At 37.3% G+C, this 144,179-nt stretch overlaps 5 protein-coding genes across 6 annotated transcripts; 3 read left to right on the top strand and 2 right to left on the bottom strand.

Annotated features, from left to right (window-relative positions):
• Positions 1-2,733: 2,733 nt before the first annotated feature.
• Positions 2,734-28,607, bottom strand: LOC137035473 (prostaglandin F2 receptor negative regulator-like). The gene is made up of 4 exons (XM_067408777.1): positions 28,484-28,607; positions 18,025-18,396; positions 8,527-8,952; positions 2,734-2,789 (listed from the first exon to the last, which is right to left on the bottom strand). The coding sequence occupies exons 1-4, from the start codon at positions 28,548-28,550 to the stop codon at positions 2,734-2,736; spliced, it is 921 nt and encodes a 306-aa protein (XP_067264878.1). The 5' UTR covers positions 28,551-28,607.
• Positions 28,608-91,437: 62,830 nt separating this feature from the next.
• Positions 91,438-100,262, top strand: LOC137036336 (probable serine/threonine-protein kinase kinX). 2 transcript variants are annotated; one of them, XM_067410448.1, is made up of 10 exons: positions 91,438-91,714; positions 92,289-92,579; positions 93,795-94,043; positions 94,135-94,251; positions 94,392-94,433; positions 95,626-95,673; positions 95,819-96,313; positions 96,778-97,008; positions 97,105-97,146; positions 100,132-100,262. In XM_067410448.1, exons 1-10 carry the CDS (start codon positions 91,663-91,665, stop codon positions 100,134-100,136), a joined length of 1,572 nt encoding a protein of 523 aa, XP_067266549.1. In that variant the 5' UTR covers positions 91,438-91,662; the 3' UTR covers positions 100,137-100,262. The 2 variants fall into 2 exon arrangements, with proteins under 2 accessions (XP_067266549.1, XP_067266547.1); XM_067410446.1 differs by lacking the exon at positions 100,132-100,262 and adding an exon at positions 97,305-99,048.
• An 88-nt stretch (positions 100,263-100,350) lies between these two features.
• LOC137036335 (immunoglobulin superfamily member 2-like) lies at positions 100,351-117,308 on the top strand. Its single transcript, XM_067410445.1, has 9 exons — positions 100,351-100,600; positions 107,025-107,393; positions 110,531-110,947; positions 111,309-111,713; positions 111,980-112,363; positions 112,511-112,885; positions 114,829-115,212; positions 115,618-116,001; positions 116,666-117,308. Exons 1-9 carry the CDS (start codon positions 100,495-100,497, stop codon positions 116,875-116,877), a joined length of 3,036 nt encoding a protein of 1,011 aa, XP_067266546.1. The 5' UTR covers positions 100,351-100,494; the 3' UTR covers positions 116,878-117,308.
• Positions 117,309-124,096: 6,788 nt separating this feature from the next.
• On the top strand, positions 124,097-129,605 carry LOC137035561 (lymphocyte function-associated antigen 3-like). The gene is made up of 6 exons (XM_067408979.1): positions 124,097-124,234; positions 124,630-124,920; positions 125,511-125,750; positions 125,839-125,955; positions 126,053-126,127; positions 129,393-129,605. The coding sequence occupies exons 1-6, from the start codon at positions 124,177-124,179 to the stop codon at positions 129,509-129,511; spliced, it is 900 nt and encodes a 299-aa protein (XP_067265080.1). The 5' UTR covers positions 124,097-124,176; the 3' UTR covers positions 129,512-129,605.
• Positions 129,606-132,207: 2,602 nt separating this feature from the next.
• Positions 132,208-137,783, bottom strand: LOC137035904 (eIF5-mimic protein 2-B). Its single transcript, XM_067409698.1, has 12 exons — positions 137,671-137,783; positions 136,045-136,117; positions 135,433-135,609; positions 135,244-135,338; positions 135,060-135,125; positions 134,828-134,963; positions 134,647-134,756; positions 134,381-134,551; positions 134,127-134,273; positions 132,826-132,964; positions 132,612-132,734; positions 132,208-132,493 (listed from the first exon to the last, which is right to left on the bottom strand). The coding sequence occupies exons 2-12, from the start codon at positions 136,106-136,108 to the stop codon at positions 132,465-132,467; spliced, it is 1,257 nt and encodes a 418-aa protein (XP_067265799.1). The 5' UTR covers positions 136,109-136,117; positions 137,671-137,783; the 3' UTR covers positions 132,208-132,464.
• Between the last annotated feature and the right edge of the window lie 6,396 nt (positions 137,784-144,179).

Raw genomic sequence — 144,179 nt, 5'->3', positions numbered from 1 at the left:
TTTTGACGTATTGCGTAACGTGTCAGCGCCCATTCAACGGCCCATTTTGGCTTCAGTTCAATACAATGGAAGGAACAGTGCCCAAGGAAGTCGACCGGAAGTTGAAGTCGGCCGCGTGCCGCCATCTTGTAGCAGAACTTCACTTGCGTTAGCATCCCATTGACTCCCATTCATTTTGGCGTCACTTTGACAGCGAATAACTTTACATCTGAGGCGTTTAAAGACTCCATTTGTCCATTATTTATTTCTAAAGATACACGACAATGTATAAAGGGCTCCATTACCTTCTATGTTACATTATGGCCCCGTAGAAACAGTTTTTGTAAAAATAGGCTAACGATTGCGTCATAACCACTCGACTCTCTGTCGCACAGTAGAGAAATTACCGTACAGACAGGAGGAGAAGCTCGCAGGCAATAGTATGCATTAACTTAATATGGCGTACTGGCGTTACATTTTAAAATACTATACAAACTAATTAATCAGAATACTTACTCCTGCTCACTCACGCCAAAGAACTCCCCGCTCAAGCTCGCCGTCTCTGCAAGATTAACGATGGCAGTTTGCACGCACAGCTACTAGAAGATTTACATCTGTCAGACAGGTTGCTGACGTCATCAAGCTTAGTTTGAGTCTGCGCGTCAGAAACGGAAGTGCTAAAAATCGCTAAAAATGGGCTTCACTTGTCTCAATTGAGTTCCAATGGGGTCGCTGTGTCCATTTCTTTTACTGTCTATGGGAAGGAAGCGGCGTCGCGTCGTCCATCTTTTTTTACAGTCTATGGTAAAAATACACACATAGATTTTAGCACAACTATTTACACACACACAGAAAAAATCTAACTGTATATTGTCACTTTCATTGAACATTCCATTACCTGTTTATTTGAGGGTCAAAGAAAATGGAAATAGCTGAAACATACTAGGCTACTTTCTTTATTTTGTGCTGGATTTTGAAGTTAAAAAAGTGTTAGTAAAAAACAAACAAACAAACTAAATTTTAAAAGCAACATGAAACCATAATATCCCTATTGAAAATGTTGTATAATTGAGTTATATAATTACATGTTGATGCATACTCTCAGTTTGAAAATGACTTCCATAGTATTTTCTTTTAGTATAAAGCTTTGTCTGGATCACCCAACACAAAGTTTTGTGTTCCGACCTCAAAAAGATCACACCTAGATTAGTTTTTGCTCGTGTGAGGAAACCACTCAGCTACATTAGTTATAAAAATGCTGGTCATCAGACTGTTTTAAAAGAAATTAAAGGATAAAATAAAAGTAAAAAGTTTAAAGAAAATAGACAACATGTCTTACTTTTGTGGCAAACAAATGTATAAATATTTAAACATTTAAAATTGTGTGTCTTATTTTACTGTATTTGTATGTATTTGTTCTTTTGCAACACACATACACACAGATGCGCACACACACACTAACTATTAAAACTAAAACATTTCAAATGTATCAAAAGTAAAGACACATTCAGATCTGAAGAAGACTTCAGATGCCTCAACCCCTGTGGAGATATGACCCCAACCCCCTGCAAGGACCCCCAAACTCTGGATCAGCATGCACCAGTGCTAAATTTTTCTATATATCCTAATTATTTGTTAACATATTCTCATAACTTCAGTGAGCACATTGTTTCTGCCATAATTTAATACATTGTTTAAATTAATAGATTGTTAGCTAACTGGGTGATTTGTATATACACAAATCTGATACCAGATTATTGAAACGTTGACATGCACTCCCTGTAAAGCTGCTTTGAAACAATGCATATTGTGAAAAGCACTATACAAATAAATGAGAACTGAATTGAATAATGTTATGTAGACTAAATCAGCATAAGATGTTGTTGTGTGAGAGCCCAGCGAATCACCAGAAAGGTTTTGATGAAGACATCTAAGCAATGTCGTAAAACCATTAACACAAACACAGAGGATCCCCCCACCGGGTTGACTCAGAATCACCTTCACTGTGAGTTAAATAAATGTTTTTCATTCTTTTGTCTTTTTAACATAGATCATATCGGTGAGTTTGGAAACACAGATACAGATGCTCCAGAAAGATCATCTCCCAAACAACACCTATTCTGGGGTGTGTGGGTAATGAGGACTCTTTGGCTTGATGAATATTTCTGATTCTTTGTCTTAGGAACTAACATTAATCTATAGTTTTGGTATTACTGATCATCCTATGGTGCCAACACGCGCACACACACACACACACACACACACACACACACACACACACACACACACACACACACACACACACACACACACACAGTTGTTCTAAAAAAGAACATGCCCAGACATGTAATTTTAATGGATATAGCCAGTGTGGTGTAGGGGTAATACATCCTTAATGTCTTGACTCAGATATTCTGACTCAATTAACATATGGGGTATATTGACCAAACAGCACTGATTTTAACAGTGAGGTGTGAAATTTGCTAGGGTGACTTCCACCCCACAATCAAAGGAAAAACATGGTCACCATCAGCTCCCAACAGACTGAAAGGAGCCAGATACCCAGGATTCACCAAAATGTCATAAAAATGCCAAATCTGGGCTGAGATACAACCTCCATAAATTTGCCCATATATCTAACTATAAATCAAACTCACTCTATATCTCATTGACACTCTTGACCTGCCAATCAGGGGACCACAGCCATAAATTCAGCCATAAAAAAACACCCATTGACAACCACTGACCTGCCAATCAAGGCTCACAGCCCTCATAAAACATATTTGACATCCACTGTCCAGTCAGCTTGACTGACAACACACAGAAATTTGGGTCATAAATCAGGGTAATAAATCATTATTCTGACACAAGGTGTATGATACTCTACTGCCGTGTAATAAGAACGGAAGATAATATACACAGCCAGCCAGTTGTTATCTCAGATTAAACTCCTTCAGGCTGATGCAAGACCTGATCACCCTGTTGGGGTTTATTCTGAGATAACAACTGGGTGGATGTACATTATCCCTTACTTAACAAATGAGACCTTATTGTAAATTGTTACTAGTTAACTCATTAATGACCTTAAATGAACTTGGCCAAAATATCCAAAGTCCTTTTCAGGATCTGTGCAAACGTCCAGTCTCTAAGGAATAAAATCGATGAACTGCAAGCCACTGTACATTCAGTGATTACAGGTAAAAGTCAAGGAGGCGGTGTTTGTCTATACATTAATGAAAGGTGGTACAATTCAGTTATCGTAAGAGAAACACTGTGCACCCAAGACATTGAACTGCTTTCTGTGTCATTACGGCCATTTTACTTACCTCGAGAATTCCCTCAAATATTTGTTACGGTGGTGTATATTCACCCTAAAGCAAATGAGGCTAAAGTGAAGGAGACTGTTGAACATATTGTTTCTAAGTTGCAAAATGTTTCCCCTGATGCCCCTATAATTTTATCATGGGGGATTTTAACCATTGCTCTTTGAAACATACTCTGCGAAATTTTCAACAGTATGTTACCTGTGCAACACAATTTAACAAGACTTTGGACTTGTGTTATGGTTCCATCAGACGTGTGTACAAGTCCATTAGTAATTCACCCTTGGGACTGTCTGACCATAACACTGTGTTTTTAATTCCTGTGTATAAAACAGTTTTAAAAAAGTATACAAGGCTGAAAAAGTATAAAAGGCTGAAATCAAATCTATTAGGAAATGGTCTGTAGACTCATCGTTAGCATTGCAAGGATGTTTTGATTGTACAAACTGGGAGGTTTTTGAAAACTCATGTTACGATATTGATGAATTGACAGATGTTGTAAGTAGTTACATAACTTTTTGTGAGGATATGCTTATCCCTCAAAAAACTGCACAAACTTTTGCTAATACAAAGCCATGGATAACTAAACCTATAAAGTACCTTATAATTGAAAAAAATAAGGCATTTCATGCAGGTGACTTGGAAAGGAAGTATGATTCGCAAAAACAAATAAAGTGTGAAATTAGGAGTACCAAAAATAAGTATAAGGAGAAAGTAGAGGAGGATCTTAGAAGAAACAGACTTGGCTCTGCCTGGGAGAGTATGCATACTATAACTGGATCCAAGAGTAAAAGTAATGTCCCCATAAAATTGGTTGCTTATCAATACGATATACAGTTGGCACAAGAATTAAATACTTTTTATACTAGATTTAATGTGGAGTATTTTACTAGTGAAATGATTGTGCTTAGGAATGAGACTATGTGTAATATGGAGTGTAATTTAATCAGCAGGATGTTATAAACACTTTTAAAAAGTGTAAGGTGGGAAAATCTTCTGGACCAGATAAGATTGGGGGACATTTATTAAAGACGTGTACAGATCAGTTGGGTCCTGTTTTTTATAATATATATTTCAAAAGTCGCTCTATCTTCAAAAAATGTATAAGTTGTGGAAAGAAGCTATAGTTGTGCCTGTAGGGAAGACAAGTTATCCTAAGACTTTAAATGATTTTAGACCTGTTGCTCTGACATCATTGGTGATGAAATGTTTTGAAAAATTTGTCAGGGGTGAACATTTACTGAAAACCCAAAGTCTTTTAGATCCGTTGCAGTTTGCTTACCAAGCCAGAAGGGGAGTTGAGGATGCCTCATCTACCCTGTTAAATATGATTATGAAACATCTGGAGGGAAGTAAAACCCATGTTAGACTGCTTTTTGTTGATTTTTCTTTTAATACTATTCAGCCCCATGTTTTAATAAAGAAATTAATTTCAGAGTTTAAATTAGAATTTAAGACAGTGGGGTGGTTATTAGATTTTTTAAGTGATAGAATGCAGAGAGTGAGAGTAAACAGAACCTTATCAGACACCCTTATTACGTCCATAGGTTCTCCTCAAGGATGTGTCCTTTCACCCTTACTCTATATTCTGTATACGAATGATTGTGTGAGTAGACACAAAGACAGGTTCATTTCAAAATTCGCTGATGATACTGTTATTGTTAGTTTGCTGACTAAGGATGAGAATTGTCATGGTCCAGTGGTGAATGATTTTATGACTGTGGGCCCTATCTTGCACCCAGCGCAATTGACTTTGTACACCGACGCATCTGTCATTCCTATTTTGCACCCGCGCAAAGCGCGCTTTTCCCTCCACAGACGCACGTCGGTAAATTAGGGAATGAACTTGCGCTCCCGGGGGCGGTTCAGCGAAAAGAGGAGGCGTGTTCCGGCGCAAACGTTCCCTGGTGCTATTTTGCAGTTTCAGAAAACAATTCCGCCACTGACCAGGAAAAACCTAGTCTAAAGTCAGTGGCGCGTTATTCAGATGCTATTTTAAGGGCGCATGCTTGGCCATAATGTAGCGTGTGCACAACGCGCATACACTTTGCTCATGTAATCTACACAGATGCAACAGTTATTTTTGCAAATCATAAATTGTTACACTAAAAAAATATTAACACACGAGGGAAATCATTGTTGTGTCCATGAAGATGTGAAAAAATAGGCATAAATCTAGCTTACAAATTATTCAGGCTAATTGTAGTAATTAAGGATCAGACCTGTTTGCCCAATAGTGGCAAGACATATATGTATATAAGGACATCTGATAAATTGGTTTGTCCGTCAAGAACCAGGCGTGCGCCTGGTAAATACGCCATAATAATAGCAATCCATAATGGAACAAGCGCACCTGCTCTTAAAGGGAATGTGAGATGACGCTCTGATTGGTTTATTTCACGTTACGCCCAAACCACACCTATGAATAATGAAGCTACTTCAGACCAACCCATTTTAGATTTGCGTCGGGCGCAAGAGTCATTTATCCCGCCGGGAAAATAGCAACAGCGCCGAGACCCGCCCACAAAGTTACTTGCGCTTCGCGCTTTGACACTTGCGTTTCAGATCGTTAAAATAGGGCCCATAGTGTGACAGTGCCTTTTTGCAAGTAAATATAAAAAAGACCAGAGATATGGTAATTGATTTTAGATCCAGTCCTTTGTCTCCTCAACCAACTACAGTAAAAGGTCAAATGGTGGAATGGACCAGCAGTTACGAGTACCTTGGGCTTATCATTGATAATAAGATGCGTTTTGATACCCATGTTGAAGCTGTATGCAAAAAAGGCCAGGAACGGTTACACTGTCTTCGAAAGCTTTCTACTTTTAATATTAATAGGACTCTTATGACCATGTATTATAAACCTTATATTGAATCTGTACTTTGCTTTTCTATATGCTGTTGATATGGCAATGTAAATGTAAAACTTAGAAACTCACTGAATTGTATTGTCAACCATGGTAGTAAGATTGTTGGCATAAAGCAGACTGGGTTATCAAATAGTTTTGAATGGTTTGTCTTACAGAAAGCTAGAGCTATTCTTGCAGATTGTACTCATCCACTGTTCCATGAGTTTAAAATGCTTCCTTCTGGTATACGTTATAGTATGCCCAAACTTAAAAGCAAATGGTATAGAAATTATTTTATTCCCACTTCTATAAGATTTTTAAATTTGTAGGATGTCAGAATGTTGTGTTGCTGGTTGTGTTTGTTTGTGTGTTTTGGTGTAATGTGTTTACAAATTTTATGCTGCACAAAAAATCGCCCCCTGGGCTTATAATAAACTTGAACCTTTTTTTTCCTGTGTCTTTTACATTTTCGCATATCCTAGAACACACACACATACTTACATCCATGTACCATCAGTCTGGGCCTCCTTTTCATGTATATACACACCCATATACAGGTGCTGGTCATATAATTAGAATATCGTGAAAAAAAAGTTCATTTTTTTATTGTAAATTATTTTTAAAAAAATGAAACTTTCATTTATACTAGATTCCCTACATGTAAAGTAAAACATTTCAGAAGTTTTTTTGTTTTTTTTTTACATTTGTTGATTAGAGTGTACAGCTAATGAAAGTCCAAAATCCAGTATCTCAAAATATTAGAATATTTACATTTGAGTTTCATTAAATGACCATCCCTACAGTATAAATTCCAGGTATCTGTTTTTCTTTGAAACCACACTAATGGGGAAGACTGCTGACATGGCAATGGTCCAGGAGACAATCATTGACAGCCTCCACAAAGAGAGTAAGTCACAGATGGTCATTACTGAATGTGGTGGCTGTTTACAGAGTGATGTATCAAAGTATATTAAATGCAAAGTTGACTAGAAGGAAGAAATTGGGTAGGCAAAGGTGCACAAGCAACAGGGATGACCACAAGCTTGAGAATACTGTCAAGTAAAGCCGATTCAAACACTTGGGAGAGCTTCACAATGAGTCAAATGAAGCCGGAGTCAGCGCTTCAAGAGTCACCACACTCAGACATCTTCAGGAAAAGGACTACCAAGACACTTCTGAAACAGAAACAACATCAGAAGCATCTTACCTGGGCTAAGGAGAAAAGGAACTGGACAGTGAACAGTGGTCGAAAGTCCTCTTTTCAGATAAAAGTAAATTTTGCATTTCATGTTGAAATAATGGTCCCAGAGTCTGAAGGAAGACTGGAGAGGCACAGAATCCAAGCTGCTTGAAGTCTAGTGGGAAGTTTCTGAAGTTAGTAATGATTTGAGGGGCCGTGACATCTGCTGGTGTTGGTCCATTGTGTTTTATCAAGTGCAAAGTCAATGCAGCCATCTTCCAGGAGATTTTGGAGCACTTTATGCTTCCATCTGCTGACAAGCTTTATGGAGATGCTGATTTCCTTTTCCAGCAGGACTTTAGCACCTGCCCACAGTGCAAAAACCACTTCCAAGTGGTTTGCTGACCATGATATTACTGTGCTTTATTGGCCAGCCAACATGCCTGACCCCTGAATCTATGGGATATTTTCAAGAGAAAGATGAGAAACAGTCGATCCAACAATATACAGATGATCTGAAGGCTCAATAGTGCCTCAGCAGTGCCACAGGCTGATCACTTCCATGCCACACTTCACTGATGCTGTAATTTATGCTAGGAGCAAGTCATTTGCTGTAATATGTGCTGCCAACCAAGTATTGAGTGCACACATGAACATACTTTAAAGAACTTGAACTTTTCTGTTTTGAAAATCCATTTTTTGATTGATCTTAGGAAATATTCTAATATTTTGAGATACTGGATTTTGGACTTTCATGAGCTGTACGCTCTAATCATCAAAATTAAAAAAAAAAAAAAAAAAAAAAAAAAAACTTTTGAAATGTTTTACTTTACATGTAGGGAATCTAGAATATATGAAAGTTTCATTTTTAAAAATAATTTACAATAAAAAAAATTAACTTTTTCACGATATTCTAATTATATGACCAGCACCTGTATAGCAGTTATTCTTGTGGGTACAAACATGCAACAGTTCGCTATTTCCATTCCATTCTTGTACTACATATAAGGTATTTTCAGTTTCAGTTCAATACTTTAGCTAAGTAAGTTTAGTAAAAAGCAAAAATAATCAAACAAAAAGGCAGGGTAATTGCAAATTTATTATATTTATCAACAATGGGACAGATTAAAATATTTATATGTAACAAAGAATTATACCAATTAAAAGAATTACATCAATCATACACAAAACTTACTTTCCATCATTATTTTTGTAACCACAACCTTCCCCATTTCCTCAGACTTCTCCAGAATCTTCCTCCAAATTCTTCCTCCTCCTCCCTGCCTCACCCACTCTCGGGCCGTACACACATACACCCCCTGGTCTGACAGCTTTGCTCTCTTCAGGACTAGTCCATAAAAGCCACCTCCATGAAGGTCCAAGCGAAGCCCGCCGTCTGTGTAAAGTTGAGTGTAGCTGCTTCCAACTGTGATCTTATGATCCGGCCCAAACGTCAAGATTTCCTCCAACGGGCCGTTCCCTTTCCTGATGGACCAGGTGACGGAGAGGAAGGTGTACTCCGTGAAGCCCCGTGTCGCGTTGCACTGAAGCTCCACTGATTCTCCCTCGGACACCGCTGACTTGGGAATGGCTGAAGAAACCTTCAGACTGTCCCCGATCACTGGACAGAACAAAGGACACTTTAAAGCAGGCAGGAGAGGGATGTGTGTCAAAAGGTTTAAAGGTGGTAAAGAGGATGTTTTGTTTTATACATTTTTGCAATATTACTTGAAACTGTCTTTACTAACTGATAAAAGACTATTTATTAGGTGCACTGAAAGTAATAATATTAATATACATCATTTGTGCACGAGGTAGGGCCTTAAAAACATCAGCCAATCGTTTACGCGATCATCGGCCCTCTGGCTTGTCAATCACTGCCGTGACGTTCCTTGTGAGAGACGAGCGCGGCTGCGCGCTCCAGTAACTTTCCACACTCCACAGGCGCCGCATGCAATGTTTTTGTCAGGAGACAGGAGTAACAACTGCAGATTATGAGTTACCTGCAGTGAGTCCGACATAATGAATCCAAAAAACACGACACAGCGAATGCCGGTGGTAAACACTCGTATTCCAATACTCGTGCACGAGTTTTGGGAGGCGTTCCTTTAAAATGAGCTGTGAAGGAGGGGGGTTGTTCTTACGCATGCGCTCATTTCAAAAACTCAGTAACAGTCTTTGGATTCTCAGTCGACGAAAAAATCCTCTCTATCACCTTTAATGTGTTGAAAACAAACCAATTTAACTTCTGTTTGGTGCCACTGGTGGTGCAGAAATTACACATCTCAACTTTAAGAAGACAGCAGGAATCAGCATAAATACAACATGAATGGGATATGAAGAATATATTCTTTGGAGATTTTATCTGACCAATTTTCAGATAAAAGTTTAAAGAAAATTATAACAAATATAGTTTATTATTCATTTTAAGTGTTAATGGTATATTTTAAGCAGAGTGTTTTGCATTTTACATTGACCCTGCATCTTTTATAAATGAACATTAAAATCACAGTCAGTTCCCAGGTCTTTCTTATTAGTCCCTATATTGAACTTTATCCTATAATCAACATGCGAGTGTTACAGAAAGAAGACTTTATTGACAAAAATATATCCCATAATGCCTAAAAACAAAGAGAGAATGGATGTTAATAAACTTCAAGATCTTCTTGCCTCATTAGAGGTGTGGCAAGCTGGATGGGACTCAGAGCTGTGGAAACAGACTGGAGCCAGGAAAGAGTGCCAACGATTTTAATATCCATGTAGATAATAAAAAAGACTCATTGGGGTTGGCATTTACAGACATTCTAGACTCTATTGGAGTTAGAAAAAGTCAGGACCCACTCATTGTCATAAACATACTTTAGATCTAATATTGTCACATGGAATCGATATTGATGCCATTGAGATTCTGCAGCAGAGTGACATCTCAGATCATTATCTAGCTTTGTGTATACTACATTTAGTCAAGGCTGCAAAACCGCCACCCTGTTATGAATATGGTAGTGCAAGTATATAACAATTAGTTCAAACTTTGACCTGTGGAGGGCAGTAATACACTTAGCAGCATCTACACTGCCGGAATTCTAATAGAGAAGAAGAAGAAGAGAGCTAGTTCAAGATGAACATTTATGGTTAAAACGTATATAATTTCTAATTTTTTTTAGAAAATGAGCGATGGTTTATAAGACCCTTATTCCTCGTCTGAGATCATGCAGAATGCTTTGAAGCTGCACTGAAACTGTAATTTTGACCTTTAACCGTTTGGGCTCCATTGAAGTCCACTATATGGAGAAAAATCCTGGAATGTTTTCATCAAAAACCTTAATTTCTTTTTGACTGAAGAAAGAAGGACATGGACATCTTGGATGACATGGGGGTGAGTAAATTATCAGGAAATTTTAATTTGAAAGTGAACTAATCCTTTAACAATACAAATGTGTGTGAACTGTTCATTTTGAATTGAAATATTCACAGCTTAAATATACAATGCAAAATAAAAATGCAAGCCCTAAAAATACAATGCATTAAAATACAAGCACAGTTAATGCAATGCATAGTTTTTTCAAGTAGTGCAATTCAAAGATGCTTTTGTTTCAAAAACATGGCATTATTTTACTTCTTTACTTCCATAGTCTTATCTTTGATGGTTCTATATTATCAATCTCTATATACATACAGTCAGGGGTTAAATTGGGATTTGTTATGTGGGGGGGCTCTATGATTTCAGGCTTTCGAGGGGTGCGTGTGTATGCAAAGACTAATTGTATCAATTGGCAAACTAAAATATAACAAGTTGAGAGAGCCCTCTGCTATGAACAATAAAATGCTGATCAAAATCATTCTATAGATGCTAGTAGCATGAAAGCTACATGTCAGGAAATGAACACAAAGAGAGGATCCAAGTGCAAGTAAAACAATATTTATTGACAGAATACGCTGTACAATAACTTCACTCCAAATGGGCAGTTGTTGCAGTGACAGAGGCGTGCTGAAGCAATGGCGTGCAGAGGCAGATGAACAGGGTGGCGCAGGGCTGCAGCGGGTATCAGAAACCAAGGAATAATCCAACCCAGACGCGGGCACAAGACGACAGTCCAGAACTCCAGGAAATCAGGAAGTGAAACACAGAAGCACAACACTGGGACAGCCTGCAACGAACTGACAAAGACACCATGTAGACACGCACGAGATATAGCAAACACAGAACAAGACACGGCTGGCAGCACATCACAAACAGGTGGGTGACGCCCACAAACTCACTCACCACAGGCAACACACACCACAACCACACGAGGGCGAGTAAGTGAACCCATGAACCGTGACACTACATCTGAAGACAATAAAATCTTTCTGTAGGCCTGTGCCTTCTCCTTTGTGTCAGTATCAAATATAAGAGTGATGCTACCATTAAAGGAGGAATATAAATACAAAATACAGAGTTCGTCATTAAGCTTTGTTTTTTGCTGGTCCCTTGGAGTAAAAAACTAGCTTGCCTGGAAAAAAATAGGATTTTTTTGTGTGTGTGTGTTGTAAATATAATTTATTTTGAAGCAAGCAACATTCTCATCAGTGTTTTATCAGCAGTGATATATTTAAATCTGCATATTTATTTACCCTGGGGGTATTTTATTAATATTCCTTACATTATAATAATAATAATAATTCCTTAATTAATAATAATAATAATAATAATTAATCTTTATAAAGGGCATTTCCCCCTCCCCCAATCTAATTAAATTTATGTTTAATCTATTATTTTAAATTCTTACATTTGAAAAATTAAAATAGTAAGACAATATAGGGCTGTTACCAAATTAAATAATTTACACTGAAAAGTACAACTGCATTTAATAATGTTATGAGATTCTTTAAATATTTTTGAATATACAAATAAGAAATGTTGGTGGGAAATTTATACTTTTAAACATGAAATTAAACCACCAGTAGATGGAGGCAAGTGACCGTCTTAATGAGTGAGCCACTCATTCATTTATTCAAACGATTCATTCAAAAGGCTGAATCAAGAATGAAGCAGTTGTTTATGATTGGGCCATTGAATCTTCACTCAACCGATTCGTTCAAAACGCTGAATCATTCGAAACGGCTGAGCGTAGCTGTGAGATGCGCTGGTTCTGCTTTGTTTGGAACTATTTTCGCTGCTACAATAGAACAAAAACAGGCAATATTGCACCTAAAACATAAGTGATTAATATTAACTACTTGTTTATTGAACTGTTGTATTAAATTAGTGTCAATTTCAATCAAGGTGATATTCAGGAATTCAGCACTTTCGGTCGGGTGATGCTTAACTTTATCATATATCGTAAATAGCTAGAGCAAAAAACCCACATATTTAATTTTTATAGCAACATGATAACTGAGCTTCTTTGTGTGAGCAGAGCTCATTTGTTTTGAATTCTCAAGAGGTTATGTGCGCCTCAACGGCGCAATAGGCTATCACCGCCAATATACATTAGGCTACATATATTACTATTAGGGTTGTAACGGTATACCGGTATGGCGGTTTATCGCGATATTGACATGTGCGATTATCATATCGTCAACAATTGCTTATCCACGGTTTTGGAAAAAAATAAAATAAAACCAGATCTCACCTGCGCTGCTGCGCATATGCACCTTCATTCCACGTGACGGCTTAGACTCTACTCTTACATGTACAGCTGAGAAGATGTCAGAGCCAGAGGCTGCAAATTCTAATCTTTTTCCCCCGCCGAAAAAAAAGTTAAAATCTGCAGTATGGGAATACTTTGGGTATCGGAAAAACGAACGCGGGGTTGTCCTTGAAGATGTATATCCAGTTTGCAAGATGTGTGGATGAAGAGTGGCTGCAAAAGGAGGAAATACGTCTAACATGTTCTCCCATATTCGCGAACACCATCCCTCCGTGAAGATAAAGGTATGTTCTGTTTATAATTTAAGGCCGTATTATTTCCGTGATGCAGAGGGAATCCAGTCATGAAAACGGAATTTAGGCCTACAGTAACGCATATGTCACCAGTGTTGCCAGATCTCGTGAGACAAATAAGCAACCAGGCCTGTGAAAACAAGCCCAAAACAAGCGACTTTTTCTACGTCTTTCCGCGTTTGAAACAACATTCAATTCTCATGTTCACTCATGTTTATTTGACGCTATAAATGGACTAGTAGGAAGAGATGATCGGTTTACGAGCCTCTTGAGCTGAGGCGCTAGCAATCCGTCACGACCATGGTCATGACATATTAAAGAGTCACAAAATGGATTTTATTGTTTGAATTTCTTTAATAACTACACAGTTTGAAAGCTGGGACTTTGTTTAATATCGTAAGTAACCTGCTCTGTCTTGTCTGTCGACGTGTTGCCAGTATCCTCTTTGCTCCAAGATGTATTTTTCACTGCGTGTGACGTGACAGCGCCACGGCTTCTCGGACAAAGCAACAGTAACTAAGGGGGGCGGGTCTTTGCGAAGGGCCAATTAGAAGCAGGATGTGGGTGGGGAAAAACTCTCCTGTGTGTATGGGGAAAGGGGAGGACAGAGAGAACAGGCTAGACAAACTCCTACATTTAAATAACATATAGAAAATATCTGCTTGACAACTTATTATGGAGCTGGGATCAAGCCCAAAATAAGCAACTACACTTTAGAAACAAGCCCAAAAAAACGCGACCCGCGACTACCAATATTTGTAAGCGACTTTACAGAAAAACAAGCCCAAAGTCGCTTATAATAAGCGGACTTGGCAACACTGTATGTCACGTACAACGCGAGATTTGATGAATGAATACATCAAAATGATAGCTGTGCAATAAATCAAATCTTGATATGCGCATGTATGAATATACAGCACAGTACTGTACATCTATATTTTGTTTGTTTTGCGCGTCTATGTGTGTGAATGAGCTGCGTCATTTCGTCAAGTACATACTTAAGTACATGTGACGCTCATTGCGTTTAAAGCGTCAGCCGTTTTAATTTAGTAAACAAAAAAGTTGTTACATTTCATCTGATTTCTTTTTCAAGAATATATTTGTATTAAATCATAGAATCCAGACAAATTATATCAGACAACCCAGAAGTTCGGAGGAAATAAAATACATTTCATAGGACTATATTATTCTTAAAAAATAAAAATAATATTAATTATGAATTAATTAAAAAAAAAACAAATTAAGTATAAAAATAAGTTAAGGTTTTATGAATTCAACTGATTAGACAGATTAAATGTTGTCAGATATTATCTGGTTATATATACATGTTTTTTGTCATGTTTATAATTCTTTTAATTCTTTAGGGTCAAACTACCTCTTCAAAAACACTTCCTGATCCAGCTCAACCAACTGTCACACAGTCACTTGCTAAAGGAATCAAGTTAGATCCTACATCCAAACAAGCCAAAGAACTGAATCATGCTGTAGCTTATTTCATTGCTAAAGACATGATGCCCTTTAGAGTAGTGGAAAAGCCTGGCTTTCTCCACCTGATGAAGAAGGCAGTCCCAATGTACAAGGTACCATCAAAAACATACTTTTCCACCAATGAAATCCCTCGAATGTACAAAGAGGTAAGGGCCAGTGTTGAAGAACAGCTGAAGGAAGCTGTGTGGATTTCAGCAACCACAGACCTGTGGACCAGCAGTAGTGGAGGAGGGGAGCCATTTATAAGTTTTACAGTCCACTACCTCTCCTCAGATTGGCAGCTTAAGTGCCACTGTTTGGAGTCTCATTTCTTTCCTGAAGACCACACATCAGATAACATCTCAGAGATGTTTGAAAATATGCTCCAGGAATGGAAGATTTCAAAAGAATGTCTGTGTGGAATTACCACAGACAATGCAACAAATATGAAGAAGGCCTTTGCAGAGTTCCCATGTTTTTTTTGTTTTTTTTTTTCTGCCTGTCCTGGTTATGATATTGTGTTATATTTTGTTTGTTGTTGTATTTAATTTTTGTCTTTGTTAGGTGTTGTTGTATGGCCTATGGGGTGCTGATACATTTTTAAGTGCTGCCTTTCTTGGCCAGGGATCATTTGAAAAAGAGACTATAGTCTCAATATGACTTCCCCTGGTTAAATAAAGGAATAATAATGTGTTTGGCTCACTTGTTTTGGCCACAATTTAAATCTGGCCATTAGCAAAGCCTTGAAGATCCAAAGGGTTGAATCTTCTGTCAGGGCATGCAGACACCTGATTCAAGGATTTTCTCGGAGTTGGAAAAGGAAAAGAGAATTGAAAAAAAAAACAAGCAGACCTGGAACTCCCTGAGCATGCCCTCATCCATGACGTGGTAACAAGGTGGGGATCAACTTATGAGATGATCTCCAGGTTCCTGGAGCAACAACAGGCTATCTGTGCAGTCCTGGCTAGTGACAGGAGTACTTGGCATCTCATGCCAAAAGATAATGACATTGCCACACTTGAGAATGTCAACCAGCTCCTTCAACCACTCTATGACCTCACTGATGCCTTGGCATCGGAGAAAAAAAGTCACACTGTCCTCACTCACACCGGTACTGGAGCACATTAGTAGTGAAATCCTCTCTGAGCAAGCTGAAGACAATTCACTCATCAGACAGATGAAACAAGTAATGAGCGAAGACTTGCAAGGAAGATACAAAGAGCAGGTGGAACGAGTGCTACAGATCTCCAGCTTTGTGGATGCCCGATTTAAGGGAAGCTTCTGTAAAAACCTGGAAGACACTGTTGAGGCATGTGTGGAAGAAGCTGTGAATCTTGCAACAGCAGTTCCTTTTGATAGAGAACATCCTCAAGCAGAAAGAGAAGAAAATTGGGCAGGAGAGGGAAGCAGCAGTACCACCACAACTAAAAAGAAAGAAAAAAGTCTGTCTGGTTTGCTACAGCGAATCACTTCATCTAGGCAGAACAAGGCAACCTCAGGAGGAAATGAGAATGTCAGTGATAAGGTGCTGTCTGAAATGAAGATGTACAAGTCTCTTCCAACCATCAGCACGGACACTGACCCACTGGCATGGTGGAAAATGCATGCTGATGAAATGCCTCTTCTAGCAAATGTGGCCAAAAAGTATCTTTGTGTCCCTGCCACGAGTGTGCCTTCAGAGAGGATGTTTAGTACAAGTGGACACATTCTCTCACCACAGCGGTCAAGAATGAGCCCTGAAAATCTCAACATGCTTACATTTCTTCATCATAACCTGGCCTGAAAAAAGCAAAGAAATGCATGCTGCTATGATAATCTCAGGAAAATATTAACAAACATGGCCCTGCACTTTTTGCTCTCCCATTTATGCTGTTCAAGAGCAAGGACAGTTTGGTTTATTCCTGTCTCATTTAAAGAGAAATAACTTATTCTTTATTTTGTTCAAATGGGAGATTATTTTTCTTTATTTTTTTTTTCAAAAGGTAGACTCATACTTCCATAAAGTTTTTTTTTTTTTCATAAAAATGTTTGATATAATAAACCATATGTTCAACCAAAAATCCCTATCTGTTTTCATTCATTTAAGGGTAATTTTAGCTGATGATTATAATAATAATGATTGTTTAATACCGTATACCGTGAAACCGTGATATTTTCTGAGACGATTATCATACCGTGAAAATCTCATACCGTTACAACCCTAATTACTATCCACTACCACTATCGCCACTTAAGCTAAATGAATCATTCTCGCGTTTTGGTTGTTATTGACATTTTAATCAAGCTACTTATCTGGTCAGGCAAGTAAAATTCTCTTTCACATCAAAAAGTCCACTTGTCCCGCAGTCCCGGACAAGCATAGCCTACGTCGAGCCCTGGTAAGCCTATGTGCCGGGGCTCAGCCCTGGACGGCCCCGGCCCAATTTAACCCCTGCATACAGTATTACTGAAATGTTTAACTATATATGCCAGATGCCCTTCTTGACACAACCCAACATTGAGAGTGCTAGGACAAACTCACACACTCCTACGGCCAATATGAGATGTCCAATCCACCTAACCTGTATGTCTTTGGATTGTGTGGGGGGAAACCCACGCTTACAACATGCAAACTTCACACAGAAAGGCTCGAACCAGAAACCTTCTTGCTAAATATATCCACTAATTGGTTTAATTGATTAGGGAAAAAAATGAATAGAATTAGCCATAGATGTAATAACTTGATTATATTATACATAATACATTATCATATTCATATATATATATATACTTAATACATAATGTATGTTATATAGGCTACACAATACTTTATAATGTTCTACACACACAAAATAGTGTTTGTATTGTTTCATATGATTATATATTTCTCTCTTTATATACTTCTCCTTTCCGCTGCCTGCCTCCTACACTTCTCTAACAACCACCAGTGTCGGCGCCATGACAGTGACGTGACAATTTGTGAAAAGTTTTAAAAGAAAAAAATAACTTATATTAAAGTTTAAAAAGAGAGACTTAGAAGTTTATTTAAAAGTTAATAGATATTTTTTATATGTTTATTTAATTTTTAAATTTACATTGAATGCCAGCTTCCTCCTTCTTCATAATTTCTCCTTTTGTGTTCCACAGAATAAAATAACAGCATACAGGTTTGGAACAACATGACAAGAATAAGTAAAATTATTTTTTTAATCCCGATTTCATGCAATTTTAGCCAAGTTGGGCCACTGGAAATAAAATAATAAAAAAAGGCCAATAAAACCTGATGCCCCTGGTTGTAACTGTAATCAAGTCTTGACTCACCTTTGAGCTCCACATCGGCATCGTAGTTCCCGCTGATGACTGAGTCGGTGCTGGGCGTGCTGCAGCGATACAAGCCACTGTCCGTCGCTCTGACCTTCTTGAATATGAGCTCCACAGCGTTATCTCCCAGCCTCTTATAACCGATGTCACCACTGTTGACCCGGTCCTTCACTGTAGGGTCCGTGAAAGTATTGTCAAAGGTGGAGACGAGCGGGAGAAGTTTATCACCGGCGAGGACCATAAACCACTCAAAGTCCTGATCTCTGGGTAGCTCGTGGTTAGATACATCGCAGCGGATGGAGACGGCCTGACCCTCGACGCGCACCAGAGGGCCGATGGGAACCTTCACCACACGGCTCTCACCGACCACCACTGAGAGAAGAAGACAAGAGGTCTCACATATGGTGTATGGCCACCACTTAGGGTGACAGCAGAACTGTTTTCATGTCAAAAAACTAAGTCCCAAATAAAAATAACTTATTATTTATAATAAAACTTTACTTTAACTTTCACTATAATAATTAGTGCAATGTTATCATATCAGATTATACTTTTTAATTACTAAAGGGAGAACGTGCATTATTAATGCACAGTCGCTATTCCAGAATATTAAGAATATTAGGCCTATTAGACCTGCATTGATTCAGTCTTCCATGTATTTTGTAGCTTATAGAAACAAACGAATTTAAAGCATTAGGGTTAGTTCACCCAAAAATTAAAATTCTGTCATTTATTACTCACCCTCAAGCCGTTCCACTTTCAAACCGAACGCGTATGGGGCGTCAAATTCACGTCAGACGCGTCTAGTTGGACGCTTGAACATTTTGAAGTCAGACGCGCGTCAAATTCGCTCCATACTATTCGCGCGTCTAAACAAAGTGTGATCAGACGCGAATTCGCGTCATGGGAGGAGCTTCCATCTCTTTCTGCACAGATCCTCTGAATAAACACATCATCTCGTCAGTTGGAAACCAGTAGCGGCAATTTAACTCGGTTATGCCGGTCGGCTTTTGCTAGCTAGCAGGTGGGCTAATAGGGTGACCAAACGTCCTGTTCTCCCAGGACATGTCCTGTTTTCACGTCCTGTCCTGGCCGTCCTGGTTGTTTTTTATAAAGTGATGAAAAGGTCCTGGTTTTCATTGTTTTTCATTGGGCCATTAAATTGACCGGCGGTGTTACGAGATTTTCGGTTTCCGAAGGCAGAGCATTAATATAAATGAGTTTCGCAGACATGCGCGATTGCACGTGCAACTGATAATATTAGTTCACATTGTATCTCTAGACATTAGTGGATTATTCCATAAAGGTAACTATATTCTCAGCGTCGCGGCTGACTTACGCCTAAACTACAGTTGTTTACTTCTAGGTAACAGTTTAATGTTTTCATATGCATGATTTGTGAATAGTGATAGTACTTCGTGTAACAGCAGGGCAACCTTCAGCTATCGTCTACAAAGTATTCACTTTCCTGACATGCAAAGTATTCACATATACTGTTTAAAATTAAAAAATAAATAAGATTTCAATATCCATCATGGCACCAAGTCAAGACACTATATGAAAAACATCAACAGATTCTAAACGAGTCTGAGCTTGTATCACTAAAGGAGATGAGCAGTTTTATTAATATTACACAGGCTACTTCAATGGTATAAATCACATGTTTTAGTGCAAGTTAAAGAGCAACAAAACTATTTCTGAGTTTCTGTTATTAAAAGAGGTGCGCTTGCTTCAAAAGAGGGCTTACAATGAGTTACAAAGATACATAACAGTTGTTTACTTCTAGTTACACTACACTACTGTTACACTACTTGCTTTATGCAAGCACTATACAGGATTTACCCTATTGTACATTATCAACACGAACTGATAGATGAAACAACAAACAGCCACCCACAAATAGTCTATTAGCATCAGGCTGTCTTTGAGTTCAGCGGTTAAAGTTACTCGTCAGGCTACAGAAGAATACCAGAATTCCTCCGTTAAATTAGGTCTAATACATCGTGAGTCACGCAGAGCTATAACAACTGCAGCCACAACACATAATTACGAATAACATGCTTCACCTTAATACAGGTCTGGGGTCAGCTTCCTTTGCTGTTCGAGTTAACATGTGCTGAAGATGAGTGGAATTTGCACCGCAGCGCCCCCACACCTTGATGCTCATGATAAGAATAGCATGTCTAGTTATCTTTATTGAAGTGAATTTAGGTTTAAATCGTTTTAATCATTTTATTAAAGTTTTAATCGTCGTCACGCATGCATGATTTTTTTTTTTTTTTTTTTTTGCAATTTTACACTTAATTCACATGATCACATTACACAAAACTGAAACTGCACGTCAAAATAACACATTGTCAATATTTTTTGAGACCCCCTAAAATTTTACAAATCACGTTTTCAGGGGAGCCCATGTCTTATTTAGGGGAGCCGAGCTCCCCCTAGCTCCCCCGTAGTTCGCACCCTGGCTCTATTCCAGATCCAGATTACGTTCCTCAGGAAGTAGCGGCGCGCGCGCGACCAAGTGTAGCTGCACAGCCCCCTCTGTTGGAGAACATGATCACTACACAATTTCTCCAGCAGGCTGCTGTATGCTCGTCGGTCTTTTTGCAATCATGCGGGATGGTTTGAACGAGCTGTAAAACGGGGACATTTCAGATGACAGAACATCAAAAACCAGTCCGATAATAGGTCACCCTATTTTTGAAACTGTTCTGACCAAGTCCAACTCCGCTCCACATTTGGATTGACAGCGTCACAACCTACTAGTGACCGTGTTTACTCCTTTCTTTTCAACCATTGGATAGGATTTAAAAACGGCTGTTGGGTACTTCTGTCGAAGCGCTGGTAGGTAAAAAACTACGCAGCAGAAATAATAAATTTAATGCTTTCTTAAAAAGTCAAAATAACGCAAGCACGTGTTTTCTAAATATTATAATTAAAAACCAACAAACTGATGAAAATGCGGGACATTTTCTCAATATGCGACGTGCGGGATGACTCGACCCTTCACAAAGACCCGCCCCCCTTAGTTACTGTTGCTTTGTCCGACAAGTCGTGGCGCTGTCACGCCACACGCAGTGAAAAATACATCGCGGAACAAAGAGGAAACTGACAACATATAGACAGACAAGACAAAGCAGGTAACTTATGATATTAATTATTAAACAAAGTCCCAGCTTTCAAACTGTGTAGTTATTAAAGAAATTCAAACAATAAAAACCGTTTTGTGGCTCTTTAATATGTCGTGACCATGGTCGTGACAGATTGCTTTAACGCCTCAGCTCAAGAGGCTCGTTAACCGATCATCTCTTCCTAGTCCATTTATAGCATCAAATAAACATGAATGAACGTGAGAATGAATGTTGTTTCAAACGCGTAGACGTCAGTATACACAATTTTTCAAGTTTAACTCCACCGAGGTTAATCTTCTAACTACTGGCTGCTTTGTCGGACAAAATGGCGGATGCAGCGTTCTGATTGGTTAGATCACTTGTCAATCAAACTCCCGGCGAAGGGTCAATTCTGTGCATTTTAAAGGTGCTCTAAGTGATCCTGGGTGGAGTAACTTCCTGTTGACATTCGAAGTGTTGTCAAACAAAACAGAGGATAGCTAGACCCTCCCTCCTCCTCCCCTCCTCTCCGTGCTTCCTGAAACAGTCATGAACACGCATTTAAAATCATTCTTGTTGGTTATTGGCTGGAGCATGTTTATTATGTTTCGTGGTCCAGGCTGCACCAGGTAGTTTTTGTTGCTGTTTTTGGAGCTTGTGGCGACTACAGAGACCGCGTTTTTTTTACAGTGTGCTCAGGGGACAGGCAGCTAGCGGATAGTGAGGAGATGTTTGCTGTATGTGACAAAAAATGTTTTGGCCTAAAAACGCGTGACATCGCTTAGAGCATCTTTAAGTTTAGAGTGTTCTTAATGACGAGTTAGCTTCGTAATAGGCTATGTTAGCCATATATTTTTAAACTTTACGTTTTACATATACGGCTATCTTGAATTGGGTACTTAAATCGTGATCTTTTTGTTTAATATTTGTTATTTTGCAGCCACGAATTGACAATAACATGAGCAGGTTTTCGTTTCCTCATATTAAATCGTGCACGATATAATTCATTCTCTCATTCATTTGCTAAATCGTGCATAGTCAAACCGGCTGAACAAAATAGTACAATATGGAAAAGATTTACTAAATCTAGGGAACGAATTCAGTCGTGGTCATGATATATTTATCCGCATGTTGTTTGCCACATGCTAGCATTAAGGCCTGTACACACCAGGACGAATATCGCACGCGTTTATCGCCAGCGTTTTTCGAGACGTTTTTTGAGACGTTTTTTGTGTTCACACCCAAGCGATTTTCACTGGTGATGCACAGAGTGAACGTGCAAATTCACTCCCTGATAGTATGTGGCGCTTGTGCTTAATGGTAGTGCAAATAAACATATTTATGATATTAATAAAGTTAAAGAAGATAAAAATGCAGATATTAAATGGCATATATATGAGAGATGGTAGTCAGAAACAGTAGTGCAAATAAACATTTATGAAATAGACATTCTCAACTATATTTCTTGAATGTAAAAGAAAAAAAACAGCAAAAATACAGAAATAATACACATCTATCGGTATGGCCAAGAAGTGGCAGAGCACCCATTAGCGTGCGTCTCAGTCAGCTCCCTAGTTCACTAGTCAGGGCACTGATCAGGGAGTCAGCCACATTCATTTAAATGGTATACTGATACATGACCTAGGAAGCTAGGGAGCTGTTTGAGACGCAGGGATAGTTTGTAGGGGTCTTCCTCGTCTACTTACTTTCTCTTCGTCGTCTTGTATGCTCGGCAAGACTGTTTTGTGCTTGAGCGCCACCAAGTCGTGTTTTACTGTAACTTCAGCAGCTCCAGGCACGTGAACAAAAGCACCAATCTCATTGGTCGGCCAGTTTTTAACGCGGCGCGTCAAACCAAAAAAACAAACCCGAGGCGTTTTTTAAAAAAATGACGCTTTTACGCCTCGCGTTTTTCGCGTCGGTGTGCACACTCACATTGGCGCCCATTGTTTAGTCACGAGGCGTTAAACGTCGGCGAAAATCGCGCGTGATATTCGTCCCGGTGTGAACAGGCCTTTAATGTGAGGAAATGGAGACCAGGGCCCATATGTATAAAGCTGCTCAGAGTAAAATTTTAGTCTTAAGTGTGTCAAAATTCTAAGAATGACGTAATTTTACTCTTATTCTTAAGAATAAGTGTGTGATTCATAAAGGTTCTTAAGTGTCAAAACTAGGTCTTGGCTCCTAAATTATTTAGGAGTGCTGGAGAGGTGTCTTAACCTTGTTAAGAGTAACAAGATGGCAGCAGAGAAGAGGAGACACACGCTTTCCAATGAAGATATGATGTATTGGAGTTATATGATGACATGGAGTTGATAAAATGATACTTGATTGTCAGTTCTTTTTGTAACTGACCTAATAAGAAATGTAATAACTTTAAATAAATGTAATAAATATTACTTAAACAATAATTGATGTTTAATGCATTTTAATACATTTAAAGGTGCTGTATGCGATTTCTCAAATTCGTTGTTGAACACTGTTGATATCTGAAGTCATCAGTGTGCAGTAGTTTACCTGCAAAACTCTGAGTCTGGCCTCTGTTACACGTGATGAGAGTGGATGTCTGTTTATCACAGCTGACATGAAACAAAATGCGCAGTTAATGAACGAACGACAAGGAAGCACAAAAAATTAACGTACAGTACACAAGAGTACTCAAGAGTAAGTAAAAACAAGAGTTTCTTGTTAATCGCAAACAACTTTGCTTAAACCATCAAAATATGAGGAAAATATTTTTATTTTTATATTATTTAAATGTTTTAAAATATGACATTGAATACAACATAATCCGTTTTAATATTTCATTGGTTCTCTCTTGTTTTTGCATGTGTTCAAAATTTCAGCCTGGCCAAAAATAATTTGAAATAATTTGAAATTTCATTTCATTATCACACATGAAACAATTGACTCCAAGCACAGCTAGTTGATGTGCTTAGATCTTTTAACACATTTTTAAAAATATTTGAATTAAGGTTGAAGATGTCAATTTTCATATGGCTGGACATCACATTTGGCCACTACTCTATAACAGTTCATTGACTTTCCAACTGACCATCAAACCATGCGGCAAAAGAAAGACACTTTCATGTTGACTGTGGGCTTCCCTGCAGTTGTTGGAGCCGTTGATGAACTCATGACACATCATTGCTCTAACTGTAAATGAGGAGAAAAAGATTCCACACCATCAATACTAATTTGTGATAATTTTGCACAATGCAAAGCCATTGCTTTTAAATATTAAAACGTTTGTGTTTTTTTTTATTATTATTGTTTTTTATAATAACATTAAATGACTGGTATTGTGCTGCTGTGACTTCACCCTTCCAGACTCGCTATTGGCTGATTCAGAGGTTGATGGCGGCCATTTTGTGTTGACATCATTGTAGTCCTTAATTCACAACACTTAAATCAGCAATTAAGAATCTGTCTTATACTTTACTAAAAGTTGCTTTTAGCTTCTTTATAAAAGTCTCCTACTCTTAGAAAACTCCTACTCTTTACTAGGAGTTTTTTGACACTTAAGACTGTTCTTAAGAGTATTTCTGAGAAGTTTTATACATACTGGCCCAGAACTTGTAAGGTCATGCAGGATGCTTTAATGTGTTTGATCTGATTTGGTTAGTCACCATTTCAGCAGTGTTTCAAAATGCCCTGTTTGTTTCATTATAAAATGAGTGAAATGAATAATGTGGATGCAAATACTAATAACCTTTAATTTTAAAATATTTGCTGTGTATTGATTTTTTTTCTCTCTCTCTCTCTGTTTTCTTAATTTCAGAATCCTTTGTGCCTTCTTTGCTGTAAATCAGTTGAGAGGGACAGAAGAGAGAGACCAAACACAATGAATTGTTGCTCTAAAAGGGTTAGTTCACCCAAAAAAGGAAAATTCTGTCAAACTCATCCTCATGTAGTTCCACACCCTTTGTTCATCTTCAGAACACAAATAAAGATATTTTTCATGAAATCTGATAGCTGTCTGGCTTCTCAGACAGCAACTTAACAAACACTTTCAAGGTCCAGAAAGCTACTAAAGACATTGTTAAAACAGTCATGTGACTGCAGTGATTCAACCATAATGTTATGAAGAGACGAGAATACTTTTTGTGTGCAAAAACAAAAATAATGGCTTTATTCAACAATATCTTCTGTTCTGTGTCATTCTGCTAAGCTCTTTACATCCAACAGTTGAAATTGAATAATTATGAATTTACAATTATGACAATAAAAATTACTTTTTGTCAAATTTAGCATTTTTTTTTTTTGTACTGAAAAAATGTTTTTCAATGTTGATTTTGAGGATGAATTTTGTCCATTTCCTAAGTGAGGTCTCATCATAATGTAACAATATCAAAAAACTTTTTTTTTTTCAGTACAAAAAAAACTAAACTTTGACAAAAAGTAACTTTTATTGTTATAATTGTGATTTCATAATATTTAGATATGAATCCAACTGAAAAGGAAGATGAAAATGAAAATGAAGTCCGACTCTCTAACCATTAGGCCACGACTGCCTCAATAATTTAAATGAGGAGGAACTATAATAAAAAATTAAGTCATTGCTCTCATAGCATCATAAAGAGGAAGATGTGACAAAGAAGACCTAAGACAGTTGAGCAACTAGAAGCTTGTATTAGACAAGAATGGAACAACATTCCTATTCCTAAACTTGAGCAATGGGTTCTGCGTTTGCAGACTGTTATAAAAAGAAGAGGGGATGCCACACAGTGGTAAACATGTCCCAACTTTTTTGAGATGTGTTGATGCCATGAAATTTAAAATCAACTTATTTTTCCCTTAAAATGATACATTTTCTCAGTTTAAATATTTGATATGTCATCTATGTTGTATTCTGAATAAAATATTGAAATTTGAAACTTCCACATCATTGCATTCTGTTTTTCGTACAGAACGCTGCTGCCAGGATTCTGAGCAGAACCAGAAAACATGAACACATCACACCAGTCCTAAGGTCCTTGCACTGGCTTCCAGTTGCATTTAGAATTGATTTTAAAGTACTGTTACTTGTTTATAAATCACTCAATGGTCTAGGACCTCAATACATTGCAGACATGCTCATAGAATATAAACCTAACAGATCACTCAGATCATCAGGATCAAGTCATTTAGAAATACCAAGGGTTCACTCAAAGCAAGGAGAGTCTGCTTTTAGCTGTTACACCAGCCGCAGCTGGAACCAGCTTCCAAGAAGAGATCAGGTGTGCTCCAACAGTAGCCACATTCAAATCCAGACTCAAAACACATCTTTTTATCTATGCATTTGCTGATTGAGCACTGTGCTATGTCTGAACTGTTTGCATTTTATTTTATACGTATTATCTTTTTATTCTTTTAATTCCTTTTCCTGTTTTTATTTCATTTTTAATGTATTTTATATCTTTTATGTATCATCTTGTTATTCTGACTTTTAATGCATTTTAAATATTGCTGTCTGGTTGAAAGAGCTGGGAGAATTAGGAAGAAAGCATTTGTGATTAGGTTAAAATTTGGTAAATTTGGATAAGGGGACAAACCATGGGGAAATTTGAACTGTGGTGCATGGTTAAGATATCTCTGGATTACAGTCAGGACACTTTCCAAAGGGGGAAATTTCCAAAGGGGAAATTTGAACTGCGTTGCATAGATAAGATATCTCCGGAAGGGGGATTAGGGCTGTGTGGTGCAGTTTGAGGTGTCTTGGCAAAAGGGGACATTGAAAATTTGTTTATCAGTTTGAAGTGCCTTAACAGGTAGCAGTCCTGTCGTGTGAGGAAGATCCATTTAGATCTGCTCTGATGGACAACAACAACATCAACAACAACAACAACAAAAAACTCCCTATAAGACTTCCTAGCTCAACCATACAGAGAGCAAAATTCTCTGTTTTTACTATTATTTCTATTCCTTATGTAAAGCACTTTGAATTACCATTGTGTATGAAATGTACTATACAAATAAAATTGCCTTGCCTTGCCTTTTATTCACAATTTGTACAGTGTCCCAACTTTTTTGGAATCTGATTTGTATGTATATATATATATATATATATATATATATATATATATATATATATATTTGTATAATATAATACTGTAACTATATAACAAATTTAGTTACATTAATATAACTATATTAATTATATAACATGCATCTATAACCTCTTAAGCAAACTAACCCTGAAACATAACCTGCTCTGGGGCAGGTAATAGAAATGCATAGATAGAAATGCAATTTATATTTTTTCAATTCCTCCTGGTGGCTCTGTTTTGTTTATTTGTTTACATATATTTACATCTGAATAATGAAACCATTTTGGAATCAATAGTGGTGTGAAACAGTGACAATCTTGTTAAATGTATCAGTTTTGTATTTCGGGTTTGAAGTTGAGAATATTAAATTTATTTTTTTATTAAATTTTGATTAAACTGTCCTACTGTTAACTGGTGCAGTATTTTATATGTTAAATGTAGTTCATTTAAGATTTGTACTGTATTTCTTCAAAACTGAATGATTACATTTTCTGTTTTGTACAGAAGTTGTAGTTTGTCTTCCAAAAAAACTGTTAATTTAGAATCTTGAGCATGCTTTAACACTTTATTGAAGTTTTTTTTTTTTATTTTATTATTATTATTTTTTTTTTTATGGTAGTCTGTAAAATAATGGTGTTTCTCTGTAGAATTCTTAGTATTGTCACTTTATTGAAGGTGTTTGATCATAATAATCTATGAAAAATCTGTTAAATAACAGCTTTACACTGTAAACAATAAATAAAAAAAAAAATAAACGGTCAAATGACGGCTGCCAAACAAAAGTAAAATTAAAGTAAAATATCTTAATTTAAACAAGGAAAAATCTGTAAAATAACATTGTTTTTCACTAAAACTTGTAATGAATTTCTGTAAAATTATTGTGTCTGCACTTTATTTTAATTAAGATATTTACTTTAATTTTACATTTTTTGTTTGGCAGTCGTAGCTGCCAGTCATTTATAATTTTTTACGAGTTTTTTTTACAGTGTATAATCTTATTTTATGGCTGCGTTCTTCTCATGACTGAGCCATGTATAACGAGGAAGTAATTGTTAGAATATAATAAACTGATAAGGAAAAAAAAACTTCTGTTCTTACTGCACAGTGGAATTTGATAAAATTTAAGGACAATCTAAAACACAACAAGCTCATTTTAAATCACACAATACTAATCTACCACAAAATGAATGTGTTTATAATAGGACAGAAAACTATATATTTTACTAATTAAATACAAATTACTTTTATCATAGATTAAACCAAACCTCTATTTTTAAATTTAATGGTAACAGGAGTTTCTTAAACAAGTCAACTTACCAAGCGCAATAACCAAAATCACAGAATGAAAAAGTCCCATTATTCCATCCATTTTAAGAAAGTGCATGAAATCCTCCCGTGAGTGCGGCAAACAACACTCTCCTAACACTAAAGTTGAACAAAATTTTTTGTCATTTAGTGTTTGTGGTAGAAGAGATGGTTTCCGGGAGAGAGAGAAAATCGCTTATGAATGCTACTGTGGCCGTGTGCAGCCGTGCGTTTTACTTTCTCTTTCAAATTAGCAGCAATTGCTTGAATGATGGGTTATTATTCTTACTGAAAAACACAACAACAAAACAGTACAATGACAAACTTTCTTATATTAAACATAGAACATTTATTAACAGAATGAATAAGAATACACCATGCTAGGCCTAATTTATAACAAATAGGCTAACTTACACAAAGTTTATATAAAAACTGAAAATCAAACCATGGAAACTGTGGAACCAAATAAATATAAAGTATATCAGTAAAATTCTTTAGTCAAGAGCAGTGATTAATTCTCTTACCTTTGTTCTTTGATTAACATTAATCACACTTTAAGATCTGCCGCTGCTGCACACGAAGCAGATCTGACATCAGGGTTTTTCCTGGGTCAAAAATGGTCTTCGGTGGTGGCTGACAGACATGCAGTGCGTTCCAAATGGGATATATCGCCCTCCGAAGGGTACTTCGGAGTGAAAACAATCATGGCCGCCATATTGAAGGGTCGTTCCAAACCGAAGTGCTCAAAACTGGGCACTTCAAAGGGCCCTTCGGAATGAAGAATTTCGAAGAGTACATCTGATGTACACTTCGGGCCCCCATGATTCTTTGCATAGGGGATCTTTGACGTCACAGAATGGGTACAGGCTCAGAGTTCGATTTTACCTGTAAATGTATGTATAGTATTTTCTATACTTCTGCAATATTTATACGAGATTTGGTACATTATTATGGTCAAAATGACATTGTACTTCAACAAAAATACTTTACAGCTTCCTTTATCAGTCCATTCAAATGTTTCAGATACATACACATATACAATATGGTACGAATATTGTATATACAAAACTAAACTAAAGGCGCAGCTTACATAATCTACTTCTCCTTGATTGTCTCCTTGAAATAATGCAGAAGTGTGTTCCAAAAAAGAGTTTTTTTACCCCTACACCCTTCAAGGGTTAGTTCACCCAAAAATAAAAATTTTATCATTTATTACTCAATCTCATGCCGTTCCACACCCGTAAGACCTTTGTTAATCTTCAGAACACAAATTAAGATATTTTTGTTGAAATCCGATGGCTCCGTGAGGCCTGCATAGGGAGCAATGACATTTCCTCTCTCAAGATCCATTAATGTACTAAAAACATATTTAAATCAGTTCATGTGAGTACAGTGGTTCAATATTAATATTATAAAGCGACGAGAATATTTTTGGTGCGCCAAAAAAACCCCAAAATAACGACTTATATAGTGATGGCCGATTTCAAAACACTGCTTCAGGAAGCATCAGAGCATAATGAATCAGTGTGTCGAATCTGCTGTTTGGAGCGCCAAAGTCACATGATTTCATCAGTTTGGCTGTTTGACATGATCTTTCACTTGGCCCAAATACAGCACTGAATTGCGGTACATGACTGGACCAGGTCTGGTTGCCAGACCTATGGCCACATATGGCCCATGGCATAGCCATATCTCAGCCAAAAGTATGACTATAGCTGGCCCTATTCTGGTACTATTCAGGACCAAACATTTGGTTCCACATGTCAGCCTCAACAAAACCTTAATCTAGCCACTTTATACACACCCTTGGCCCAAATGAAAAATGCCTGAACAACAACAGTATTCTGAAAAAATATTTATTGTTTCACATTTAAACAAAACAACAACAAAAAAACAAACAAAAAACAATGCTTGAATGTCAATGCCATGTTTCACACAGCTCTTGAACATCTATGTTTCAGTTCATGAACAAGTGGCACTGTGCACACAACTCTTGAACATCCAAACAAGTCGCATGTCCATTAACCTGTTGTACTCTCCTGACGCTCTTTTCTCTTCATCCTCACTCTTCTGCCACCATCCCTATCCGGGGCCAGATATAGCCATCTTTTGATGGTGGAGTCAATGTCCTTTTCTGTGGCCGCAGACGTCAGACAGTTACGCCTCACAGCCGCTGAAACATACATGTAAACATGGTTTGAAATTAGCTTCTGTATCAAAAGTTAATGTGGCTATTGAATTTTAAAGGACAAATACACTAAAACTAAACCCAGAACCTATTTACAGACATTCAGTAACATCTACACATAGAGACTGTAAATTGATGCAGATCAGTTTAGTAATGAGCTGGCACCATCCTCTTACCAGGTTCCAATATGGCTCCAGGAGAAAACTAGTCTAAGCAGTTGCTTTCCACAGAGCCATGTGCATTTCAATAAGTACAGATATACAACAGCAGTTTTTTTAAAATAAAAAACACAGTGGACCAACACCAGCAGACGACATGGCACCCCAAACCATCACTGACTGTGGAAACTTTACACTGGACCTCAAGCAACGTGGATTGTGTGCCTCTCCTCTCTTCCTCCAGACTCTGGGACCCTGATTTCCAAAGGAAATGCAAAATTTACTTTCATCAGAGAACATAACTTTGGACCACTCAGCAGCAGTCCAGTCCTTTTTGTCTTTAGCCCAGGCGAGACGCTTCTGACGTTGTCTGTTGTTCAAGAGTGGCTTGACACAAGGAATACAACAGCTGAAACCCATGTCTTGCATACGTCTGTGCGTAGTGGTTCTTGAAGCACAGACTCCAGCTGCAGTCCACTCTTTGTGAATCTCCCCCACATTTTTGAATGGGTTTTGTTTCACAATCCTCTCCAGGATGCAGTTATCCCTATTGCTTGTACACTTTTTTTCTACCACATCTTTTCCTTCCCTTCGCCTCTCTATTAATGTGCTTGGACACAGAGCTATGTGAACAGCCAGGCTCTTTTGCAATGACCTTTTGTGTCTTGCCCTCCTTGTGCAAGGTGTCAATGGTCGTCTTTTGGACAACTGTTAAGTCGGCAGTCTTCCCCATGATTGTGTAGCCTACAGAACTAGACTGAGAGACCATTTAAAGGCTTTTGCAGGTGTTTTGAGTTAATTAGCTGATTAGAGCGTGGCACCATACTGAATTTGGGATTTTCCTTAGTTGTCAGTTATAATCATCAAAATTAAAAGAAATAAACATTTGAAATATATCAGTCTGTGTGTAATGAATGAATATAATATACAAGTTTCACTTTTTGAATGGAATTAGTGAAATAAATCAACTTTTTGATGATATTCTAATTATATGACCAGAATCTGTGTATATATATATATATATATATATATATATATATATATATATATATATATATATAGTCACGGTTCATGGATTCATTTACTCGCCCTCGTGTGTTTGTTGTGTGTGTATGTGTGTGAGTGAATGATTGTGTGGTTGATTATGGTCTGAATGATTATGGTCTGATTTTGATCTGTTGCCAGCCATGTCTTGTTAGTGCGTGTTATTTAATGTGCGTGTCTACATGTCGTCTTTGTCAGTTTTTTGCAGGCTGTCCCGGTGTCGTGCTCTCTGCTGTCTCTCCCTGGTTCTCAGATCTCTGGACTGTTGTCGTGTGCCATGCTTTCTGGGCTGGATTATCCTTGGTCTCTGATACCCGTTGCAGCCCTGCGCCACCCAGCTCGTCACCACTCTGCATGCCACCGTCTCTGCATGCCTCAGTCTCTGCATCGTCTTTTTATTTGGAGTGAAGTTATTGTACAGCGTATTCTGTCAATAAATATTGTTTTACTTGCACTTGGATCCTCTGTCTGTGTTCATTTCCTGACAGAACGAACTGACCAACATGGATCCAGCAAGGTCGACGGATCTTCAGGAATATTTGAGCAAGAGCGCTCAACGGATGGATCATCAGGACGAGCAAGTGATGGCCACTGCTCGTGCCATTCAGGCGTTGGTGGCGCAGGTGGTTGAGCTTTCTACCCAGGTTCAGGGGATGAGGCGGGTGTTCGACCGTTCGGTGGCGGGACAGGAGGCCGCTCGCAAGCTTGCGCACCTGCAGCAGGGAATTCGACCAGTTTCGGACTATGCCATCGAGTTCCGCACCCTGGCGGCGGACTGCAAGTGGAACGAGGAGGCGCAGCATGGGTTGTTACTGCATGGGTTGGCCGACCATGTTCAACAGGAGATCTACCCATTGGATTTGCCTACCAGTCTCAACGGACTTATCGAGCTCGTGTTACGAGTGGATGCCCGCTTACAAGAACACGCAGAGCGCAGGTGGCTCGAGGATCTGGAGGAGGCGGAATCCAGTGGCGATAACACGGTCGGTCCCCTGTTCGATCATGAACCCATGCAGGTGGGTAGAGCTCCCGGGAGGAGAGGAAACACCGGAGAGAGAAGGGACTGTGTTTTTACTGTGGTAAGGCAGGACATGTTTTGAAGGAATGTCTCGTAAAGGACCGGGCCCCGACAGTGGGACCGAGGTTACTGTCGGGGGGTCTCTCCTTGGATAAATCCTTGTTTGCGACGCTCCTCCCGGTGAGACTGCAATGGGTATCGGGGCATCACATCTGCCAGGCTCTGGTCGACTCTGGGGTGAAGGCCAATATCATGGACCACGATTTGGCTGCTCGGCTGCACATTCCCATTCACCCCCTCAATCATGCCATATCTGTTCACGCCCTCAACGGACAGAAGTTACCCACCATCACACACGCCACGGATCCCTTAACCGTCATCACATCCGCTAATCACTCTGAACAGTTGTCATTTTTCGTTTCCAGATCTTCACTCCATCTGATCGTCTTGGGACATCCGTGGCTGGTGAAACACAAGCCCAGGATTGAGTGGGGCCAGGGCTCAGTGGCGGAGTGGAGCAATCACTGTCATGCGTCTTGTTTGTTGTCTGCTTGTTCTTCTGTGTCTCGTTCTGTGTTACAGGAGGAGTCGATGAATCTGTCAGACATGCCTGAGGAGTACCTCGACCTGAAGGAAGTGTTCAGTAAGTCCTGGGCTGCTTCTTCCCCTCCGCATCGTCCCTACGACTGTGCTATAGAGCTAGTGCCAGGGTCTTCTCTGCCTAAAGGCAAGTTATATTCACTTTCTAATCCAGAAAGGGAGGTCATGGAGAAATACATTTCTGATTCTCAGGCAGCTGGGATCATCCGCCCTTCCTTGTCTCCCACGGGGGCAGGTTTTTTTTTCGTGGGTAAGAAGGATGGGTTGCTGCGGCCGTGCATTGATTACAGAGGACTAAACAACATCACGGTAAAGAATACTTATCCTTTGCCATTGATGTCTTCTGCCTTTGAATGGCTGCAGGGCGCGTCTCTTTTCACAAAATTGGACCTGCGCAACGCTTATCATTTGGTTTGCATTAGGGAGGGGGATGAGTGAAAGATGGCATTTAACACCCCTAGAGGGCACTTTGAATACTTGGTTATGCCCTTCGGTCTTCCAACTCGCCCGCCGTGTTCCAAGCACTTGTTAATGACGTGTTGAGATACATGATCAGTTCATTTATGTCTACCTGGACGACATATTGATATTTTCCTCTTCTCTCCAGGAACATGTGCAACACGTCAGATGAGTGCACCAGAGGCTGCTAGAGAATGGGCTTTTTGTCAAGGCGGAGAAGTGCGTTTTTCATGCACAGTCGGTTCCATTTTTGGGGTATATCGTGTCATCTGAGGGGGTGCGCATGGACCCTGACAAGGTTAAGGCTGTGGTGGATTGGCCAATCCCAGATTCCCGCAAGGCCCCGCAGAGGTTTTTGGGGTTCGCCAATTTTTACCGGCGTTTTATTCGCAATTTCAGCCAACTAGCCGCTCCTCTGACCGCCTTAACATCCGCCGCAACGGCGTTCAGGTGGTCTAATGCAGTTGAGGCTGCATTTTCCAACCTAAAGAACCGCTTTGTTTCGGCTCCCATTCTTGTCGCCCCTGATCCTTCACGTCAGTTTGTGGTGGAGGTTGATGCGTCAGAGGTGGGGGTAGGTGCAGTTCTATCCCAGCGCTCCGCCGCGGACGATAAGATGCACTCTTGCGCGTTTTTTTCTCATTGTTTATCTGCTGCCGAACGTAATTGCGACATTGGTAACAGGGAGCTGCTGGCGGTCAAATTAGCTATGGAAGAATGGCGTCACTGGTTGGAGGGTTCGGGGGTACCTTTCATCGTCTGGACCGATCATAAGAACTTGGAGTACATTAGATCCGCTAAACAACTAAACTCTAGGCAGGTTCGGTGGGCCGTCTAGACCTCCTCTTAGACGGCTTGGGCTTGGGGTCAAACAAGGCCATAGGGGAATGCCCACTGGAGCGATAGGTGGAGGAAACCGGCGGCTGGTGAACTGGCCAGGCCGCCTGTATTTCTGAGAGGGCCGGACGAGGAGAATACGATTTCACATGAACCTCTTCAATTTCGAACTCGGCACCATTGAGGAAGAGAATCAGATTAATTGACTCAACTAGGGAAAAAAGGCAATCAGGTTCAATATAGTGAATCGTCTCCTTGTCCAAACCTCCCAGAAAACAGGAGTTAAGAATGGCATCTGGCCAGCTCACCTTGTAAGATAGCACGGCGAATTCCTCCACGTACTTCTCCAGCAGGCGGCCGTCCTGTTTGCAAGCCCAGAGACGATCCTCCACTGTGAGCTTGCGTCTTCTTGAGGGCACAGGGACAAGGAAGATACCCATATTGTTTGTGGATGTCCAACGGTGTGGTCTGATCTTCTGTTACGGTGCTGGTGTGGTAGAGATGAGGCAATACACGGTCATCCACAAAGTAGGGTATTTCATATAACTCAGGAGAGAAACACAACCTTACACACATAAACTAACAATAGCAAACAGTAGATCAGACAAGGAGTGAAGGGAGTGAGTCCATTATAAAGGGAGTGCTGATGATAAGGAACAGGTGCAGGTAATCCGTGATCATGGGGAGATGACAAGGGAAGTGAGTGCAGGTGTGGAGACAAGAGGATCATGGGAAATGGAGTCAGGGGAAACGAGGGAACTGTGTCAGTGAGAAGCAGACCCATTATAAACCCAAATACACTCAAATTTATTACATGAATTGATAAGTGTACTATCAAAGTAGTAATTATGATGAGAAGAGAAACAGAGGACACAGCGTGTGCAAAAATTTACAGTAGTTTCCTGTAATTGCCCTGCCTGCATTGTTTTCACAATAAAATTCTGAACACAGTATTATATTGTGAAAAATACAGTTAAATCCTGTGAAGGGATAAAAATGTAATTTAAAAGAGGAACATAGATCTTTTTGTTCTCTAAAAGACTCCCAATAAAACTTAAAAACATATTTAAATTGTAAATCTGACAACAATGTCACATTGAAATGCCAATAAGGACTATTTAACTTAACATAATCATTTTACACCAACCAAACATCAGATAAATCTACTGGAACAAATCGAGCCATTTATGAAGAAACTGAGATGATGTTTGAAAACATCAAATCTATCTAATCGTGCCATTGACAACAAGTTATCATGAGCATGTGTCCATGTATATTGTTTAACATTATGATCAAAATTTCTCCATACATCACATAGCTTATTCACTTCTATAACTTGTATCAGTTTTCGGTGTTAAGCTATATGTGGCTCTACATGATTCCATCTATGTTTCTTTCTATACAATCTCTATAAAATCTCCTCCCAAAACAAACAAAAAAAATATCTAGAAAACACATTCTTTCTGTCTGTGAGGTTGGTGTCACGGTTCGCAGATGCATTGTTTCCTTTCTGTCGCGTGTTCTGTGTTGTGACAGCAGTGGGCGTGTATGTGTGTGTGTGTGTGTGTCCAGGCCACGTGGCTCATCAGTGGAACCAGCTGCAAGTCATCACCTCACCAGCTGCTGCTCATTCCCTCACCCCTTATAAGCTCACCTCATTCTCTTCTTCCCCGTCAGATCGTTGTTTGGTGTACTGTGCTGTGTTGTTCCGTCCTGTTCCTGTCCGGAGTTCTAGTCGTGTCTTCACCTGTTCCAGTTCGGTGTTCTTCGTGTTCTCGTTCTATGTCTGGACCTTGGATTACTTCACCAGCACTTCTCATCACAGCCACGCATCACCAGCCGACCATCTCAATCCCTGCGTCACCAGAGGCCCGCCTATTTAGTGACTGTGTGCTTTTCTGTCTTCTTCATAATAAACCAGTTAACTCGCATTTGCTTCCTGTGATCAATCATGACAGTTGGTGCATATATACAATCAAAAGCAAAAACATGATCTTCAAATTGAGCTTTGATCTTTAAACATCTACCTTTTACAACCTCTTCTATTAAAAAAGTGTATTACTAAACAAAACTGCAACTCTTCCACTGAGTGAAGTATTATGACTCAGAAAAAAGAGGGCCGCCCCACTCTTTAGCCCATTCAATAGCAATTTTTCCATCACTATATGTCTCCTGTAAAAACAAGACTTTTTTTTTATTCTGTTTTATTACTTCATATATCTGTGCTCTCTAGCCCCATTCACATTTAGAGGTACAATGCGAATGTCATTCATCATTAAAAATGAAGAAGAAACTACACTACAAAGAGCAAAACATTCAATAAGGGCATAAAAACTAAACCATTTCATCATCAATTTGAGTTTAATTTTTGTGACAATTTTCTTCAAACAATATACTTTATCTGTAAATCTTCCTTCACTCATTGAACACTTAATATTTTCCAGATATCTTCTGAGATCTGAAAAATATAGCACTCCTCTCATATTTTTGGTCACTTTCAAGAACATTTTTTTTTTTTATCTTTTCCACTCCATAGTCAAGACATGGCCTACTGGATTGAGAGCAAACTGAGACATTGGAATCAGAACACTCGCTCTCACCACTTTCATTGTCCACCTTATTCTCTTCTTGGTTCTTTCTGGCCTGTTTCAAAACCATACTCTTGTCATTTTTTTCCCTATTCAGAGGTGTTTTAAAAACAACCTGATCCATATCCATTAACATGTTATCATTTTGAATCACAGTCTCCACTTGTGACTCAGTATCAGAATGCTGGCTCAAACTTGTTTCCATGTTAACCTGAGCCTTGTTTTCACCAATCTCACAGGTTAACATATCAGGTTTTTGGTGTTTAATTCATCACTTTTAACACTTTGTCTAGTCAAATCAGATTCATCATTTTTTTTCTGCTGACAACTCCTTTTGAGTGCTAGAATTCAGTACTGCTCACTTCTCCGTTTTCATTTTGAGCAGTGTTATCTTTACCACCATCATTCTGCTCACTGTGATAAGCAATGTTTTCCAGGCACCCACATATCAAATTACCAGACTTTCCACAACCAGAACACGTCATCATGTCTGTAGTAACAAAAACCATGTAATCAAAATAATCCACTTTGAATTTAAGATTTAAGTCAAGATCAGTTCTGTTTCCGTTCAGTATCATATACATGAATCACTGTGGTACAGACTGGCTATAGAGATGGACAGATACAGAGAGAGCAGGTGATAACTGTACTGTAGCCAAGGAGAAATAGAAACAGAGATGCACTTCCTAACTATAATGAAATTTGAAAAACAAAAATTGAAATAATTTGTCCCCACTTCAAAAAGTTGAAGATTGATGCACAAGCTCAATATTTAATTGGTGAAAAAAGAGACTGTAATTCCTGCCACAAATAGAAGGAAGAGGGAAGAGGGAAGATCTCGCTGGGATCTGATGATTAGATAGAATTTTGTTGGCAGAGTTCTATTGAGCCATTGTGTGGGAGTCATACCCATACCAATATAGTGTAGTGGAAATCTTTTGTACTTCATATGATTTGTGTCTCTGTATACAGTCTGCGGTAACACTTTATTTTAGGGTCTTTTAACTAGTTGCTTATTAGCATGCATATTACTATATTGGCTATTTATTAGTACTTATGGTAACACTTTAGAATACTGATCCTTCATTAATGAATAACTACACAGGAACAAATTTACACTTTACAAAAACCTCAAAAGTTTACAATAACTTTAGTATTTACTAGAGAGTTATCATGTTTCTCACTTTAGAATACTGATCCAAATAATTATAATTGGTAATACTTCAGTCATTACTAGTGGGTTACCATGACCTTTATTTTAGAATTAATTATACATTATGCATCATTCATGTTAATTATGAACCAGTATATAGTAGTTATTAGTAATTCTCTGGGAGGTTTGAAGATCAGTAGTTACTGATTAGCTAATAGTGAACTACCACCTTCAACTGAGCACTATTACTTACTAATTCATTCATCAGAGTTTCTTGTTAGTTAATAGTAGTTACTAGAGTGTCAATAATGCATTACTCATATGTTCCTGTGTAGTTATTCATTAACAAAGTATCAGTATTCTAAATGTTACCGTACTTAAGGACATATTAATGCCTTATTCTGCATGACCATATTTTACATCCTTTAATCCTACCCAATGCCTAAACTTAATAACTAATTTATTATTAATAAGCAGTAAAGTTTTTTGAGGAAAAAGTCATAGTTAATAGTTTATTTGTGTTCCCTATACTAAAGTGTTACCTAGTCTGCTTATGCTGAGTGGAAATTTATGGGCAGGCTAAACTGATAAGAAGTAAGTTACTACTTGTTTTTGTGACTGTGAACACAGCTGCACATCCTTGATAATATCTTTTGTAGAAGCTTGGCTGACCTGGAACATAAGTGAAACTTTGAACATTTTGAGTACTTTTGCATCTCCTAATATGGTAATGTGCATGCATAAGATAATCAGCACTAGGCAGGGTTGTATTCCGCTGCAGAAAACTATATGTGAGTGGCCTTCTTGCAAGAATAAAAGTAAAAAAGACACTGTTTTGTCTAACTGGTTTATTGCAAACTCAAAAAAAAAAAAAAAAATGAATATTTAAATTTCCATAACAATAAAAGTCTGTTACTGGGAGGATGAGAAGGATTGTGGAATGTTCTGGAAAGTATGGATATAATGTCAACTCTGATGGTGTTTTCCTTACAGATCATCAGAGGGTCTAGGTAAAGCAGATCTATCATATTCATTATCAACTGATGGGGGCTGTCTCCAGAAGGAGTAGCCTATGTGTGATGTACCTCCTTTGTGCTCACTCATCGGTGCTCATCGGTGGCGGAAGACACAATCTGATTATTTTTTATATCAGATTGCATAAGCTTAGTTTAATTTTACTACACAGTTATGTTTTCTGGAGGTGTACAGGAATTTTTTTTTCTATGACATTGCAGAGGTTTATTTTTCATCAAATCAAAATATCCACTATAAAAGTAGGATTACATGTTAATAAAGCATTTAGTAACACACTGAGTAACTAAGTGATGTGCTCAGAGGTTTGACATTTTAAAACCAAATGCCTGTGAAAATTGCTCTTTTAGAGAGTATAGTTATATGAATCTTACTTGATACTCATACTTTAATGAGCTGCTATCGCCGGATTCAGCTGAGTGCTGTCAGTGCTGTGCTCGTTCTCGCAGCATGCATAGAGCTGGGGAATCCCCCTGCTGCAGGGAGGATGTAATATGCGGGAAATAAACCAGAGTGAGCTCACCTAGTCCCATTCAACCAGCCTTGTGATTCCATTGTTTCTTTGTCTCATGCTAGAGATAAAGAGAACAGTGGAGAAAAAGGGGAGGAGAACACAGCGAGGCGAGACTCAGTCTCTCGTAGCAAGAACACTCGTCCTCAATGAATGCGGCTTGCAGGGGCAGAACCAGCAAGTTACGCGCTCAGAGGTTCGACATTTTGAAATAAACGCTGGTGAAAATATGCTCTTTCAGAGGGAATATATTCCACGAGTCTCACCTGAGTCACAGGGGAGAAAATCATGTCATATTCAGCTAACCCACCATAACACTTAGGTCGACTGGGGCCATAATTCCATCTCAACGTGGAGTAAAGAGTGTTATGCCTCCTGACTTATGTCTGCTTGTTCATCTATGTCTTGTTCTTTGTTGCAGGATGAGTCGATGAACCTATCTAATGTGCCTGAGGAGTACCTTGACCTGAAAGAAGTGTTCAGCAAGTCCCGGGCTGCTTCTCTTCCTCCGCATCGTCCCTATGACTGTGCTATAGATCTAGTGTCAGGTACATCTCTGCCTAAGGGTAAGTTATACTCGCTTATTGAAAAAACAAAAAAAATGAATTCACTGAAATACAGCCACAAAACAAATACTAAATAGGTGTTAACAAGACTTCTGGGTATTGGAGGTTGTAGACTAGAATTTTTGCTTCAAAATTATGTAAAAATTATCCTGCCTATTTGTTCATATAAAACAATATACTGATTTAAATTTTGTAAGACACTTTTTGTCAAGAAAGACAGTATGCGTTGGGGTGTGAATCTTCATGAATAATGCTGTAATTCACACCTGAGAAGACAAAAAGACAAAGACCCGCATATTGACCTGCAGTCAGGTAGGCTATGTGAGAATAAAAAAAAAAAAATCAAAAGTACAAAGTTTTTTTTTTTTTTTTTTTTGTAGTTTATTCAGAATATAGTGACATTTTGAATAAATAAGGGCACATTTTGAGAATACAGTTTTAAATTTAAATTCTGCTTAAAGATATATGTGAACATCACTTAACTGGCATTCGAAGGTGTTTGGTGTTTCTTTCCACTGGAGAGAAAGAAAAAGAAAAAAACCCTTTCCTGCTTCTAGTCAGTGATATCACCATTATATTCATTCAGAATGTCCAGTGTTGGCCAATATCTGGTCACTATGATTCTCAAATCCATGAGATAAAAGAAAAAACCCTCTGTGAGCATGCTGATAACAGGATCATATCAGCTATTGTATTAACGTTAATATAATGTCCACTCTTAACAGAAAACAAGATTTTTGTGATCTTATGCATGCACATATTATTGCACATCATTGTAAATTTTGTATAGGCCTATATTTTAAATTACAGTACCAGTCAAAAGATTGGACACATTACTATTTATAATGTTTTTGAAATAAGTGTCATGCTCATCAAGCCTGCATTTATTTGATCAAAAATACAGAAAAAAACAGCAATAATGTGAAATATTATTACAATTTAACATAATGTTTTTCTATTTTGAATATACTTTAAAAAATATAATATATTTCTGTGATGCAAAGCGTCTAAACATTCATATTACCTCTATGGTATTTTATTTATTATATATAGAGCCTAAATGTTAATGTGCAGTTTAATACATTGACAACGCATTTAAATTCAGTATTTATTACGTATTTCAGTTGATTTCAGTATAGCAATATACACTGAACAAAATTATTAACACAACACTTTTGTTTTTGCCCCCATTTTTCATGAGCTGAACTCAAAGATCTAAGACTTTTTCTATGTACACAAAAGGCTCTCAAAAATTTATCTCAAATATTGTTCACAAATCTGTCAAAATCTGTGTTAGTGAGCACTTCTCCTTTGCCGAGATAATCCATCCACCTCACAGGTGTGGCATATCATGATGCTGATTAGACAGCAAGATTATTGCACATTAAAACTAGTCAGTATCTGGTGTGACCACCATTTGCCTCACGCAGTGCAACACATTTCCTTCACATAGAGTGGATCAGGTTGTTGATTGTGGCCTGTGGAATGTTGGTCCACTCCTCTTCAATGGCTGTGCAAAGTTGCTGGATATTGGCAGGAACTGGAACACGCTGTTGTATACGCCGATCCAGAGCATCCCAAACATGCTCAATGGGTGACGTGTCTGGTGAGTATGCTGGCCATGCAAGAACTGGGATGTTTTCAGCTTCCAGGAGTTGTGTACAGATCCTTGCAACATGGGGCCATGCATTATCATGCTGCAACATGAGGTGATGGTCGTGGATGAATGGCACAACAATGGGCCTCACGATCTCGTCACGGTATCTCTGTGCATTCAAAATGCCATCAATAAAATGCACCTGTGTTCACTGTCCATAACATATGCCTGCCCATACCATAACCCCACCGCCACCATAGGCCACTCGATAAACAACGTTGACATCAACCGCTCACCCACATGATGCCATGCACGCTGTCTGCCATCTGCCCTGTACAGTGAAAACCGGGATTCATCCGTGAAGAGAACACCTCTCTAAAGTGCCAGACACCATGGAATGTGAGCATTTGCCCACTCAAGTCGGTTACGATGATGAACTACAGTCAGATCGAGACCCCGATGAGGACGATGAGCATGCAGATGAGCTTCCCTGAGACAGTTTCTGACAGTTTGTGCAGAAATTCTTTGGTTATGCAAACTGATTGTTGCAGCAGCTGTCCGGGTGGCTGGTCTCAGACGATCTTGGAGGTGAAGATGCTGGATGTGGAGGTCTTGGGCTGGTGTGGTTACACCTGGTCTCCGGTTGTGAGGCCGGTTGGATGTACTGCCAAATTCTCTGAAACGCATTTGGAGACGGCTTATGGTAAAGAACGTCTCAGGTTACATATGTAACCATGGTTCCCTGAGAACAGGGAACGAGACACTGCATTGACCGCATATGGGGAACGTCACATGTGAACCAATGTCTGAAAGCCAAGTATCAAATCTCTCCAATCCTATTGGCCGGCGACAGCCTATGACATCATCATAGTGTGACCCGGAAGTATATAAGGAGAGCCTAGAGAATCAGTCAGTATCTTATCGTCTGAGGGACTGTTCAGCAGGCAGCCCCGGAGCATGGCAAGGAACACAGTGTCTCGTTCCCTGTTCCCAGGGAACCATGGCTAAATACGTAACCTGAGACGTTCCCTTTCGAAAGGGAACTCTAGACTGCATTGACCACATATGGGGAACGATGCATGCCACAATGGCTAGGCAAACGTAAAAGCAGTTTCACAAGAAACGCCAGAGCAACTCACCCTCGGGTCACACAAAGGCTGTCAGTGACAGCATTCCCTACGGCCAACAGCCCAAGCTAAACCTCAAAGAGGCCTTCCGCAGAAAGCCTACCAAGGCTGCTCCAAGGCTTCTGGGACCAAATGTTCAGAAGAAAGAAGATCCCTTTAAGGGAATGTAGCCAGGGATCCGAAAGGAACCCCAGCCAGGCACTAGAAGGGGACATAGTCACCCCAAATGCCACCAGGGAGGCTGACCTGGTCTGACAACAACCTAGTCTCTGGCCAGCAACCTGTCTGAACATAGAGCCTCAACAACGCATTCTTCAGAGAAGACATCGAGTAAGAGCGACTGCAGAAGGCAGTAAGCAACTCAAACCCGAGTGTAGAGACGGCATCCAGGAGAGCAGAACTCAGCTGAGTGCTCTTTACCCTCTTATTGAGGGGAGTAAACTCTGCTCAATCCTAGGATCTACTCAGCTCCTGATTGTTTGCACTGAGGAGGCTGTGCACTCAAGAAAGTGCATTAGCCAGCCTGAGGGCTGGAGGCCTCATAGGGCCTTCAACCAATGACCAGCTTAGGGAGCTAAGCACTATATGGAACAACCCTAACAGGGGAGTACAAAGCTCAACCTAACAGATAGACCATACTGTAGGCACACAATCATGGGGGCCCAAGAAGGGGCCTACAACATGACAAAGTTCTACATAGCGTAGAAAAATTCATAACACAGCAGCCTTGTCAAGGCCAACATGTGAACACCTAACTTGCTGAGAGCAAAAACCCACAACATGTAACCCGTTCCTAGTTAGTAACAACAGATAAGACTGTAGAGTGCCCACATAACAGTCTACCTAACACAATCCAACAAGCAGTGTACTCAGTAAAAGCACCTTTTACTCTTTAAAGCAAGAGGAGTACAACATACACCATTATGATCTGAAGGAGGCCAAAAAGCGGGTCTACGACTTCAGACAGACATGTAGCGTCAGTTCGTGGCAGTGTTTCAAGCTCCAGGGAGGATGACAACCGAACTACAGAAAGGTTCACTAAATCAACTCAACCTGGGCCAATGGCCATTCAGCAATGTACTTAGTAAAACACCTTTTACTCTCTTTAATGAGCGATAGGAGTACACAACATACACCAAAAATACACTCAAAGGAGGGCCAGAGGGCCTACTACTCATAGACACGTGGCATTAGCTAGTGGCAACTAAAGTTCTAGGAGCCAAAATAGAACCAAACTTACTTAATGAGGTAGCTATTTAGCTCGACTAGAGCTAAGGAAACCAACACAAACCAACAAGCCATATACTCAGTAAAAAACCCTTTACTCTCTAAGCAAGAGGAGTATAACATACGCCATCACAACTTATAGGAGACCCCAAGACAGGTCTATGATTCCAAACAGACACGTAGCATCAGCTTGTGGAAGTGCTACCAAACTCAAGGGAGTAAATGTAGAAAACCAAACCACCGTAAGCTTTACTAAATAAGCTCAAACTGAGAGGCCAGCCACTTAGCAATGTACTCAGTAAAAACACCTTTTACTCTCTAAGTGAGAGGAGTACAAAAACATACACCAACATGCTCAAAGACATGTGGCATTGGCTAGTGGCCATTAAAAGTTCTAGGAGTCATAATAGAACCAAACCTACATAGTGAAGTAACTACCATGTATGTACGCAGTAAAGCACCTTTTACTCTTAAAGCAAGAGGAGTATACAATCCGCCACAATACTCTGAGAGAGGCCTCAAAGAAGGCCTACTCCTTAGCAGAAACGGGTGTGGCCAATGGCGGTGATGAAGCAAAACCAGCACAGAACTGTGCCAACATGCCAACTGAAAGGAGGCCCAAGTGAGACCTGTAACTTCAACAAACACGTGGCGCCAGCTAGTGGTTTATAAAGGGGACCAAGCTCAAAGGGGACCAGCTCTAAAACACAACAAACAGTTGTGGGTAACCAGGGTTGGGAAGGTTACTTTTAGAAAGTATTTCACTACAGATTACAAAATACATGCTTTAAAAAGTAATCTGTAACGTATTTCGTTACATTACTCAAGTTTAGTAACTTAATCTAAATACTTTGGAATACTTTGAAATACTTAAAGGACCATATTAAATTGATGTTAAGTTTACAACCTGTAAATAAAAATGACCTCTAACCACCAGGATTTGGTTTTACTATTGATATATCATTCCTAAATTATATTTTTATATTTGTAATGATGTGCATCAGAGGGATAACAAAATATTAAATAACTACAATAAAATATTGTTAATAATATAGGTTGTTTTATAGGTGTATAGAGTCGACTTGACAGTGGTTTAAATTGTTTTATTAACAAAGTTTGTTTGTAACATTTATAAAGAAAATGAAATGAAATTAAATTAAATGATCTACCCAATAATCTCAAGAGAAGGCCTATGGAGATAGGCCTTGGAAAAAAACATGATCATTTTGTGTGAACTATCCCTAGTATAAATGTTTATACTAATTTGCTCTGTTGCTCCTGCTCGATTGCTCCTGTCTGCCTTGCTGACTCTGCTCGCTGCCTCGCTGCTGGTGGTTTGCGTCTCCGTATAGCTTTGTTTTCTCTTTTATTGAATCTCTTACTTCTATTCATTGTTGCTTATATTATTATTATTGCCTACCACATTAATCTGACGTCGCTAGCTTGTAATCTTTGAATCTAAATCGCTGTTACGATTCTATTACACGGAACGTGAAAATAGAGACACCAGCCACCATAGTCACGTTTGCCGGGAGCCAGAGCACCTGACATCAAAGCAAATTTAAAAGTGCTGGCTAATGCTAATCGTAAATATTCTAAAATTATTATTCACGTCGGCACAAATGATGTTCGACTTCGCCAGTTGGAGATCACTAAAATTAACATTAAAGAGGTGTGTGAACTCGCAAATACAATGTCAGGAGAAGTAATTTGCTCTGGTCCCCTTCCTGTTCGTCAGAGTGATGAGATAGTTAGCAGATTATCATCACTCAATGGCTGGCTGTCTAAGTGGTGTCCGCAGAATAATATAGGTTTCATAGACAATTGGAAAAGTTTTTGGGGCAGACCTGACCTGTTGAAAAGAGATGGTATTCATCCGTCCCGGGATGGTGCTGCTCTTCTCTCTAGTAATATGGCACATAGTCTTAGAGCTGAAACATGACAAACTGGGGCCCAGGACAGGAAGCAGACAGACTGGCTAAACCGACCGTCTGCTAGCTGCCTCACGTTACAGAAGTCAGATAAATCCCAACACATAGAAACTCTTACACCTAGATATTATCACATAGAGACTGTGTCTGTACCCCGAATTAGTAAAAACAAAAAACTTCCAAACCCATTTAATGGTAAAAATTTAATTGATGTTCAACAAATAAAAAATAGAGATAATAATGATAAACAAATGATAAAGCTTGGGTTGTTAAATATTAGATCACTTTCTTCAAAAGCACTTATTGTAAACGATATTATCACAGACAATAATCTAGATGTGCTGTGTTTGACAGAAACCTGGCTAAAACCGGACGATTACATTACTTTAAATGAGTCTAGTCCTCAAGGTTATGATTATCGACACAATCCTCGTCAGAAAGGCAAAGGGGGAGGTGTTGCTGTAATTTATAGTAATATTTACAGTATCAGCCAGAAGTCTTTCAAATATAACTCCTTTGAAGTGATGGTGCTTTACGTAACATTATGTAAGTTGACATTTGTGCTGGCTACTGTATACAGGCCACCAGGACACCATACAGACTTTATCAAAGAATTTGCCGATTTTCTATCAGAATTAGTACTAGCTGCAGATAAAGTCCTTGTTGTTGGTGATTTTAATATCCATGTAGATAATAAAAAAGACTCATTGGGATTGGCATTTACAGACATTCTAAACTCTACTGATGTTAGACAACACGTGTCAGGACCCACTCATTGTCGTAATCATACTTTAGATCTAATATTGTCACATGGAATCGATATTGATGCCGTTGAAACTCTGCAGCAGAGTGACGACATCTCAGATCATTATCTAGTCTCGTGTATACTACATTTAGTCAAAGAGGCTAAACTGCCTCCCTGCCATAAATATGGTAGAACCATCACTTCTACCACTAAAGATCGCTTTATAAATAATCTTCCTAATCAGTTAAAGCTTCAACTTCTGATGTTTCCAAAGAGCATAGCAGTAATGACTTTATGAACTTCTTTACTTGCAAGATTGATAATATTAGAGAGAAAATTATAACCATGCAACCGTCTACTACAGTCTTGTGTCAGACAGTGCATTGTAGTGTCCTTGAAGAAAAATTCAATTCATTTTCTGCTTTAGGAGAGGAAGAATTGTCTAAACTTGTTGAATCATCAAAATCAACAACATGGATGTTAGACCCTATACCGACTAAGCTATTGAAAGAGATGCTTCCGGAGGTCATAGATCCTCTTCTTAATATTGTTAATTCATCTTTATCACTAGGATACGTACCAAAAACTTTTAAGCTGGCTGTTATTAAACCTCTTATTAAAAAAACACAACTTGATCCTAGAGAATTAGTCAATTACAGGCTGATTTCAAATCTCACTTTTCTATCAAAAATACTAGAAAAGGCAGTTTCATCACAACTATGTTCCTTTTTAGAAAGAAATAGTATCTGTGAGGATTTCCAGTAAGGATTTAGACCGTACCATAGTACTGAGACTGCTCTCATTAGAGTTACTAATGATTTGCTCTTATCATCAGATCGTGGTTGTATCTCTCTATTAGTGTTACTGGATCTTAGTGCTGCATTTGACACTATTGATCACAATATTCTTCTAAATAGACTCGAAAACTATGTTGGCATTAGTGGAATTGCATTGGCATGGTTCAAATCATACTTATCTGACCGTTATCAGTTTGTAGTAGTAAACGATGAGATGTCATATCAATCACAAGTTAAATATGGAGTACCGCAAGGCTCAGTACTAGGACCGTTGCTTTTCACTCTGTACATGCTACCCTTGGGAGATATCATTAGGAAGCATGGCGTTAGTTTTCATTGTTATGCTGATGATACTCAGCTCTATATTTCTTCACGCCCTGACGAAACTTACCAATTCGCTAAATTAACAGAATGTATAGCTGATATAAAAGACTGGATGACCAGTAATTTCCTACTACTAAATTCAGAAAAAACAGAGATTCTAATTTTTGGACCAAAAACTACTTCACGCAATAACCTAGAATACTGTATAACACTTGATGGCTGCTCTGTTAAGTCTTCGTCATCAGTTAGGAACCTCGGTGTGCTCTTTGATACCAGTCTTTCATTTGAAGGCCATGTTACTAGCATCTGCAAAACCGCATTCTTCCATCTTAAAAATATATCTAAACTACGACATATGCTCTCAATGAAGAATGCAGAACAGTTAGTTCATGCGTTCATGACCTCAAGGCTAGATTACTGTAACGCTCTACTGGGTGGTTGTTCCTCCCGCTTGATAAATAAACTACAGCTCGTACAAAATGCAGCAGCTAGAGTTCTTACCAGAACTAGGAAGTATGACCATATTAGCCCAGTTCTGTCATCACTGCATTGGCTTCCTGTTAAACATCGTATAGATTTTAAAATCTTGCTAATTACTTACAAAGCACTAAATGGTTTAGCTCCCCAGTACCTGAGCGAGCTCTTAATGCATTATAGTCCTTCACGTTTATTGCGATCTCAGAATTCAGGCCAGCTGATAATACCTAGAATGTCAAAATCAACCGCAGGCGGTAGATCCTTCTCCTATTTGGCACCCAAACTCTGGAACAATCTTCCTAGCATTGTTCGGGATGCAGACACACTCTGTCAGTTTAAATCTAGACTAAAAACACATCTCTTTAACCTGGCATACACATAACACATTATCAATTTATATTTTCAAATCCGTTAAAGGATTATTAGGCTGCATAAATTAGGTCAGCCGGAACCGGGAACACTTCCTATAACACCAGATGTACTTGTTACTGTGGTGATTAGTTGTTATTATTAATTGTAGTTCTTATTATTGTCCTCCAGATGGCAGTAGTACGAAGCATACAATGGGCAGATACCCAAGAGTATCGGGGTAGAACAAGAAAGTAATAGAGAGCTAAGCACATGTAAAAGTTCGGTGCTGAAATAATAAAGAGGCTACACGTCAGTTTATTAATTACTTTCAGAGTGTTTATTTAATGAACACCACAGTTACATCAGAAAAAGAATGGCATCTACGCTAATATTAGTCTTTCTGTTTATCCCGAGGTTTACCGTAGTCAACCGGATCCGGGCCGGGCCACTGAGACCAAGGACCTGCGCCTTGACCTGCGCCTTGACACGCGCCTTGACGCAGCCCTGAAGTATCAGCAGAGATCGAGTCGACTAGATCATCCACTGTGAAGGCCTCTGAAGGCCACTGTGAAATAAATACTTTGAATGTTGCGATCCTATGAGATTTATGATAGCAACCTGATTCGTAACAAAGCACTGTTCACCAGAGGAGAACTGGCCCCCCGACTAAGCCTGGTTTCTCCCAAGGTTTTTTTTTTTTCTCCATTTTAACACCTATTTGCCACTTGTTTGCCACCTGATGTCACCTGTTGGAGTTTATGTTCCTTGCCGCTGTCGCCTTTGGCTTGCTTAGTTGACTTGACATTTGATATTCAACAGTGCTTTGATCTGCCTGCATTGACACTATTCTTGAAGAGCTGCTGTGCAGCAAAAATTATGTACCAGTTATCAATGTAAAGCTGCTTTGATACAATCTGCATTGTAAAAAGCGCTATATAAATAAAGGTGACTTGACTTGACTAATATTTAACCTTAGTTCACTGATAGCTGCATTAATATTAACCATATAAACAACAAACAGCAAAAAAAACCTATTCAATTTTTTAAAATAGTCATTTATTTAATTTTTTTATTATTCTTATATTAGTGCTGCACCTATTTAGATCTTTCATGGCCAATAGAAGCAAATTGGTTTAGATTCTGATACTGGGTGTAGATTTTTTTTAAAGCAAATTTATTTGTTGTTTATTTGTTCAAAAAATATGTGTAGCTCTTTGATATTAGAGGCAAACACTGCATTTTTATCACAATCCCAACAAAGATGTTATGAACATGAGCATGATCAGTTGTTTTTAATTTAAATTATTGTATAATTTCAAGATTAACAGCAAAAACAGCATGATCTGACTTTAGCTTTGTGAAATTATGCTACATAAGACACCTGCACAAAACACAATTAGCAGACAGACTGAATGAAATGCAAATTCACTCTCTGACAGTAGGTGGCGCTCATGGAACAGCAGTGATATAGCATTTCCATGGTTACTATACACAAAGCAGCGCTGTGCTGGAGATAAGAGGAAAAGCCAAAACTTGTCTGAAGACAGTTCCCTTCAGAGATACATTCATATCAACCCCAATTTAATATTTGTATTATTCTTCCTATATTTGGCGAACAGTGAGCTTGTGCTGGTGCAGTATTTTCTCTGCTGGCGCGTCTGTTCTCCTCTTTGTATCCGTATTCAGCGTGTGCCTGTGTTAATGTCTTGTTGACAGGCTTAGTAAATATTTCCTGACATTTTGGGAAAATATTACAAAGCAGTTTGTTTGCAAGCCCGGAATAAAGATCAAAATAAAACTAAAAAACCTTTACATTTATGACCAGTGGAGTACTGCATCTGTATTTTTGATCATGAACTCACGCGCGCCATATAACTAAACATTTGAAATGAATTATTAAGATTTAAAGTTTGTCTGTAAAGTACACCAAGAAATTGGCTTTATAAAACATTATTTAATGCATGATTAATTGGATGTTAATTCTATGAGGATTTTGTGTTATTTTTCAAAGACCTAATAAATTCTTATAAATATTAAACGTAGGCTAATGAAAACTACAAAGCTCGAGCATACGAATAAGTAAGAAAATAAATAGTAAATAAGGAAAATAACATTTTCAAAGACCAAGAACAGCTTAGGCCTACCTCAAGATGCTTTTTCAGATTAGATGTTGAATCCTTTGAAGCCGATAGAAGTTTTGTTGCAGGTAAACATAGCTTGCATTGCGCTACGATGTTACTGTACGTCCTTTTTCATGTTTATAAGTAAAACTGTCTTTGAATTTCCACTAGAGAAATGCGTTATGCCCTGTTTTCCCGTCCATTTTTTGCGTGCGATCTCATGTCTGCACTCTGCAGGTTGCTGCTAATATCTGAACAGGCTGCGCGCGTTTTTTTTTTTTTTTTTCTTTAAACAGAGTCGGAGAATCATCAGCATTGGCTCGTTGGTTAAAAATCCTCAAACAGCTTATGTTAATAGCCTATTAAATGAAATAAATAACATTAAAATTCAAAGTAATCCCTTTGGTAATCTAAAATACTTTTTGAATGTAACTATAATTTGATTACCATCTATTTAAAATGTAACTGTAACAAAATACAGTTACTCAAATTTTGTTATTTAAATATGTAACGTCGTTACATGTATTTCGTTACTCTCCAGCCCTGTGGGTAACTAGCTAACATCTGCCAACAACGCTTTAAAAACACAAGCTAACATACTAGAAGGAGGCTCAATCTATCAGGGCTTATAACTCCCACAGCTTACGCAATATGGCTGTTGTGGCAGTGATCAATGCTGAAGGGAGCTAACAGAACCAAACTGAAAGTGAGGTTCCCTACACTCAACCTGAGTGTGCAATCCATCAGGTGATGCACTCATTGAAACACCAAAAAACCTTAAACAAGGGTGGTACAAAATAGTCACCATGCTCTTAAACAGAGGCTAAACACAAGCCTACTACTTATGAGAAGCACTAGGAGTAAGCTCACACATGTGTAGGGCAAAAACTAGAACCCAAAGCAAACATAACGCTTTGTTATTCATACATGCTATCCTGAAAACGATAAATGCTCTCACCAGACAGAAAAAAACATCTGTACTGAACCCTTGAGAACGGGAGCTAAGATAAGCTAACACTGTAACCTCAAACTTGAATGCTAATTCAAGGGGCTCAGGGGAATGACAAATTCATAGCATGAATCAAGTTCTAGAAAGTGGGGCCTAGCAACACAGCATAAACTTATCTAAGCAAAGATAAGGGCCTACCACCTGAGACAACTGCATCAAGGAGGCTAATATCAGCCTACTACATTAGCTGTTATCTTACAGCCATTGCACCTACACTACTAACAAGGGGGAATAGGCGTATGGCCTAACAACTCTCACAGGAGGAGGCCAGAACTAGGAACTATACAACCTAACAAGGGATAGTAATGATAAAGGCTGAATTATAACAATAAACACCTAATCCTAGTTCTAGCCTAGGCCACTAAGATGTGGGCCTGCAAGGTCACACAAAGCATAGATATGCCTGGGCTTCACCTCTGAACTTAACCAGAGAAGAGGAAATTTAAGCAAAGCAAAGCTCAACAAGCAAACAATGTCAGGCAGCCGAGAGGCCGACACTAGACATAGATCTAACTGAAGTAACGAGTGCTAACTGAAACCTACTCTAGTTAAAACCAGAGAAGCTACTCTATAAAAAGATGGCTAAGAGGCGGCCATTTTGTGGCCTGCACAATTATCATTCTAGCCAACCTAACAATCTTCAGTTTTGCCCAAAAAAAACCCTATTTACTTTTTCCGACTACATGCTCAGGAAAAACTATACAGAAAAAACAAGATCAACATATTTTGAAATATAAATATAGACCCAGCTTACCTTCCTGCGGCTCGAAGACCGAAGACTTCTCTTTTTCCACAAGGAAGGATGGAATCTAGGGTTCTTTTGAAGCCTAAAAGAGCCTCTTTCACTATCAAGCTAGAAGGCGAGCCTTCAGAAAAATATTCATCATGGGCCCAGCTGTCAGCCTGACTGTTAAGAAGTGCCTGAGCACATTATACAGCGAATCCAAAACACAGGAGGTGGAGGAAGAAGGGGCGAGGGCGGGTGTAAAGTCGCCCTTGCAAAGAGAGGGAATCGATTACCGACGCTGCTGGTGTCTGTGATTGATCACCTCTCTTAAATCCTGCTTCTTCCTCCTCGAGTCCCGCCATCTCTGGGACTTGCTCCGAGGAGGAGGAGGCGCCCGAGCAGCCACGCTGCACCTCTGGCCCTGTCTCTGAGCCTCAGCTTGAGACGGACCAAAACCTCCTGGCTGTCTGGGCCCAGGTTCGGACCTGAGCGGGATGCAGGTTCTAAAGGCTGCAGAGCCCGCCTTTGCCTCCCTGAACTTTCCAACCACCGCCTCGATGGAGGTGCCGAAAAGTTCAGAGGGTGACACTGGGGCATTGAGGAGAAAGCCCTTCTCTTTCTCCCCGATGTCCGCCAGGTTTAACCACAGATGTCTCTCCGTGGCCACCATCGATATTCCAATCGACTAGACGGTTTGTTTAGTGGCCCGGAGAGCGAGATCTGTGGTGCGGTGCAGCTCTTCTATCGCCTCAGGGGACAAACCCTGCCCCTGGTCCAGATCCTTCAGCAGGTCGGCCTGGTAGGCTTGTAACACCATAGTGTGTAGAGCCGCACCGGCCTGACCTTCTGCCATGAATGCCAGATGCCAGCGAGATGTAACTTTAAGGGGCTTAGTCGGCAGGAACGGAACTTTCAGTGTTGGCGCCCTCCCTGTGCCGAGATAGTTCGCAAATGTCTCATCAATAGGGGGCATCGACACATACCCATTCTGGCTCAATCCCTCAACATCAGCGAAATTCGCCTGCTGATGTCGATGAATACGAGCCGAATACGGGTTCTTCCATGCCTTCTCGATCTCAACATGAAGATCGGGAAGGAATGGAAGGCTCACGGGAGCTGCAGGGCCATGGCCAGAAAGGAACCGCTTGTCAAGCCAGAAGTGCGCTCCATAACCTCCAGCAGCTCAGCATACTCGGGGCAGGGAGGCTTAGAAGAACCAGCAGGCTCACCTGCTTCTTCTTCAACCGCCATCTCCTTCTCTCTGGGGCTAGCAGCCAGAAGAGCACTCGCTGCTGGATCCGATGACTTCAAAGAAAGCACGTCATTGTCATCCAGTAACTCATCCCCGCCAGCCGCTGGGGGCTGAGAAAGATTAACGCCTCTTTCAAACTACACAGCGAGCTCCACCTGCGAGCCCCATGATTTCAGCTGCCGCTCTGCCTCAGCACAAGCGGGGCTAGAACCACCAGGCACAGATGTCGATGCCTCTTCCCTCCAGAAGAGTGTCAGACGAGAACACAGTTAACACAGACAGCACCCTTAAGCACTGTCCGTGCGTGCTCCTCGACCAGACAGAAAACGCACAGGTTGCGTGTCCTCGGGTGTCAAAAACCTAGGACACGGGTCAATACACTTCCTGAAACGTTTGTCAGACATGATAGTAAATATTCCTTACCAGATTCGATTGCAATAGCGATCAGACACAACAGTCCCGAAAGACGAAAAGATGCTGACTGATTCTCTAGGCGCTCCTTATATACTTCCGGGTCGCACTATGATGATGTCATAGGCTGTTGCCGGCCAATAGGATTGGAGAGATTTGATACTTGGCTTTCAGACATCGGTTCACGTGTGACGTTCCCCATATGCGGTCAACGCAGTGTAGAGTTCCCTTTCGAAAGGGAAATGAACATTCAATTCACAGGCAACAGCTCTGGTAGACATTCCTGCAGTCAGCATGCCAATTGCACACTCCCTCAAAACTTGTGACATCTGTGGCATTGTGCTGTGTGATAAAACTGCACATTTTAGAGTGGCCTTTTATTATGGCCAGTTTAAGGCACATCTGTGCAATAATCGTGCTTAAAATAAGCATCTTGATATGCCACACCTGTGAGGTGGTTGGATTATCTTGGCAAAGGAGAAGTGCTCACTAACACAGATTTAGACAGATTTAGATTTGAGAGAAATAGGTCTTTTGTGTACATAGAAAAAGTCTTAGATCTTTGAGTTCAACTCATGAAAAATGGGGGCAAAAACAAAAGTGTTGCGTTTATAATTTTGTTCAGTATAGTTTGTGAATAGCCAATATGGCAATTTACTAATGTAAGTTATGTGTAAACGAAACCGCACATAGATCTGACCAATTAATTCACTCTGAGACACACAAAACTTGTAGGATTCATATTTAAACAATCTTTTTGCGGTTTAATATTCACAGACACTATATCGTGATTAGAATAAAGAAAAACTTACCATTCACAATCATCAGCTTGATCTTGTTGATCCTTGAAATGAAAGTGAAACCAGTCATGTTCATCCTCTGAGGCAAATCCTTTTAAAATTATTCCTCACCGCATCTCAAAACGATGAAAAGCACATGAAACTGACTAAACTTGATGCATTTTTCTAAGCTGATGCATCGCGGGCGTTCACTCTCTGTTGCATTTATCACCTCAGAATTTGCGTCTGAATAGCGCTTGCGCTTCGTGGGTGTGCTCGAATTAGTGGATAATGAGCCGACTCGCCAACGTCTGACATGTCTCTATTTTCACAGACTAGATAAACAGAGAATACTTGTTTTCAATTTGACTTACATGATTTAAAACCTGACATTTCAATGTCATCATTTTTGTGTCATTAGTATTCACCAAGTTACAGTTCTTTTTTCTGTCATTTTGACTTTTCCCTTTCCTACCATCCGGGTTCGAAGAACATCAAATCTGATGCTTTGTCTCATATTTTTAACCATTCCGAGTGCCTGTCCACTCCCAAGTGTATAATACCTGAGAGACTGTACACTCACATGGGAGGTCCAGTCAAAGGTCCACACGGCCTCTGTCCAGTTGCCCACCAGGTCATTTATTTGTGCTGGAGGAATTACAGTCTGACATTATTCGGTGGGATCATTGTTCCAACGTGGCTTGCCATCCCGGAGTGAATCATACCATCTTTCTTGTTAAACAGCGATTCTGGTGGCGTTCTATGGCTTGTGACATCTGGAGTTTTGTTTTGGCCTGCTCAGTTTGTGCTCATGGTAAGACTTCCAATCAACCCCCGGAAGGGTTACTTCCACCGCTGTCTGTCCCTTTGAGACCCTGGTCCCACATTGCACTCAATTTTGTCACCGCCCTCCCACCCTCACAGGGCAATACGATCGTTTTGACCGTAGTGGACCAGTTCTTGAAGGCAGCCTATTTCATTCCCTTGCCCAAATTACCCTATGCAAAGGAGACAGCAGTTACTGTCGTTGATCATGTCTTTCGCATTCATGGCCTCCCGATGGAGGGCGTTGTCTCCGACAGGGAACCCCAGTTTTGTCATTTACTGGGGGTGAGTGTCAGTCTGTTTTCTGGTTGTTGTCCTTAGAGCAACGGCCAAACTGAGTGGGCCAACCAGGACTTAAAGAGAGTGTTGTGATGTTTGGTGTTACAGAATCCATCCTCCTGGAGCCAGCAACTCTGATAGGTTGAGTACGTACATAACAAATTACCAGTGTTGTCCACAGGCCTCTCTCTGTTTGAGTGATACTTAGGTTAACAGCCTTTGTCCAGAGGTGCCGTCACACTTAGAGAAGAGCAAGAGAGACTCTCCTGTTGAAGAGACTCTCCTCTCCTCTCCTCTCCTCTCCGGTTGAAGCCTCCAGTCTACGTTGGTCAAAAAGTGTGGCTTTCTTCAAAGAATATTCCTCTCTGCTCCAATTGTAATAAACTAGCCTCCAAATTCATCAGCCCATTTACTGTCACTAAAATTCTTAGCTTAGTGGCAGTCCGCCTCAAACTTCCTCTAGCGTACAGGAGAATTCAATACGTTTTTCATGTCTCTACATTGAAACCAATAAATCTGCCTGCCCCGGTTTCTCTTCCTGTCTTTTTGTGGATTCAGTCTGGATTAGTCTTGGAGGAACACGGTTGCCCATTGCATCACTGCAATGCCAAGAGAGATGTTTATCTGCACATGCTTCATCTGACTCTTGCCTTCTCTCTGCCTTAGACTTTTCTAAATAAATTGTTGTATTTCACATTTGCTACTGAACCCTCCTTTGTGTTCGTAACATGCTTAACTAATATATAAACTAGTAATTAATTATTTACTCATTCACAATTATTTATGTTTAACTAATGCATAATTCAGGACCCTTAAAATGTAAAGTTAATCATAAATTACTAGTGTGTTACTAATGCTTAATTGTGAACAAGTTAATCATTAATTAATGCTTAATTAATGCATTATTAATGCATATAGGTCATTTTGCTACAATTTTTGCTTGAAAATGTTAAACATATATAATCATTTGTGTAATTCACAACCTTGTTACACTTGTGGTGTTCCCAGTCAAAAATTGCTTATAAATCTCTCATTATGCTATATTATCACCAAATATTAGATTCAATATTTTTGTTAACTTGTCTATTTGTTTTCTTTCATTTAGGATTGGTTTTGTATTTCTTTTTACATCTGATTAATCATAGGCCTCATTTTTTTGAGAGTAGGTACCTAATTTTTTGAGTGAAAAAAAAAAAAAAAACATTATGTATGAATAATTTTCACAATATTAAAGAAATTATGAAGAAAAATTGCAACGTTTATCATGCTAGTGTGCTTTAATGTTTAATCAGGAAGTTTGCTTTGAAATACTTTTATTTTAGTACAAAATAAACTGGGTACTGACCCATCCTTCAATAACAACCGGCCTGCGAATCAGTCATTGAATGCATTTAGGTTGAAGAAGCAGTCGTCAGTAAAATGACGGGAACACAGAGCACAAGGTTCGGGTTTCAAGTTTTCCCTGGTGACATCACAATGAAACAGCTTAAGATTCGTTTTACAAACGACTCGTTTAATTGATTCAGAGTCGACTTTTACTTTTGAGAGACAATAACTAATAAACGGTGCACTTTCAGATTTAAAATTGTGCAGGATGTTTTCATTCACTTAGAGCTATGTTACACACTACATGAAAGGTAATTTTCAAAAATCCTTAATAGGGGCACTTTAAAAATGTCCCCACAAAGATAATACATGTAATTTTTCACCTTGTGGGGACATTTTTTGGTCCCCATGAGGAAAACAGCTTATAAATCATACTAAGTAATGTTTTGCTGTGTTTTATTATTATTATTATTTTTTTTTTTTTTTGATAGTGCAGGGGGCAATTAATATCTAATAAATTTTTAATAAAATAAAATAAAAATTTAAAGCACTTAATGACATTTTCCCATTTTCCGTGACCTAATCTAAAGTAAGAACTAATTACTCCCAATAACCATATTAAAAAAACTCCTTTACTACTGGTTTAAAATACATATTACTTATGGTTAATAAGTTGTTAACAAAGCTTAAAAAATAGTTTTATGAGGTATTTAAACAATAATTATTTGTTAATTACAGTAACAATCTTTTTGTCTACTTGTTTTCTTTCATTCAGGACTGGTTTTGTATTTCTTTTTACATCTGATTAATCGTAGGCCTCATTTTTTGAGAGTAGGAATAGTTAAAGGTGCTACAGAGGATCTTTTCGTCGACTGAGAAACCAAAGACTGTTAGTGAGTTTTTTAAATAAGCGCATGCGTAAGAACAACCCCCCTCCTTCACAGCTCATTTCAAGGGAACGCCTCCCAAAACTCATGCACACTCAAAAAAATGATTCTTGCCACTATTTGAAATTAAGCAAAAAAATCTAATAAAACATAGTTAAAAACTAATAAAAATACCTATTATTATTCCAAATTACTTTTATACAACATGAATGAAATGGATACAAGACCAACCTGATCAAATTACATAAACTATACTTAATTTGTTGCCATAAGGCGCAAATGCAAGTGTTGCGCATGCTCACTGAAGTCTGAGTTTAAAAAACAACAACTGAAGGCGCAATGGCGATCTACTGTCTGACTCAGCGAAAAGGAAGATTTGGATGAAGAGATGTGGATGTTTTACAAGGTAAGATGTGTTTATTAATGATTTAAACTTAAACAATAACCATTTTTATGTTTATTCTATTTTGTTTTCTTAGTTTTAGCGTGAAGGCGCATTTTTGCTAAAGCGAATTGACCGTTATTAACTTTTATTTTAGGTCTTCTCATCTGTAAAAGCAGTAATACTGTATATGTAACTGTGATCATTTTAAGATAACGTTATGCTGTCGACTTGACGGTGCACCGTGCATCATATTCGCATTTAGATAGATTACGCGTTATTATTATAATTACTTTTTTAATAACAGTTTCGTCATTTCAGCATTCTTTGCTAACGTTATGCTTTGCAAATAAGCCAAAACGTTGCTCAAACACACTTCATTATTGTAACTTATACGTTATCTACGTTAATGAATACGTTATCTATATATTATTGTCTTACAAGTATTTGTAAATTTGATCATTTAGAGATATGTATTCAACTGACTGTGTACTTTTACAAGTATATAACTTATATAAATACCTGCTTTGTCATCTCGATGTGCATTTTACTCTGCTTGAAATATAGTTTTGAAATATACCAAAACATTGACAGAGTGCATTTGTCATTCAAATATAAACTAAAAAAATAAAATAAAAATCCTGTTAAAAGTCGTGTCCATGAAAGGGAACATGAATTCTTTTCAAGTCGTAATTTCATTAAAAATATATAAATAATAATAATAAAGTGTATGTCATCTTTACTATTTCAGAAACCCCATCAGTGGAACAATAACTCAATTATGGTATGTGTAATATGTTTTCATATTTCTTGTATTAAAACTAAAATTTACTTGTTTCATTTCTTTGTAAAATTGTTGATGTCGATTTTCTGATTTTTGACTTTCAGATATGTGAGTTTTGTGGCAACGTAAAGTGTGTGGAAGAAGCATCACAGAAGTGTCCAGTATGTTTAAGTAATTGAAACATTCTAAGATTAAACTTGGACATTTTGAGGAGAGATTCAGTCAACCTGTTCACAGTAAATTAAGTAAATTAAGTAAATTAAGTGTTTTTGTTATTTACATTTACATTACATTTTTTTTTTGTAAATTACAATAGTTTCATCTACAGTAGGCCTCCATCTCTTCCTTCTTCCTTTTTTCCTCTCAGATAAAAGCAGAATTAATGCGGATAACGACTGTGCCACTTCTGTCAACGTTCATAGCAGCTGGACAGATACACTGTTGATCAAATGAAAGTTTTTAGCAGCAAAAAAGCTTCTGGACAAAAGATATCACACACATTGCAGTTGCAGGCAAGGTGTGGTAAATTGCGTTACCGTTCTTGGAACTAATTACAATGATTGAACTATAATCAATCACTGTTTTTAATATTGTCATATTTTTCAGTGCAAAGATATACACTTCAAATGAGACGTCATAAAGAGTCTGTGTGTGTATCTGTCATTCCTTCAGTGCAATGCTGCCATCTGGAGGAGATGTGAAGATTGTGACAGAGAGGCAACATGCCAATCCAATATGCAATCCCTACATACAGTATATCGTACGTAATATGGGTTATGCAGAGTAAACCGTGCTCATGAGTCCATGACCAGCGGCCCTAAGAGAAAATCCATGGGAAAAAATAAGGGAAAATTAAAGAAATTAAAGTTGTGTGTTTTGTTTGTAATTTTGTTTACAAATTGCAAAATATTTTATAATTGTTATTATTATTATTATTATTATTTATTATTACATAATATAATTATAATTTTTAAAATGAGGAGCTTCTTCTCGAATCACTGTCAACAAACAGCAGCTTCTCATTCTGATAAATCTCCCCATATGATGATGTGACAAAATGCTCCGGTATTCTGATAGATTAGTTTTCCGATCTCCAAAGTTTTTGAAACGTCAAAGTTTCAGTTGCAAAGGCAGTCTATGGAATAAAATTCTGTCATCACAAAGATTTCCATTTGTCTTCCAAAGATGAACGAAAGTCTTACGGGTGTGGAACGACATTCCAGAATTCTTTAATCAACTCCTTATTAAAGAAATATTTCCGTGAATGTTGTCATTTAACCCTGACCAGAAGTATCTATTTTAGTTCATTGCAACAGGTGTACAGGGATATAGGCTGCCTTTGATTCTGGTGTATGTCAAAGGCTGAACACCAAGACATTGTCTGTGTCTATCCCTTCAGTTGGTCTTTGCATGGAACCATATCTCTGCTCCAGTGAAGACAAGCATCTGTCCAAGGACTCCAGTTCCTGTAAACAGGAATTGTCCATATCAACAGCTCTTACAGCTTGCAACAATGAATGCATGGTTCTTGTGTCGTCCTTAGTTCTCTAATACTTTTAAGAAAATTTCTGTAAAATTATTGTTTTTACACTTTATTTGAATTAAGATATTGTACTTTAATTTTACTGTTTTCGTTTTACTGTTTCGTTTGTTTATTATGAGTTTTTTTTACAGTGTGTTTTAATGTTAATCAAACAACAAAAGACAAAAAAAAAAATCACACTTCTCTTGACTAAATAAGTTTTTTAACTTTAATAAGAATTAATGTATATTTAATTTATACAATAAAGAATATATTTTACATTTGACTTCTTTATGTACCTGAAAACTACTGTTAAGGCCTGAAAACACTTGTTTGTTAAAATAGGTATCTAATTGGCCAAAATAAAATCCTATCTGTGAATCCCAAATTACAACACACCCCGCCCATCAGCCATTGTTGAGCTAGCTGTATTAGCATAACGTTTAGAAATTAGGAGGTAAAAATGCATCAAATTTTGCCTGAGAAACTACAATTTTATCTAATACAAGTTAAATGATTACATCAGCAATGGTTTAAGTACAAACAAAATATAGATGTGGTCAAAAAATTACATTCTTACCTTAAAAAACTTTTTTTTCTCTGCATGTGCCTATTTCCAGCACTGACAACCATCCATGTTGGATCTGGGAGGAAGTGGTTAATTGATCATAAGGCTCCTATCTTATTCCTGATTGGTGGAATTTGTGATGTTCCTGTGTTACAACCATACACATACCCAGGCTGCGTTCAGCCCTGACAAAACATTGCAAAACGTTTTTTAAACGGAAACGGTGGTGCGTTGAACACCCCGTTCTGATGACGCAAGAGTTGCAACTATGGCAGCTGAGAAGACCATTCTTTGTGTTCTTTTTTAAGAATTCTCGGAGCCTGATGAAGTTAGTATAAATATGTGTTTAATACTGCAAAATATGCTTGTTGTTACAGTCACTGCCCTTGCCGTCCTGATTAAAAGAGAACATCCCAATCGAGTGAAGAGATTTGTGGAAACTGTGGTTCCTAATTATTGTGATCAATCATTTGCCTTTATGTTTATGAAAGTATCACTCCACAATACAATAGCAAAATGTATAAGTATATGATGCAAAAACTTGAGGAAATGAGATCCAGGCAGTCCAGCAATGATTATGTCAGCGATTAAATTTGAATAAGGAATAACACATTTATTAATTAAAAATTATAGAGATAAACAAATTAATTAAGAAATTAATAGTTAATAATAAAATCTAAAGTATTGTATCTGACAGATGAAGATATAGTGAACTGGCAATGAACAATAATTTTGCACCATTAGTCTTAGTTAAAGGTGCAGTATGTAGGATTTCTGTCCGCTAGAGGTCGCTAGAGGCCTATTCAAAACAAAGGCGTAGCTTGATGACGCCAAGTTAGAGTGCGGAATCTTGGGACATGTGGTCTTCACCTCAACAGACGGTGCAAAAGAATAGGGATACGACTCGGGAAGAAATCATGTTCATGGATGTGATTATTAACGTTACTGTAGTATGAAGCAGAGCAGGATCGAGTGTTGTGAGAGCTGAACGAGGAGCTGGAGCGATTGCGCAACACACGGCTCACGAGCAGCACAACCTTTATTATGACACAGTCACTGGCGCCGCTTCCGCTTTTCCGGTCATGAATATGAGGTAACACAGCTCTGTCCATCTAATTTGAACTTGCCACGTTAGCAACTGCTCTTTGCATTTAAAGAGCTTATAAAATATATTTCAACTTAGATCAATATTTCGTGTCTAATTATTTACTTACGTGGAAAGTAGCCGTGTAATAAGAACGGAAGATAATGTACATCCAGCCAGCTGTAAACTCCTCAGAATAAACTCCTTCAGGCTGATGGCTGATGGCTAACAACTGGCTGGATGTACATTATCCCTTACTTAACAAATGAGACCTTATTGTAAAGTGTTACTAGTTAACTCATTAATGACCTTAAATGAACTTGGCCAAAATATCCAAAGTCCTTTTCAGGATCTTCCTGTGTCTTTTACATTTTCTCATGTCCTAGAACACACACACATACTTGCATCCATGTACCATCAGTCCGGGCCTTCTTTTCATGTGTATACACACCCATACATAGCAGTTATTCTTGTGGGTACAAACACGCAACAGTTCACTATTTCCATTCCATTCTTGTACTACATATAAGGTATTTTCAGTTTCAGTTCAATACTTTAGCTAAGTAAGTTTAGTAAAAAAGCAAAAATAATCAAACAAAAAGGCAGGGTAATTGCAAATTTATCAACAATGGGACAGATAAAAATATTTATATGTAACAAAGAATTATACCAATTAAAAGAATTACATCAATCATACACAAAACTTACTTTCCATCATTCTTTTTGTAACCACAACCGTCCCCATTTCCTCAGACTTCTCCAGAATCTTCCTCCAATTTCTTCCTCCTCCTCCCTGCCTCACCCACTCTTGGGCCGTACACACATACTCCCCCTGGTCTGACGGTTTTGCTCTCTTCAGGGCTAGTCCATAAAAGCCACCTCCATGAAGGTCCAAGCGAAGCCCGCAGTCTGTGTAAAGTTGAGTGTAGTTACTTCCAACTTTGATCTTATGATCCGGCCCAATCGTCAAGATTTCTTCCAACGATCCGTTCCCTTTCCTGATGGACCAAGTGACGGAGAGGAAGGTGTGCTCCGTGAAGCCCCGTGTCGCGTTGCACTGAAGCTCTACTGATTCTCCCTCGGACACCGCTGACTTGGGAATGGCTGGAGAAACCTTCAGACTGTCCCCGATCACTGGACAGAACAAAGGACACTTTAAAGCAGGCAGGAGAGGGATGAGTGTCAAAAGGTTTAATGTGTTAAACAAACCAATTTAACTTCTGTTTGGTGCCACTGGTGGTGCAGAATTACACATCTCAACTTTAAGAAGACAGCAGGAATCAGCATAAATACAACAATGGAATGGGATATGAAGAATATATACATTGGAGATTTTATCTGACCATTTTTCAGATAAAAATTTAAAGAAAATTATTACAAATATAGTTTATTATTTATTTTAAGTGTTAATGGTATATTTTAAGCAGAGTGTTTTGCATTTTACATTGACCCTGCATCTTTTATAAATGAACATTAAAATCACAGTCAGTTCCCAGGTCTTTCTCATTACTCCCTATATTGAACTTTATCCTATAATCAACATGCGAACGTTACAGAAAGAAGACTTTATTGACAAAAACATATCCCATAATGCCTAAAAACAAAGAGAGAATGGATGTTAATAAACTTCAAGATCTTCTTGCCTCATTCAAGGTGTGGCAAGCTGGATGGGACTCAGAGCTGTGGAAACAGACTGGAGCCAGGAGAGAGTACCAACGAATGACACCTAGCACACGGGTCTGTTGGTGATTTTAATATCCATGTAGATAATAAAAAAGACTCATTGGGATTGGCATTTACAGACATTCTAAACTCTATTGGAGTTAGAAAACACAAGTCAGGACCCACTCTTTCTCATAAACATACTTTAGATTAGGGATGGGCATTTTTCCAAAATATTGTATTCAAATATTTGGGCTTGTAAAAAACAAATATTCGAATATTCGTTTATTTAAATGAGGTTAAACGAGAAGGACATTATTATTTTATATTCATCAACATTTTGTAACCATTTCTGAACAAGCTTACGATTAGGCAATCCACAACAAGCTTACATTATATCTTAAGGTTTTCTTTTAGTTCAAAGCATTAAACAATATGTGTAAACAGAAAATATTAAGAACAAAAGCATTTAAGCTCAAGCAGCGTGAGTGGGAAAAACACTAATAAAGCAGACAGTGCCAGTTATTGTACAAAACGTAAGGTACATAATACACTCGAGTCAGTATATGGTTATCGTGTTTATATTTTTTCAAATGTTCATGCTGAGAAAAACAATAATATCCACATGCTCGGGTGAGAAAACGAGCTGCGCTGACAGACGTTTCATACATAACTGTATGCTAAGCTAAGTTTCTAATAGTAGCACTTTGTTTTCTGTTAGTAAATATATCTCCCTGGACGAAACTTAAAGGTGCCATCGAATTGAAAATTGAATTTACCTCGGCATAGTTAAATAACAAGAGTTCAGTACATGGAAATGACATACAGTGAGTCTCAAACACCATTGTTTCCCCCTTCTTATATAAATCTCATTTGTTTAAAAGACCTCCGAAGAACAGGCGAATCTCAACATAACACTGACTGTTACGTAACAGTCGAGATCATTAATATGTACGGCCCCAATATTTGCATATGCCAGCTCATGTTCAAGGCATTACACAAGGGCAGCCAGTATTAACGTCTGGATGTGCACAGCTGAATCATCAGACTAGGTAAGCAAGAACAGTAGTGAAAAATGGCAGATGGAGCGATAATAACTGACATGATCCATGATATCATGATATTTTTAGTCATATTTGTAAATTGTAAATGTTTCGTTAGCATGTTGCTAATGTACTGTTAAATGTGGTTAAAGTTACCATTGTTTCTTACTGTATTCCCGGAGACAAGAACCGTCGCTATTTTCATTTTTAAACACTTGCAGTCTGTATAATTCATAAACACAACTTCATTCTTTATAAATCTCTCCAACAGTGTAGCATTAGCTGTTAGCCACGGAGCACTATCAAACTTATTCAGTATCAAATGTAAACATCAAAATAAACACTGTACTTACACGATTAGACATGCTGCATGACGAACACTTTGTAAAGATCCATTTTGAGGGTTATATTAGCTGTGTGAACTTTGTTTATGCAATGATAGAGTCGAGAGCTCTGGGGGGGCGGAGAGCGCAAGCAATTAAAGGGGCCGCAACCTGAATCGGCGCATTTCTAATTATGCCCCAAAATAGGCAGTTAAAAAAAATATTTAAAAAAAATCTATGGGGTATTTTGAGCTGAAACTTCACAGACACATTCAGGGGACACCTTAGACTTATATTACATCTTGTAAAAAAAACGTTCGATGGCACCTTTAAGGGAAGCATATGTCTCAAAATCAATTTTGCTATCAGACAAGTTATCATCTTGGCTCACTCATGGATAACTTACAGCTGCTTACCTGTCGTGAATGCAGTAATGGACAGCTGTCTTTCCTCTCTCGACGGGTGTTTAGATTTCATGTGCTTTCTCAATATGGTGGTGATATTATGATAACTCAGTTTCATTAATTCATTTGATCAAAAGTAATTCCATTTTGTAAGATCATTTTCATCGAAGTAATTCCAAACTGCGCGAGGCAGACGACCACATTATGTGACATCAAATAAAATAAACTTGTTAAACACGCTCCACAGCGCCACCCGGTGCATTTAGTTATAACTGCGAGTTTTAGTGCTTAGGATTTATCATGAATTCACTGCATTTACGGCCAGGAACATAGTAAAATTCGAATAGTATTTTTATTTTTCAAATATTAATTACAGGTCGAATATTCGACTATTTGTGCACATCCCTACTTTAGATCTAATATTGTCACATGGAATCGATATTGATGCCATTGAGATTCTGCAGCAGAGTGACAACATCTCAGATCATTATCTAGCTTCGTGTTTACTACATTTAGTCAAGGCTGCAAAACTGCCACCCTGTTATGAATATGCTAGTGCAAGTATATAACAATTAGTTCAAACTTTGACCTGTGGAGGGCAGTAATACACTTAGTAGTATCTACACTGCCAGAATTATAATAGAGAAGAAGAAGAGAGCTAGTTCAAGATGAGCATTTATGGTTAAAACGTATATAATTTTTTTTTTTTTTTTTTTTAGAAAATGAGTGATGGTTTATAAGACCCTTATCCTCGTCTGAGATTGTGTAGAGCTCTTTGAAACTGCACTGAAACTGTCATTTTGACCTTCAACCGTTTGAAGGTCATTGAAGTCCATTATAAGGAGAAAAATCCTGGAATGTTTTCCTCAAAAAACTTAATTTCTTTCTGACTGAAGAGAGAAGGACATGGACATCTTGGATGGCATGGGGGTGAGTAAATTATCAGGAAATTTTAATTTGAAAGTGAACTAATCCTTTAACAATGAAAATGTGCGTGAACTGTTTTGAATTTAAATATTCACAGATTAAATGTACAATGCAAAAAAAAAAAAAAAATTGCAAGCCCTAAAAATACAATGCATTAAAATACAAGCACGGTTAATGCAATGCATAGTTTTTTCAAGTAGTGATGCATTTGTTTCAAAAACATATGGCATTATTTTACTTCCATAGTCTTATCTTTGATGAGTCTGTATTATCAATCTCTATATACATACAGTATTATTTAAATGTTTAACTATATATGCCAGAAGCCCCTCTTGACACAACCCAACATTGAGAGTGCTAGGACAAACTGACACACACTCCTACAGCCAAAATGAGATATCCAATCCACCTAACCTGCATGTCTTTGTATTGTGTGGGTGGAAATCCACGCTTACAACATGCAAACTTCACACATATATCCACTAATTGGTTTAATTGATTAGGGGAAAATGAATAGAATTAGCCATAGATGTAATAACTTGATTATATTATACATAATACATTATACATATTCATATATATACATAATACATAATGTATGTTATATAGGCTACACAATACTTTATAATGTTCTACACACACAAAATAGTGTTTGTATTGTTTCATATGATTATATATTTCTCTCTTTCTTTCCGCTGCCTGCCTCCTACACTTCTCTAACAACCACCAGTGTCGGCGCCATGAAAGTCACTTACGTGACAATTTGTGAAAGGGTATTAAAAGAAAAAAATAACTCATTTTAAAGTATAAAAAGACAGACTCAGAAGTTTATTTAAAAGTTAATAGATATTTTTTATATGTTTATTTAATTTTTAAATTTACACTGAATGCCAGCTTCCTCCTCCTTCATAATTTCTCCTTTTGTTTTCCACAGAATAAAATAACAGCATACAGGTTTGGAAAACCAATTATTTTTTTAATCCTGATTTCATGCAATTTTAGCCAAGGTGGGCCACTGGAAATAAAATAATAAAAAAGGCCAATAAACCCTAGTGATGCCCCTGGTTGTAACTGTAATCATGTCTTGACTCACCTTTGAGCTCCACATCGGCGTCGTAGTTCCCGCTGTAGACGGAGTCGGTGCTGGGCGTGCTGCAGCGATACAAGCCGCTGTCCGTCGCTCTGACCTTCTTGAATCTGAGCTCCACAGCGTTATCTGCCAGCTTCTTATAACTGATGTCACCACTGTTGACCCGGTCCTTCACTGTAGGGTCCGTGAAAGTATTGTCAAAGGTGGAGACAAGCGGGAGCAGTTTATCACCGGCGAGGACCATAGACCACTCAAAGTCCTGATCTCTGGGTCCCTCGTAGTTAGATACATCGCAGCGGATGGAGACGGCCTGACCCTCGACGCGCACCAGAGGACCAACGGAAACCTTCACCACACGGCTCTCACCGACCAGCACTGAGAGAAGAAGACAAGAGGTCTCACATATGGTGTATGGAAAAGTGAAATACAGGAATGTTTCTGTACAGGGGCGTCATGCAAGTATTTTTGAGGGGGCACCACTTAGGGTAACAACAGAACTGTTTGTGTTTCATGTGGAAAAAATTAAGTCCCAAATAAACGTATTATTTATAATAAAACTTTACTTTAACTTTCACTATAATAATTAGTGCAATGTTATCATATCAGATTATACTTTTGAATTACTAAAGAGAGAACATGCATTATTAATGCATCTACAGTCTCTATTCCAGAATATTAAGAATATTACGCCTATAAGTCCTGCATTGATTCAGTCTTCCATATATTTTGTAGCTTATAGAAACAAACGAATTTAAAGCATTAAGCACTGACTTCTCTCATCATTTGACAGCGAATTTGTGAATCAGAGGCTGTTCTTTGAAGTCCTTCATACCTACCATATGATTGATCAGTAAAAGTCATTTTAACAGAAGGCTAAAAAGTTATATTTTGTAACATTTTGGATGGATTTCCCATCCAAGCACAAGAAAAATTGATGGTTCTGCACAAATCGTCCTATAGGCTGTTTGATATATTTTAGCTTAAAAACTAAGAAATTCACCAAAAGACGACCACTTTAGGGCACTATTCATTTTGTAGAACTGCAGGAAAACCCACAGTCAACATAAAAATTGCTTGCTTTTGTCGCACACTGTAAAACCCGATAAGTTCAGAGAACTCAAATTATTGTAGACACTGATTACCTCAAACAATTTAAGTAAAGCCACTCAAATCTTTTAAGTAAAGAATAATTATAAATAACAATGAAGTCAAACTGAATTTTTTTTTATTTTAGTTTTATTTAATGTTTACATCCACTGTACTTAAAACGTTTGCTTACCATACATAATGTTTCTTATTTTTCAATTATTTTGATGCAGTGGTTGTAAAACCCAGTAAGTTCAGAATACTCAAAACATTTCAGTAAACAACTCAAACATTATTTTATACTGAATACCCAAATTCAGTATATTTTTATTGAAATATTGAATAAACTAACACCTAATCTTTACAGTTAAGTGTTAGTTAGCAACAGCGCACCAGCATGTGCTAAACATCAAAGAGACTAACACTATTTACTTGCATGAACTGTTAATCAACACACAGTATTTACAGCCTTGAAGTTTCACAGCCCATTCTCGACCTAAACACAAGCACTACTCTTCACCACGATGGTAACTCCAAAATGTCAACATCACAGAAACACCTTTACATTCCAAAATAACAGAACATTATCTTTATACATTATATACATACAAGTTCTGGCATGAAACTCTAGATGGCGCAGGCTAATAGGTCCTTTAACACACCTGCTAATTATCACATCATTATCTATAGGTCACAGATGATTGGTTCCTCCTGTTTTAGTAGCCAATGAGCTGCGTGCTTAATCTTTAAATACATGAGTTAGCATTGCTTAGTAGCGCAGCGTGCTTCAGAATCATCTAAGATAAGTACATGGGTTTTACACTATATCACTGCATTTTGCGTAGTCTGCTTTACCAATTCTATGTCATATCAACAGTCTGTTTAATGCTTTGAGAGAATTACTAAGCATTTTAGCAGCTAGCGCATATGCATGTGTATAATGATACAGAGACAAGCTTGCTGAACTAAAACGGAAACAGGTTTCGCCTTGTATCACATTCTAACGAAGCTACAGCAAGTATTTTGTACAGCAGCAGCAGTATGGATAACAATTCAGATAGCAATGGAGCGGATATCAACAACATAACATAGAGCGCAGCAGACGTTGCGGTGCGTGCAGGGCTAAAGTAACCTGTTGCTATGAGTTTGAGATGAGTTTGTGTCGGCTAATGAGTGATCATGCAATGTGAATATATCATGATTAAAATGCAAACAATGTTTTTATCTTATTTACATACTAAGTACATGAGCAGCGTATTCGGATTTTATTGGGCATATACTTTTTCATACTACAGGACGAACAGCGATTTGCAAGGTCGGCAAGTCATTTAGAATCAGAATCAGAATCAGAAAGAGCTTTATTGCCAGGTATGTTGTTTACACATACTAGGAATTTGTTTTAGTGACAGAAGCTCCACAGTGCAACAGAGTGACAGCGACAAGACAAGACACATAATAAAAAGAATAAAATAATAATATACAAATTTACAAGATAGACAAAGTGCAAAAAAAAGCAAAAGACAATATATATTATAGACAATTGTATGTACAATTATGTGTGCAAATTGAGATATAAATAAGTGTTTTAAGTAAATAATGTATAATAGTGTTGTGTGTTCCGTGTTTGTTAAGTGTTCATGAGATGGATTGCTTGAGGGAAGAAACTGTTCCTGTGTCTGGTCGTTCTGGTGCTCAGGGCTCTGTAGCGTCGACCGGATGGCAACAGTTCAAAGAGGGAGTGTGCTGGATGTGAGGGGTCCAGAGTGATCTTCTTTGCCCTTTTTCTCACTCTGGATAAGTACAGTTCTTGGAGAGTGGGGAGGGTTGTGCCAATGATTCGCTCAGCAGACCGGACTACCCTCTGTAGTCTTCTGAGGTCAGATTTGGTAGCTGAGCTGAACCAGATGGTAATTGAAGTGCAGAGGATGGATTCAATGATGGCAGAGTAGAACTGTTTCAGCAGCTCCTGTGGTAGGTTGAACTTCCTCAGCTGGCGAAGGAAGTACAACCTCTGCTGGGCCTTTTTCACAATGGACTCGATGTGGTTGTCCCACTTCAGGTCCTGGGAGATGGTGGTGCCCAGGAACCTGAATGACTCCACTGCTGCCACAGTGCTGTTCATGATGGTGAGTGGGGAAAGAGCAGGGGGGTTTCTCCTGAAGTCCACGGTCATCTCCACTGTCTTGAGCGTGTTGAGCTCCAGGTTGTTAAGACTGCACCAGACAGCCAGCTGTTCGACATCCAGTCTGTAAGCAGACTCGTCACCGTCCTGGATGAGGCCGATCAGTGTGGTGTCATCCGCAAACTTCAGGAGCTTGACAGAGGGGTCTTTAGAGGTGCAGTCGTTTGTGTAGAGGGAGAAGAGCAGTGGGGAGAGAACACAGCCCCCTCAGGATCCTCACATAAGTCCCTGGTCTGTCTAGATGCTGGAGAACATAATGCAGTCCCATATTGACTGCATCATCCACAGACCTGTTTGCTCGGTAAGCAAACTGCAGGGGGTCCAGTAAGGGTCCAGTGATGTCCTTCAGAATTCGGCTATATTTAATTCGGCTATATTTATTTAATTAATGGATTTCACGTATAATGATATTTATCATTTCTGCTTACTCTAGAGCGTGCCAAGGCAGTTCTCCATCGAGGCAAGAGCGCCTCAGTATGCTTAATGTGTATTTTGTGTTATAATCTGTATAGTATAAACGTGTTGCGCTCTGGATAACATTAGGCGTTTTCTATGCAGCGTGTTGCAGCGGCTGGAAGTGTAGCCGAATTATGGACGCGCTTTGTTGATCTGAGCGGTGGTTGCATGACTGTCAGAAATCTCTCTTTGCTTAAAATGCCGAGGTATTCATTTACAGGAGCGTAAATAAAAGACACTTTGTAGTGTGGTGGTCAGCCATTGACGTAGCCGAACTTGAGTTCGCTACTGAGATAAGTGAATGTTTTACACGCTCGCAGCCATACGTTTCATTTGTGTTTATATGTGAGGACCGACAGCCGGTTGCACGCTGAGAAATGATGTTATAGGATTCACTGTCAAATTGCATCAACTGACATAACCATTTTATATGGGACAAGATATAATAGAAATGCATTAGAATGCAACTTAGACAAGATTAAAAATATTGAGTTTTATTAATCTCATTCATATTATGACTGTAAATCTAAATGTTTCATAGTATTGCTCAACTCAACAACTCTTCAAGGCTGATGTTTCAGGTCAGCTGAGGCATGTTGGAATCCTGCTCATTAATTTTCCGTTCATCCAAATGAGTTTACTTTTAGAAGTATACAGGGTCCAATGACATTTTCAAACGATGCTACGTCATTATACTATTATTTGCTCAGGTGGTCGTGGAGGGTTTCTCCTCTCTATTAGCCTGCAACGTTTTACCATTTGTTAAAGCCACACATAATGCGCGTTCTAATTGGTATGTTTGAGCCTTTTGGCTCAGACACACATAGACATAGGCCACTAGAGCTAAGCCATTCGGCGTGGTAGCCCAGGCACACATAGTCTAATAGACCACTAGAGCCAAGCCTTACAGCCCACTGTCGTGGCAAAAAATGGGCCGGGCACACATAGATAGTATACACACGGTTCCTATGGCTCTTCGGAGCAGCAGCAGTACATATGTTTTGGCGGTAGATCTGCTGGGGGGTAAGGGTGAATCATCATCTTGCCTTCTGCTTTGATGGGGGATCTCTGACATACAATACACCGGCTTGTATTGTCCAATATCATGTCACCTGCTCTGTTGGGGGGTTATTCATGTACGCTATATCGTACAGCAGCAGCATGTCTTTCTTGCTCACAGCAGCGGGTCGTGTATGTATTGGCAGTAGCAAGTCCCGTACTTGCTCTGCAGCAGCAGCAGCAATTAAGCAGCAGCAATTAAGCAGCAGCAGCAGCAGCGTAGCAGATCTATTCCGCCAAGACCAAAAATATCTACATTGTCATATCCATTACCATACCAAACACTCCGAGAGTTGTCATGACAGAAATACAAGTTCTGGCATGAAACTCCTAGATGGCGCAGGCTAATAGGTCCACACCTGCTAATTATCACATCATTATCTATAGGTCACAGATGATTGGTTCCTCCTGTTTTAGTAGCCAATGAGCTGCGTGCTTAATCTTTAAATACATGAGTTAGCATTGCTTAGTAGCGCAGCGTGCTTCAGAAACCCTCCACCTTCCCCAGCTCCACCTGTATAGATCTGCTACGGTTATTCATGTACGCTATATCGTACAGCAGCAGCATGTCTTACTTGCTCACAGCAGCGGGTCGTGTATGTATTGGCAGTAGCAAGTCCTGTACTTGCTCTGCAGCAGCAGCAGCAGCAATAATCAACAGCAGCAGCAGCAATTAAGCAGCAGCAGCAGCGTAGCAGATCTATTCCACCAAGACCAAAAATATCTACATTGTCATATCCATTACCATACCAAACACTCCGAGAGTTGTCATGACAGAAATAACATTATATAGAACATTATATTAACATATCTTTTCCTGTATTAATTTAGTGAAAAAAAAAAAAAAACACAAAATTCAACATTTATTCTCCCTTACAGAGTGTGATGCAAAGCATGGTGGGAATTTGAAATCTGCTACAACTCAGTTTAATGTTGAATGGACTCTTCTGATAACGTTGGTTACGTCGGTAACATCGGCAACAACGTGACATGGATGATGACATGACTTTATATCGCTCAGTACACTTAAAAATAATAATTTAAGGGTTTACTCAAAAATGTTGAGCTACACAAAAATAAAACTAAGCTCCTCGTTCAGAAAATGTAATTGTTTTAAGTTGCATCAATGATTTAAAAGACTTTAATTGCAGCGTACTCAATCTTTATAAGTTAGTAGTACTGTTCGGGTTTACAGTGCATGGTTTGAAGATCAATGAACAGACATAGTGGCCAAATGTGATGTCTGTCCAGCCTAGGAAAACTGACATCTTCAACTTAATTCAAATATTTTTAAAAATGTGCTATGCAATGAAACATGAAAATGTGCAGACATTATATTTGGCCAGGCTGTCATACAAAGAAATGATGAACACATGAAAAAACGAGAGGACCAGGGAAATATTAAAAATTGATTGTTGTAGTCAATGTTTGCTTTTTTCTGAAACCTGTAACTGTAGTGTGGCAAAAAATGTTGTCAGATTGCTTAGTTTGTTTCATTCTTCCCTCATATTAAATAATATAAACCTAAAAATATTTTCCTCATATTTTGATGGTTTAAGCAAAATTGTAGGGTTGTTAAAAAAAAAAAAAAAAAAAAAAACTTTGCACATCAGTTTTGGCCACTACTATATGTTTGGTGTTATGGAATTACATTTGTTCCAAAAATAATGAACGTAACTTTTCAAAAAAACTAATAAAAATATAAATTGAAACTGAATAAAATGTCTTTGAAACTTAAAAAAAAATAAATCGCAGGCAAAATGTTTGACTTTGTTTTTAATACACTGCATGTTTTGCTAACAGTTTCTTTTCTTTCTTTCACTGATCTTTACTTACAAAAGCATTTCCAGAGATTTCATTTATGCTTCTGAAGTTTTCGTTTACGATCCCAGAGTTTTCGTTCGTCTTTCTGGCACAAATCTCTCGCGGGGGCGGGGCTAGCAGTGGTGTGTTCTCATTAGCTACTGAGTTTTTGATTGACAGCTTCTTCTTGACCTGGAAGTGAAGACGTCAGCGTTGTGTTTACAATTACATGTGTGGAGGTGAGCGTCTGTAAGCGGCTTCTTATTTCATTTAAAGATATGAGTTTTGTTTTTGAATTTTATCTGTATTTATCTGCGGCTTCTACTTTGTCGACAAACTTTTAGGAGCGTGAGAGATCAAACGCGAGAGAAAATGAATGTCTTGAGGTTTAATTGTACATTAAAGGTTATAATACTGAAAATATTGCATAATGTCCAATGTTTTCGGAGAATATTAGATTTCTGATGATTCTTCACTATTGTTGGGTCTGATTAGGTTGTGCTGTTACAATTTAAAGAGAATACTAGTATCATATACATGTATATATTCAGCCATCAAGAAAGTCTCACTCCAACCAGGTAATCAAGGTTGGCAACCATGGCCATCACTCAATTCTGAAGGATTCAAACAATATGAAAATAACAGTCGTGGCTTGCTGTAAGACGGTATAGACCTCAAAGGGCATTTCAGTAATCCACACAAAGAATGATCTTGTTGCCATTTTTTATCATTCTAATAACTTTATTTAGTTAACATTATCATCTAACATATAAAAGTAGATTTTTTTTTACAATCATCAACAGTTTCAATTGTGACTTATATATATATATATATATATATATATATATATATATATATATATATATATATATATATATATATATATATATATATGAATCAATTCAAATAAATTTAAATTCTTTATTGTCACTACAGCATACACACAGGTATCAAAGTGAAAGTGTTGGATGCAATTATGTTGTGAAAGGAACGACCAGAATCCACAAAACACTAACTGCATATTCATGTAATGCACAGTATTCTCATGATATACAGTACATTACTATAAAAATGCACAAGCACCTATTATACTGTAGAATACATGTGTAAAATTCATTTTATTACCATTTTTTTAAACTGTAGTGAATAAACTTAATGAATGGAAATGTTCATGTTGTCTGAATACATTTTGGTTTGACTGTATGACTTTCTTTCTCCACATAAGCACAAATATCTTTAAGAAAATAGTCCATCTCTGTGAGCCCATAAGTGGACTGTAACCCACACACGTATGATGGTTGGTGGGAAACAATTGTTAATAATTAAAACAGTTTAAATTATTAGTATTTTTCTCATCTATTGTTTCACTTCAGAAGACATTGATTCATCCACTGGGGTTGCATGGATTACTGTGTCTTTAGGACTTGAAGACATGTATTATTTTCCTAAAAATCCTAATTCATGTTTATCTGTAGAAAGAAAGTAATGTGCATCATGGACGGCATGAGGGTGAGTAAAATATATGAGAATTTTTGGGGGGTGAACTATCACTTTAACATTCATATGTTGTTGGTATGCTAATCCAAGATCGGTATGGACTAATAAGAATAAAGTACGACCTCTTGTGTGTTTGTGAACTGTGTCTTGTTTTAATCTAGAGCTCCAAAAAAATTAAAATTTTTGCATAATATCAGGTGTCTGAAGATCAAGATCCCAGTCAGTCAAAGGTGATGTGTCTGAACAAAATAAGATTCTTGTCTGATGGGGACAGTGGATCTCTGGGGCTACCACTCCCTCCTCTGGGTCAGCATCAGAATTTTGCTAATGGAAAAGTTGCTCCACTCCCTGGAAAATAAGAAATCAGATGTATTATAATCTAACAATACAAACTGCTTTGAATTCCCACATAACAAATTATGCAGACTTAAAATATTTATTTCAAACAAATTATATATAATTTCAGCCATAATTACTTTCATGTATTAGGTTTTGCATTTGGCCATACAGTACTGTGCAAAAGTCTTAGCTTTGTTGTTTTAGCAAACAGAAAATACAGGAAATATGCACACACAAAAATCAGAACAAAATGGATTCTATAAGCAAAAATCAGTATTTAACGTGACCTCTTAGACTTCCAGTTTTTTCAAAGGAGAAACTTGTGATCAGATTTTGAAAGTTTTCTTGGCCTTCCAGTTATTTTCCATTCCATTTAGGTTTGAGAGAGCCAGGTTCTCACTATTGCTCAAGTGTAAGGAGAGGTCACTAAATACTTGCCACTTTAGCCTGTAGTCTTTTTTTTCTGTTTTTTAATAATGCTTACAAATTTAAAGTATTTCCTGGTCATATTCTAATAAGAAGTCTGAAAAAACATTATATGGTCACTATACCATTGCTAAAACATCATCTAATGGTGTCCTAAGACTTTTGCACAGTACTTTATATGTATTATTATTAAAGACTACCTTTTCCCCTTTAAATATGATCTAATCCAAGGCTGTATGTACAGTACATAACCAGATCCTGTAATGACTGGGTTACATCAAGACAACACTGCTGTATAAAGTGGTCTCTAAATGAGCTCTAAAATACCTCTCCATCTGAAAAAGCAAAAGCAAGTAATGTTACTTATATTGATTTTGTAAACGTAAAAAATACTGACTTACCGCGGGTATCCAGATAACGACGATGATTGATGATGATGATTATATCATTCGTCTGTGCTAGGCCTAAGAAATCATCTCACCATATTAGCAGCAGATACAGATAAAATAATAAAACCGCCTATCTTTACATCACTAAAATGAAATAAGAAGCCGCTTACAGACGCTCACCTCCACACATGTAATTGTAAACACAACGCTGACGTCTTCACTTCCAGGTCAAGAAGAAGCTGTCAATCAAAAACTCAGTAGCCAATGAGAACACATCATTGCTGGCCCCGCCCCCGTGAGAGATTTGTGCCAGAAAGACGAACGAAAACTCTGGGATCGTAAACGAAAACTTCAGAAGCATAAATGAAAACTTTGGAAATGCTTTTGTAAGTAAAGATCAGTGAAAGAAAGAAAATAAACTGTTAGCAAAACATGCAGTGTATTAAAAACAAAGTCAAACATTTTGCCTGCGATTTATTTTTTTTAAGTTTCAAAGACATTTTATTCAGTTTCAATTTATATTTTTATTAGTTTTTTTGAAAAGTTACGTTCATTATTTTTGGATCAAATGTAATTCCATATGGTGTTTAGCAATAGTAATATTTAAGAGCCTGCTTACTTTCCACTGATGGGTTCAAGTCATCACTGGTGCACTGCTGCATTTTTACAGTTACCAAAAAATGTAATTACTTTTTTCATTCATACAGTTTTTTACAGAGAATTGATGGGATGAGTTATTACATTTAAAGTTATAAAAAGTTTTTTTAAAAGTCATTAAATTTAATAAAATGTATTAATTATTGTTTAGGTAATATTTATTATTATTATTATTATTATTATGTAGATCTAGAAAGTGTTAACTGTATAAAGTTTCATGTCATTTGGACAAAGAGAACATTTTTTTTAATTTTAGTAAATGTCGTTCAGGGTCTAAAAAGACCCCAAAGACCATATAAGGGTTAAATAAATGTATTTGTAACAAAATATATTTTTTTTTTTTTTTTTGTAATTTGTAAAATGTAATTTTACTCTGTTTATTAATGTTTTTACTTCATATTTGTACAGTTTTGGGGGATTTATCATATCTTTTAAATTTAAATAAATAAATATTTTGTTGAATAGGTTTTTATACAAAAACAGCTTTTTATGTAAAATTCACTTTATAAAAGCTCCACATTTTTAACTTTCATTCATGGGGATAACATGGATAATTTGACATGGTTTAGTGTAAGATTTTAGCCCATCTTTTGGAAAATGCAGTTTTAAAAGTAAATAAATTATAATTTTTCCCAGTAGATGGCTGCAGAGTTCCACTATTTGCTATGTGCTATCTGACTCACTGAAAGACATCTTTTCACAAGTATTTTTCAGTTATATCTAAATATTATGAAAGAAGAGGAATAAGAAGGAAGTCATAACAGATGTAATGCCGTTTCATCAAAGCAAATTTGTCCAGGTCTAAAGCTATTTATGATGCATATTGTTGATTTAGCAACTGATAAAACAGTCATTTAGCTAAATATTAGCCTGAATTGGTAAGCTAGCTAGCTTTTCCTAAAATGGCAGCTATGGGGAAAAGTGAGCCAAATGCTGTGGGGTAAATTGAGCCAGTGTTTTAACTTACCCCACCATAAGGCAATGAATTTAAGTTAAATCTGAAGTATAAACTGGTGTCATTTCAATGTAATATTACGCAACTGGTTTAGTTTAAATTTATTTTCAAGTTTATTTGATAGGAACAGTTTACAAGTACACCAAATCCTTCTCTGATACGAACCAGAAGATGTTTAATCAAATATATCTTTCCACCTGTAGTCTGTAATGGCCTAACATGGTTGACATCGCAGAAAAACTACCATGTCGAGAACCTTTTGACTAAAATGTTTATTAGTTTCAGTGACATTTATTCATTCTTATTTAGTTTTTATTTAATTTTACTCAACAAACGCTCTGTTAATGGGAAGGTTACAACTTTGGTGTTCAACATATTGTTTCAGAAATGCAAACAATTAAAGATACTGAAAGGGGTCACAGGGGTCAGTCAAATATTGAGTATAAATTCAATATAAAACTGATTTGGAAAACACTAGCTAAAATATAAAGCTAACAGTAAACAGCACAATTTGATCCTTTCTCCATCTGTTTCAAAAGTAATCATGATCAGTAATCAATAGTGGTGTGAAACAGTGACAATCTCGTTAGATGTATCAGTTTTGTATTTCTTCAGTTTGAAGTTGAGAATATTTAAACTTTTTATTAAATGGTACAGTATTTTATATGTTAAATGTATTTCATTTAAGATTTGTACTGTATTTCTTCAAAAACTGAATGATTCAATTTTCTGTTTTATACAGTATTTGTACAGAAGTTGTAGTTTGTCTTCCAAAATAAACTATTTAGAATCTTGAGCATGCTTTAACACTTTACTGAAATTTTTTTATTTTTTTTTGTAGTCTGTAAAATAATGGTGTTTCTCTGTAGAAAGTTTAGTACTGTCACTTTATTGAAGGTGTTTGATCATAATAATCTATGAAAAATCTGTAAAATAACAGTTTTACACTGTAAAATAAATAAATAAATAAATAAAAACGATCAAATGACTGGCAGCTACTGCGTAAAATTAAAATAAAATCTTAATTTAAATAAGGAAAAATCTGTAAAGTAACATTGTTTTATATTATTGTTTTTGCACTTCTTTTTAATTAAGATATTTTACTTTAATTTTACGGTTTTTGTCATTTATCTTTTATTTTACAGTATATAATCTTATTTTATGGCTGTGTTCTTCTCATGGCTGAGCCATGTAAAACATTAAGGAAAAGCACTTTCTGTTCTTACTGGACAGTGGAATTTGATAAAATTTAAGGACAATCTAAAACACAAGAAGCTCATTTTAAATCACACAGTACTAATCTAGCACAAAATTAATGTGTTTATAATAGGACAGAAAACTATATATCTTACTAATTAAATACAAATTAGTACTTTTATCACAGATTAAACCAAACCTCCGTTTATAATAGTGGTATCAGAAATTTCTTAAACAAGTCAACTTACCAAGCGCAATAACCAAAATCACAGAATGAAAAAGTCCCGTTATTCCATCCATTTTAAGAAAGTGCATGAAATCCTCCCGTGAGAGCGGCAGACAAGACTCTCCTAACAGTAGAGCTGAACAAAGTTTTGCAAGAGTAGCTTAGTCTGTTATAGTTTGTGGAAGAAGAGATGGTTTCCAGGAAAGAGAGAGAGAATCACTTATGAATGCCACTGTGGCCGTGCATTTTACTTTCCCTTTCAAATTAGCAGAAACTGCTTGAATAATGGGTTACCTCATATTCCCAGGTTTTTCATGAAGCTGTTAGACTAGTTTATTTATATAAAAATCCAAGCGCCCCATTCAAGCCATTTCTAAGAAACATTTGATTTGAAATTAAAGATCCGATTGTCGAAAGAATTCCTGGTGCAGTTTACTCTCAGCCAGTAAGATCCATGTTACAGTTTCATATATAGGTATTCAGATAAAAAATCATCCTTGTTGCTGATTTAAAGTTTGTTAATTGAAGTCTGACGCATGCGGAGTTGTGTGTATTTGCAGCACAGTAAAATGAAGGTGTTTTTTTTCTATGTGCATGTGATTTCTTCAGTTGCAGTGCGTTGAGGTTTGTGCTAATTACGGCACATTTGCACTAATTAAATACAAAATAAAATACAGATCAAATAAATAGCAAATATGAAACAAGTGAGGCAAACAGAAATTAAATAATGAAACAAATTGAAAAAATTATTATAATTCATACACAAGATAAAAATACAGCAAAGAATACAGCATAATATGCCATTTTAAATACTAATTTAAATAGCTAAACAGATATTTAAAAAAATATAATTCATACTTTGGAAAAAAATACAGTCTACAAATACAAATTAGTACATATATAAATGCTTTAAATATCATATAGGTAAAATACTATAAACTATAGTTGGAATAAAATGCTAACATGCTATAATTATTCAAAATAATTGTTTTTGCACCTAGCTACTATGTAATAAAGTGGAATATCATAACGCATGTGACACAATATCACACATGTAACCTAACTTTTTACAGTAATTTTGTGGTGCTGTTATAGAGTTTATATTTTCAATTCAATTACATGTCCCTTTCAATTGTGTTTGGAAAGATGCAGATGTATTTTTCATTCGTGAAGGTAATGTGCAAGCATTTCATTAACATTTTGGTTGGTGAAACTGCCCGTAACTGACCAAAATTAGAAGCGCACAGTAAAATATGAGGAAGAAAAACCCTTGATCTTCCATTCTCCAAAAGAGGTGCATCAACTGGACAGATTTCTTTTATCAGCACAAGGCATCTCTCTGACTCTTCAGTTCTCAAAGTTACAATCTTACTGACAATGCCAAATGTTCCATCCTTCAAAACAACTACAGTGTCATTTGACCTGACTGTTTTTTGTAATCCGTGGAGTGAATGACCTCAGAGTTCACTATCAGTCGGCAGTAGATGTTAAACTCTGTACCTATACCCTAGTGAAAAATAAATATACTAAAATCTATTTGAAATACATTTATTTTAAGTGAACTATAATTGCATTTACATTTACATGTACTTAATATAAATACCCTGCAATTGTATACTTAAAGTCTGCTAAACTGGAACAAGTATTTTTGTGTTGAGGTCCAACTAAAGATATACTTTGTTATATTTGATTGTGCTAAAGTGGAAGTATTGCAAGTATACTTTAGGTACACTTTATATATCTTGCATTCAAATTATACAGTGATCATACTATCCTTACTAATAGTGATATTAAACACATTTTAGGCTTAATATTTAGAAATAAGCATTGTGCAATAAAGAAGAACTGCAAATAAAGTATAATTAAAATATTTATGTCAGTATGTCTGTAAATAGTCAACATTTGAAGTGGATCAAAACCCTTCATCAAAGTTGTCCTAAAACCTTCTTCTAAGGACAACTTTGAACTTTTTTGATCCACTTCAAATGCTGACTACTGTATATTAATGGGTTTTTAGTTAGTGTGAAATGAATGCAGGCCTATTTTAAATACATTTTGGTTGGGTTTTTCAGTAGGGCAGACTCTACATCCATTGCTTCTGACATGTTTTCTCACTGTCACGCACCTAACTCAGAAACTCTTAAGGAAATCCAGTTACCTAAACTTATAATTATGAGTTGTGCTGATGTTCATGTGCATTTCAAATACATTCTTTCTGACATGACTTGAAAACACTGTAACTGCTGAAGCTAAACCTTGACCCCCATTGGCCGGCCCCAACGTCCTACTATTGGTTGAACCACAATGATTGATATGTTTTGAACAAACCCAAAGCCAATGCCATCACACTCAACAACAATCGGTTTTGCTGTACTTTTGCTAAACAACTGAACTCGCTGGAGTGAACACTATTGGGAATCTGTGTTGCTGATTTTGGCACATTTGTCAGAAGGAAACTTTAGAGTCTAGAAAGTCATTGTAGCTAAAGACACAAGTCTCACCATGTATTTCAAATCCGAGAATGATCAAATTATTTTTAGATGATGCTATATAATTTTTTAGATGAGACTTTCTTTTTGTGCAAACCACAGAAAACATGAGGTATGAACTGAAACATCTACTTTGTTTCTGCTAATTTGCTGTAAGGGCAGAAATTTCAAACCCAACTTTTGCCTACAGCTCAGACGTAACCATGAGACATTTGCAAATAAAATGATTTAATTTGTTACATTTTTACTTCAGTAATTTATTTTTGTTGAATATTATGTTGACCTGTTATGATTAAATGTACAATGAAGAGTATTTGAGTTCTAGTATAAAAATAGTATTGGCCTAGATAAAAGTTTACAGGAAATGTGTTTTAAGTTGCAAAAAATAATCATAAGTTTTATAATTATGATCTTTACCTTTTTTAATAATTTGCTCACACTTTGAATATCAGGTAGGCTATTGTTTAATTTAATTCAATAGCACTTTTCACAAATTTGCATGGTTGCAAACAGATATAGCCTACATATAGAAAGTAGTTACATAAGTTACATAAGTAAATATTTGTAATTATAACAAATAAAGAAAACAACATATAGTCAGTTTGAAATGGTGAAAGAAATTCATGTACCTGATCAGAAGTTTTATTACATTTGTGTATTTCTAATGCACTTCAATACTGTAATACACTTTTCCCATTAATGCTACTTTAATGGCCCTTATTTGCACTTCAAAATATGGACTGCAGCCCTTTGGGCTGTCAAAATATTATGAATTATTACATTTATTAATTAAATTTATTAAACTGATCCTGAGCAAAAAAAAAAACAAAAACAAACAAACAAACAAACAAACAAACAAACAAACAAACAAAAAACACAGAAAGTTAAAATGTCAAATAAATCCAGAAATGTTTACTGCATGAAAAGTAAATCATTTTAATTTATGCGTCACATATAAATCCGCAGCTTAATGCAAGACCGCCAAATCATTTAATTGTGTTTTTGTCAGGAGCAGTTGTGGTGCATTGAGAGTTGAAGTGCGCAGAGGAATGTTATGGATGATTATATTTCATTCACACACACAGAAACACAAGCAGTTCTGCACATTCACATTTTTCCACCAATGAATGGAAATGTCTGTTTTAGTGTGTGCACAAGAATAAAACTAATGTGCCATTTATGCAATTGCTTCATGTTGCGTTAATGACAGATAATGTCAGGTAAAAGGGAAGCAAAACATTCTTGATATTTAATGTTGCGTCTGCTGGTTTTATTTCTTCTACAGCTTTAATGCATGTTCGTGTTGTATAGCAACAGGCCATTTCACATTTATTTTCAAGCACCACTTAAAGTGTCTATATTAATAATTTTGTCGGCGATTCACAGTCTTTTAATCCATATAATTTGTGCCGTCATTAATAGTTGTCATTAATAATGTCTGCGCGCTTTTAGCTGTACTTGTAACAGTATAGAGAGAACACAAAGTAACACCAGTTTAGCGTAGCCTATTCCTGCCTCCCAATGTCCATACTATCCATCCTAAATAGTATGTGAGATTAAAGTCCCCATGAACCGGAAGTTGCAGATGACTTTTCTCCAGTGTTGTGACGTATTTCCAAGTGAAACTGAATATTGAACAGAGGGCAGAGTTTTACTTCAGCGCTCCTCCTCTCCATCTCTCGCTCATAGCAGACTAACGGTTGGAGAGGGGTGGTTTACGCAATTTCAACCCAAGCCGTCAAACTGACGTCTTCAGAGAAGGGACACCGTTGCAGAGGGGAGGAGCATTTTCAGATTTTGATTAAATATTACGAAGCCAAACAATTTTTTTGTGTGGATTGACTTGCATGGATGAATTGTTCACCACAAAACTAGCAATTTGAGATAACAAAATAAGGTCAATTGTGATTTCATGTGTACTTTAAAATAAGTGTGTCCCAAAGAATAGTATGATGAAAAAGAGTATGCCAAAAGTCCCCGGATGGTCTACTATTTCCGGTAGATTTTCGAAGTGTGGATCCGTGCACACTATAAAGGCTAATATTGCCCACAACCCATTGCGCGTTGGATGAGGATTCAGTTCAGAAATACAAACACAAGTAAAAAGTGTTAAAAAGCCGGATTGGAAACATTTGTAGAGGTTGTGAGGTGACAAATACCATTGAAGTTGAGCGGCAACAACTTTTTCAAGCAGCTTTGAAAGCGCTTCTGACGAAGGCTACAGGAAGTAGCCGAAACTAGTCAAGCAGGTAAACAAAAAACGTTCCTGTCTATCTAAAAGAAACTAATACAGTAGCTTTGAAAGAAACAGAGTATTCGAGATTGGTCTGTAATTGACCATGTCAGAAGGATCGAGACCAAGTTTTTTTAAGGCAGGTGTAACAGCTGCAGTTTTTAATTCCAGAGGAACAGCACCAGTACTGAGTAGTTGAGAAATGAGAAGTGAAATAGGCAGTGAGAGGACAGGTGCACAGTTTTTAAGTAAAGCAGAAGGAGCAGGATCAAGACAACAGAAAGATGCATTCGATTTCTTGATTAGCTCAGAGATATAAGCAGGGGTTGGAGGGTTAAAGTCAGTAAAAGTACCAGGTACAAAATCAGAGGGGAAGTCATGCAAGGGGTGAGAGGAGTTAGTAGGTGGAAAGTGATCATATATGTGATTTATTTTATTTTGGAAGAAGTGTAAGAATGACTCACAGAGGTCCGCTGAGTTACTCATGACAGGTGCAGGAGGGTTGGTGAGTTTATTAACCACAGAAAACAGTGATTAGTAATGAGGGTAGAGTAGTAGCTGGAGTGTGCAGTATTTAGAGTGGATTTGTATATGTTCCTTGTAGGCAATAAGATGTACATTCAAACCGGTTGAGAGAGCCTGTATGTAGTCGAATCGAGTCAGGGATGCGATATGAGGGATGCGATATCATATTTGCGACACAGCTGAATTATAGGCCTAGAGTTAAAACTAAGCAGAGCAGGTACTGGGACGTTGCGAGCATTGATAGGCATGGTAAAATCACTGACAGGCAGTAACAACACAACATCACTGGAGAGCCGCAGCACTCTCGTTGCTAATTGAGCACGATCAGCACAGTATGGGGACCTTTTCAGTCAGATTGAATGGCTGGGGTTTACCAACCATCCAAAATACTGTCCACGATAGATAAACGAGGGAGTGGAGACTCACCCGCCAGCTATATAGAAGGTCCGATTGAATAGCGCGAAGACGAAGATCGGCAAACGACAGCAAAGTGGTGTGAGTTGATGAGTAGCCAGTGATGAGTAGAAGTTACCTGTGACAGTTATAATCCACAGTAGAATGACTATAGTAAAATCCGGTTATAATCCAAAAATGACGAAGTTAAGATCCAGTAGAGGACAGGAGATGACACGATAAACGCAAGACACAACACAGCAACAGACAAACGAATGAACGAAGAATACCAGTGAGAAGCGGCAAGACGCGCACATCGTACTCTCACCGGAAACAGAAGGTCACTGTCGGGCAGTGTTCCTTAAAAATACGAGTGACTTGCTCTCTTTTTAATGTCATAATTTGTAATATTTGTGTTGTTTTATATGTAATATGGATTATTTTCTCATCCTATTTTTTTGAGGAGGCACTGCCTCCCTTGCCTCCTCGGAGGAAACGCCCATGATTCTTCCTACAAAACAGTCAGTCTGTCAAACGTGACAAAAATTATTAATCATACTTACAGGTTGTAATTCAAAGGAGGAAAGAGCTGGTCCAAATAAACTGGGTACTGACCCATCCTTCAATAACAACCAGCCTGCGAATCCCTCGTTGAATGCATTTAGGTTGAAGAAGCAGTCATCAGTAAAATGATGGGAACACACAGCACAAGGTTCGGGTTTCAAGTTTTCCCTGGTGTCTGCGCGGGCAATAAGTGGACGGGCAATATGCTAATGTTTCGTTGTGACGTCACAATGGAAAGGCTTAAGATTCGTTTTACAAACAATTCATTTAATTGATTCAGAGTCGACTTTTACTTTTGAGTGACAATATCTTAAATTGTGCAGGATGTTTTCATTCACTTAGAGCTATGTTACACACTACATGAAAGGCAATTTTCAAAAATCCTTAATGGGGGCACTTTAAAAATGTCCCCACAAAGACAATACTAGTGATTTTTCACATTTTTTTTTTTTTTTTTGGTCCCTATGAGGAAAACAGCTTATAAATCATACTAAGTAATGTTTTGCTGTTTTTTGTTTGTTTGTTTGTTTTTGATAGTGCAGGGGACAATTAATGTCTAATAAATGTTGGTTTAAAGCACTTAATGATATTTTCCCATTTTCCATTAAATAATCTAAAGTGAGAACTATTTACTCCCAATAACCATATTAAAAAAGCTCCTTTACTACTGGTTTAAAATACTGTACATTAAGTTGTTAACAAAGAAGCTTAAAAAAGTTAAAAAAAAAAAAAACTTTTTTATGAGGTATTTAAACAATAATAATTTGTTAATTACAGTAACAATCTTTTTGTGAACTTGTTTTCTTTCATTGAGGACTAGTTTTGTATTTCTTTTTACATCTGATTAATCGTAGGCCTCATTTTTTGAGAGTAGGAATAGTTTAAAAAATAACTATTTTTTGAGGTATTTAAACAATAATAATTTGTTAATTACATTAACAATGAATAAAGAACTCATTTTTGTATATAAGCTATTATTATATGAACAATGTAGAGACTACAATATATAAACTATTAACTAATAGTCTGCAAATGATTATTTTATTACTGTATGCTGTAAGTGTTACCATGTATTATTCAGTAATTGTTGTTAAATAAACATTATCATGCTGACTTATTTTAAAGTCAGTGATATCCTTCTACAAAACACACAAATGCTGCTCATTTATTTTGTGCCCTATTACAGTTTTTTCCAATTGCTAACACACAATTTTTCAAACTAGTCTGGTTTTATCAAAACACTTAACACAATTCACAAAACCACACACCCAAACTGCAAAATACCTCATATATCCTGCAAAATGAAGCACTGCAACCGAAACTACACAGAGCATTATCAAAATCAAACTTTTGCATGAAATGGCACACACTTCATTCATATTACCAGATTTTTGCCTAACCACCTACACACTGTTGGGCATAATGAAAAGCACCCCCATCTTTAGTATGCTTTGCCATAATACTAAAATATGTATCAGATTCTTCACATGCACAGAAATATTTGCAGATACACACACATGCTGTTGCAACATTTTTATTTTTTTTCCTTCACTACAGTAAACAAGTCAGTATAACATAAGCACAGCAGATATATTTACATGGGACTGAACAAAAATATTCTTACAAAAAAAGTAAACTGAAAAAGAAAATTTCTGAAAAAAAAATATATTACAGTAAAAAAAAAAAAAAACAAAACAAAAAAAAAAGGCAAGAAAAATAATTAGGCAGCATCTTGCCGCACAGCCGGGTCTGGCCACAACGCCTCGTCAACATCACAGGCAATATCTTCCCTTACCAGACATCGAGGGAAGAAGCGCCTTGAGTGCCTTATCCATCCCTGAATTGCACCCACATCAATCTCATCACATGCCTCTTCCATGGCCTGCACAAGAGGCATGCGCACAAAGGGCTGCCGGTCGTATACCTTCCACCGCCATGCCGAAAAGAATTCTTCTATGGGGTTCAGAAATGGTTAGTATGGTGGGAGGTATTGCACGAGAAATGTTGGGTGGTCAGCAAACCAGTTTTGGACTGGGGCTGCACGATGAAAGCTCACGTTGTCCCATACTACAACGTACCGGTTTCTTTGATGGTCTGCATCATTCATACGCTCTGGTGGTATGAGAATGTTGTGAAGTCTGTCCAGAAATGTGAGAATATGGGCTGTGTTGTATGGTCCAAGTTTGGCATGACGGTGGAGGACACCATGCATATTGGAGATGGCAGCGCACATTGTGATGTTCCCACCACGTTGGCCAGGAACATCTATAATGGCTCTGTGGCCAATGAGGTTTCTCCCTCTTCTTCTGGTCTTTGCTAGGTTGAACCCAGCCTCATCTATAAAGATGAACTCATGTGGGATTGCATGAGCATCCATTTCCAGTACTCCCTGAAAACAAAGAACAAAAATCACTCAATATGGTGTTATCCAGTACACTGGGAAACAATGTTGTGTGTAGTGTACTGCAGTCAATATAGTACTTACATCCACATATGCTCGTCTGAACTCTTTGTTTCTTTGAGAGTTTCTCTCAAACGGCACCTTATAAAGTTGTTTCATTCGGATTTGGTTTCGCTTGAGAATGCGAGCCAATGTGGACAGACTAACTCGTTGAATGTTGTTGAATAAGGTGTTGTCTTGGATGATGTGGCTTTGAATTTCTCGTAATCTGATTTCATTATTTTCCAAAACCAAGTTTACAATGGCAGCTTCCTGTACCCCGGTGAACATTTGGCCCCTTCCTCCACCATGGTGTCGTCTCTCAGTCCTTTAGAAAAAATAAAATAAAAATATATATAGGGCTTGGACAATGCAGCCTAAATATTTTCCCCCACAGTAGAGTACATTGTACAGGAAACTTGTACAGTTCATGAATGGCTGATGTCATACACTAAGTAAACAGGTGTCACCCAACTGATACACTATGACATGGGGTATACTACATGTGTACTACATGAAATTTTGGTTACATACCTGTTCTCCAGTCTAAAGGTCCGGATGACAGAGGCGACAGTAAAACGGCTCAAGTTTGGCTGCACTCTCTGTCCAGCCTCACGCATTGTCAACCCATGGTTGATGACATGATCTACTAAGGTTGCTCTGATTTCATTTGAAAGTGTTTGTCTTCTTTGGCCATGAACTCCTCTACCTGCTCTACCCCTACCTCTCACTCTTCCTCCCCCTCTTATTCTCAACCTCCCTCTTCCTCTTCCTCTTCCTCTCTCTGCAATGTCTTCCATTGTTGTTGTAAAAAAAAAAGGTTCTCACCTGTGGTCTTTTCATAGTGCTTACATCCTGATTGAAGTGTTAACAATTAACCACTGAGGTGTTTGGCCAGGTGGCACATGTAATTGGCCAATTAGCTCATGTAGTGTCATTTTGAATGGCAGTGTTTTGAAATGGCAAACATGTGACTTTATGTCAGATTGTTGTGTCTTAAGCAGAGAACTGTATTTAGTGAATTTAAAAAGTGCTATTTTGAAATGCAAAATGTGTGTAAAACAGAAAAGGTGTTTAGACTTTTGGAGACTTGAGAAGAAGTTTTGCTCTCTGTGTGTCAGTTTAAATAATTGTGCTGTGCATGTCATTTTAGTGTGTTAGCAATTGGAAAAAACTGTAATAAGACAACCGCATTTAATTATTTTGCATATTACTATAGATATACAATGGAAAATCTACATATTTGATTTACGATCACAATCATTTCAATCTGTTATCTTAAAATGTCTTTGAAAATGACTTTTACTTTGCATTCTGGCCAACTTATTTCTATCAAATGAGTTTCTCACTAAGAACAGTGCAGATGAACACGACACTGTCATTCCTTCAGTGCAATGCTGCCATCTGGAGGAGATGTGAAGATAGTGACAGAGAGGCAACATGCCAAACCAATATGTAATATGTAATATGTAATATGGGGTATGCAGAGTAAACAGTGCACATGAGTCCATGACCAGTAAATGCCCCAAGAAAACATCCACGGGGGAAATAAAGGAAAATTAAAGAAATTAGTTGTGTTTTGGGTATTTTTATTTTATTTCATTTTTGAAAAATTATTCAAATTATTATTCATATTCATATTCATATTATTATTATTATTAGTTCATAATTTAAATACTTTTTAAAATGAAGAGCTTCTTCTCGAATCACTGCAGCTTCTTATTCTGATAAATCGCCCCATGTGATGTGACAAAATGCTCCGGTATTCTGCAACAATCCCTATTATTTGTGTGATATTTTATTTTAGTGTGAAAATGATCATGGAATAACCCATTTTACCCTACAAAACACAAGTACAGGTTGTTGTTCACTGCTTGCGTCAAGGTGCGTTTACCTTCTTTCTCCGCCCACAATTTCAGAGGTCACTCGATACCTTTTATCCGATTTTCCCATACTTTCTGTCCATACACTGTCTCAAAAAAGTGTGTCGACTTTTTAATGTTTTTATTTGTTTTGGTTTTCAGTATCACTGTCGAGATTCATGCAGTAAATGGGTTTTATTTTTCAAATCGCCATTAGTTAGCTCCGCACAGTCACACACACCGGCTTAAACAGAAACTAACTCAGAGACGAGAGGGAAGATGGCAGTAACTAAGACTTTGTTTTACATTGCATGTCTCTGTTTTGCTCGAGGTAAGTCCGACAGCTTTTTAAACATGGATTTGAGGTGAATAACCGCGTAATAAGGCAAAGACAGCCTATTTTCCTTGGTTTCGCCTGGTACAATGAACTGAAATAGATAGGCTGGTCAGTGCGAAACCACAACAGACTCACGGATATGTTTCTTCAATAAGTCGACTTTTGTACAGATAAATGAAGCTTAAATGAAGCAAAACCTTTCATTTTTTTATTTAATTGAGATTTCTATCAAAATGTGATTAGTTGTTTGTCGACAATATTATGTGCTGTGAGCAAAAAAAAACAAAACAATCTACAGGCTAAATTAAATCTTAGATGCTAGACTTTTTAAATATGTATTTTGAATGCATAATTGTATTTTAATTGTTTGTTCTACATTACACATGTCCTATTACAGCATCTTTACTGTTACATAGTCAAGATTACTGTATTACAGTAATTACAATCTGTCAATAGTAAGTTTTACATTTGTCTTTTGATTTGAGTGTAAAATATGTGAGATTTGTTTTGAGATTCACCCAAAGAACCAAAGAACCTTCACTAACGGAGTCTCTTTCATCTCCTGTAGATTGTGTTTTCTGTGATGACTATGAAGAAGTCGGAAATGAGATCATACTCACTCCAAGAATCCGTGGAAAGCCTGAAGAAATACTGTGGAAACACAATGAGAACAAGGTGCTGGAGTATGACGGGAGTAAGGTGGACGAGTACGGCTCGTTCAAAGACCGTGTAGTTGTTGATTTTGAAACAGGAGAGCTCACAATACGAAAACTGAACAGCCAAGACAGTGGCCAGTATCAAGCTGACATTGTGATCAATGGGAAAGTTCAGAGCTCCAGTCATACTTTGACAGTTTTGGGTAAGCTAGCTCTCTATCTCAGATGATTATGTGCAGATCAACTCTTACAGTGGGTTATGGGGAATTGACTACTTATAGTCTGCAATGTCAAACAATGAACAAGCCGCTTCTGCTTGGTTAAATTCAATATCGCAGACCATTTTTTTTCATATATATCAGTAACTGTTTGACTTCCTAAACTTTGTGTAATAATTGTCAGTACAAGTTGGAGAGGACATGAACATCTAATGTAATGCACAGCACACTTAGACCTACTGCATGATGGCATTCATAAAGTACAGGCGATGATAATGGTATGAAATAAGACTTTTAAAAAACTAATCACACATTTTACACACCCACTGGAGCACAATATTTACTCATAAATAAATATTGTGTTTTATTATTTACTAAATATTGCAGTAGTTAAAATATTTAAACAGAAAGTGCATTAGCCACTGACAATGACCAAAAAAAAAAAAAAAAATGTTTTTGTTTATTCAATTTATGGATTAGGTTAACAACTTATATTTAACATTAACAATTTATTGCAATTCAAAAATTCTGTTGACTTAATTCTTCTGGCTTTTATTATTATTTAATACAAATATTTTATTTAAAAAAATGGTGGTAATGAAATAAAACTTTTTGTCCTTTTAAGACTGGCAAAGTACTGAACAACAGATTTACCAAATTAAAGCATGGAGAAAAATTATATTACTTAATGTTTAAATAAATTGCATTATTATTATTACTATTATTATTACGAGAAGTAAATTCTACTTTACAATCATAATATACTGTATTTCTGTCAATTTCTTCGAGTTAAAAACCAGACTTTTATTTTGACAGGTTGTAGTGAAGAGCTTTGAGTTTCAGGGTATATTTGACAATGGTTTTCTCAAATAAAATGATGAAGTGTTTTTTCAGAGCAGCCTTGGATATGTTTATGTGTTCATGTCCTCAGATAGTGAGACAGCAAACACTGAAAACAATATGAGCGTCACGCGTACTTGAGTATGTAGTACACAAAACGGAAACACAGATCATTCACACAGAGACACAAACATATATTTATACAGCAGGCTTTTTGCGCTTTAATATTCACAGACCCTAGACGATTTGATTTATTATACAGGAAAATTGTTGGTAAATTTTAGTTATTGATTAATAATCTTAAAAAATGACCAAATATCAAGTGAATATCACTAATACTGCTCTACTTTTGGGTCTTAGAGGTTCTGTTAGAGCCTCATGTGAGCTGTGAGCTGGATGAGACTTCAGATGTTAAAAAACTGTTGTGTTCAGTGGAATCTCAGACTCTGATCAGCTACGAATGGAGTGGACCCAATATAAATGGTCACTCGGGACACAAGCTTGCTGTTGATAAACAGAAGGAAAACCTTGACTCAGTCTATACCTGCACTGTGAATAATCGTGTTAACAGCAAGAGCACAGACTTTACTCTGAAAGACTGCCATACAGGTTTGTTAACAATCAATCAACACAACTGTCTTAGATGCATTGAGACTCTGATGAAGATGCTTCACACTGTCTTGAATGGTTTTGTGTGCAGGCAGAGAAGGATCTGTTGTGCTTGTTCCAGTCTTAATAGTAACAGCACTTCTCCTCATTGGGCTTATTGCACTGGCAGTATTCTTATATATAGTATATAGACGAAAAAAACAACAGCGTAAGTGTCAGGAAAAAGTATTCAACATTCACCCTCAAAATCTTTAATTGACACACATCTCACAAAGAATAAAGAGTAACAATGATCTTTTCTTTTTTTCTTCTTCTTTTTTTTTTTTTTTTTCCATGTACATGGATTAGAAGCGAGGCCATCTGAACCAAAAGATATGGACCCTGAATATGGTAAGATCAGGGTTTGTAGAGTTGGAAAATTTGGATTTTGTTATGCTTTCAAGGTATGAGTGGGTTTTTTTTCCCTTTGAGCATCCAGTGTGACACCCAATGTGAAAAATAATTAAATTAACAAAAGAGTCAGTAATAAACCAAAATATTAAAAGAACATCTGGTCACAGTTCATATCAGTGTCCTTAACTACTATGTACAATGTACTTTGTGTTAATGTTGTATTATGAAACACTTGTGCTGCTATTGCGGTGGATACAGGTAAGGTTAGGGCAGGTTTGGTGGAGTGGGAAGGTTTAAGGATGGGTTGCAGGGTAAGGGAAGGTCAAAAGCGTCATCATAGATGTAATTACAGAAATTATTAGAGATCGCCTTTCGCATTTAATTTCTTGAATTTTATGGACATTCTGACTGCATTCTATAGGCTATATTATGAAGTGAGTTGTGTCCCTGCATCATATTCATCAGTCAACTGTATTTAATGTCAGATGACCTATGTAGGTCTGGGGGTGGGGCAAGTCTGTTAAAAAATAAATGCGTTAAAAAAATGTTTTTCCATAATTAATTCATCTAATTAATGTGTTAAATTCCCAGCCCTAATTCTTATGCATTTGATATGTTTGTGAATGTAAGTTAAATTATACCATGCTGTCTGTGTTCCACTTTAATCTATGGATCTGTGTGCAGGTTTATGTTTATGACAGATAGCTAAAATATTGATTTCAAAGGACAAAGATCTAAAGCTGATGGGGATTGACTAAACGATGTTTGCCTAGAATTTGCATATAATGTCCTGCCTTGGTAGCCTGTCTTATCTATTTGAGGATTGGATGAGCTCTTAAATAGGCAGGACTTAGCAACGAGTGACTAATAACTGACAGTTTGTGTTATCACTGCTGTAAATTCACTTGAATAGAGACTTGATAGAGCATGAGTTAGTGCTGTGCGATTAATCTTATTTGAATTTTTAATTCGATTTTGGCTTCCAACGATTATGAAAAGACAATAATCAAGATAAAACGATTATTGTCCCTTATTCCGTTCCTTTCCAGCATATACATATTTACTTATAATGATGTTAAATAATCATGAGTACAATAATGACCAGAGTGATCGTGATTATGATTTTTGCCATAATCAAGCAGTGTTTGCATGAGCATTTTATATATTAAAAATGTTTCTATTACTGTAGGTCAAGACCAAAACCTGTTGAGTAATGCCACAACGGAGTGTGTGCCAGGTAACAAATGATTTACTATTATTAATACTAGACATGCTGACATGATATTTACAGTAGTAGCTATTGCTCACCTTGCTGGATAAATTGAATGAGTAATTTACGACGCTTAAATCTGCTGTTAAGATCTTTAAGTGTTTTGTTTCAGGTTCATCTGATGCTATTGCCACACTCCCTAGTCACAACAGACTTCCTTTTCAAAAAGAGCCTATTGCTGATAAGAAATTGTATCAGGACAATAAACCAGGAGATTTAGGTGAAACTGACGAACTTTTGAAGGAAACAATTAGTTTGCTAGAACAAAGTCTAAAGCAGAGTCCACAATCTGCTGTGATAGAAACAAACCAAGAGGACACAGGAAAAGGAGATGGAGAACTGAAATATGAGAAGAATAGTGAAAATGCATTTGAAACAGAAGGAAACACTTACAGCAAACCTGATGAAACAGAGAAGGAGAGACATGAACTCTTACAAAGCCAAGAAGAGGAGGAGAAAGAGAAAATTCAGATACTGAAACAGGAGAGTGGAGAGACGTCGCCTGAGCATCAGAACGAGAGACTAAAAGAGAAGAAAACTGAAGATAATAATGAGGATAATCAGACACCAGGAGAGACAGAAAACACGATAGACAGACCAGACACAGGTAAACAGAACTTGATTCTGAAAATGCAAAGTATAATTTAAGTATAGATTATACATTGTATTTAGGTTTGATGTCAGTGTTGTTTAATGAGGTCACTGATGTTCAGCCTGACGTCGCGCATCAAGAGATGTCGTATTGATCGGAGCGCTGCAGCACAGCGGAGAATTTTCAGGGAATATCCATTTAAATTTCAGTCCGTTTATCACTCAAGGCTATCATATGGCTTCAAGAAACTTTTGAGATTTATGAACTACTTTTATGCTGATTTTACATTTTGGAACTGGTCGCTATGAACTGTTGAATAAATAAGAGCTCAGTTCAATTAAAAAATACTCCTTTTGTGTTCCACAGAAAATACAAGGAGTCAAAACAGACTCAATATCAGAAGCAGTAACCTGCTGTTAGGATGGGACACAATTACTAATTACATTTTATTTTTATTTTTTTCAATTTTGAAATCATAGAAAGTCCACAATCTGCTGTGACAGAAAGAAATGTGGTTAATGAAGCAGAACAAGTACACGAAAATAAGAAGAAGAGCCAAAATGACGATGGTGAACAATCACTTGAGCAGCAGAACGAGAAAATTGAGGAAACTGAAGATGCAGCTAACAGTGGGAATGACATGAGACCAGGAGACACAAAAGAGAGAAGTGAGGAGAAAAACAATGAAGGGATAGACGGACCAAACACAGGTACAATGCAGATCATGTTTTGTCTGGAGAAACAGAACCTTGCAGAAAAATCACTGCATTCTGAAATAAACATTTCTGTTTTGTTGTTCATTTTAGTGGATCAGCCGGTGGATGGTGAAGCTCCCAGTGCTCCAGCAGGTTAGTTTCTGCCTTTTCTTCTGACCTGACTTTAATTGTGCACTTATTCTCTATATATCCAGATCAGATTCAGAAGTTTTATTATGCTGTCATTTATTAGTCATTTGAACAAAGTTCTTTGAATGAGTGGATGAGGTTTCTTATCTTGATCAATTTAGTTATAGATTCACCAGCTAACATGGAGAAGGACAGCAGTGTCGCAGCTTCCAGTCAATCTGACCTATATAATCACACAAGCCGAGACAAGGAAAAAGAAAGAAAACGTTCTGGACTGGATCAGGATGAGAAAGGAAAGGTTGTAACAAATCAGGAAGAGAAAGGTGGCCAGGAACAAATGCCAGAAGCAAAAAATCATGACCCAGAGATATTACCAGATATGACCGATAAAGACCAAAGCCTTACACTGATTGATAATAATGCAAAGGTTATGCAAAATGAAAGAGAAACTGAAGTGCAAATAGAAACTCAACATGGTGGACACCTAACTGAAGAAGATGGTGGTGATGGTGGACACAGAGACAAGAGCAATGACCCAGAACAAGGCATTAAGGAGAAAAATGATCCTCCAGAAATTAGTCAAAAATGAACAGAAGTTACAGGATTGTGGTGTAAATAACTCTAAAAACACAAACAATGAGCCAAAGGACAAGAAAACAGAGAGTGACAGCTTCCCAAAACATGCAATGAAGTAAAATCATAGTTCAAAGTTTTGAGCAAACGTATGTGGTGATAGAAATGAAGCTCTAGCGCAAGTTCTGCCGGGAAGACTCAAATGTTACGTCACTCATTAGTTCAGATCTAACCAATCATTATCTAACACCTGGAGTATAAAAGATCAGTACTTACTCATGTCTGAGTTCGCAGATGCTGACGCCAACCTTCACCTCCATCCCGGGGGTCGGCTACGCCTCTGCCTTCAGCTTCAGGCAGGGAACGCAAAGTCTGCAACCCTCAAGACGTGATCTACGGACGGGGCCTACGCCACAGAACATTAACCTTTATATTCTGCTTGCTGTTTGGTAATAAGTATCATTATTATGTTATCTTGCCTCCCGAGTCTTCTGGTAGAATTGACGGTGAGATCAGCAATGAGAGAGGTGAAGTTTCATCAGCTGTGAAAGATGAACAGAAAAACATGAGTGAACTAGAGTGATGTGAAGGAAGTAGTGAGAGTTGTGCGTCAGAAATAACAAAAGACAATGAAGAAAATGAGGAACACACCCTACAGAATGTGAAGAAAGGATAATCAGCATGTGCTTGAACAAGTTGCAGAGGAGAAGTAACAGTCCAAACGGCTTGCAGTGTATCACATTCATTTGGTACAGTGGCAAGAGTAAATTTGTGAATCCTTTGAAACTATCTGGATTTCCAATGACTTTATCCATCCTGCCCTGACAATGATCACTCAGTCTCATACATTTCTGAAAAGTACCGTACAACTGTTTTTGCGTTAGTCAGATTATGTTTATCAATAATTGTGATTTAGAGGAAGATTAATACACATTTTATGAGTAATCAATGCAGAAAACTGTTTGCCATGCAAACATATTTTCAGAATCAGTAGCTTCACTGTATGCCTGAGATTGACAGAAGAATGTGAGAAAAGTGGAAAGGAATATTAAATGGTTGAAATGTTATATATGCCAGCTAAATAAAAAAACTTGCCAAAGACATAAAATATATTTAATGTCATTGAATTGCCTAAATATATGATCACATTAATTATTTAGATAAATATTAGCAATCAATTGTTTAAGGAAATATTGTTCCCACAATAATCTCTGAGTGGTGATGAAACCGCTCTAATTCAGAAGCAGTTGTCCTATATTTATTGGTTGGGATGTGAATAATAATGCCATGTTTTATAAAAACTTCCTTTAGTTTTTCTTTCACAAATTTAACAAACCAAAATGTTTTTTTTTTTTTTTTTTTTTTTATATTAATAAAAAAAAAAAAAAAAAAAATATTTAATATTAAATCTGTTCTTGGCTGATTTCTAGAGATCTTTGGACTTACAGAGCTGGCACTTAAAATTTGTTTTTGTATATGATAGATGCTTATGTGTTCACGTTTCAACTTGTCATATAGTCAGTTACAAATATTCTTCAAAATATCTTCTGAGAATGAGTGAATGATGACTTTTTTTATTTTTGGGGTCTATTATTTATTTTATTAAAATAATTATTATTTGAGTAATTTTTCATTGGCTTCTGGGATGATATAACATTTTAAACAAATTGTGAACTTCTTGAAACAACTATAGTTAATTAGGAATGAAAATATGCAAAAACTAAAAGTAAAAAGTTCAACCGTTGGTTCAAAAAGTTTTGATAATGAGACCAAACAAAATATTTTGTGAAATCTGAAATGTAACTCTGAGATGATTTAAGATTTCAATTACATAAATGTCCACTGACAGATTCGTTTTGTATCTAATCATTTTTGTTAACAACATGTATTCATTACTTCAGTGAGCTCTAAATTAATACATTGTTAGCGAACTGTGTGATTTGTATAGGCATATGAACATTTCTGAAACACATAACTTGGACAGTCACCTCTGATAACAGATCATTCTACATTTTAATGTAGACACGTGCAATTTCTGTAAAGCTGCTTTGAAACGATATGTAAAAGCGCTATAGAAACGGAACTGAAGTGTCACAGCCGCTTGCGTCAGAGAACAAATCTCAGGTTTAGGCGTTCTTGTTGAAACCCGTTCCATGCCCGGTTCCTGAAACAGGAAAGGGTGTTTCTGAAATCACTGAGGGGGCTCTAGTAAAGTGCAGATGAAGGGAAAAAACGGCTTTACCATAGCAGTGTACAGTGAGAGATTATTTACAACTCATCACTTTTAGCAATAATTGGAATATAATTAAAATATATATATTTTGCTACAAATGTTTTTTATATATCTATTAATCTGCCTAAACATTGCTATAATGCATTACTATTTTTACAATGTCGTATTTCTGTCCTGTCCAGAGTGAAACCTGCATAGATGTCACTTCCGAAACTTTCCCTCATGCAGTTGACAAACAGGTTTTATTCAATGGATATATCGACTGTGGTCTCGGGCCGCTCCCTTTTCAGTCACTAAAACACTTCTGATTGGCCACAGTGTTTAAGAGATCAACGACTATGTCTGTGATTGGCTACATTGCGCAGTGCTGCAGAAACATGTTGGACATTTGACGTTCTCCAGAGCGCAAACACACACGGAGCGTGTCAAATCTGTTACGCCAATATATTACAGCATCAACGAACAGAAGGTGCTCTTGCTTGTGTTTGAGTCATGCAGCACACCTGTAGACCCGGGCCTGACCTGGATTAACTTGTACTGAGAAGATGAGGGAAAAGGAGAAAGGATCCGTCAGATTAAGGATGGTGGACTTCTGGTACCGACTGTGGCACCTGCCGCTGTTGCTGTGTCTCTCAGGACTCCTGCGGCGGGGTAAGACTGAACACAATCTCATATTTTAAAAGTAACATAGCCTAAATTGATCCTTTTATTTAAGTTTGGTCTGAGTATGTCATATCGCACATCATGCGCGCCATGAGCGCTACTGACAGAAACGCGTTACCTGCGAAAACTGACAGCGGTTATTTGTGTCCCACAGCGATGCCAGTCATTCGTGAAATAACCATTCTTTGAGTCGGTACTTTCTTTTCATTGTTTTGGCTTAACGGAATCTAACACTACACATATTTATCTATTCAAAATGTTTATTAGTAAATCTCAGGCAACTTCATTTAGTTTCAAAGCAGAAGATGGATGCTTGTTTTCCCAGCCCTGTTACCAAAACTCATGTGCTGTTTTAAAAGCATGGTTTGTTATTTGTTCAAATAATTGATATTTGTGACAAAAACTTTATATTAAGACAAGGTGTAGTTTACACTATTTTTTTTTTATTTAAAAGAAGACAGAAGCTTCAAGTTTATAATTTTTTAAAATAATTTAATTTATTTAACAATTGTGTAAATTATAGATCAAACAAAACTGATAAAAACAGTGGTTTAACGTTTTTTTTTGTTTTGTTTTGTTTTTTGTTTGTTTTTTAGAAAAATAAATACATTTAGTAACAGGAATGAACACTGGGTAACAGGACTGAGTGTGTATGTGTGAGAAAGAGTGTGTACATGGCCGTGTTTGCATGTGTGTGAGTGAGATTTCTGTGTTGAAGGGATGTGCTGTGTGATAGTAGTACTTCACAGTGAAGGAGGTGGAAAGAGAAGAAGGAGAGAGAGTAAAGAGAGAGAGGAAGGGAAGGAAAGACAAAAAGAGGGGAAAAGGGAGGGTTGCAGGTGTGATTCACTCCTTCTCTTGCAGCATGCCATGGGTGTGTGTTTCTGGCAACGGCATAGTAAAGGTTCTCTCCATCTTCTACAAAAGATAAGAAAGACAAAAAGTTTCTCACTTTGTGGTTGACTGGCTCCCTGCAAGTGTGGCATTCACACTGTAAAAATAATCCTAAAAATCTACCATTTAAGTAATTTCCACTGTAAAGCTCATGATATAGGTGAAGAGTATTATAGCAACAAAATATTCACACTATTAAATCAACAAAACTACTCACTCCTGTTACTTTTACTCACTCCTGTTACTTTTCATATGAGTAACAGGACTGTATTGTCAAATACATGATAATTTAGGTAACAGGACAGTATGTTGAGATTGACCCTCTCATTCATAGTTACAATTTCATCAAATATACAGAAATTAAAAAAAGAGGACTTACCTTTGGTCTTCTCATGGCCTTCATAAGATCCAGATGATGCAATTTCCTGTTGAAAATGTGTGAGGGTAACAGGACTGAGTGAAAACCTGGGGGCACGACTAAAATGTGTATTTTACATAACATATTATGTATTTCTTATGAAATTTATTTTTGTTTAGCATTAATGGTATGGAGTAATACAACAATGCAAAAAATACTATTTCTGAAAGATTTTAATGATTATATTTCATGATAAAGTGAATTTTTACATGTAACAAATGCTATTTTTTATTATTCTCAGTAGTTTTTAATACTGTTTAAAATGATATATTTTAAATTTGCAGTTAGATTAATGTTCAGGACACTTTGCTTAATGACAAAAAATATTTTAGAGTTAATTTTCATGCATATTTAAACATAAAATGTCCTGGGGACAGAAATGGCACCCATTTGGTGGAATGGCACTTGAAACAAAGGGCAACGTTTTTGAGAGGTAACTTTGAGAAAAATTAGCTAGGTCCGTCTGCGCTGATCTGTCGTTGCTGACATACACACTAGATGAATGTCTTTGGCCATTTATTTCCTTTTGCTGTTTTGCTGTTCGGGGTTTAAATGTTTAAAACGTCTAGAGACGCATTGGTTCAGAACTTCTGCTAGGCATTCCCTTGCTCAAGATCGTTTCATCTCAAGAGTATCAAATCTTATAGAAGTCAAATATGTGTAGTCTAATACATGAATACATGACATAGTAGACAATTAACTTCTCCTAGAGTTGATTTGTTAACATTAGCATATATTTATTTTTTTTAATCTTTTTAGGGTTATCTTGTTATTGAAAAGAAAAAAATGTTTTGCATACCCTCAAGATAAAGTCCTCCATGCAGGCGCCACATAGTGTTTTCTTTGTTCCATGATTAACAACCTCAAGTTACATGTAAAATTGTTTAATGTGCTCATCCTCATGTTGACCCAAAACCAATGTGGAATGCAAAATGTTAGCAAACATCCAAGATGAACGGCATTCAATGAAAGACTTTCACAATTGTCAGGCTCCGAAACTGACAAAATAATACCATAAAAGTTACATACAAGTGGATTATTCAAGTGGTTAAAAATTGCAAGGGACTGGACAAAACATCTAACAAGCCTATGTCAAAATAGCATTTTCCACGTTACCTGTCATGTATTAATAAAAATGTGAAATGTAGAGCTCCTTTAAATTGAATTTGAAAAAAAAATATTAAGATTAAAATGAATATACAATGCTATATCAGATATACGTAAAATATATGTGTACAATAACAATTGCAGAAAAAAAATAACATTACTATGTGTGGAAATCCATGTCAATAGTAGGCTGCATTGGGTTTAATTTATCGACATAGAACTCATGTTTAATGACTAATACAATATACTGTTACTTCTGAGATTTTTTCATGTGAATAAATGCATAGATTTGTTTGTGTACCATAATGGTCACAATGTCAGGGGTTTTGGGTTATAATCCGTGCTTGTATAGTATTTTTTATTTTTTTTTCTCATCAAAAACCGAATGTTCATCAGCATGAACCACAAGAGAATGCTGAATCTGCACCACTGATAGCAGCGGCAACAATCATTTAGCATCATTTAACAATCATTTAGCAGTGCTAATTCGCCTCTTATTTCACAAACAAACTAAATTATTGCTCTTCTAGTTACCTAAAGATATTTTGTTTGTATTAGTTAGGCACATCCATGCCGTGAGATGTCTCAAAAAGTGGTGGGGACAATATCAACCCTGGCAAAAAGTGGTGGATACATGTCCCACCCGTCCCACCCACAAATTACACGTATGGTAACAACAAACAACACACACACACACACACACACACACACACACACACACACACACACACACACACACACACACACACACACACACACACCTATCCATACCAGTTAAACTCTGGTAATCTAACAATCTAATATTACTATAATTACTCATAAATAAATATTAAACAAATAAAAAAAAAAAAAATGGAATTAAAAACCTCACAGATATCACAAGTGTTTATGTAGCCTAGCTAACATGTAGCAATAAGAAAATAAATAATACTAAAAATATTAAACATACTTAAAACTGCAGTCCGCAACTTTTTTTGCATTAAAAATTTACAAAAATGATATGAGATTATAAAACATGAATCCTTTTTCCAAACCGTGTTTTGTCATATCCTGAATCATTATGGTACACTTATAATAAGTGTTTATATTCGGACTATTTCAGACAGGACTGGTAGGACTCGCCGCAGAGTATCACAGTAACTGCGTGACTCGCCATAGACATACACAGAGAAAAGTAGCTCCGGCTAGAATGTTCCTCCGCAAGACGCGTGCAGTTCTGTTTATTAACCGCTAGAGGGCCAAAAATCGCGGACAGCAGCTTTAAGTGAATTCAATAATGAATCACTTGGCCTAGCCTGCTATGGAGGAAGAGAATATTAGTGATCGACTGCTGTGAACTTAATTTGTCGACTCCTTTCTTGTTACGTGGCAAATTTTTTTGACCGCCCACTGCCGTGAGATTTGCATTGGGTTTCATGGGAGGGGTATATTGTTACTTTCAACTGTCAGTAAGATTGACCCAGCCACTAACCCAATGGTTGGGTAACAGACACACACGCAACAGGCATAAGCCAGCATTTGGGGAGTGGTGGACATACTACAACATCAAAACTAAGTCTTTAACAGACCGTGTTGTTGCAGTTATGTGCATCATGTCACAAAAAACTGGCCTGCCTGCCAGCATAAGATATGTTTTGCATGCTGGGACTAGCATTGGATGCTGGTAGACCAGCATATGTTGTATTTGGGTGCTGTATGATCCTAGCAAGACCACAACAAAACTTGTGTATGTGTTACATATCATGTTTCTTAGTATGTTCATAGTTACAGTTTTTTACAGACGCTAGGACACATTTCTCAATACTTAGGTCACTTTTGCAAAACTCTTCACACAGTGAGCACAACAGAAGTCTATGTGGGCTAAACTGAGGATCAGTTATCATTGCTTTGGCACAAAATGCATTCAATGACTATATCTCTCAAATGTCATAAATTATTTTCTCACTCAGACACAACAACTGCCAAAACTCTTTGTACATACAGGCCAATTTGCACATGCTTACATACTGTTTTCAAAACTGTTAAACTTATGTTCAAAACAATAACATCATACAAAACTGAATAAGGCAGAAATATGCTGCATTTCTATAATAATATTGTAATGAAATATATTCTGAATATAAAAAATCAAATACTATCAGAGGAATTAGATGAAACTGAACACCTACACAAGCATTTGTTTTTCAGTTTCATTACCATCCATTCAAAAGGGGAAACTTAGGAATAATTTTGTTCTGCAATGTAAACATGGACCATGTAACATGTACTGCGGTGAATTATAAGCAGTAGAGAGTGTCATTCTTGTTTTATAAAGAAATTTAAAAAAAGAAAACATTGTATAATGCTAACTGATGTTAGTGTTTTTAAGGTCGATGTTTTATGACTGACAAAGTGTGTTTGCTTGGTGAAAACCTTTGCTAGTGTTCTGGAAGAATGAGTTGATTTGAGACATGAATGAAGTGTTTTGGTAGATTTAGTGCATTTTGAATGTGAAATTAACTGCTGTGCCAAGATGAAAGTTGGTTAGGAGAACTGTGTGAAGAGTTTTGCAAAAGTGACTTAAGTATTGAGAAATGTGTCCTAGCGATTGTAAAAAACTGTAAATTGTTCATATATTAAATTATTATTTAATAGAGCAAAAGCATGTAGAAGGTTATCTTTATTGGTAAATAAAAAAAAAAAATCCTGAGTTTTGAACGAACACTGCTCAGTTTTTATATGGTCCCAATATATAAAGACTAAAAGTGACACTAAAGCAGGGTTGCGGTTTGTGAAATAAAGTAGATTCACTCTACAAGCAGAATAACTGAAGATAAGAGGAACAACAAGAACTGAAAAACGAGAAGAATCGAGCAGACAGCAGAACAACTACAGCTGATTCACAGCCTCATAGCCTTAGGTGAAATCGACCACAAACAAAATCAATGATGTTTCACCAGAGGATGTTTAAGCATCATCATCAACATGTTCATTTATTATAAACTAGTTTAGTTGTATTTACTTAATATGGTACATGTATAAGTTGTTGAAGTGTGTTTGAAGTTTGTTCCCTTTATTGGGCTTGTCCTTTGACTTCACTTGAACAATTAGTCTAATTTTCTTTCAGAAATTGTTGAAAATGCATGCTATTATTATTGATTACAACATTTCATGCTCCTGCAACTTTTACTACACTTTTTGTAATCAGTGACTGACAGCTGGATCTCCACACACAAGTTCCCAAATGACCATTAAAATGTTTGAAAATAGGAACTTTCAAATTGAACTCCTATTATCAAGTTGTTATTAGCAATCTCATTGAAAGAGCTCTTCTCATAACCCCTATTATTGAACTGCTGATCATTATGCTTTTATTTGGTATTTTGTATTTGTTTTCAGATCTCTAAATGCTTTGTTTTGCAATATACACAAGTTCTTTTTAATTGATTTTAACCAATTTTTGTAGTTCTTTGAAATAGGAGACAAATCATTTTGATTCTTTGAAACATTTCACCAGTTGGAATTTTTACTTCATTCAAAATTTCAGATGACATTGATAAATAAAATAATCATTACTAAAACAATTTGCTCGCTCTGTTGAAAGTTGAAAAATTTAATTGTTTTACAAAGTTTTAAATTACAATAAATCATATGTTTTGTCAGTCATATGTTAAATATTTTTTTCCCTTTACATCATTAATGTGTTAAATATAGAAATAAGCAAGCAAAATGCTTGTCCCAAAGCACTGCTTGCATATAGGCAGATGGTCTACTCATAAACAAACCCTGCAAGACCATGCTGCTGAACCGGCTTCACCAGCCCCATTTTGCTTGAGAACAGCATGACAATGCTGGTCCATCAGCTGAACCAGGGCTATACCAGTACTATACCAGCCTGGCATTCATGCTGGTTTATGTTTTCAGCAAGGCTTTCAACCATCTTGCCACAGTTATTGTCACTCCACATTTCAGTTTATTTAATTTATGTCACTCTTCATGTCACTCTTCACACAGATCTGTGCCATGGTCAGCGTCTGGTCCAGATCCAGGAAGGTCCTCTGTATCGAGTGCAAGGATATCCTATCTCCATATCCTGTAATGTTAGTGGGTTTAAAGGCCCGTCTTTACAGGATTTTGAATTTATAGTCAAGAAATCAAACGTGGAAATAAATATGATCAGTACTGAAAAGGAAAACTTTGCCTACGCAATGTTCTCCGGTAGGGTAAGGGGAAAAGATATTGAGATTGAGAGGTTGTCAGGATCTTCAGTTCTCTTGAGGATCAAAAAATTGCTGGAAGAAGATGCGGGTGAATTATTCTGTCACACCCCAAACACAGATGGTGAATATTTAGGAAGTTATGAAGCAGGAACAACACTTAACGGTAAGATATTTATCTGGATTGTTTTGATGATTAGTCCGTTTTGAGGTTATTGGCATTTCATTGGCAGACATACAGTGGTGTGAAAAAGTGATTTTTTTTATTTTTTTGCATGTTTGACACACTTCAATGTTCAGATCATCAAACAAATGTATATATGAATCAAAGATAACACAAGTAAACACAACATGCAGTTTTTAAATGAAGGTTTTTATTATGAAGGGAAAACAAAATCCAAACCCACATGGCCCTGTGTGAAAATAGTGCTTGCTCCCTAACATAATAACTGGTTAGGCCACCCTTAGTAGCAACAACTGCAATCAAGCTTTTGTGATAACTTGCAATAAGTCTGTTACAACGCTGCAAAAAACTATTTCAGTCTAAATTTAAGTTTTATGTAATTGAATTACATTCAAATTTTCTATCCATTTGGATTACATAGTTTTTACATAAACAAACTAATAAACTTAATGTGATTCATATTTGTAAGTCATATGTAAATGAAACATGTATGCAGAACATGCCCAAGTTATATAACACTGCTTAGTGTTCATGTGTTTGTGCACTACTGAGTTAAAGTACCATTGAAGCAGTGTCAGAGTTAATGAGATAATTAAGTGATGATTGAACATTAATGATGAACACCTGCTGTTAACAAGAAATGCTGAAGGAAAGAGAAACAGCTGACTTCAGTTACAGCCTTCAATTAAATCAATTGAGGATAAAAGACATTAAATCTTTCACAGTCTGATTAAACTACTCCACAATCTCTCAAAACATTACCAGCTTCAATCATTACTAATTAGACTGACTTTATTTCTGTCATACGTCTACATAAGTTTTAATTATCAAAGGTTCAGATGCTGATGATATATTGAGATTCATTTTAAGTTGCCATCTTTGTGGTCAGTGTTGGCTTTAATTGGGCTCTTGATTTTATTACATCAGTTGTTCTTTGGCTGCTGTAACTGAGTGTTTATGAAACACATTTCGTATGGCATAAATGTCAAGAGAACGTGTGATCAGGTGCTGATGGTGAAAGTTGTCATTTAGTGACCTGGTTTATTGATCTAATTCAGAGTTTGGTCTCTGATGTAATGGGTGTTGTATTATTAGCTTCACTATAGTGGAAATGTGATTCTACAACATGAGATCCAGCAGTTTTGTGACGAGCAGATAAAATTAAGAATTTTAAAACCAGTTTGTGCACAAAAAAAATTTGGTCTACTGCATCATTCGGACTCGTACAGACATCAAGAATCAACGTATAAATCACAACAACGGTAAAAGTAAAAAAAATAAATAAAAAAAAGCTTCATGCTGCAATGCATGCTGGGTATCAACTTAGTACAAACTTCATCCATGGCTCCCAGCATGCATTGCAACATTAAGCTTTTTTTAATTTTTATTTTTTTACTGTTACCGTTGTGATTCATACGTTGATTCTTGATGTCTGTATGAGTCAGAATGATGCAGTAGATCGAAAATGGTTTTAAAATTCTTCATGTTATCTGCTCGTCACAACACTGCTGGATCTCATGTTGTAGAATCACATTTCCACTATAGTGAAGCTAATAATACAACACCCATTTGAAGTTTAGACTGAAATATTTTTTTGTGTGTGGAGGAGTTTTGGCCCACTTGTCTTTGCAGAATTGTTGTAATTCAGCCACATTTTAGGGTTTGAGCATGAACCACCTTTTTAAGGTCATGCCGCAGCATCTCAATAGGATTGAGGTCAGGACTTTAACTAGGCCACTCCAAAGTCTTCATTTTGTTTTTCTTCAGCCATTCAGAGGTGGACTTGCTGGTGTGTTTTGGATCATTGTCCTGCTGCAGAACCCAAGCTCGCTTCAGCTTGAGGTCACAAACAGATGGCCAGACATTGTCCTTCAGGATTTTTTGGTAGACAGCAGAATTCATGGTACCATTTATCACAGCAAGTCTTCCAGGTCCTGAAGCAGCAAAACAGCCCCAGATCATCACACTACCACCACCATATTTTACTGTTGGTATGATGTTCTTTTTCTGAAATGCTGTGTTACTTTTACACCAGACGTAATGGGACACACACCTTCCAAAAAGTTCAACTTTTGTCTCGTCAGTCCACAGAGTATTTTCCCAAAAGTCTTGGGGATCATCAAGTTGTTTTCTGGCAAAACTGAGACGTTTATGTTCTTTTTGATCAGCAGCGGTTTTGCTTGAAACTCTGCCATGCAGGCCATTTTTGCCCAGTCTCTTTCTTATGGTGGAGTCATGAACATTGATCTTAACTGAGGCAAGTGAGGCCTGCAGTTCTTTGGATGTTGTTGGGGGTCTTTTGTGACCTCTTGGATGAGTCGTCGCTGCGCTTTTGGGGTAATTTTGGTTGGCCGAAACTCCTGGAAAGGTTCGCCACTGTTCCGTCTTTTCGCCATTTGTGGATAATGGCTCTCACTGTGGTTCACTGGATTCCCAAAGCTTTAGAAATGGCTTTATAACCTTTTCCAGACTGATGGATCTCAATTACTTTCTTTCTCACTTGTTCCTGAATTTCTTTGGATCTCAACATGATGTGTAGCTTTTGGGGATCTTTTGGCCTACTTCACTTTGTCAGGCAGGTTCTATTTAAGTGATTTCTTGATTGCAAACAGGTGTGGCAGTAATCAGGCCTGGGTGTGGCTAGAGTAACTGAACCCAGGTGCGATAAACCACAGTTAAGTTATGTTTTAACAGGGGGGCAAGAACTTTTTCACACAGGGCCATGTGGGTTTGGATTTTGTTTTCCCTTCATGATAAATATCTTCATTTAAAAACTGCATGTTGTGTTTACTTGTGTTATCTTTGATTGATATTTAAATTTGTTTGATGATCTGAACATTAAAGTGTGACAAACATGCAAAAAAATAAAAAATCAGGAAGGGGGCAAGTACTTATTCACACCATTGTATAACTACAGAAATCCATCTGTTAGCATCCATTGACATTTCCATTTGTTCCAACAGAAGATGATCAGCTATAAGCTGAAGTTGTACATATATTTCTTTGAATCACTATTATATCAGCCATCAGTTACTCAATAGATATTGTTATTGGCATTGAAAAACACATATTGGTCAACCACTCGTTATTACTAATGTTTTCAATGCAAAAATCCACAGTGATTAAGGACACCCTGGTGGCATCATACTCTGGCTCTCCCTCCCAGAGCTTGTCTGAAGGTGATCCTCTTCAGCTTGAGTGTCAGGTCTCCAGCCAAACTTATCAGCACACCCATCTGTCGGTCACATGGTTTGTCCACAGTGAAGAGGATGAGAACCCCCGACCAATCATCACTCTGAACAAAGACCTGACTGTAAAGACAGGAGCTGGATTTGAGGATCGCTACCATGCAGGTGTTATCAGCATGGATAAGGTGGAGGACACAACCTACAGACTGAAGATGTCTCAACTGCAGGAGTCAGACCAGGGGAAGTTCTACTGCAAAGCCATTGAGTGGATCCAAGACCCAGACCGTTCCTGGACACAGATCGCCCACAAAACCAGCTCAGCATGTAACGTGGAGGTCAAACGAATTGGTGAGATTTATTTATTGTCATTTAAACCTAAAATTCTCAACTGGTTTTGCTTCAGGACCCAGAGTGACCCAACAGAGTTTAGAGTATAAAATCTACACATTTTTCTAAATGTCTCCTTAATTTCAATAGTTTTATGCTCTCTGCTGTCAATAATTTACAGTACAAAAAAACTTGTTTCTGTTTTTAAGTGAACCTGTATTTAATGTATTCTGAGTCAACATTTTCTGTTACCTAGAGGACCACTGATATTAAGTATATAAGTTATATCTGGTGCAATGACTGTGTGGGTACGACTTCAGTCATAAAACAGGATATTGTGTAAGAGAACCTTGTTCATCTCATGCTATTTCTTGTGTTTCAGAAGTGGGCCCTGATGTAGGTTCGTTCACTGTCTATATGAAGGCCTCGAAGGGGCCACTACTGGTGGGAGATGCACTGGATATCCAATGCAGTGTGAAGGCACAGCATCTTCCTGGTCATTTATTTTCAGTGACTTGGCTGAAGAACCAGAAGAACATGGCTCAGATCGGATCTTCTGGGATACTCACTGTGTTTGACAGTTACAAAGAGAGAGAGAATGCAGCGGAGATGAGAGCAGTGAAAATCAGTCACACGGACTACCTGCTGACCATCCGTTCGGCTACGACTGAAGACCAGGGCCAATACCAGTGTGAAGTGTGGCAGGAAAACATGAATGATGATGGCACCTTCAGAAAAATACAAAAACAACTGTCCAGTCCAGAGACTGTGAGCATCACGGCCAAAGGTAAATAATGCCACAGTATTTCTCCTCTACAGTCAAGTGGACTTTATTGTGTTGCTGTGCAGTTGCTGAGGTGTTCTGGTATAAAAGATAAAGAAAATTGTAAATTTTCGTTTTATAAAGGAAAAAACAATTATTACATTTTTAAAGAACATCTACCATGTAATGAGAAATATATTTATTATTTATAAAAAAAATATGAAAACACACAGGTAAAAATAAAAACAATATGTTATTGACACTGCCTGTTTATTTGCCTGTCTGGTCAGAGAGTGATCTGACGGTGGTCATGGTGATGAAGGATGTGGTGACTGAGGGAGATACACTACAGGTCACCTGCTCGGTGTCGGGATTCAAAGGTCCTTTATCAGTGTCATGGCAACACAAGAAAGACTCAGGGGATTCCTTCAGTGATGTCATTAGTCTGACCCATGAGGGAGTGATGAAAGATATTGGGACAAGGTATCAGAGCAGACATGTTCAAACACTCCATTCTCCAGCTGGAAACTTTACCCTGGAGATTGGTGCATCTACGACATCTGACAGTGGCGAATACAGGTGCGTTGTGTCTGAATGGACCGTACAGAGCAATGGCGAGATGACGAAAGCCAACACCCAGTCTCAGCAAAAAGCCATTTCAGTTAATTCTGTTGGTAAGACTGCTATATATTCACACATTATTCCCAGGATCAGGGAAACTGTTTAGATATGCTGACATCAATTCTTTGTCATTACTTATATTTCTACTGCATGATACTGATACCAGAGTATGAATAATCACTGTAGATGTTTCTTTTCAGAATCTCAAATGACGGTGACCTTGAAAAGTCGGACAACAAATGTGCCTATAAATTCTTCAGTAGAATTACTATGTACAGTCAAAGGGCCTAAAGTGTCTTTGGGTGTACGCTGGATGTTTCGGCCCCCCAATTCAACTGTACTGAGGAATATTTTATCCATACGCCACACTGGAGAAATCTCCTGGGGAGCAGATCAGAGAAACTATCAGCTATCCGTTCAGACACAGCCGTCAGCAACAGTTTTTTTGCTCATAGTGCCACGAGCCAGCAAGCAACAAGAAGGACAGTACCAGTGCCAAGTTGATGCCTATCAAAAGGATGTACAGAAAGCCATGAAGAACTCCAACCCATTGGCTGTGACTGTACGAAAACCTGGTAAATACAGCTGTTTATTAAAAAATTATTTTGTTTTAGTGTACATTTGCCAATTTTCATGCCACTTTGTATTGTTACAATGTCAGTAGTATATGTAAATTAACAAAGTCTATTCTTTCTCTCTACTCTTTTACCATGGCCGATAAATTCCTGTTTATTTGTCAGCAAAGGTCCACCAGATGAATCAAAATGCATCATTCGGTGGACTTTTGACAGGTCAAGGGCTTTTTGAAAACTACAGAATGTACATCCGCATTTTTGTATCCCCATCCACAGACAGTCACATTGAAAGAGGCTTACTAACAAAACCGTTATTGTAAGAGTTTGTTTGTGACTGAAAATTGTATAGTACTTCGTTTACACTAGGAGTGTCTAATCCTGCTCCTTGAGGACCACTGTTCTGCAGAGTTTAGCCCCAACCCTAGTCAAACACCCCTGAACCAGTTAGTCAAGGTCTTACTAGGCATACTAGTAAGTTCCATGCAGTTGTGTTGAGGAAAATTGGAGCTAAACAGTGGATCTTCAGGAGCAAGTGTGGACACCCCTGTTGCACTCTTTAAAGAGCATTATGGTATAATGGAACGCTATGTCAACAGCTTTCTTATCTATATGCAAAAGCGTTTTGCATTGGGTGGAACTGACAGAACAGCAGTTCCTTTTAGTTTTTTCCCCTCCGTATGACCTAAAACAAAGTCATCCAGCCTAAAACATAATCGTCCAGTGTGAAATGTTTACTACACTGAGGTTTTTCCGATTTTCTGTTGTGTTCTGTGTTTATGATTCTTTACAGCCTTTTAAAAGGGAAGACATCAGCTCTTTTTCTCTAGACAACAGGTTTTCTCTAGTCAGATAGCACAGATTTCATTATTTTCTTCACCTTTCTTCTGCCTTTCTTGGCAGACAAGTTTTATTGAAAGTCCACTTTGCCAGTGGTGAATTACCGCTTTTAGAAGATATAGTCTGTCAAACGTTTGTACATACTCTTGTCTTTATACTCTCTATACTCCCTACCCCAACCCTTTCCCTGAACCTATCCATATCCCATATATCCCATATTTTATTTTAATGTGCCCTTGTTATAATGTAACTACACAAATGGGTACTAAGTTATATTAATTAACAACATGTAGCCTACTTACTATGATTTAGGTAAAATAAAGCCTTGCCCCCAACCTCAATAGCAGCAAATGCAAATCTATCAAATTTACCCAAAAACAAGTATGTGTCAGGTGTGGGTGCCAAGAATGCGCACAATGAAGGTAGCTGTAGAATAGCGAACACAACCATGTTATCTTAGCAAGAACAAACAAAGAACTGAGGAAACTTGGGGCTAAAATACACAGGGAGAGTAATCAAGGTAAAATAATAAACAGAACAGGTGTTATAAGTTAACACCTGTTCCGTTTTCAGAGGTGGAAGTAAAGAATTGCACATTCTCACATTACTGTAATGAAGTAGTTTGGGGGGGTTATGGGGAACTAACTGGAACACAGAAACTAAACAAAACGGTGACAGTGAACACAATAAGCACCAAATGCTTTATTATTTTGCTTTATCACATTATACCAAATGCTTAATTTTGTATTGAAAGTGCATATAGTTACAGACACCTAATATGGAGTGGAACTTCCATTTGTATTATTTGTATTTACTTGTATTTATTTGTATTTAAGTAAACTAAATGAAATGCCTTTAAAAATAGATGCAATAGATGTAAATTACAGACAGAACATTTGTAAATGTCCTTTCCCAGAGCTCTTGTACCTCCTTGAACACTTTCCTTTATTCATTTAGAACATATTCCTATTTTCTTTTTGCACATGCTGAGCAAAATATTGCCTACTGTTTTTTTTTTGTTTTTTTTTTTTTTTATAAAGATTCAGCAGTTTGTTGAAAATCTTGGTTTTTCTCTCTTCTCCTCACTTTGTAATGTTTACCAACAGAGAGCAAGTTGAGCCTGTCCAAACTCAAGTCTCGTCTGGAAACCACCGCCAACACTGATGCTATGATTGAATGCTCAGTCCTGACGACAACCACAGATACATCTCGTTTCATGATAACATGGATGATTGGGACCCAGATGCTCTTAACTATGGACCTAGATGCTGTTGTCAAGTTTGGCCCCGCAGCTGGACCAGAGAAGGACCAGAGAATCCGCATGGAAGTAAGACAGAAGCAGACCTTCCAGTTGACTGTCCGTCAGGTCAGAACATCTGACAGTGGACCGTATCGTTGTGAGGTGGACGAGTGGCTTCAGGATCCTCTTGGTGACTGGTATTCCCTAAATAAAAAGTCTGATACCACAGAGCTTGTTGTCAGAGAGAAAGGTAATAAAACACACATTTACTTCATTGCAATGGCTTTTTCACTGAATTTGCACGGAACCTTCAGTGAGACATAAGCATATTGTACACAAATGTACAAATTCATATGATTCACCAAATTCACCAAAACAAAATAGTTAGGAATTGCCATGAAAGTAAGTTGGATTCAGGACAGTTGTTACAACGTAGGCATTTTTAACTTATCTTATCTAACTTATTTTTAACTTAACATATCTTCAAAAATATCAAAATGTCTTTTAATTTCAGAAATTTAAACATCATAGAAGAGATTTATTCAAATCATTGCACATATGGATTTATGTAAATTATGTATTTTTTTAATAAATTAAGAAATTCAGATGAAAAGTAATCTTATTTGATCTGTGATGTTGTGTTTCATTTAAACAGAAAGTAAACTGAGTGTTATGAAGGAGAACAAAATGCTCAACATTACCAATCTTCAGGCCGGGTTCACCGTTGACTGTGTCATTGACTCACAGTCCAGTGATAATTCTGCCTTTGAGGTCACCTGGTTCAAGGTTCAGGAGGAAGGACCACTCGCTATATTCACTGCCAAGCGTGACGGGACCCTACACAGCGCAATTAATGATAAATATCTGGTGTTTGGACGACCACTTGCCACACACTACAAGCTGACTGTGCCACAGATCAACCCCACTGATGTGGGGCAATACTACTGTCAGGTAGAGGAGTGGCTTCCAACTGCTGACAACTGGAAGAAATTTGCTTCGGATAAATCAGGAGAGCTGTCTGTCCATGTTCACACTGAAGGTAACTATCTAGAAACTAACATGTCTTTTTGATAATTACTACTAAGATTTAGTCACTGAATTAGCCTGCTCATATCTCTTCAACCACATAGTGACAACATCCCTATCAGCCAACAGGATTTTAGGATTAGGGGTAATGTTAGGATCAGTCATGTACACCATTTAAATCAACCAATAATTTCCCTCTAATTTTAGGGGTAGGTTTTAGTTAGATTAAATATATCCTTCTTGTGCTTTTAAGGGCCCTCCTGCACTAGTTATAATTACAGATATTACATTATATTATATCCTGATTGAAAAGAAAAGGAAAGAAAAGAAATACAATTGAAACTGAATATAAAGGCTATTTTTAAAAGGCCATCATTGTGGAAACAGAAATTTTGGCCACATAATATCTGCACAATGCTAACCAACCAAACTTTGACCCCCATGGCTGGATATTGGGTGGTCTTCTGTTTGTCTAAAGGGATGGGCTTCTACCTGACATTTTTGTCTGTTTCAGTGATATATGTTATGTAGTAGGGACATTTTATGTGTGGTATTCAAAAGTAAAGAAAAACAGCACATTCAACCATAAATCTAATGTATATACAAAACAGCAAATCTTTATCTTTTCCAAAAAAACAAAAACAAAACAACAATCTAACATTTGATTTGTTTTTCAGGTGATACCAAAAAATTGATAGACCTGTTTGGACTAACACTGGGAATCACTATTCCTCTGATTTGTTTTCTGGTATTGGTCATAATATTGTTGCTGGGAAGGAAGAACAAGAGGAATTCTGATCTGAAGAAAAAGAAAGCCTGTCTGTGGGCTGAAAACCACCCCCTTAACTCTGTGCCGAAGGTGACTTCTGCTGCAAGGCACCATTCCTAACCTGTCTACCAGTTACAGTATCAATCAGACGGGCCTGTGACATAAACAATGTATTGTTACTGTCACGATCTGTGTGTTTTTCATGGACTTTTAATTTGTAGATTATTCTTTCCTGTTTCCTTTGTTCCTGCTTTTTTTGTTTGTCATGGTTACTCATTGTTCATTGATTACACACACCTGTTCCTCATTAGTTCTCAGTGTATTTCATGCCTGCAGCTCTGTCACTGTTTGTCTGTTGTTTTCTGTGCTTGTGCATACCATTGCATTGCCTTCATGTTTGGACCTGTTTTGTTAGATAAAGTACACTGCATTTTAGATCCACTTCACTTCACCTCATCTTCATCCTTCGCCCAGCTATGACAGAACACCAGACTGAAGAAAGGATTTATTATAAAATGGATCTAGCAGTGGTACAGATCCTCCTACTCTCAGAAGAGGATTGCTCCCTTGAGGAGCACACAGAGAGCTTTATTTGGTCTGGTCTATCAAGTTAGCTCCGATGATGACAGTCTCTGTGTTTTTTCTGAGCAGGACTAAATGTCCAAACAAAGGCACACTTGCTCGGAGATGATCCTCAAGGTACATTCATTGAATATGTGGACTGGGTACTTCGTCAATCGCAATACTATCAGTAAGTGGGAGGAAGATCTCATCACTCCTTCCACACTTCTGAGACCATCCAGTCCTTTGTCGAGTCCACGCCCTCCACAGAATTGAAGGTGACACCCACCACAGAGCCAGTGCCCGCAACAGAGCCAGAGCCTGATCCAGTCTGACTAGGTGTGTGAGCTGGTTTATACCTGTGTCAGTGGGAGTACTAGTGGAGCTGGATGATGAGGCACTTCCTGCTCTGCTGGTTCTGCCCAACTCTAAGTCTTTGTCGCCACCATCGTTCTTTCTGCTCCACCTATGTCAATCGTTGCTCTACCTCCACCACAGACTTCCGGGTCTTCGTCTGCGCCTCATTCCTCCACCACTTCAGCTCCATCGGGCTCCTCCTTCCCTCCAGCTGCACCTCAGTCCTCCAACACTGGCTTCCCACACTCACATTTAAGTAACACATTTCAATTTAGCAATAATGAACTGTCCTATAAATGTTATTTCTTATGTTCAAATTGTGTTATAAAGGCTTATATTTTATACTCGACAAGCGAATGTGCTTGTGCAGGCCTAAGTGTGCATCTGAGGGGACTGACTGTTTCTACAGCATATAGACAATTTTACAGGGGTGAAAACAAGGCTGTCAGAGAGAGACTTAGTCTTTACAATGGCATGCACACTATGAAGGTATAGATCAGATGTTATTTTCAGTACTCACAACTTTCAAAACTGTTTTATATGACTTTTGTCAACTGAACAATCAGTATGTTGTTAAACAATCCAACAGTCAAAAATTAAATATGGTGCTACCCTGAGCTGTCTTTGAAAGGCATTTCTCTAAACACATCAAGATGCACAAAATCATGTCATGTGTGTACATTCGGCATGTAGGAGTAGATTACAATGATATGTTTGTTTTATGCATTTTTTTATTCTTTTTTTTTTACTTTGCTTTAAAATCTACACACATGCATTTTTACACGTTTGAGATTTTGAGAAATGTAACTTTAGAAATATAACTTGTCTGATCTGTCACCACAGATGGATGGCCTTTGTAATGTCATAATTGCAAATTCATTATTCTAGAAATTTCCCCCATAATGCAAATATATTTGAGACCGTGTCTGATATAGGGCCTAAGCCTTCACCAGCATCACCATGGAAACCTTCCTTCATATTTGCACACCATGTAAATAAATTTGCACTCTGACTTTGGCTGTGTAATGTTGTTGTAGTTTTCATGTTCATGAATGTTTATTTCATTTCTTCCATATTGTGATGTGCATTTGAGTGTAACAAAGTATTAAAAAAGAAATGAAATGTATGGTGTGGACTTGGATCTGTCTATCAGCTGTTGATTGACAAGTTTGAGGGTGGGTTTTTAAACAGACTAAATGTTTGGAAAAATCCAACATACGTCACCAGAGTATCCGGTGTCATTTTTACTGGGATATCCATTTATCAAAATGGTACAAGATTATTCTTCTGAAATCTATGTGATAAAATAGGTCAAAAGTAATTAAACAGTATTTAAAAAGTAGGCAAAGTACATTACTAAAAATATATAATCTTTAGTTAACTGACTAGAATGTCATTTGGAATCAGTAACAGATTTTAACTGTAAATGGCACTGAATATGTCTGACAGAAATCAATAGTAGCTGTTACAGTTTTCTCAATTGCTAAAAAACACAATTTCTGAAACCTTGCTCAATTTTCTGAAACCATTACAGTTGTTGCCTATTGCTTGAACACTTTTTGCAAAACTTCAGCTCATTGTGTCAAAACTTTACACACAAGCACACAAGACACAACACTGGGAAATAAACCATTCACATCTATGTCAAACTGAAACTCTGCTATCAAAACCTAATAATCCTTTGTCAAAATGTCACTCTGATGACAAAATGATACACACTTGCATCATATGAATAAACTTTCAGATTAGCAGCAACACAATAGTGTACTTTATATAAAACACTGCAGTCTTTAATTTTCAGTTTTTATTCAGTTCATCAGTTAGCATTCTGTGAAGCTCAATGCAACACTTACAGTTTTTGTTCTTTTTTTCCAACAAAGGTTTTCACAACCACCAAAAATTAAAGTACTGAAAGGTTACAAATGGCATCAACTCAATACTGCACATCACAGTACTATACTTTACAGTACAGTGAAGGGTTGGATTCTGGAATCCACTGCCGCTTCAATATATATCTTTTAAGTTATTAATCAACATTTATCTTTCTGTTAAATTATTTGAATGGCTTCTTCAACACATGTTAAAGCATTTATTTTCCTTTTCAAACACTAGAAAACAATTTTGGATGTTATCTGTACCTCTCACTGAGAGAACAGAACATGTTATCGGTATGTTTTGGGAAAGTTTCCTGCTCAGAGCAGAGCTCAGATTAACTTCAGCCTTGAAGAAGCTGTGGATCATGTGTATCTGTGTATGTGTGCTAAGTGTTTTGTGCAGGTCCTTTGTACTGGTGGACAACTCTGCTTGAGACCAGCAGACGCCATGCCATGACCCCAAAAGAACATCCGGTACCTAAATCCAGGGTCCCCTCGTCAACATCGTGACGAAGAGAGATATGCTTCTGACTATCTGTCCATGTGTGGAAGATTACCATATCTGTCTATTTTTCTTAGCCAATCAGAATCACTCAACCTGAAGTAATGACGCATTTAGTTGACTCTGTTAGAGTATAATTGTTGTGGAAATGTGAATGTACGCAGAGCGGCCTACAAACTCCTTGTGAGACTTGAAGCTGGCTTCTGCTGATGAAACTGCAAACTATTCTTCAGTAAAATTTCCTTCATTTTATTAATTTTTAAACTTTGATTCCGGGTCTTTATTCATCATATCTGGTCTTTTGGGTCTTTACAGTTTTTGCCTATTGCTTGAACACTTTTTGCAAAACTTCGGCTCATCGTGTCAAAACTTTACACACAAGCACACAAGACACAACACTTGGAAATAAACCATTCACATCTATGTTGAATTGAAACTCTGCTATCAAAACCTAACAATCCTTTGTCAAAATTTCACTCTGATGACAAAATGACACACACTTGCATCATATGAATACTTTCAGATTAGCAGCAACACAATAGTGTACTTTATATAAAACACTGCAGTCTTTAATTTTCACTGTTTTTATTCAGTTTATCAGTTAGCATTCTGTGAAGCTCAATGCAACACTTTTTTTCCAACAAAGGTTTTCACAACAACCAAAAATGAAAGGTTACAAATAACTTCAACTCAATACTGCACATTACAGTACAGTATAGTAAATGCAGTAACGCAAAAATACAAAAATAACAAAATACACTACTGTAAATACAGAAAAACAGGCAGATTGTGTGTGGGTGGGATTACAGATCCTGCCGTCTGTTTGGGTCTGGCCACATGATCTCATCAACATCACAAGTGATATTTTGTCTCCGCATGTCTTTTCCATTGCCTGCAGAAGAGGTATATATGGCAGTCATATATGCGCCATCTCCACGTGTAAAAAATTCTTTGATAGGATTTAGAAATGGCATGTAAGGGGGCAGGTATACAACTTCAAATTGATCATGGTTGGTGAACCAGACCTGGACCAGAGCAGCCCCGTGGAAACTAACAGTATCCCAGACAACAACAAACCTGGGCTGCTCTGATCTGTCCTGTACAACTACATCATGAAGTTCATTGAGAAATGTGCGTATATATTGTGTACTGTAGGGACAGTTTGGCATGATGGTGTTGTAGCCCTCGAAGGCTTATGGTGGCACACATTGTGATGTTTCCCCCACATGCACAATTGCCCTTTGGCCAACAATATTACGACCCCATCGTCTACTTTTGCTGAGGTTGAAACCAGCCTCAATGTAAATAAATTCATGAGGCTGTGCAGGTCTATCCATGTCTAAGATTTTCTGCAACAAAAAATACATAGCAAGGATGCTGGCATTACTCAAAACACACAACTACAACTTCCTCTTTCTTTCCCTCCTACTCCTCCTCTTTCTTGCCCTCCTCCTCCTCCTTTTTTTCTTTCCCTCCTCCTCGTCTTCCTCTTTCTTGCCCTCCTCCTCCTCCTTTTTTCTTTTCCTCCTCCACATCTTCCTCTTTCTTTCCCTCCTTCTCTTCCTCTTTCTTGCCCTCCTCCTCCTTCTCATTGCCCACCTCACATACGCACTCGTCCTCGTCCTCTCACATTGTTTCTTCTATCCATTCTCAGACTTTCTGCTTCCCACCTTCAACAACCTGTTTGCTCTCTGAACTGGCTTACAATGGTTGTGTCCAACATGTGTTCTCTATTTGTATTTGATTGTTGCCACTTGTGTTTACCAGTATGGATGACATGTGCATTAGGGTGCAGAATGTGTTTTGAGAATGAGAATGTCTTTAGAGTTTTGCTGAAAAGTCTAAGTGAGATCTGCAAATTGTGTTTTACCATGTGAAATGGTTTAAGGTATTGACAACAGACTGCACAATTAGCTAAATGAGGTCAGGCAACTGAGAACTTTGTTCAGCCAATGGGTTTTAGTGTTTTAGCAATTGAGAAAAACTGTAATATTACTATGGGGCAGTATCTTAGACAGAGATTAAGACTAGTCCTAGACTAAAATGGCCCTTTAAACCAGATTAACGGAAATGTGCTTCCTCTGTCATGGTTTTAATTAGTCCTAGATTTAGTCTAGTCCATAGTTTAATAAGATGATTTCCTGGAGTAAGAATAGAGCTACTCCAGGACTAAATTATGGCTTAAATTAAACATGGAAGGCAGGTTTAACTTCAGATTAATGCTTTGTTTCAAATAAAATACATTGATTACTTGAATACAGTTGTGATCAGAATTATTGGCACCCTTGGCAAATATGTAAAAAAAAAAAAAACTAACCTTTTATTGAAGTAAAACAACTGAAAACCTAATTTTGCCAAGATAACTTTTCTCCTATAATGCTTGATATAATGAGTTTGGAGATCACCTGACAAGAGATCAGAGAGCACTCCACCATTTAAAATCTGTCCAGATCCTTCAGTTTCCCAAGTTTTCAATAGAGTCCAGGTCCGAGGACTGGGATGGCCGTGGCAGAACCTAAAGCTCTTTTTTTCATGAGCTCATGTGTACATAACTGTACAAGATTGAAAGTAATTGGCAGACAGATGCTGATATCCACAGTAAACACAAAAGCAAGATTGAAACCAAAATATTTATATTTTTAGTGTAAATATTTGTGGTTGTGAATACAGTATTACACAGTACGAAAAAAAGGAAATACATCAATCGTGTAGTTGGACAGAAACAATGACTGTGTTTGAAAAAGGAAATCAATATACTTTCTGATTTTTGTGTTACATGGAGAATTGTGTGTTGTATTTTTGCAAAAAGTGTTTTATGAAATTGAAAACTGAGTCAAAGGCCAATAATTAGTGAATGGTTTTGCAGATTTTGTGTGTGGTTCTGCTGTTTGAGTGTCAGGTTTCAGAAATTGTGAGACAAGTAAGGATTTTGTGTGTAAGCAGTTGAAAAAACTGTAATAGTCCTGGCTGGAAAATTGTAAATATGAATATATACTTAAGAGATTTTACTCATAATCATTTCTAGGTGTAACAATAATTGTGACCAGTGTTAGAGAAAAACATTTATTTCATCATGTAATTCCTTATATATATATATATATATATTTTTTTTTTTTTTATGAAAGATTTTCACAGCTTTCTTTGTTCATATTCACCAAGGGTGATATAAATAGTATTTGTGATGTCCTTACATGAATGCACCACTACATGGCACTCAAGCTTCTTGAGTTAGATATATACATAGGAAGTAAGTGAGAAGAGTGAGAAAGAATGCTGAGCATGTGCATGTATGTTATCCTGCTTGTTCATAGTAGTTATTAAAGTTTCCTAAGAGGAATACACAGTTTTGTGCTTCTTGTCTACATGAAGATTTAACAGTATTCATTTATATTCATTATATATATATAGTATTCATTACAAACAGATTTCCAGGTATTCCCTTTTTTATTTATTATTCTACAGCTGATGTGTGCAGTTTATATTGCTTGCTTTAAAATAATTTTCTATTGTTTAGTAAAGCCATTGTATTCCTTTGATTTTTTTCTTATTTCAATGCAATTTTATATATATTTTTGTGGAAACAGTTATGTTATATTAAACTAATGTGATCACTTGCAATCGTTTCAAGTGAAGCTTCTCACTTTTTATTTGTGTGAGAAGCCTTTGCTTCCATGATTTACAGTAGCCCACGTTTTTACTTCAGTGCTGAAGATAAGATGCTTTTCAAAGTCAATCATTTCTCCACTTTATGAGCATAAATTGCAAAAACTCACACTGTTCATAAAAATCCCCAGTTCATTTCTATAGTAAGTTCTGTAATGTTTGTCTAATTTAGCAACCGTAACCAAGAAGTGGAGTTTAGCATGAAGGCACAAACAGAGAGTCATTTAAATGAGGGTGACACACCTTTTCCTTTGAGGATTTTCAGGTATTGCAGCTTACAACAATAGTCACCTGTAAATTGCCACAGGCTGCCTACATATAACCTTTCATATTTTAACTACAGCTTCAGTCTCGTACAAATGCATCTTGAAGCCACACATTACTAGATCCGCACAACACATCACCTGAACACCCGATGGACCGGTTCACCTGGAACAGCTGAGTGAAAGTGAAAATAAGACCATGAGATCGCTTTGGGATGTATCAAATCTTTTTGTCTGTTTAATACTATCAAATTTAAGTAAGTAATGTTGTTTATTTCTTGTCATGGTTATTTGAATCATATGCTGTAAATATTATTGAAAGTTGTTAATTGGAGATATTTTCAATAAGCTGTTATAGTCGTTTATGGGTGGCATAACAAGTTCTTCTTCAAGCACATTCAGACATTTCCTGATTAAGCAAACAATGAATTAGACTTTATCCATAAAGCTTTTCTTTGTTGAGACAGACATAGCGTGTTAAAAACATGAATTCAAGAATGTATTCAGGACCTGATGGCTAATAAACTACTACATTTTTATTGTAAAACTCTGATGTTGTCATCTTTTAGATGCTTATATTTTAGATGTTTAACCTTGCACCATGATCTTTACCTTTGTTGATTTATTAATCCCTTTTCTGAATATTAATCAGATGCTGTAACGTCTGTCGTCTATGTTGAGAATGGGAAGAGTCTGACTTTAAATCCAAATATTCAAGGAACACCTGAAGACATTTTGTGGACATACAATGGGAACAAGGTGGCTGAACATGATTTGACTGAATTTCAAGATTATGGTCAGTTCAGAAGAAGATCAGAGATTGAAATCTCTACTGGGCGGCTCATGGTTCGTCACATGACCAGCCATGACAGCGGTATTTATAAATCTGTAATACAGATCAATGGAAAGCTGCAAAATTCTGAAAATGAAGTTAAAGTTATTGGTAAGTGAGAATTAAATTAGACACCAGTATTGTTGGTTAGTGCTGATTCAATGTCGGTTTAGTCTGCATTTCATCATACCTGTGCTGCTCAGCAGCAAAAAAGCTGGTGAATCTGGTGAATCTTGTTGGTTAACCTAGTTAAGGCATTTGAGGACACCAGCACAACATACTGTACAAACTGTGCAGATTTTTCAAGCAGAGACGCTGCCATACTGTTGTTGAATGTAATGGATGATTCACTCTTGTGATGGTATCAACAGAATTTCTGGACTTTCCAGTAATTGTTTCATCATGTCATTTATTTTTACTTTGTTTAAAAGATCTTAGAAACTGTTAATGGATGTGACCCAAATGGAAATTTAAGTGAAATTAAGTTACAAATTAAGCAATGATAATAATGCTTTTTTAACTTTAATACATTTTTGCACATTTTAAGCTATCATCATATAAAAATAACCTCAACTAGGCAAGTCTTTCTGTATGTTTAAAACAAGTCACTGTCTAGTAACAATGCGATTTAGCTCATGTTGTTATGAAATTATTTACCTGTCACATAGCATCTACAATTCAACATGCACTGTTTCCCTCAGATGCTGTGCAGGAGCCTAACGTGACGTGTAAACTGAACAAACTTTCAAGAACTCTGTTGTGTTCAGTTTCATCTCAGTTTAATGTATCCTATGGATGGACTGGATCAGGTTCAGCACCGCAGTCTGGGCAAGAGCTTCAAATCAGCAAGGAGGAGAAGCCTGATTCAGTCTATACATGTACTGTGAAGAATGAAGTGAGCCAGAAGAGCAGCAGCTTCACTGTGAAAGACTGTGACACAGGTACACTTCATGTCTGTATTCAATCACTGCTGAAATACAATGTTCATTATGAAGCTAATGATTATTATTATGCTCTTGTTATTATTAGATGAACCACAATCATATCAGAATATCATTATATCAGTTGCAACGTCTGTCATCATTGCTGTTTTTGTGGGGATCATAGTTGTTGCCATTTGTTTTATTCAACAAAGAAGAGGCACGGGTAAGAAATATGCTCATATAACCATAAAGATATGAATGTGGTATGCCTTTCAGTTGCCATTTATATAACAGATATCATTATGTATTATCTTGTTTAGGGGTATATAACATAGAATGTTTACCACAAAACCTTTTGATAAACACGAGTGAATCACCAGGGACACAAGAGCCGAGTAAGTCTAAAAATATTTTTGTTGACTCTTAAAACTGTTGAGTTTTGAATGTGTTGAAGCCAGTGCATGTCTGGTTGACAGATCATTTATGTGGCAGTTTTGTTTGTTATATCTGATTATGATGTCTCTATATTCATAATGGTTTTCTATGCTCTAATTTTACCCTACAGTCAGTGGTGTCAGTTCACTAAAATTCAAGCTCTGGCATGGGACAATGGAATAATTTAAAATTTCGTGGCAATCTGAGTAGTTGATTTGAAAACTATAAAATGAATGAATATCTCTAAACATGGTTGTGCATTATTATCGTTAGCAAACAATGGCTTTCATCTGCTCAAAGATTAAATTACGAATTTGTTCTCATAATCTAACCACTTTTTTCTCGTAATTTAATGACTTTATTCTCAACATTTTATCTTGACTTTTTTTTCTCGAAATTTAACAAATTTTTTCTCATAATTTAACAAATTTGTTCTCATAATCTAACACCTTTTTTCTCGTAATTTAATGACTTTATTCTCAACATTTTATCTTGACTTTTTTCTCAAAATTTAACGACTTTTTTCTCATAATTTAATGACTTTATTCTCAACATTTTATATTGACTTTTTTTCTCGAAATTTAACGACTTTTTTCTCATTATTTAACAAATTTGTTCTCAAAATTTAACGAGTTTTTTCTTGTAATTTAACAAGTTTATTCTCAACATTTTATCTTGACTTTTTTCTTGAAATTTAACAACTTTAATCTCAAGATGGTTTTATTTTTTATTATTGCTTGGCCCTAATCCTCTTCCTATTTTTTTAAATATTTTTTGTAAAGCTGACAAAATTATCCACAAAAGGGGAAAAAAAGAAAATAATTCTGAGGAAAAATGCAGCGACTGAAAGGAGCTCTTGCCATACTGTATATATTCTTGTTATAACATCACGTTAAAATACCAAGCGTTACATTATTCTCGTGATATCTGAAAATAAAACATGAAGGAATAATGACAGCTCATTCAGTCAAACTGACTGATAAGTGTTTGTAGGCCAACCTTATGATTTGAAATGATTCTTTAAAGTCTTTTTGAATGTAAGTTCCCCAAACCAGATGTGCAACCCATAATTCAAAGGCTCGTCAGGAATAAGGTGGATTCCCAGGATACAGGGGAGTACTCTGGGTTTGGGATAAATTCCGAGCTCGGAGCCAAATATGCTTATTTTTACTCGTTACCTCCGTTCGATCATTTGTAAGTCGTGAAAACAACTTACAAATGGACAGTGATAGGACAGTGAGTAAACAGGAAGTGAAGTGAAAGACGTCTCTTCCTCTCTTGGCCTCGCCCCATAACCGTGTCTTCTCATACCTAACACATTACTGTATAATGTAAATATATGTTATGAGACAGGCTTATTCCACGACCTCGACACCTCAGTGTGGAGGTAGGGAAAACGGTAAGCCGCGAACTCAATAAGCAGGAAAACTGGAGTGGCGAGTCTTCAGCTTTCCCTGATTCCACACTAACAACATCCAACTCCTCAGAACTGGATGTCATCAGTGCAGCTGCCTCAACTGGAGCAGAAGAAACCGCAGAGCGTTCTTCCTGACTCCGAATAGATACATTAAATCCAACAGATGAGGGCTGAGATAGGGCAACAACACACATCTGGTGTGTATCTCTGCCCAAAAATGCAGAGATAACACAGTTTCTGAAATGCTGTTTGCTCGCCATAACAAATAGATGGTAGACAGACAACAATCAATAGGACAAACGATTTCACATGTAGCGCTTGCTGAAGGCACAGAAGCTGAATGAGAGTGTTTTCAGGTAGGCTTTATAGTTCCTGGTCAGTGACGTCACCCGCCTATGACATTCCGTCACCCCATTGGACTGATTTCATAAGTGCTTCACGACGCAATCACGCAGAGGCGTTCCCATAGCGATTATGCAGCGTGAGTTGCGATTACGCAGCGCGAGGGAACTTATTTCACATATTTTCGATCCAACATGTCACAAAGGGTATTCTGGTTTCTGGACTATACGTCACAGAATTAAACTTCTCATTTACCATGACAGACAAACAACCCCCCAGAACAGTCCACTCACATGAACAGTGACAAAAAAAGGGGTTGGGTTTGGGTTCAAAAGCATCACAATGGTTGATTAAACCTGGAACATTAAACTAAATATGCATGACATGCACAAGGGATGTAAATCATCATCAGCTAGAATGGGAAAAAGTACAGTTTTTTTCTTTCTTTTCTTTTTTTCTAACCCCTAGAATCAAATGGTCCTTTTTTGCTTTTATATAAATATGTTAAACTGTTAAGATCAAACTAAAATGATCAGAAATCTTTGGTAGCTTTGAATGTTTACAATTTATATAAACAGTAGTCAGACTTAGTGGTAAGGATTATTGGTATTTAGAGACTAAAATATCTTTAGAAACTTGGAGGTAGGCTATGACTTGGATCAGTAAGCAACCACACAGACCCCCTTAGCAAGCATGCAGAAACACATATAGCAACCACAAAGCAATGTACTATCAACCAATCATATATATATATATCTTATATATATCTATCTATATATATATATATATATATATATATATATATATATATATATATATATATATATATATATATATATATATATATATATATTTTTTTTTTTTTTTTTTTTTTTTTTTTAGAAAAACCATCTCTTTATAATAATTATTATTTTTTTAAAGGTTCAACATGCACTAATAGATTTTAAGCTGATCATCCCACAGAATTGAGTCATTATTACTTTTTTCCAGAAAATGATTCAGAGCAGAGAAGAATGGACAGTGAGGATAGACAGGAAAATGAAGAGCAAGAAATGACTGAAAATATTAAAGAAGGTGAAACGGTTCCTTTCCTACACCCAGCTGAACGGATGAAAAGTGAATCAAGTAAGCATGTTTAGGAAGTTTTACTGGACGTCAGTCTAACTGAATTCCTTTAAAGACATCTTGCTCTGCTTACATCAACAGATGATCACATCAGCACATGATCCCAATTTCTATAGCACTTAAAAAAATGGAGCAAAACCAGGTTTTCACTTAACTTGAATAGGTGCTTTTTCATAAGCTTAGTTTTGTTTTATAGAAATTAAACACGTTTATAGCTTTGTAATTTTTAGCAAATTTAGAACAGAATTAAATTGTACTCTTTTGTGACTTGTCAAATTGTCATTAAATTGCTTTATCATTTTAATGATCAGAGAGTAATTTCTCAAAACATTGTATTTTAGAAAAAGAAGGTCACATGAGTGAAGAGGATAAGCAGGAAACTAGTGAAGCGCAAACCCTAAATGGACCAGCACAAGACAGATGTGAAGAGCCCAGCAGCAGGAACACAGAAATAACTTAAACCCCTCAGGACCCAAATACAGTGGTGGTCAGAATTATTGGCACCCTTGATAAATATGATCAATGATGACTGTAAAAGTACATCTGCATTGTTTTTCCTTTTGATCTTTAATTCATTAAATTAACAAAAATCTAATTTTTCATTGAACGAAAAGAATTGAAAGTGGGGGGAAAGTCACATTATGAAATAAATGTTTTTCTCCAAAACACGTTGGCCACAATTACTGGCACCCTTTTATTCAATAATTTTTGCAACCTCCTTTTGCCAAGATAACAGCTCTGAGTCTTCACCTTTAATGCCTGATGAGTTTGGAGAACATCTGTCAAGAGATTAGAGACCATTCCTTCATGCAGAATCTCTCCAGATCCTTTAGATTCCAGCTCCATGTTGGTGCTTCTTCTCTTCAGTTCACTCCACTCATTTTCTTTAAGGTTCAGGTCAGGGGACTGGGATGGTCATGGCAGAACCCATTTTTGTGTTGGTTTTGATGTTTGTTTTGGATCATTGTCCTGATGGAAGATCCAACCACGGCCCATTATTGGATTTCTAGCAGGTTTTGATTTTTTATCTGTTAGTATTTGGTAGAATCCATGATGCCATGTATCTGAACAAGATGTCCAGGACCTCCAGCAGAAAAATAGGCCCACAACATTAAAGATCCAGCAGTATATTTAACCATGGACATGGGGTACTTTTTATCCATGTGTGCACCAAACCCATCTGGTGAGTTTGCTGCCAAAAAGCTCTTTTTTTAGTTTCATCTGACCATAGAAGCCGGTCCCGTTTGAAGTTCCAGTCTTGTCTGACAACTGAATGTGCTGGAGATTGTTTCTGGATGAGAGCAGAGGATTTTTCTTGAAACCCTCCTGAACAGCTTGTGGGGATGTAGGTGCTGTTTGATCATTTTTTTTAGGCTTTCTGAGACTCAAGACTCTTCTCTGCAATTCTCCAGCTGTGATCCTTGGAGAGTCTTTGCCCACTCAAACTTTCCTCCTCACCGCACATTAGGACGATTTAGACACACATCCTCTTCCAGGCAGATTTCTAACATTTTTAGTTGATTGGAACTTCTTAATTATTGGTGGAAATGGGGATTTTCAATGCTTTAGCTATTTTCTTACAGCTGCTATTTTGTGAAGCTCAACAATCTTTTGCCGCACATCAGAACTATATTCTTTGGTTTTACTCATTGTGATGAATGATTATGGGAATTTGGCCTTTGTTTCATCATGTTTATACTCCTGATCTCCCTGGTGTGCTAAAAAAAATGTAAATATGACTGGGACTATACTTCAGAGATATTTTACTCATAAAAAAATTCTAGGGGTGCCAATAATTGTGGCCAACATGTTTTGGAGAAAAACATTTATTTCATAATGTGATTTTCCCCCCACTTTCAATTATTTTCCTACAATGAAAGGTTAGATTTTTGCTAATTTTATAAATTATAGATCAAAAGGATAAACATTGCAGATTTATTTATACAGTCTTTATAAAAATATGATCTTTGATCATATTTACCAAGGGTGCCAATAATTCTGACCACCACTGTATCTTTTTAAAATGTGGTTCTTTGTAATTAAGCAATAAAAATATTTTTCAGTTTTAAGATTCAGGTGTCTTCATTAAAAAACAAAACACCCTTTTAAACAATATTGCGTTTTGGTCATTTATTTACACAGCAGCATCATTTTGGAGCCTGAAAAAAACAAACCTTTTGTAAACAGGGGCATGTTCTTTGTATGTGTATTACTCATCTTAATTTTACTGTTTACAATTTGACATGATCCAGGATTGTGAGGTTCTTCGAAGCTCATCCCGGAGTTGCTGTCATAGCAACAGGTCCCTAAGCTCAAACCTGCTCGGGAGCAGTTTATTTCAGGTAAACAGGATTAGATGGCATCTTTTTAAACAGAGGTGATTTTTAAAGTCTGTCCCAGCCACTGCTATTCTCTTACAAGAGTAACCTAATGTGAACCAAGAACAATAATGATTTAAAAATAAATTTGCAAATATGTGTAGTCCATCATATAGACAGACTAGTTTTACTCATTGAGAGTGAGGGAATAATTACCTACCAATTCTATTGCAGTCTTACAAGTCTATACAAATACTAGAAGTCATATAACAATGGAAATAATTGGGAATCAGGTAACAAACAGTACACATTTCATTTATCTAATAATGGTAACACTTTACAATAAGGTTCATTAGTTAATTAACCCATGAACCATACATTTGTTACTGTATTTATTAATCTTAATGAAAAGTTCATGTTAGTTCACAGTGTATTAACTAATGTTAAGATTAATGCGTTCAAAGATTAATAAATGCTGTATAAGCCTAGTTCATTATAATTGAGCCAATTTAGCCAGAGTTCAGTTATCATGATTAGAAGATGGCAACTGTCAAATCTCAGGTTTATTAAACAAGGTACAAAATATGGACTCCAGGATTTGAAGTGCAAGTTCTTGAAAATGATACCTTGTGATACCTGAATGTGAAAACTGGGACTTCATGTGCATGTGTGTTCAGTCTATATGCAGTTTCTTTAAAACACAACATTGCCAACTACTGGCCTGGCAGCAGAATACAGCATTTAGTCATTTTCACAGATTACTGTGAACAGGGATAGTTCAAAGTCTGTATGCAAAAAAAAAAAAAAAAAAAAAAAAACCCAAACACACACACAGAAGCAGGACTATGACTATTCTTTATTTTTCTAGAATCAAGTCAAAAAAGAAAAGATAAAAGGTCACACTGCTAGTACACAACCAACAAACATTTTAAAAAGGTCTTGTATAAAACCTGAGTTCTACAGATGTGATAAATCAAGACTTTAAAAACATTTGAAAGTTAAGCCCTTAAATGATCTGGACCTTTTAGCTTCAAAATACAAGAGAAACAGTTCTGGCTGTAGATTCTTCCAGAATTAAACGATCTGGCTTCAGTTTCAGTCCGTTTCCTCCTCAGACTCTGATTCTGAAACACAAGAGAGAGTTACATTAAATGAGAGCAACAGAGAAACATGAATACAGAGGGAGATTTGTCCCAAACAAGTTCATCCTTGCACTTAAAAATAAATAAGACTGATATTCACCCTCTTCAGCATTTTTCAACCACTCCACAAACGTCTTCATCTGATCCAGGAAGAAGCCTTTTCCTTTGGCTAGGTGAGCTTCATTATACCACCGAAGAATAGCCTCTTCACTCAAAACATCCACTAAAGGAAGAGTATCAATAGAGACTTAGGAACCATTTCTCTTTTACAGCTCTTCAGAAGCACTACAAAGTGAGGATGTGAGAAACACTACCTTTATAGAGCAGCAGAACGATCTTCTGGAAGGCTTTCATGAAGTGGATGTTGTCGTAACAGTACTCTTGAATCCTCAGCAGAAGCGTGAGCTCAGAAAGGCCCTGTGTGGTGAAGGCCTTCAGAAGAGGACTGTGTTGCTGAGAAACAAAGTGGAGAATATGGTTGGTCACAATATTAACAGGTTCACTGGTTTTGCCCAAGCATATAGAATCATTAAACATAGGTTCTCAAATTACCAAAATAACTTCTAAAAATGGGGCAGCATTTTTGAAAAACTGAGCTTTTTGAAGACACTATCCCAAATTTGAAACGTTGTTTGCTCAGACAAGCGATGCATGTTGTACTGATAGATAACAGCTTATACACAGTGTGATTCACTTTCCAGAGCTGCTAAAGATGCACGTTACCGTTAAGATAAGCCATCTTATTTTCTGTACTCATAAAACATGCAGGTAATAAAGTGATCGTGCCACAAGTAGGCCCCTATGATTTTCAGCAATGCGGAAAACGCGTAATTCAGGCATAAAAACAGAACTTACTGTATAACGCAGAAGTGGTCACATTTGATGAAGCAGGCAAGTACACTTAAATTGTGGAAAGTAAAATCGTGATTATAGACTGGTGTCGGTGAACATTAAACCACAAAAAGACTAAAAATGAACCCTGCATGTCTGCGAGAATGAATGGCACAGACGCATGGTTAATTTACTACACACAGAAGCACACATGACGCTTGCCACCTCACTATATGATGGCATGAATGTATGAACTTCATCTCTAGAGCCACTCAGTGTCACTTCATGAGCATTTTACAGTTTCATTGAGAAACTCATGTCAAACATGCAAACTCAAAGGTCTTCACAGCAACCTGTCAAAATAAGTTTGGTTTAACTTGAATTGTGTTATTAGTTTTGTACAGTAGAATTTAACTAGGTCTCAGTGTAATAATTCTAATGCTAATATAATTTTAATGAATCACATTTTACCTCCATGTTTTAATTTTAACAGTAAAGCTCTGTTGTGCAGCACTTGGTCAAAAGTAGTTTAGTTTCATTATTAAATAGATTAAATAATGTTATGCCTACATTTAATTGCCAGAAAAATGAACTTTTTATAAGTTCAATTAGACATGCTTTTTAATTATTTTTAATTAAAACTGAACCCAGAAAACTTTATTAAAAAAAAAAAAAAAAAAAAAAAAAGTAGATAATGGTTTGGGAAAACGAGTGCGGACAGAGACACTCAAGCATATCCAGAATAACCAAGATGTAGCCCGAGTCTAAATAACACTATTCTAACCTTCAAGTGTTTGATGGATTGTTCAGCGACCATCTCCTCTTTCTTATTGGACTCCATTAAGCTCATAACGCTGGTCCACATGATGCCGATCATCTTCTGCTCAGTGATGTTGCTCCTCTTCATTTCCTCGTTGCAAGAGGCAATAATCTGAACAAACAAATCAGATCATAAGATTTTCTTCAAATGCTGGAGTCTTGAAATACTGATTCTGAACCAAAAATGAAAGCGACTCAAGTAGAAGGGTCTTCACAGACCTCTGTAAAAGAAACCCCTAGAGCCATCTGCTCTTGGAGCTCTTTCTGCAGCTCCTTGCGAGCTCCTAACGACTGCTGATTACGTGCAAAATCGGAGAGCTCCTTCAGCCCAGCGTCGGTGAAGTATTGAGAGAAGTGCTCATAGCTGCGCTTGTTCACTGGAAACAGCTCCTGCAACAGAAGAGACAAACATTGACGAGTTATGAGCTGCTGCTTACCATAACAGAACGGTCCAACGAAACTGCACAGGTTCACTCATGACTCACCATCAGCCTGTTGTCCATGCCAACCTTACGCAGACTGCCAGCCACAGAGTTAATGTCCTTCTCACTGATCCACGATTTGAACAGCTTCACAGCAAAGGCCGGAGACACACCTATTAAAAACACCACATTTAGTATAAAAATAAAGCTGATCAGAGAAAACCTGACCATGTGTCAGACGTACCTTCTTTGACCAAGTTGTCATTGAAGAGGCTACCAAGGATTGAGGCTGACAGGCTCCCATTAGCCAATAAAATGCCAGTAAGCATGGCAAGCTTGTTGCGCTCAGACTCACTGAATCCTTTTAAAAACAGGAGCAACTGGGAGAAAAAAATAAACAAACAGGGAACAAAAACTTGAGTCTTTGGTCTTTACAAGTCCAAATGTTGTAGGCTGACATTTTAGATCCAAGTTACCTTTTTAATCTCCTCTTCAAACCCCTTCTCCAGGTACTTGTACCGCCGGATTAACTTGTTAAAAACCTTAAATAAAAAGGAAGTCAATTTGAGAATGTTCTCAGTTTTATTTGACACCATTATACATCTTGACCCCATTCTGGCAGCACATTCCTAACAGACCCACTAAAGAGACTTTATATACCTGAGCATATGCTTTCATGGTCTTAACATCTTCCTGTGCCGTGAAGACACAGAAGTTAGTCCGAGTCATGTCGTCTGATATGGCACCTCCTGGAGCTGAGGAACACCGGGACAGATGGAAGAGCTCTAGTTAAACCATTATATTCCATTGCTAAAACAAGCCGTTCAAAAGAATTAAATACACTCTTACCCAGCATTCCACCAGCCACCAGGATATCAAACAGGGTTTCTGCATAGCGCCGATAGTCAAGCTTGGCACCAGAGGAATCTAGGAACTTGGCAACAGCCTCCAAATCAGTGCCAGTTTGATTTAGTCCTTGTACAATGTGTTCCTGAAACTGTGTAGGGTCAAACCTCTCCTTTTCATCTGTTCAAACGGAAGAGAAAGCAGTAGTGAGTGAAGTGTGTGGTTCAATGACATGCCTAGACTAGCTTGTCACATGGCCTCTATCACAGTAACTATTAGGTTGAGTAAAGTCCAATGACAATCCTTTTCATTACGGAGCTCTGTTAATTATTCAGGAAACTAAACCCTGGTATCCATCTGTGTAAGTACCAGAACAGAAGAGCAAACCCCACACAGACATTGTCAAGAGCTAAAGTACATTAAGACTGGCACATGTGGCATTGACAAAGTGTTGCAATTTCTTAGTGCTACAAAAAAATGTCTAAGTTAAGACTTCTGCTATTGGGGGGATTCTTAGTCAACAATAACAAGACTAAAGTAAGTTCAAATAAACCCAATTCACTGAAATACAAGTGTGCAAACTTGCCCCAGCCCCCCTTAAAAATAAAGACAAACCTCTCTTTCGTGTCTTGAAACGCTGGCCTGTTAGCGTTGGCTTCTGCTGCTTTTGATTACTCATAAAAGATACCTTGAAAGAAAGAGAAATTTGACCACAATTCACATGGGTACATGAGCTCAACGCACAATTTGGGGGGAAAAAATAAAAGTTAAAAGTTTAGGAAAAACATGTCTATTGAGCAATTGAGCAAGTGATATCAACTGAAGACTATCGCAAGTAATACAAAATGAGGGAAAAGAAATTCGACAAAAAAAAAAAAAAAAAAAAAAAAAAAACCCTTGATCCTCTGATGTTGTTAAAGTTGTAGGATTTATAAGATCAATAAAAGTTAAACATTCTGCAGTGATTATGATTATAGGTGCTCTTAGCAATGTTGCGCATTTTTAGGCCAAACATGTGTCTCATACAGCAAACATCTCACTATCCGCTAGCTGCCGGTCCCCTGAACACTATTAAAAAAAAAAAAAGGCAGTCTCTGTAGTCGCCACAAGCTCCAAAAATGGAAACAAAAACTGCATGGTGCAGCCTGGACCACAAAACAAACATGCTCCAGCCAATAACTGACAAGAATGATTTTAACTACGCATGAACTCGGTCATGACTGTTTCAGGAAGCACGGATGGGAGGGGGAGGAGGAGGGAGGGTCTAGCTAGCCTCTGTTGTTTGACAACACTTCAAACGTCAACAGGAAGTTACTCCACCCAGGATCACTTAAAGCACCTTTAAAGTTGGTAGCTTATTACCAGCATAATATGCTATAAGATGCAACATATTTTTCCATTCAGGGTTCCTACACGTTTTCCCATTTCAAGAGTCCTCTTCAGATTTCCAAACCTCTGTAACTAATGTAATATTTCCAGGATTGTGGGAGAATCGTGATCTGAATTTTATTTATATATTATTATTTATATATTATTATTTATATATTATTATTTTTATATTATATTTTTATATTATATTTTTTTTATATATATATATATATATATATATATATATTTATATATATATATATATATATATATATATATATATATATATATATATATATACACATATACATACACACAAGGATGTGCGCAAGTTATAAAACATAATGGAGGACTCAGAATGTGTTCTTATTTTAACTTCTCTTCCGGTGTGCGAACTGAAGCTGTGCAAACCACGCCCCTCTCGCGCGCCCCTCCTCCTCCTCTCGCGCTGATGTCGCACGAACAGAACAGTCCGTTCCTTCATCTGTTGCTGCTTTGAGTGACACTCGACTCACTTATATTAGAGATGCTTCGCATAATGAAACTGTCTTGAATTAATTCAGTCGTGTTCGACAATCACTAAACGATCACTAATGGTGTCTCATAAAAATACTGACGATACATTTGTTTAGAAATTCTTAATTTAATTTTTTAGAAAGCCGAATAGGCTCAATAGTCTGGAAACACAAATATGTTCCCACACTTATCAAGACCTGGAAACCACTCAAATCAAATTCAACACTTTTTCAAACTGCGTAGGAACCCTGAAAACTCAAAATGTCTTAAACAGGTATTGCTTGGTCAATCACATGAGGAAAAAATTTAAATAAGAGCAGGACAGATCGTAAAAGAACACTTTAAAGCAAAACTTACCGAAATATGTGAATATGGGCAACTGTTTCCAAGAAGTAAACCGAGCAAATGTGTAATCGCGAGGAGACTAGCTTCACGCGCTCAGCGCGAGGTTCATAAAGGCTGGACGAGTCCATCTACAGAGGGGGCATCAGTGACGGGGATATGGGGAAATTGGATAAAAGCAACAAAATGGCTCAAATTTTATCAAATTTATTTTAGTTAACTAAAATATAAATTTGTTTGTTCACAAAGTAAAGTAGGTAATCTTAATATTTTGAATAACGTTACGTCACGTCTAACTTGGTTCCCCCCTCTTTATATTGGCCAGACCTAAATCGCTCAGTTTCCGGGTTTCGTAACCACATGACTCATAGAGCTACAGTTAAGAAGTGGCGTCATGTCTAAACTAAACTAAACTAAACTAATGGGAAAAAAAAGAAGAGAAATCAGCAGGGTTTATTTTTAGGCAGGCTCCATGCAGTAAATTCCTTATAATTCCACAAAATCGGTCAATGTTAGATGGAAGAAAAGCCACGTTTAGTCATATACATTTTTCATTAATTTGCACAAAATATTTTCATATATTCCAACCCGTCACATATAAACCTATGATATAAACCTTTTTACAAAATTGAAAAAAAAAAAAAGTTTCTTTTTGAAGAATATAGAGCTCAGACTTGAGGAGGAAAAATGCTTCATTTTATTCAGAGGCCCAAACTGAGCAAAATATGCAATTTGGTGCAGTTGCTGCTATTTATATGGCCAAAAGTAAGATGAAATTATGGTGTAATCAGAGGTGCAGGATAGTGTCTTTTCATTTTAACAGTGTAGTGTTTAAATTTAGTCTTAGTCCATTTCTTTGTGGCCAATTTGAACCAGAAATTCTGTTCATAAAATAATATTTTAATTATAATATAAATAACTAAGTGTTTGCAGTTTTGTATTTCAGTTTTGTTTTGTATTTTGTATTTGTCAGTGAGGCAAATGATCCATAAAATATTTATTTTGATACCAGAGAAAAGTATATCATACATTCATTCTGTTGTACAGTACATTCAGTTATCAGATTTTTTTCTCAGATTATACCCAAATGTTTCAGATTCAGAGTTACGTCACATAATGCGTCACACCTGGCAAAAGTTTCGATCCCATGCTGTTACGCAACACGTCCTGGACCAAAATGTCTTTCACAACACTTCGCTGGGTCACATGACCAAAACTTGTTTCCAGTAACTGTCTGAAGTCACTGAATCCTTCAAAGACATTTTACTGAAAGCTATAACATTAAGCAGAGATTTTATAAGGATTCTGTATTTTAGATCCTTTCAACATTTAAAGGTTAAAATGTTGAACTTTCAACGTAACTATAAACTAAGATATAAAGAATGACACAAACTGGTAGCACATTTTTATATAGACTATATATAGACTCTCTCATTACTTTGAATGATGGTTTTTAGCTTATACAGAACACAGCCGGTTTAAAACATTTCATGGCATTTTGTATGTGTTGCATGTGCGTGAAAAGACCTCCTTTACAGTTTTTTCCAATTGCTAACACACTAAAATGACATGCACAGCACAATTATTTAAACTGACACACAGAGAGCAAAACTTCTTCTCAAGTCTCCAAAAGTCTAAACACCTTTTCTGTTTTACACACATTTTGCATTTCAAAATAGCACTTTTTAAATTCACTAAATACAGTTCTCTGCATAAGACACAACAATCTGACATAAAGTCACATGTTTGCCATTTCAAAACACTGCCATTCAAAATGACACTACATGAGCTAATTGGCCAATTACATGTGCCACCTGGCCAAACACCTCAGTGGTTAATTGTTAACACTTCATTCAGGATGTAAGCACTATGAAAAGACCACAGGTGAGAACCTTTTTTTTTACAACAACAATGGAAGACATTGCAGAGAGAGGAAGAGGAAGAGGAAGAGGAAGAGGAAGAGGGAGGTTGAGAATAAGAGGGGGAGGAAGAGTGAGAGGTAGGGGTAGAGCAGGTAGAGGAGTTCATGGCCAAAGAAGACAAACACTTTCAAATGAAATCAGAGCAACCTTAGTAGATCATGTCATCAACCATGGGTTGACAATGCGTGAGGCTGGACAGAGAGTGCAGCCAAACTTGAGCCGTTTTACTGTCGCCTCTGTCATCCGGACCTTTAGACTGGAGAACAGGTATGTAACCAAAATTTCATGTAGTACACATGTAGTATACCCCATGTCATAGTGTATCAGTTGGGTGACACCTGTTTACTTAGTGTATGACATCAGCCATTCATGAACTGTACAAGTTTCCTGTACAATGTACTCTACTGTGGGGGAAAATATTTAGGCTGCATTGTCCAAGCCCTATATATATTTTTATTTTATTTTTTCTAAAGGACTGAGAGACGACACCATGGTGGAGGAAGGGGCCAAATGTTCACCGGGGTACAGGAAGCTGCCATTGTAAACTTGGTTTTGGAAAATAATGAAATCAGATTACGAGAAATTCAAAGCCACATCATCCAAGACAACACCTTATTCAACAACATTCAACGAGTTAGTCTGTCCACATTGGCTCCCATTCTCAAGCGAAACCAAATCAGAATGAAACAACTTTATAAGGTGCCGTTTGAGAGAAACTCTCAAAGAAACAAAGAGTTCAGACGAGCATATGTGGATGTAAGTACTATATTGACTGCAGTACACAACACACAACATTGTTTCCCAGTGTACTGGATAACACCATATTGACTGATTTTTGTTCTTTGTTTTCAGGGAGTACTGGAAATGGATGCTCATGCAATCCCACATGAGTTCATCTTTATAGATGAGGCTGGGTTCAACCTAGCAAAGACCAGAAGAAGAGGGAGAAACCTCATTGGCCACAGAGCCATTATAGATGTTCCTGGCCAGCGTGGTGGGAACATCAATGTGCGCTGCCATCTCCAATATGCATGGTGTCCTCCACCGTCATGCCAAACTTGGACCATACAACACAGCCCATATTCTCACATTTCTGGACAGACTTCACAACATTCTCATACCACCAGAGCGTATGAATGATGCAGACCATCAAAGAAACCGGTACGTTGTAGTATGGGACAACGTGAGCTTTCATCGTGCAGCCCCAGTCCAAAACTGGTTTGCTGACCACCCAACATTTCTCGTGCAATACCTCCCACCATACTCACCATTTCTGAACCCCATAGAAGAATTCTTTTCGGCATGGCGGTGGAAGGTATACGACCGGCAGCCCTTTGTGCGCATGCTCTTGTGCAGGCCATGGAAGAGGCATGTGATGAGATTGGGTGCAATTCAGGGATGGATAAGGCACTCAAGGCGCTTCTTCCCTCGATGTCTGGCAAGGGAAGATATTGCCTGTGATGTTGACGAGGCGTTGTGGCCAGACCCGGCTGTGCGGCAAGATGCTGCCTAATTATTTTTCTTGCCTTTTTTTTTGTTTTGTTTTTTTTTACTGTAATATATTTTTTTTCAGAAATTTTCTTTTTCAGTTTACTTTTTTGTAAGAATATTTTTGTTCAGTCCCATGTAAATATATCTGCTGTGCTTATGTTGTACTGACTTGTTTACTGTAGTGAAGGAAATAAATAAAAATGTTGCAACAGCATGTGTGTGTATCTGCAAATATTTCTGTGCATGTGAACAATCTGATACATATTTTAGTATTATGGCAAAGCATACTAAAGATGGGGGTGCTTTTCATTATGCCCAACAGTGTGTAGGTGGTTAGGCAAAAATCTGGTAATATGAATGAAGTGTGTGCCATTTCATGCAAAAGTTTGATTTTGATAATGTTATGTGTAGTTTCGGTTGCAGTGCTTCATTTTGCAGGATATATGAGGTATTTTGCAGTTTGGGTGTGTGGTTTTGTGAATTGTGTTAAGTGTTTTGATAAAACCAGACTAGTTTGAAAAATTGTGTGTTAGCAATTGGAAAAAACTGTAATGTTTGTTGTTGTTTCTGTATTTGAGGCTATGTTCATGATACATGTGATGTACATCATCGACCACATAAAAGAAGAGCAAATATACAGCCAAACCATCACAGATCTATAGTTCATATTGTATAATCTTCTGAGTTTTTTTTTTTTTTTTTGCTTGTATTGTTATTTCATGCTTGTATTAAAATAAATTATAACATTATTTACTTAATAATATTATAAAAAAGCCATAACATTAAGCAGAGATTTTATAAGGATTCTGTATTTTAGATTCTTTCAACATTTGAAGGTTACAGTTTTTTACAGACGCTAGGACACATTTCTCAATACTTAGGTCACTTTTGCAAAACTCTTCACACAGTGAGCACAACAGAAGTCTATGTGGGCTAAACTGAGGATCAGTTATCATTGCTTTGGCACAAAATGCATTCAATGACTACATCTCTCAAATTTCATGAATTCTTTTCTCACTCAAACACAACAACTGCCAAAACTCTTTGTATGTACAGACCGATTTGCACATGCTTACATACTGTTTTCAAAACTGTTAAACTTATGTTCAAAACAATAACATCATACAAAACTGAATAAGGCAGAAATATGCTGCATTTCTATAGTAATATTGTAATGAAATATATTCTGAATATAAAAAATCAAATACTATCAGAGGAATTAGATGAAACTGAACACCTACACAAGCATTTGTTTTTCAGTTTCATTACCATCCATTCAAAAGGGGAAACTTAGGAATAATTTTGTTCTGTAATGTAAACATGGACCATGTAACATGTACTGCGGTGAATTATAAGCAGTAGAGAGTGTCATTCTTGTTTTATAAAGAAATTTAAAAAAAGAAAACATTGTATAATGCTAACTGATGTTAGTGTTTTTAAGGTCGATGTTTTATGACTGACAAAGTGTGTTTGCTTGGTGAAAACCTTTGCTAGTGTTCTGGAAGAATGAGTTGATTTGAGACATGAATGAAGTGTTTTGGTAGATTTAGTGCATTTTGAATGTGAAATTAACTGCTGTGCCAAGATGAAAGTTGGTTAGGAGAACTGTGTGAAGAGTTTTGCAAAAGTGACCTAAGTATTGAGAAATGTGTCCTAGCGTCTGTAAAAAACTGTAATATTATTATAACATTAGTTTCACACTCTGTTTGCACTGTTTCACACACTGTTTAAATTGTAATGTTGTAAGATTTTATTTGAGAACAGGCATTTTCAGTAAACGTTCGGAGAAGAGAGTATAAAACGGCTCTCATTAAACACCTCTGCAAAACAAATTTTCATCTGTTTCTGTGTGGGTTATTATCACAGAACACAAAGAAGATCAGGTTTAGATCCACACATGTTTTATTTACTCTAAGCTATTCCACCCCAAAGCTGACTTGGTACTATAAACTTGAACAAGTTTATAAGACTGTGTAAAACTATGTGAAAAAGTGTTTACAGTTTTTTACAGACGCTAGGACACATTTCTCAATACTTAGGTCACTTTTGCAAAACTCTTCACACAGTTCTCCTAACCAACTTTCAGCTTGGCAAAGCAGTTCATTTCACATTCAAAATGCACTAAATCTACCAAAACACTTTATTCAGATCTTAAATCAACTCATTCTTCCAAAACACTAGCAAACGTTGACAGCCGACAAACACACTTTGTCACCCACAAAACAATGACCTAAAAAACACTAACAACATGTAGCATTATACAATGTTTTCTTGTGTAAAACAAGGACACATCTCTGTTTATAATTCACTGCAATATATGTTACTGGAATGAATCAGATATGATGCAGAATTCATCAATATTTTATGTTGTCTCCTTTTGTAATATAATTGAAAGAGTAACACCTGTGTAGATGTTCATCTACAATGAGAATCAGCTGTGGCTGGTCCAACTGTCCAATTGTTTTTATAGCATTTAATTTTAAGATTTAAAATATATTTCATTACAATATTACTGTAGGAATGTAGCAAATTGCTCTTATTCAGTTTTGCATTATGTTATTGTTTGAACACAAGTTTAACAGTTTTGAAAACAGTATGTAAGCGTGTGCAGATTGGCCTGTACGTACACAGAGTTTTGGCAGTTGTTGTGTCTGAGTGAGAAAAGAAGTCATGAAATTTGAGAGATGTGGTCATTGAATGCATTTTGTGCCAAAGCAATGATAATTGATCCTCAGTTTAGCACACAGAGACTTCTGTTGTGCTCACTGTGTGAAGAGTTTTGCAAAAGTGACCTAAGTATTGAGAAATGTGTCCTAGCATCTGTAAAAAACTGTAATAGGCTACTCAAAAGAGTGGCACAACTACTAGCCAAGTATACTTACAATACTTAATAAAATCTTTTAAAGTCCTTCTGTAGTCAATAATTTTATCCCTTAAAACTCATCTTTGATCACCAAAATGACATATTTAAATGTTTTTTCCTGTGAAAAAAAAATCTTCCTGCCTTAACATAGCTTGAATGTAACTCTACACCCTTGCTTCATTTAGTATATGCAGATCAATGCGTATGCAAATTAGCCCCGCCTCCACTCACTCGCACCAGCTCAGAGA

The sequence above is a fragment of the Chanodichthys erythropterus genome, chromosome 14 (assembly GCF_024489055.1).
Source record: "Chanodichthys erythropterus isolate Z2021 chromosome 14, ASM2448905v1, whole genome shotgun sequence".
NCBI lineage: Eukaryota > Metazoa > Chordata > Actinopteri > Cypriniformes > Xenocyprididae > Chanodichthys > Chanodichthys erythropterus.
Note: the sequence above shows the minus strand (reverse complement) of the source record. Positions and strands in the feature narration are given on the sequence as shown.

Excerpts from the sequence above, each read along its gene's own strand:
- LOC137035473 (XM_067408777.1), bottom strand. The coding sequence starts at position 28,550 with ATGCACTTTCTTAAAATGGATGGAATAATGGGACTTTTTCATTCTGTG. Across the intron at positions 18,397-28,483 it reads GATTTTGGTTATTGCGCTTG|TGGTGGTCGGTGAGAGCCGT; the intron begins GTAAGTTGACTT and ends TTCTTCTCTCAG. Across the intron at positions 8,953-18,024 it reads TGCCGATGTGGAGCTCAAAG|TGATCGGGGACAGTCTGAAG; the intron begins GTGAGTCAAGAC and ends TGTTCTGTCCAG.
- LOC137036336 (XM_067410446.1), top strand. The coding sequence starts at position 91,663 with ATGGCAGTAACTAAGACTTTGTTTTACATTGCATGTCTCTGTTTTGCT. Across the intron at positions 91,715-92,288 it reads ATGTCTCTGTTTTGCTCGAG|ATTGTGTTTTCTGTGATGAC; the intron begins GTAAGTCCGACA and ends CATCTCCTGTAG. Across the intron at positions 96,314-96,777 it reads GATAGACAGACCAGACACAG|AAAGTCCACAATCTGCTGTG; the intron begins GTAAACAGAACT and ends TTGAAATCATAG.
- LOC137036335 (XM_067410445.1), top strand. The coding sequence starts at position 100,495 with ATGAGGGAAAAGGAGAAAGGATCCGTCAGATTAAGGATGGTGGACTTC. Across the intron at positions 110,948-111,308 it reads CGTGGAGGTCAAACGAATTG|AAGTGGGCCCTGATGTAGGT; the intron begins GTGAGATTTATT and ends CTTGTGTTTCAG. Across the intron at positions 112,364-112,510 it reads CATTTCAGTTAATTCTGTTG|AATCTCAAATGACGGTGACC; the intron begins GTAAGACTGCTA and ends GTTTCTTTTCAG.
- LOC137035561 (XM_067408979.1), top strand. The coding sequence starts at position 124,177 with ATGAGATCGCTTTGGGATGTATCAAATCTTTTTGTCTGTTTAATACTA. Across the intron at positions 125,751-125,838 it reads TGTGAAAGACTGTGACACAG|ATGAACCACAATCATATCAG; the intron begins GTACACTTCATG and ends TGTTATTATTAG. Across the intron at positions 125,956-126,052 it reads TCAACAAAGAAGAGGCACGG|GGGTATATAACATAGAATGT; the intron begins GTAAGAAATATG and ends TATCTTGTTTAG.
- LOC137035904 (XM_067409698.1), bottom strand. The coding sequence starts at position 136,108 with ATGAGTAATCAAAAGCAGCAGAAGCCAACGCTAACAGGCCAGCGTTTC. Across the intron at positions 135,610-136,044 it reads TTTCAAGACACGAAAGAGAG|ATGAAAAGGAGAGGTTTGAC; the intron begins GTTTGTCTTTAT and ends CCGTTTGAACAG. Across the intron at positions 135,339-135,432 it reads GGTGGCTGGTGGAATGCTGG|CTCCAGGAGGTGCCATATCA; the intron begins GTAAGAGTGTAT and ends GGTGTTCCTCAG.